Source organism: Periplaneta americana, unplaced genomic scaffold, assembly GCF_040183065.1.
Source record: "Periplaneta americana isolate PAMFEO1 unplaced genomic scaffold, P.americana_PAMFEO1_priV1 scaffold_18, whole genome shotgun sequence".
NCBI lineage: Eukaryota > Metazoa > Arthropoda > Insecta > Blattodea > Blattidae > Periplaneta > Periplaneta americana.
In genome coordinates this window covers 1,486,197-1,630,375 of record NW_027185499.1, presented here as the reverse complement: position 1 = coordinate 1,630,375, position 144,179 = coordinate 1,486,197, and the positions used below count along the sequence as shown (strand labels likewise).

General features: G+C 35.9%; 1 long non-coding RNA gene across 7 annotated transcripts; it reads right to left on the bottom strand.

Annotated features, from left to right (window-relative positions):
* Positions 1-28,595: 28,595 nt before the first annotated feature.
* On the bottom strand, positions 28,596-119,117 carry LOC138693706 (uncharacterized). 7 transcript variants are annotated; one of them, XR_011330381.1, is made up of 6 exons: positions 118,931-119,117; positions 118,510-118,772; positions 110,345-110,447; positions 105,230-105,352; positions 63,297-63,443; positions 60,229-60,716 (listed from the first exon to the last, which is right to left on the bottom strand). It is a non-coding gene; the product is annotated as an uncharacterized lncRNA (long non-coding RNA). The 7 variants fall into 7 exon arrangements; XR_011330379.1 differs by adding an exon at positions 115,307-115,415 and having other exon boundaries at positions 118,510-119,116; XR_011330377.1 differs by lacking the exon at positions 60,229-60,716 and adding an exon at positions 28,596-30,087 and having other exon boundaries at positions 118,510-119,107.
* Positions 119,118-144,179: the final 25,062 nt, after the last annotated feature.

Genomic DNA, 144,179 nt, shown 5'->3' with positions numbered 1-144,179 from the left:
GCCAGAAGCTTGTTATTTTATATCAAATGTTGTATAATGGTAGCTTTAAGAAATTTAAATTGATATTAGGTCTACTTATTTTAATATATGTTCTTTTAAATTATTATCAGTTGTGATTTTATCAAGGCAAGCCCCTTGATTTACTATTATTTATCTAACAATTATAATATTCAGTGCTTCGGCTGTCTGAATGGTCACTGCACGCCACTGTCCAAGTGTACAGTTTCATCACTTGGACAAAGACTAGCCCCTCCAACATACTTACAAATTGACCTAAGGGAGCATGCAAGGATTCCAACTCTGTGAATAGATTTGTGTGTTAAGAAACTTCCCAAACTATGATAAATATCTGGATCTAAAAAAAGAGCTAGACAGCAAGGAAGTAATATAATGAAACAAAACACATTAAAGAGATCTGGGCAAGTTGTTTGACATATGCAATGAAAGAGACTGGAAATAAGGAGGGCCAGATGTTTCTTGAAAAGCAAAGAGAAAAGTATTTTGAAGTAGCATGGAAGGTAGTGATCTCAAACAGCTGCAAAAGAAACCAGAGCTCGGTACGAAGAAGTGAAATCTGTGTGTGTCTAATGCCTACCCACTTCACTTGCGTGATTTTGCATACCGCGGATAGATGACAGGACTGTGATCCATTTTCAAGTTGCACACCACTTCGACAGACCACAATATGCATAATGTGTATCTGTTAAGAGTTACGTTGTGTATTAGAGTGAGTATATGTGTAAGTGTAGTGTAGGAAATGATGAGGACGATGACAAAGGTGAGGAAGAAAGAAAGGGGGAAACCCGGTGCTGACACGTAGCCTACTCCTGTTGATAGCACCCAGGGGACCACCAGTCTTAATGTCCCCATCCGATGGGTGAATCTCTATCAACAGTGACATATGCCTTCTTTTCATATGCACGTGGAGAGATTTGGGATTTAATTCAGGCATACTGCTGCACAATTTATTGAGTAAAAGTTGTGCACCACCATCTCTCCTAGTCCCGAGGTAGAAATCTTACATGAAAATTTCTGAACCTGCTGAGAATCGAACCTGAGCCGGCTAGTTTGAATGCAGTCGCATTACCACAGCACTAACTTGGTGGACATGAAGAAGTGAATTTATATCCATGAAAGGAAGAGCAACCGACCCTCTTCATCATGTTAATCACCTAGTACATCTGATAGCAAGAATGCATATCGACTGTCTGAACCATTATCTTGATTTTCAACATTATTACTTTCTTCAAAGGTTCCCTCCTCACACCTAGTGTCCCTAACAACATATTCCAGTCACCTAAAGTAGTCAGTGCCTTGGATAGAGTCAGTCTTCCAGATTGTGCAACAGTATTTGTAGCTGGAGCCATTGCTGAGACACTAGATAACATTAGAGAGTGGAACAAAGCATCTATTGGTATCAAATACTCTCTAACATTAATACTGGACAGTTCACGATAAGAGAGGCGAATGACTCATCAGTGCTATCTAGCAGCAGGGAATGTTGACAGTGAGGATAACGTGGCACATAGCGCGGTAAACTGCATCTAACAAGAGTTTTGTACTTCAACACGTGGTGTAAGTCGTAAGGATTATTCTCATGGCTGTCCCACAACATGTCAGGGAAAGTGGAATTGTTTGTTCTGTGTTCTTCTGTAAAAACTACGCTTGGCAAAAAGATGCTAGATCGTTCTTCAGATTTCCGAAGTGAGTAGGTGAGTGAGTAGTCATGTAAATACAAGTAGTCTATTACTTTTCTGCCACAGGATGATGATGATTATTACAGTAGAGTCAGTAGATAACTTGTTCTGTGACCTTATCATGTGTTGTGGCTCTCACCAATGGGTATGGAGAAGGAAGATAATTAGTCTGAGATGAACTTTCGTGTCAGTAGATTCGTATAATTTTAATCATGAAACAAACTCTCTTTCTGTTAGCTCATTCTTTTCCCACTTGCACGATTCACATGACAGGTCTCGTGTCCTCACCATCATCATCATCATCATCATATCATTATTATTATTATTACTGTTATTTGTTTTTGTCTTATAGATGTGCCATATGGGTAAATAAATGTAAAAGACAAGACCTAGACGAAACGTTTAAAACTAGAGGAACAGAGTATCTGTACAAAAATCACAGAATAGTTCAGATCACTTTAGATTATCGGACTTCAATAACCCTAATTTGAAAAGTCAGGAGTAAGTAAAAATAAGGTGTAATTGGAAAAGTACCGAAGTTTCAAATGAGTCATAGACCTGTTAATTTTTAATATATTTTTTTAATAACAGACTGAAGAGAACAGCTATTCCTTCACTGAATTTAACAGCGCCTTCTTCCGAAAATATGGGTCAAAGTACAATGAAAGAACCGCGAAGGTCCCCAAAGAAACGCATTAGACCTTCCATCGAGGAGGCGACAGGTTCTCCGATTCCAGACAGAAACGACGATAGTCCTCTACCAGGTACCTCATAATCAGATAGTACATTAGCAATAACATGTTCTCTGTGCTAAGTGAATCAGTTATTAAACTGCATAAAACTACTTTACTTCCATCATACCAAACACAATTTCTTTATAGTTTCTCCATACAAAATACTGAAAGTCATGACTTTTTCAAACTAAATAGACGCATATTGTGATACGCAACATAAAAATACGAATTATTGATTTTGTGAAGAAAGTGTGTGAACTCATGTTTTCTCATAAAAACTGATTCAGTTAGTTATTCAGAAAATATTATTTACCTAGCCCTAGACTTTCAAGACTTTATTAATATTTCACTAAATTAAGTCCCTGTTTATTTTTTAAGATGCAAGAAATCCTAAAAGGTCAAAGATGGCTCAAGATCTTCAGATAAAGACACTTTCTAAGAAATTGATTCCAGCTCAAAAGTTGGTATCTAAACACAAAAAAATTATTTCATCTCTTCGGGCGGAAGTTAGAGCTCTGAAGACAACCAGTTCAAATACTGATTTAATCAAAATTGTTTCTAATGATGAATTCATTATGTCGCAAGTGCGTTTAAAAAGAAAGAAAAAAATGGGAAGGCGGTATTCCAGTTACGATAAAAGTTTTGCATTGCACTCCATTATTGCTCACCTCAGGGCTACAGATTTTTAAGGAGAAAATTGTGTTTGCCAACAGTCAGATCTCTCCGAAATTGGCTTCATGGATTTGGTATAGGCCCCGGTATAAATCCCACCATTTTACAATTATTAAAAGTAAAGTCTGGAATGCTGCCACTAAATGAAAAGGTAGTAACAATTATTGTAGATGAAATGTATTTGAAGGAAAATATAGGCCTAACGTACAATGCTAAAGTGGACATTTTTTAGGGATTCATTGAATTGGGTATACACAGCCCTAACCAACAATCTCAAACTAATGTAAAAGATTCAGAGGTACCACTTGCAAACCAAGCAATGGTTTTTATGATTCGAGGAATGTGTAAAAATTTTAAGCAAACCATTGGTTATTTTCTATTGAAAGATGCCATGCCTGCAGAGATTTTAAAATCACATCTGCTTGATGTAATAAATAAAATAAAAGATACGGGATTTATCCCTAAAGTGATTGTTTCAGACCAAGGATCGAACAACACTAAATCGAGAAGACTGCTTGGATGTAATGAAGTACAGCCTTATTTTGAACACGATGGTGAAAAAATTTATTTGTTTCATGATACACCACATTTGATTAAGAGAGTAAGGAATAATTTAAAACATTATAATTTTAAGCTATTTGATAAATTAATTAAGTGGGAATACCTAGAAAAACTTTATTTTATAGATAAAGATATGAATCCCCGACTTTGTCCTAAAGTAAAACTTAATCACTTGAATCTACCAGCATTCACACCGATGCGAGTGTGCCTTGCTACACAGTTATTAAGTCATTCTGTAGGAAAAGCTATGGCATCACTCATAAAATTCAGTTACCAGAGGAGGCTCAACCTACTGCAGACTTCATCCTGTTTATGGATAAAGCTTTTGATTGTTTTAACTCTTCTAGTTTCCAAACTAGTAAAGCCTTAAATAGGCCACTAAGTGAAAATTCCACACACTGGAATTTTTTTAATGAAATAGAAAAAAACATTTGGAAATATTCAGGTAATAAACAATAGGAAAATGAACCCAAGATGTATAAATGGCTGGCTAGAAAATTTACAATCTTTAAAACTGCTATGGAAAGAATTGCATTATAATTATGGATTTAAATTTTTAATAACAAGAAGATTAACACAAGGCTGCATAGAAAATCTCTCTTCTATTATTCGATCTAAAGGTGGAAACAACGTAACTCCAGACTAATCGAAGTTTAGAGCTACAATTCGGGCAACCATGACGAAACAATTCCTAAGTCCTCCTGAAACAAGCAACTGTGAAGCTGACGTTTCTTCTTTCTTACTCAAGAAAGAAGATATCGAGGCAGCTAAATTGAATATTTGCAGTCCAGGCATTACAGATGTCTCTGATTTGGATGTAACTGTTGATGACAAAAATGTACAGCATACAAATGAAGAAACCGTGTTGCAAGAAAATGCAAGGGCTTATGTTGTAGGTTGGGTGTGTAGCAGAATAAATCACGAAATTTGTCGAAGAAATTTATCTTGTAAAGAAAACCCCAACAATGACGTAACAATGCACATCGCAAATAAAAAATACTGTAAAGATTCAAAAATTGTTTTTCCTAATGATGTTTCTCTAATGCTCAGCCAATTGTGTTCTGATGTTTTTAAAGAAATTGATCATGTTATTTATAAAACTAGAATTGGTGTAAAAAAAGAACTAGTTAAAATGGTAGTGCTCCCTGTTAACATGTCCATTTGCAGTGACTGTGCCAATGTCTTCATTGATAAATATTTCAATGTGTTAATAAATTGTTACAGCAAAAATAAAATGGACAACCATACAGCTAAAAAACAAAACAAGCGATGTATGAAAGCTGCTAAAGTCATGCATAACTAAATTTCATCAAATTTGAAAATATGAGAATTTATCAATTCATTTCTATTCTAATAACTTTGTAATTTGTTATTAATTAAACATGTTATGAACAAAGTGACTCTAAAGTATACTATTTATTGCTTTGCAGCTTCTTATTGAAATCAAATGCACACCTCTCCTCTTTTCCTCACGTAATCCAGCACGGCGCACAGAGTGTGTGAACATTTCAAGCCACTAGATGGCAGCATTGTTACTTTTCGCCGCCGCTTGCAATGCTAAACAGGGAAGCTTTCCAGTATTAATGTTAGAGAGTATTTGTTGGTATTCAAAGTCCACAAGCTTCTTACTCTCCATAAGAAATATCCCAACCAAACTGTAGATAAGAAAGAACAATTATAGGCTATTATGGCATTTTGCCAACATCTTTGGTTTCTCTCTGAGCATCTAGTTGCTTTTTTGATGACCAAGTGACCACAGAGAAAAAGAAAAATCATCATCATCAACATCATCATCATTTACTAAACAGGCTTTAGATAATGTGGTCTGTTGTGGACTCAATTCGTTAAACCAGCAAAAAAGGAAAATATAGTAACAAACTTGCAGCCTCCACAGAAACCTGATACTCCTCAATGACTACAGACCATGGCTAAATTGGAAAACCTGAAATTGGAGAATCCTGTAACATTAAGAACCGGTTATTTATTTGAAGATTGAAATAGGAAGAGACAAATCTCAATCTTTCCTGCACAGACTTCCTACAGAGTGGTTTTCAAGGAACTTCGTGATTGCTCCTCTTAGACGAAAGTAGTAAATGACACGACAGAACGCACTATCAACCTGTTCCAAAAGTACAATGAGACATTGACGAAGATGAATAGAAACAGTTCCTTCTATAACTTTTATCCAAACACTGATAAGAGTTTTCTACTCCTTCAAAAGCTGCTCTGACTTTTTTCTTTCACTATGTTACACATTATAAACTTCTCACCTCTGGAGCAACTTGTAAATGGTAATATTTTAATGAAATTTTTTGTGCTTGTTTTACACATTAATGCATAATATTAGCCTTGTGGGAATTTGAATTTTTGAAAGTTCGGTTTTTTGCACCACACTACCATGTCAAGACACTGGAGGAATTTCTGTTAGCTACTAGCAAACACATGTAATTTTTAAGTGAAGAGTTGTCTTTTAGATCTCTTATGTCAGATTCTAGAATATTGACATAACTAAGTACTTGACTGAGGGTATCGAATGTATTTTGCATGTTTAATCTTACTGTTTCTATTTGGACTGTAAGAGATTCGGTATCATGTACGTATCTCTGGCAGACTTAGTGTTCTCTCAGAAGATAAACTTTTCTTGGTAGGCGATCTATTGCAGACTCCATCCTGTTGTTCTCTCACCAGTGATAGCTTGGTTGAAACATGATGTGAACTGACATGAACTTTTGTACTGTCACCCCTTGACAATCTTTCTGATGATAAACATTTCTTGCCTGGAAAGATGAAGGACCCACCTCATGTAAAAGCCTCATACTCAGGATTGCCGAATTTGAGACAATCAAGGTGGAACGCACTTCTGACTGCGCACCTCTTAACTTTACAAACCACTCACTATTGCTCGTATAGTGTGGTCTCTCACCTCGCATGCATCGGATCTTAAAAAACAAGCCTTTTGAAGACTTGATTGCTGTGTGGATTTAGATTCAAACATGAGCACAGCTTAAATGTTATTGACTACTAACGACCCAGCAACCATAAAGCATTCTGAATCGTTAGAGACTGGAATTTTTTGTTGAGTTCAAAGTGCAAAATGTGGGATTTTCAAATGGGAAAATCGGTGCTTTCAATTGAATTTTTCAGTATTTTCACATTGTTCGTTTTCGAGCTTGGAAATTGGTATGTTCATTTTTATAAAGTCTTTACAACACTTTTTCCCAGATATTCGCAAGTTTTCTTTTTGTTTTGCACACTGCAAAAACAAGTGGCAATAGAAGTCAGCACAAGAGATTGTTCGTCTTCCTTGCGAAAATTAATTGCCGATGCATGTTTTACCAACTTCGAATCTTTCTCAACAGTATCTCTTCTTTCCCACGAGACCTCACAATTACAAAATTTACACATGACTGTACTTTTGTCTGTGCAATAAAACCTATGCCTTATATACTGGAAAGCTCTATTGGAGCTATTTTATTATTAAGCATTCTTGTAGCCTCACTTGCACGGGAACACAATAATGTTATTTCGCCTATGTGTGACACTATAAACAAATAAAACAAACACACTCAACACGCTCCAAAGTAATATGCATTCAGCAGGCTCACAACGCTCACAATACGATTCTCGCACATCGCTACATATATCAGATATGATGTCAGGAATGTGTTTAGACCAGGTATTTGAATTAAAACCTTCTAGCTCGTTGACCGTTGACTAAAACAGATTCAGAATCGAATGTGCAATACTAGTGACCATAAATATCGACCTTATCTGTGCGACAGCTATCGATTATCGATTGCAGTAAAAAAAATTAAAAATTGAAAATTCGCGCACATAATTCGCTAATTGCTTAAAAAACCCCATTCCCGACTTGATACGGATTTCGCGATGTTTCACGAATTCAAATCAGGCATAAATGAATTGAAGAATGTATATTTACTGTAATTAGATGTTGAGAAATATTTTTTTTCCAAAATTCGAGAAATATTCCATTCCCTATGAATTGTCAATACTTTAAAAGAAAGAAATAATATATTTCATTCAAATGGAATAACAAATTGTAGGAGAGAGGAAAACGAAGTAGGGTAAATCTTGTTAATATTGTGATAAGAGTAATATCGTGATACTGTGTTTGATAGCTTCTTATCATGCTTTTACAGAGTGAGAGAAGGACCGATTTCATGCAGCAACTTGTCCACGAACTTGTCCTTAATACATTATCACAAAAAACAGATTTTTGTCTCGATAAGTAAAATTGTAATAAATTCTCATACCAACTATCACGATATTACTCATATCACGATATTACCAACCTTTACCCTATCTTATTATTGTGCTTAATAATGTACACATTTTTGTAACTGTTAGTTGCCGCATGCTTTAAAATATATTTTTGAGAAATAAATTAAATAAAATTTTAATTCAACTTTTATAATAAGACAAGAACAAGCTGCCTTGTTTTGTGATTGTAATTTAGGTCTACCTTCGTTATTAGTGAGACATATGCAAGAGATTTTTTACATTGACTGAACATTTTTTTACTTTCATATATTGTCTCTTCTTTACAGTCGAAACTAAAGCTTTTGCCCCCAAAATGTATTTAAGATTTTTATTGAGAACTGTCTAGACAGCGGTAATCTGTTTGGTTAAAGATTTTAGGCTAAATCATATACTAATTAATAGGCCTACAATATTTTAAAGGGAGGGGCTACTCATCAATTAGCACTGGTCAGCTTGATGAGTTAATGACTGAATTTGGTATAATTTTCCTCTATTCAATACCTAATTCCCTCTTTACCCTTTCCTATCCAGTCCTCTGACTGAACTCTTACTTTCTTCGACCCCAACGGTATTAGAGCATTCGAGGCCTTGGGGTTCATTTCCCTTTCCTTCCTCCTCTTTCTACTTTTCTGTTCCTAGTGCTGACCTGCTATGGCACTAAAATCGTCCTCCAGTGGCTTAAGGAGGGAAAGCTGGTGATCAATAAGATCTCCCAGCTAGGTCCAATGGACCCGTCGACCAACAGCAGGTGTGGCCTCCAGACATTCTGGGGGTTGTGTGTGAATGAAGTAGTCACCAAAACGTTAAAATATGGTGTTCACTTAAATCGGCTACAACTTGCTATTTAACTCCAATATGAAATGAGTACCATTAAGGTAAAATTATCCGGAGGTAAAATAGTCCCCCAATCGGATCTCTGGGGGGGGGGGGGGGGGGGACTACTTTAATCGTACAGAATCAACTAAATATCCTACAATGGAATGCTGGTGGTATAATATCAGCTAAGAAGACTGAACTAGCCAATATACTCTCAGAAAATCAGGAAATGGAATATGAACACCTAAAAATGTGTGCTTCACTGGCTGACCATGATAATATCTTTGAAAAATATTGGAGTGCAAGAGGTCAAATGACTTTATTGTCAAACGCCTAGCATTAGAAAACAACAACAACATAATGTATTTTGTAGTTGAAAATCTATTTATTTATTTAAATTATGTTTTTGAATAATGAATAGACATCGGATTTTTAGGCACTAAAAATTGCAGTTTTAGGCGCCTAAAATAAGCTGAAAATTTGTAAAATTAGGCTCTATTTTAATGAAAATAGGCATTTTAGGCACATCAACGTATCATACTTATTTCTTTCACTGAAATTTTTAGTTATACATTAAAATACGCACAAAAAAGTATGTTTAAACATTAAAAAAGAATACTATGTTATATTTATAAACAGAGCTGCACAAATTTAATATATTGAAACTAATGAAATAATGATTATTGATATGAAGATTACTCATTTTAAGTTATTGAAATTCAGTTCCATGCTCAGACTTTATTATAATTATCTGCACTGTACACCACCAGAATTTCAAGAATTGAAACAGAAAATCAATATCCCAAATTTAAAAGAAAACTTACAAATTAAACCAAACCCCTTAATTCTATTAAATATAGAATATAATCTAAATTTAACAGAAGAAATACTGAAATCAGAAGTAAACACTGAAATAATGGAACAATTGTCTTTAGAGACAATTAATATTAGGTACCCTCCACAAAACTGGCTTCATTTATACACCGACGGATCCTTGATCTCCAGAGAACAAGGTGCCAGTGCAGGTGTTACGTGCTGTCTCTTCTCACTTTATAGATCTCTTGGATATGGAACAACAAGTTTTGATGGAGAAATCATTGCAATAAGTGAAAGTCTCAGGAATCTTCTATGCCACATCAATAAATTTAAAAATGCAGTTATATTGTCAGACTCCAAAGCAGCTATTCTATCAATCGTCTCTAAACACACACCTTCATCTCAAACAGCAGAAATAACTAAAATGCTCTCCCAATTAATATCACTCAATAAAAGAATTGTATCCCAATGGATACCATCCCATTGTGGAATCCTGGGAAACGAGAATGCGGATGATTTAGCAAAGAAGAGCAGCACTGCTACTTACAGATCTGTTACTAAATCTACGTATTACTCTGTTAAAAGATTTATTAAATCTACATACTTAGACTTCAACAAACAAAATTTGATAACACAATCCCAAGGGAAAAAAATGGAACTCTCTGCATCAAAATCCACAGTTAATTCCCGATTTACCACGAAAATCGTCTGTAGCTGCATTTAGATTGGCAACAGGCCATGATTGTTTGGCCAAACACCTGCATAGCATTGGAATATATCAGTCCCCTAACTGCCCATTGTGCAACTCAAACCAAGAAATGGATTCGGAACACCTCAAAATCTGTGGTTCAGTGGCTAGCCATGATAATATCTTTGAAAAATATTGGAGTGGGAGAGGTCAAATGACTTTACTGTCAAACGCCTGGCATTAGAAAACAACAACAACATTATCTGGTATAGCAGAGGAGGCAAGATCTGCCCTGCGACCTTATCATGTGCAGTCACCAATGGGTATAAAGGGTCAAGACAGGTTTTAGTCTGAGATGAAATTCCATGTTGGTAGATTTGTACAGTGGCGGCTGATTGGCTGAGGCAAGTGATGCTGGGCCTCAGTCACTTTGTTTTCTTAAACTCAAAATTTTAGTGGTTTTTAGTCGTATATATCATAGCTATTATATTAGTTCTTTCAATGAAGCATATAGAGTTGTAGAAGTAGAAAACCTTGTGATGTATATAGACCTGTCTTGCAGTAAAATTTGTTCCTGAAGCCAGGATCACTCATGCCGTGTCTGGCTTCTGCATTTCCCCGGGTTTTATGGTTGCACTGGGAAAGCTGAAACTGAGATACATTTCTTGTGGCCTCGTGGCCTAGCAGGTATTCCCCCACCCATCAGCCTTCACTTCTCCCATTCAGAACTCGGTTCTTGTCAATGCCTGTCTCAAGTGTCGGTTGGGATGAGAATAACAGTGGTGAATCGTCATATGATCCACTGTGGTTATGTGTTTCGGGAAAATAGTAAATAGAAGTCTTATGGCCATGCCGTAATAGTTTTGAATTTTGTCTATAACTGAGTCAGTTAGCCTCCCCTTTCCTAATAAACCCTTACCATCCGATAATTTTTGTCCCTTCACACTGGTTTTCAGTCTCCTCAAAATGCCCATTCTCTTCTGTATGTGGCCTATGCACTCTAATTTTCTAATTTGTACGTCATTCCCATGTGGTTTCAATTCCTCAACAGCAATGAATGACTTAGAGTCCCATCTCCTAAATATTTCACATATCTCACATTATATGAACTGAGTGACCGATTGAAAATGTTCGTCACACCTGCAACCTCCACTCCACCACTTGACCCACTGTAATTACATTCACAATCGGTTTCATGTTTATTTGTTGTTCTACCTTCACACCTACAATGTTTTGATAATATAGCAACATCAGTTACCTTGCCAGTGTCCACACTAGTTGCCGTCACAACGCCATTTAGTGAAATGTGACCCCTTTTCTGCCACGTCCCATCAAAGGCAGCTGATATGCCTCTGACATTATCATTTTCTGCAACTGCTTCTTCCACAGCAACCTTCATGTTATGTAATGCAACATTTTCAATCGCAGATCCAATTATTATGTTATATCTAGTAGACCTGGTTGGAGGAGGTGGCAAATTCAAAATGCCACATAAAGTCTCTCCACCTGTCTTACCTTTTCCTATAGCCCTAAGGCCATACATAGTCTAACATTTATTGTGTAGAGTTTACATGTTATTGGGTTTATCTTTGAAATATCAATAGATGAAGAGTTGTAAAAATTTACACCATACGCACAGTATTTACATTTTAAAACTAATTCTGCAGCAAGACCAATGTGCTTTTTTACCTCAAGAGATATCCCACCTTTGCCACAGCCTTTACAGAATACATTATTTTGCAGTACACTAGATAATATGCCAACATCTATAACCCCATTGGTATCACTAACACTGTGTTCTTGTTTCAGGGTTTCATATCTGATTTTAGAATCTTCAAGTTTCTTTCCTGATGCACAGCCACTATTTACAGATTCACACTGACCACGTGTGCTAGAGGGTTGTAGGTTAGAATTCACCTTACTAACAGAGTTCTTACGTTTATCAACATTTCTTCTCTTCTTAAATACTTTCAAGCTACTTTTGTAACCCATATTGTAAGAAAATATCACAAAATGCACCTCTATAATGCAACTGAACTGTATCGTAACACAATTAATAATAGAACTCCGTACAGCACGTGTATAACATCACAACACTGTAAACAAATCCGTTGCTACGAAACAAAGCACAGACGGTTAACCAGGTGTACCAATACACATAAATTCCCTACAATGAAAAAATTTCGCACATAAGGCGCAAAATTTGAAACTAACATAGTAGTATCACAGTCTAGTATATACAGTCGCGAAGCTCAATACGTAGTAAATATGCAAACATTAGATAGTTGCTCACCACTAGGATCGCTAATATCGCCTCATTACAGGCAATACAAAATAGTACAGTCACAGTCTATTGTTTCTAGCACCCTCAAAACTCAAGCTTCGTGACTGTATATAGTAGACTGTGGTAGTGTGCTAGATGAACAGGAGACAAGCCCATAGGCGGAGTAATGGGGGCCACTGCCCCCCCCCCAACTTGTCTGATCTCTTTTGTTTTTTTTTCTATTATTCTATTGAATTCAAAAGATCTTTTTTTTTGTTTTTGTTTATGATTAAGTTTTTGTGCTTAAATTGATGAATTAATGTCTTCTGATCATGTGCCTGGACTATAATACTGTATTTATTTTAAATTTCTGAATGTATAAGAATTCCTATACTACCTCATTTGAGGAATGGAAGCACTGTAATGTTTCTTTCGTAACAGCCTGTACTATTGTCTTTGAAGTCTGCAGTTGTTGAGGCCACCACTTCGAAATGTATGAATAACATACTGCACGACAATGCAGGAAAAAGAAAAGTGATCCCAGTATAATGTGTAAACTTAAAAAATGAGATTAAATAAAATAATTATTACAAATTACATTTCATATATCTTCGGAAGGTAAGCATCATATAAAAATATTTCTGTTAGCACTGTTACGTAGTTTTATTGATGTATGCACGTGTTTCTGCACGAGAGAGAAAAAGAGGGAGATTGTTTTAATTTTTAGCAGACCTACAGTTCAAGCCCTATACAACTCGGTTTGAAACATCGCCGATATGGATGTAACACTGTAAAAAACATGCCCCTCCCCCCGAAAATACCTTTATTAACTGATCATATTCCAATATACTGTACCACGGTCAAGCTATAACGGAGGAGGAGGTAATTAATTATGTCTTCCTTTGCCTCCCCAAGGAAATGGTTCTCTCTCCGCCTATGGACACGCCCACTTAAATGTCACTGTTCATTTAAACCGAAAAAAAAAAACATACTTAGGAATAAGATACAAACTTAAATCATGGCTCATCTGAAAGATAAATGAAAAATGAAAAATTCAAGATTTTTTGGCTTACCAGGTCCCCTTAAATTTCAGTGTTTTTTAAAATGAACTAATCGCTGTTAGTCTTTTTTTTTTTTTTTTTCCAGTTCACTTTATGTTAAATGAAAGTCCTCTGAAAATGCTATAGACGGAGCCAATAAACCAATTTTTCGTAAAATTGCAATGAGCCCCATCTGCATGTATACCCTTCTTATAATAAACATTGTAACCTGGACTGTTAAAATGTGACGTCTGCTTGAAAATTTTAACATCAACTACAATTTTTGAGTTCACTGGGTCCTTTCCTTTAAAAGCCATTATTTTCGTTTTCGTCAGTGCTGTATTAAATATAATAAATGACTATAATATTAAATACAAATACACAAAATCTGGAACTTAATTTTAGAAAACTATAGGCTGAGCCAACTTCAGCTAAAAGGACCATTTGCAGTGTGTAAACCAAATACTTGTAAAATTGTAGAATAGACTCCTCATCTAACTACTCTGAATTATCTTGAAGACAAGATCTAAGATAGAGCAACTCTAAGAATTCATCAGTGCTATAGAGACAGTGATATAATAGCAAACTGATTTGTATAGACCTATTTATTTATTCTCATAATCCTTTATTCGTCTTTTCGTTTGACAACTCAAGTTATCAATTCTCTTATTTCTGTAACCATACACTTCTTGTCCAGTCGTTGGCTACTGCAGAATTAAGGCTGAAATATTCCCAGCCACTTTTGATAGTACCTCTGATTGAGGTTCTGGATGATATGCACATCTATTATCAGACAGTACATCTCACTTGACAATACGTGCCAGAGGAAGAACAAATGTTTGTATCATATAATTCTGAAGTCTGATTAATGTAATATGTAGCTAGTCGGCAATGTATGCAATGGAGGGGAAAAGAAATTGGTCACCTACCCAATTATCTTCCGGCTTAGTTGCTTCATGAGTGATGACTTATTGGTGTCACTTATGAGATTCAGACCTGTCTTCGGACAGCTGACAAAGCAATAACTTTTGATAGGCTCAAAAACTTTTATCTCACGTAAAGTCCGTCAGGAATGGTGGAGAAGCTCATTTTTTTTACTGATTGCTATAGACTTATTCCACGTTAAGAAAAACGCATTGAGCATATAGGGCTGTTCGATCAAATGATCAGTTGGCACAGAAACGCCTGCCTGCCACAGCTTCCACAATGTGCTCTGCAAGGTCCATGAAACCAATGACTTTTTCTTAATGTGGAATGATTTATAGTAAAGCATGCGGGAATCTCAGCCCTTTCTTTTTCTCGTTTTCTAAAAAAGTCTCCTCCGAGTAGCCAATTTGGATGTTCTTTTCTTTAACATTTTATCGGGCTCTAGCATCCATATGCTCGAGGGTAAAGGGTGTCCTTTGGACTGCAGTTAGAATTTGGTGACCTCTCTGCTCTACTTACATCAGCTTTCTTCCCGCTGCACATTCGGCAGAGTTATGGTGGTGAGAATCTTCACAGATGGATAGATTATAACCTTGGACTTGTTTCGAAAATAAACTTCTATTTGGGATTCCGATTTTGCTGCTCCTGCGTCCGATGTGAGTCACGGGTGAATGCAACACCGCGCCCCATTCCTCTATTGCGTCATTAGGCCTATATACCTACGTCGTCCATTTTCCTACAACTCCAACCACATAATCCCTCATACATGCACTTCTTCCCTGAAGAAGATGGCAGAGCTAGCCATCGAAAGATTGGAATCTAATCTCCAACTCACCTGGCTGAGAACCCAAGAAGAGTTATTCTATATCAAACGCCGGGAAAGCCTCAAGTCATACTAATTTATTTGTTGGTTCACTACCCAGTATCTTATTCACTTACTCAAGTGCTCACTAGTACACTTTCTCGTCAATGTTTTTCCTGTACCATCTGATAATTTCGAAATGTGTTGCAGGGAAGCGTGTGTGTGTGTGTGTGTGTGTGTGTGTGTGTGTGTGTGTGTGTGTGTGTGTGTGTGTGTGTGTGGGTCAGACATTTGGCTGCAGAACATGTGGTTGATCCTTAGTGTCCTGCTGCAGAACTTCACCTTCAAGCCGGCACCAAACCAGAAGCTTCCAGACCTCATCAAAGTGCATGGTTTCCACCAGACATCACCAGATTTCTGGTTCTGTCCAGTGCCACGGGTGTGAACCTTTGCACAAGTGATTCTCAAACGACAACCTGTAGGCAATCCTCTCAGAGCTTTTCACTTAGGACACATGGATATGAAATTTAGCAGAGGAATCCTCGTCATTACTGATTACTTTCCAAATTAATGTGAAGTTTAGCTAGGTGCGAAATCACGAACTTTGAATATTTGATTTACATTTGTTGGAATAGAAGCAGTCCTGCAGAACAGAAGGATAACTTCCATGGGTTGAAGTTTGAGAAACTGTTCACTGCGGGAAAGCCACGTTACACCTGTGTTTAAACATAGCTACAAGCTTCAAACACAGATAGCTGGAAAAATAATAAGAATGTGTTTTATGCTGTTTATATGAAGAGGCTAGCAGTAACTAGAGAGTATTGCTATTTATTGAAGGTAAATGTTCTGTGAAGTTCTAATTGGATACAGATAAACAGATTGTTTCATAATTAAGACTAACAATTTTGGGATATAATACAGAGCAGTGCCTTACAAGAGGTGTCGGTATGCAACTGAGTAAATACAGGGAGGCTGATGCTGACGACTTCAAGAGAAACAATTATCATTTCGAAAGATTAACATTTCTCAGAAATAATTATTTTTTAGACATTCGTTTCATGGTGATGACTTTTCGATTCTCATTTTAGCATCAAAAATTCATTGAATTCTGCATCCATATATTAGCGTGCTTAAAAAGTAAATTTCCATGCCTGAAGTACTTTTAAGCACACTAATTAGAAATACTGAAAACATAAATTCCAATTATTTATTTATTATAAATATTCTCAACACAATTATTTAAAATTGAAATTACATTTGGAGATTTGATATATAAATTATTCACTTCCGAATCACTCACTTTTCTAATTACATTTATCACTTTCATTGTAATAATTGTATATTCCAAATTACATAACAAGCAGAAAACAACTTCATAACAACCAGCAAAACAATCACTACATATCCAAAGGCCATGAAATCTATCTCTTTTTATACGAATATAATACACTTTCGTCTTCAACATCATAAGTTTGCCATTGCGAGATAACGAATCAACAATTTCATTCTCTTTAAAATATAAATACATTTAGGATTCTCGAGTGACTGTTCAAAATATTTTGCACGAAATACATGCGAAACCAGTGTTTTAAGCACTTGCCGTGTTGGACAATCTTCACTTGTCATGCTTAAAATGCTATTATTTCGCAACTTGTTGCATAAATAGCAATTATAATTATGATTATTTTTATCCCTTTATCTTTTAAACACATTTACAAACACCCATTTTGTAAACATGTCCACATTATTATTTTCAGTTGCAACAAATAATTTTGCATAATGTTTTTATTACATTTATGGTTCAAGAGTATTTTAATACTTTCATTAATAATAAATCAGTTTAAGTAATGTATATTTTGCAAGACGCATGCTTCACCCTAAGCCTGAACACTGCGGGGACAGCGTGACTGTTATCAGGGAAGACTATACAGGTTCTAACAAACTTAATTACCATTCAGCTCATGCAATCTGTGATTTTTTTTCGAAACTAATTTTGAAGCTATTGATGTTACTGACGTAACACTCTTTAATTATCAACTTCAAATATCAAGGTTTAGGACAACATACTGCCAAAATCTTCTGCTGAAAAGGTAGAAAATACAGGGAGAAGCTAAGTGACGAAAAAATTAAGAAATCAAGAAAAGAATGCACAGCAGAAACCACTTTAAGAAAGAAATGGTCTAGAGTGCCGAAGAAAAAATAAACTGAAAATAATAGTAAATTACGAATGAGAAAGTACAGAGAGAAATTAAGGGCTGAAGCAATGTTAAGAGATGTTGGATATGATTCACCATCTACGTCTCAGTCATTGGGGAAGACAGTACATCGAGCACAAAGGTCATTACCAACATCTCCAAGAAAGAAACGTGCTGTTGTGAAGAAACTTGCTGAAAAGTTTGGAGTCATAGAAACTTGCGAAATTAAGCAGAAGGAAGGTGAAAACTCTCATGATTATTCAGCTGTTTCACAATTTTACGAAAGTGGTCTAGAGTCTACTGTATTTCCAGAGCACAAAGATTTTGTCACTTTCATCAATAAAGATCCAGAAAAAGAAAGAAAACAGAAGAGAGTGTTTATGATGACAGCAATGGAAGCATATAGTTTTTAAAAGTGAATATCCAATGTTCAATTAAAAAATCTAAGTTTGCTAGTTTACGACCAAAATACAGTATATACTTCCAGTTTCTGAAAAAGATAAAAATGTTTGCTGTTGTCAAATGTGGACCTTCTTACTGACGGATTATGCAAGTGCACTGGAATATCCTTTCTACTAATAAATTATTAGAAATGTCCACATGTGACTAGAATATCGCATGCTACTTGGAAAGCCAAATGTAGTAATACTGAACAGTTTATAACAAATCTATTCCCAGATAGTACAGGTGGACAGACACATAAAATGGAGGCAGTCACCTGTCCTCCTGAAACTGCAAGAAATATATTGATCAGACATCTTAAGGGTTTATGCAAACTATGTTTCTATGCAAAAACACAACTGCAAGAAATAAAATATCTGAAAGGAAATCTTACAACCTAACATGCTGTAGGCTATTACAAAAAGATTTTGCAGAAAATGTTGGAATAAAACACAAGGATGAAATGTCCACACATTGAGTCAACAAGGGTATTATCACATTTTCAGCTGTTTTGAATACTTTAAACAGTACAAAATCATATGCATTGGTCACTGATGATGTGTAACATGTAAAAGGTGCAGCATTAACATTCAACAGAATCATATTGGAAGATGCCATGCACAGCGAAGAACAGAATATTTCCACATTCTGTTTGTCAAAAAAGTGTACAATATCGTCTTGGAAAACTCTACAATATCTACTAAGTCCAGGAGAATCGTCCATTTATATTCTAATACTTATTTTTACTGTTCTGATCGTAATTTAAATACGATAAATTTCTTCCATAAGTTAAACAGAGATAAATGTAATTTGCAGTGATTATGTCAGTAACAAGTGAATGTTACATCAGTAATATTATTTGAAATGTCTGTTTTGCATGTTATTTACATTTAACAAAAGTGTTAATGATTATAAAAAAGGTAACCTACTGTATATCAGATTCATAAATTATACAGTATTCATATTGCCTTTTTACTATGTAACTTCACAGAAATTCATCATTAAACATTTATTATAAAATCTATGTCCATATCATGTTACGTCAATAATAATAATTCATAATGCGCTGTTTTAAAAGTCCTGATAGAAAACCCATCAAACAGAAGAGCATGAAGGGTTTTTTAAACTACAGGGGCAATGCCTGCATGAAATCAATGTGAACACGATTGTCCCTGGTTTAGATCCATGACTAAATATACTGAAAGAGATTTGTAGCTTGTAATTATTGTGATCATAGACACCTGCAAAATTAAGGGTCATAAAAACTTTTCTAAAAACGTATGCTACATGGTTGTGAAACTTGGACTCTCACTGTGAGAGAGGAAAAGAGGTTAAGGTTGTTTGAGAATAATGTGCTTAGGAAAATATTTGGGGCTAAGAAGGATGAAGTCAGTGGCGTATACTGGTTAAAGGGTTTGGGCTACCGCTGACCCTATTATTACACAAAATATATCTAACAATTACTTTAATTTTAATTACTATGGTAAAACTAATAATACAAAATTATTACATTATGTTATATTATAAACTTTTTCTTTTGTAATTTCCTTGGGCTACCCCCGGTAGCCCGCAAAATATGCCCCTGGATGAAGTTATAGGAGAATGCAGAAAATTACACAATGCAGAACTGCACACATTGTATTCTTCACCTGACATAATTAGGAACATTAAATCCAGACGTTTGAGATGGACAGGGCATGTAGCACATATGGGCGAATCCAGAAATGCATATAGAGTGTTAGTTGGGAGGCCGAAGGGAGAAAGACTTTTGGAGAGACCGAGACATAGGTGGGAGGATAATATAAAGATGGACTTGAGGGAGGTGGGATATGATGGTAGAGACTGGATTAATCTTTCTCAGGATAGGGACTGATGACAGGCTTATGTAAATGTGGCAATGAACCTCTGGAATCCTTAAAAGCCAAAAGTAAGTAAGTAACAAAATAACAAATCTCTGTTACACAGAAAAGTTTCCTAATAGCCTAAGAATGTGTGTTTCAAATATCATGCATATAACATTAACAGTTCCGGAGATATAAAGTTATTAACTATTTTGTGTGAGAATAAAGCAAACAATTAAAGTTACCAGAAATTTCAAACAAAGTTTAGTGTAATTTAAAAACTATGTGCACCAGAGCTTTAAAAGTGACAGCTAAAAGGTTCATAAATGTGCATCACATATTGTGTCATCAAACTTCTTATTGTAATCTGTTTTTAAGTTGATTTTAGTTCCTTTCTTTGCTAACATATCTGCTTTCTCGTGACCATTCAGTCCACAGTGGGCCGGGATCCATTGGAAGACCACTTTTTTATTGTAAATGTGGGGAAGCAAGAAGGATGACGACTTCATTGTGAAATCCAGAGCAAAAAAAAAAAAAACACACACACGTACACACACACACACACACACACGAGAAATGAGGGGTAGTTTGATCGGTGTTCATTATAGATGCCTGTTGCTAGTAGCCAGAGTTGGGGTGTAGTCAATATATACTGCAGGGCTGTGTCTTCTGCAACTGGTACTGATGATTTTAATTTGCTTCTTTTGTGGTTTATGGATGGAAGTATAGAAGAATGTGTTCCAGATCTTCATCATGATTATTACACCACAGACAAGTAGGATTATCAGAAATGTGAAATCGGTGTAGGTATAATTGAGTGACAATGTGATCTGTTCTGGCTCTTGTTAGGGCAAGTTTTTGTACATTTCCAGGTCATTTGGTTTCTTTTGTACAGACTGTAAAATTTTTCCTTTGTCAGAAGAGAGCCAATTGTTGATCCATAGGTTTGTAAAATGAGACTTCACTGAAGCAAAAGCACGGATAGAGATACCACTTGAAGAGGTCTTGGTTGTAAATACAGTATGTTGCCTGTTTTGCAATATTACCAACTTTCTCATTTCCAGGTATACCACAATGACTAGGTATCCATTGAAATGTCATTTCCTTTTGGAGTTCTTTTAGTTTACTTAGTTGTTTCCGAAGTGGAATAATTCTATGTGCACATAGGTTTGGTACATATTTAATTATATAATTGGAGTCGGTAAGTATGGAAATAGATTTTTCAGGAATTTGAGTAACACACTGAAGAGCAGCATCAATAGCTAGCAATTCAGTGTCAAGACTGGAGGAGGATGAACATGGTATGAAATAACTTTCTTGATATTTTGGAATGCGTCTATTTTATAATGCTTATATACGATCAAAATTGACCTGTGGATGTGAAATATGGGGAGGAGCATCAGCAACTCATCTACAAAAAATTTCTGTTCTTCAAAACTCAGCCTTAAGATTATGCCTAGGAGTACCAAAAACCACATCACTGTTGCCCTAGAAACTGAATGTAATATTCAACTAATCAGACAAAAGGCTCTAAAAATACATTTAAAATTTTGTGTGATGAAATTTTCAAATTTCAAAGATTATTTTAAACCAACATTTTTCATTTTAAAAGTTTACTGGTTTTCCACCACATTTAACCATCCTTGCCCCTTGAAAACCTTGTGCACCAGAGCATAAATTCGTATTAAATTTTATGTAATATATATTTCTCACACATCAAAATGTATTTTACAGTAAACATATTGTTTTTAATTCACTGGTTTTTCACAATATTAAAGTCATTCTCTCTCCTTAACATCCCATGTAGCATTTGCAATGAATTTCCCTATTCCTTTCCTTTTTGTATTAAAGGTTTTCTTTTGTTATTGGTAACCTATTTTTATTTAGTTAATATTAAGCAGGAATATGAATGCTTATAGAATAATTCATTAATAGTATATGAAAAAAGAAAACATCATTATGTCCGAAGTTAATTTCACCTCCTTCCATTTCAAGTAGGAGATGGAGGTGGGAGTTGCTGGGAAATATAATTTTCCCTTATCATTGGTGAGCCGTGCCTACTACCATGGCCGTTTACCTACTACGTTACTTCATCCGTCAGAGCGCTCTCAGACGTCACAGAATAGATAGCGCTATCAATCCCTTCATTTGTTCTTTCCAAATAATCCTATTGGCCGGGTCATTACTTCTCACGAGGATAGAGGGGTAGAGAGTTTACCTGTTTTAACGGAGATACACGGAACGTCACTTGGGTTCCGGTACGCGGCAGATACACTTAATAAGATTTAGGCTCTCGTACGCGGAGATATTCGGAAACAATTGCCTTAGATTCAAGCTCTCGTACACGACAGAAACATTTAACAAGACTTAGCATTTTGGTACGCGGCAGATATAGATAATGTGACTCGGGCTTTGTACATGCTGGAGATAGATCAGTGGAGTAGTTAAATTGCGTTGTGTGTGTTTGGGATTTTAGTGGATCGTAGTTTGAAATATCGCTTGCTAGTGATACGTCTTGGGGGCAAGTTTTAGTATTTGCATCGAGTAACATATTTGTGAGATATATGTGTTTGAGGTAAATTGTATTGGGAATTATGTAAGGAGATATGATTTGAAATGTGAGTTCATGTTCCGAGACGGTTAGAGTGATAAGGCAGCGATTACGGTCTCACATATGGTTTTAGTGTTTTCCCTGCTCCAGTTTGATTGTCGCTTTCCTTCGCCGCTATTTTCTTATCATGTGCGTCGAGTTTAGTTGCTATTTAAATGATCCTTGAAATTGGAATTATCGTCCGTTACTTATTACGTGCATAAGTCTCCATCCCTCTCTCTCTCCGTTGGGTATTCATTTGGTAAAGTGCAGAGATTTGTGTTAGTGCTATTTGCACAGATTATGTGAGCAATATGTGCAATGGGTAATGTATAGTGATCTGTCATGTAATGCCTTATGCTGGGTAGAGATTGTCTCTTATTGAGTGTATATGTATTTTTAGTTTGGTTAGTCAGACTGAGTGGTATCTATGGTCGAATGGATCATGTATTAAATTAATGTGCTGGCTGGCTGTTGTGTTCAGATTCATACTCAGATAGTTAATATATATATATATATATATATATATATATATATATTTAGAGAGTGGTTCATGAACATATGGTTAATAGGTTAGTCACTGATGGTCGAGAGACGGCCATATTAGATGATTTAATCACTTATAAGTGTGTTGGCCTCAGTCTTGTGATACTTACATGATTTACATATCCTGGGGATATCATTTCAGATTAGTTTGTCCTATTTTCACTTATCTATTTCATGTTTCTTGTTATTTCATTTTTCATTTATGTACATTGTTACTTATTATTGTTAATTATATTTGTTTTACAAATTCACACTATTCATTCTAAAAGTCTTCCACTGCGCACACCCAATCCTTTCAATGTGCCGTCCACCTGGCGAAAGCAGCCAATATAAGAAAGATAAAGAGAAGGAGTGGATGATCGTACCACCTCCCCTCCACATTGGCAACATTGTGAGGGCTCAGAAAAATGAGGTTCTATTTGACATTTTTAGCGAAATCGAGATTTTTACTGCAATGAGTAGTACTAAGTTAGCACTATCTACCATATGAATTTTATGTTGATATTGCAATTATTTTTCGTCGTACAAACAATTTGATGAAGATCTAATTGCACTTTTGTGTGTTTCATGACAGTGACGATATTTTCAATAATATGTCACATTAATGTATAAAATCAGTTATTTTATAATATAATATAATATATTATCATTATTAGTTTTTGTGCATTATCTATCTTCGTAGGTCATCCAGCTATTTGCTGACAACACACGTGTTCCACTATGAATTTCCTCTTCTTACAAATGATAGGTAAAAAGCACGATGCTGGCTAACTAATTCACGAAACACGAAAGGAAGGGGGGCAACCAATTAAATAAAGAAATTACTTACCTAGACGGAGCAGAAGAAAATATATCCGTTGTAGAAAGTTCAGCCACAAATGTTGATGAACGTTAGGTTTACAAAATGACTGAGTAACATCAAATTGAAAGGTAGAGGTGGAGGGGGGGGGGAGGAAGGAAACGTATTGGAGTACTGGAAATCACGTGTGTAAGGAGAATTTATATTATAACGCGGACTATATATATATATATATATATATATATATATATTCGGGGGTTGCTCACTCAAATGGGATACCTTACTTACTGGCTTTTAAGGAACCTGGAGGTTCATAGCCGCCCTCACATAAGCCCGCCATCGGTCCCTATCCTGAGCAGATTAATCCAGTCTCTATCATCATATCCCACTTCCCTCAAATCCATTTTAATATCATCTTCCCATCTACGTCTCGGCCTCCCCAAAGGTCTTTTTCCCTCCGGCCTCCCAACTAACACTCTATATGCATTTCCGGATTCGCCCATACGTGCTACATGCCCTGCTCATCTCAAACGTCTGGATTTAATGTTCCTAATTATGTCAGGTGAAGAATACAATGCGTGCAGTTCTGTGTTGTGTAACTTTCTCCATTCTCCTGTAACTTCATCCCTCTTAGCCCCAAATATTTTCCTAAGCACCGTATTTTCAAACACCCTTAACATATGTTCCTCTCTCAAAGTGAGAGTCCAAGTTCACAACCATAAAGAACAACCAGTAATATAACTGTTTATAAATTCTAACTTTCAGATTTTTTAACAGCAGACTGAATGATAAAAGGTTCTCAACCGAATACTAACAGGCATTTCCCATATTTATTCTGTGTTTAATTTCCTCCCGAGTATCATTCATATTTGTTACTGTTGCTCACAGGTTTAAAATGGGATAAACCATTATTTAATGCTTGTGAAATATAACATTATTGTATACGTGGATTGTCATTCATAGGATGAATGACCTGTAGTGTATCATTTATATTGATTAATTCATGATCTTGTTCTGTCAGATGCGTTGCAAACTTTCATTTTCGTTTACTGTATTTGAAATCGGAAACATGTTCATTAAACCAGGTTCTGTAATTTCTGTGAGTTTGACCAATGTATTTGCTAGGCCAATTTTTGCATTGTAGCATATATATGCCACTTTTTTGAAATTGATCTCTATTATGTATCAGTATGTAATTACTTAATTCCGATTCAGTTGCATGTTCAACTATGTAAGCAAGTTTTAATCCTAGTTGAGTGTAAGAGAAGGCCTTACAGCCTTAACTCTGCCAGGTTAAATAAAGCCATTATTATTATTATTATTATTATTATTATTATTATTATTATTATTATTATTATTATTATGAAGTTTATTAGGTATGACGTTATTTAATTTATTATTAGCGCAGAAGGCAATATTCATATTGTGTTTTTTGAGGAAGTTGTTCAATTGGTTAGAAACTGGTCCAAAGTACGTCATGCTTGTTCATGTTTTTTGGGGTTATTAGTTCAAGGAAAGTGTGTTGAGTTCTTACGTTTTTGGAGGAGGCTGTCTACTGTATGTTTTTAGAAACCATTATCTTGGGCTAAACAGATAATATAAATATATTCTTTATTATAATTAGATTTACTTAGTGGAATAGTTAATAATCTATCAATGAGGAAACGAAATTTACTAATTTTATGAGTTTCTGGGTGGTTAGAAAGCTGTGTTGAGAATGATTATTGGAGGTTGGTTTCCATTATATGTCAAAATTAAAACGGAAATGTTTTATAAAAGTTTTGAGGTCTAGAAAGTTTATTGATCAGTTAACAGCTGACTGGGAGGTGACTGGGGCGTAACCTTTGATAATAAGTTATCCTGGAAACAACAAGTGGAGAAAATTAGCTCCCAAACTTCAAACCAACTGAGGATCCTAAAACGCCTTCCAGGATGCAAATGGGAATGTGCTCGCTCAACTTTAAGCACTACATATCAAAAGTATGTTCTTCCTGGAATGTAAAACACACAATTGGTCGACTCTAAGACTGTAAAAATAACTGCTGTGGATGCCATGTTGACCCTCAGAGAGATCCATGCTGTTGTATGAAGAGCTAATCAGACTATCGGATGGTCAATACTGGTACAAATACGAAAATAAGAAAGAAACCCCAAAACACAACATGGATTTGTGAAGAAAGTACGTAAGCTAAAAGAACAATATTCAATTATATCAAATGAACCCCAACCCATGATACAGAATCCAACTGAAATAGAATCCCATGACTGCTTCACAGACCTAAACCAAAGTGTTTTTAAAAAAGGAACAGACACAATGAGTCTAAAGCTTTTGGCCTTGGAGACTATCAACAGTAAATACCCAGAACCTGAATGGCTCAGAATATATACAGATGGCTCACAAATACATGGTTACCCAAATGCAGGAGCAGGGATATACAGCTACATCTTCATTTTTTATAAATCTAAATTTAACAGAAGAAATGCTGAAATCAGAAGTAAACACTGAAATACTGAAACAATTGTCTTTAGAGACAATTAATATTAGGTACCCTCCACAAAACTGGCTTCATTTATACACCGATAGATCCTTGATCTCCAGAGAACAAGGTGCCGGTGCAGGTGTTACGTGCTGTCTCTTCTCACTTTATAGATCTCATGGGTATGGAACAACAAGTTTTGATGGAGAAATCATTGCAATAAGTGAAAGTCTCAGGAATCTTCTATGCCACATCAATAAATTTAAAAATGCAGTTATATTGTCAGACTCCAAAGCAGCTATTCTATCAATCGTATCTAAACACACACCTTCATCTCAAACAGCAGAAATAACTAAAATGCTCTCTCAATTAATATCACTCAATAAAAGAATTGTATTCCAATGGATACCATCCCATTGTGGAATCCTGGGAAACTAGAATGCGGATGCTTTAGCAAAGCACTGCTACTTACAGACCTGTTACTAAATCTACGTATTACTCTGTGAAAAGATTTATTAAATCTACATACTTAGACTTCAACAAACAAAATTTGATAACACAATCTCAAGGGAAAAAATGGAAGTCTCTGCATCATAATCCACAGTTAATTCCCGATTTACCACGAAAATCGTCTGTAGCTGCATTTAGATTGGCAACAGGCCATGACTGTTTGGCCAAACACCTGCATAGAATTGGAATATATCAGTCCCCTAACTGCCCATTGTGCAACTCAAACCAAGAAATGGATTCGTAACACCTCAAAATCTGTGCTTCAGTGGCTGGCCATGATAATATCTTTGAAAAATTTTGGAGTGCAAGAGGTCAAATGACTTTATTGACAAATGCCTGGCATTAGAAAACAATGACAACTATTTATAAATCCATCAGATCATTCAAAACAGCGTTCGATGGAGAAATCAAGCCATTCAAACAGCATTAAACCAACTTCTACTGCATCTTGCAAAATTCTCCAAGACTGTCATCCTGAGTGATTCAAGATCTGCCATAGAATCAATTGAGCTGCTGCATCAGTGGAGATTCATGACTGCTGCGAGACACTGAGGAAACTCAAATTAGCTCCTGTGGATCCCTGGACACTGTCACATTTCTGGCAATGAACAGGCAGATACATTAGGGAAAAAGCTGCCATGCTCACTAGTTGCTTCAAATCAGTATCATACCACTGCTCTAAACTCTGCAAATGAAGGAACAATACCTCATGAGTTTAGAATCAAACTGGAAGACTTTTTTACATGGCCAAGACAAGAAGCTCTATCAGTTTGGGTTACTTCAAATGCCCACCTGCATGCTCTGTAATCTGGATGAAGATATGGACAGGGCCCACTTAATGTGATGCCTGGCCCTTCGCAGAACAGAAACTATTGGGAAGCCAGGATTAAGATAATGAATCAGATGGACAATTGATGACTATTTGTTAATGTTCCATGCCATTAGAGAAATAAATAAATATTACCAATTCCTTTCATGATTTACACCCTATCATAAAGTTCACCTCCGAGTCAGCTGTTAACCAATCAATAAACTTTCTAGACCTCAAAACTTTTATAAAACATTTCCGTTTTAATTTTGACACATACTGGAAACCAACCTTCACTAATCATTCTATACACAGCCTTTCTAACCACCCAGAAACTCATAAAATTAGTAAATTTCGTTTCCTCATTGATAGATTATTAACTATTTCACTAAGTAAATCTAATTATAATAAAGAATATAATTATATTATCTGTTTAGCCCAAGATAATGGTTTCCAAAAACATACAGTAGACAGCCTCCTCCAAAAACGTAACAACAACTTACAAAAAACTCAACACACTTTTCTTGAACCAATAACCCCTAAAAACATGGACAAGCATGACCTACTTTGGACCGATTTCTAACCAATTGAACAACTTCTTCAAAAAACACAATATGAATATTGCCTTCTGCACTAATAATAAATTAAATAACGTCATACCTAATAAAAAATTTCATAATAGAGATCGACTTCAAAATAGTGGCATATATATGCTACAATGGAAAAATTGGCCTAGCAAATACATTGGTCAAACTCACAGAAATTACCAACCCAGTTTAATGAAAATGTTTCCGATTTCAAATACAGTAAACGAATATCAAAGTTTGCAACCCATCTGATAGAACAAGGTCATGAATTAACCAATATAAATAATACACTACAGGGCATTCATCCTATGGGTGACAATCCACATATACATATTGCTGAAGAATTTTATATTTCACAAGCATTAAATAATGGTTTATCCCTTCTGAATGAGCAATTCCCAAACATACATAGTCTGCTTTATAATTTAAATTCTCCTTACACACGTGACTTCCGATACTCCAATATGCTTCTTCCCCACCCCCCACTCTTCAATTTGATGTTACTTAGTCCTTTTGTAAGCGTAACGTTCGTCAACATTTGTGGCTGAACTTTATACAACAACGGATATATTTTCTTTTGCTCCGTCTAGGTAAGTAATTTCTTTATTTAATTGGTTGCCCCCCTTCTTTTCGTGTTTCGTGAATTAACATCATTTGGTTACAAATCATAAATAATTTTCATTATTAATCCTTTCAATATAGTAAATAAGAATTTGTACATACTTTCAGATTACAAGACCACGCATGTCTCAAGTGTTACTCCAGTCTTACCACACATGAAGCTGCATATTCACCTCTCTTCACTACTCTGCCAATTCACATCAGCATATCGATCTGACATTTGTAAATGCAGCCTTCATGTTAATCTTGTTATGCAGTCACATTGAATGGTGCTTATGCTATTTATATAGCTTAATCTTATACTCATAAAAGTGGACTGATCATTTACTTTTTAACAATTCTATTCTTGTACATACAGTTTTTACTGTTTTATGGTACTATTATGAATTTTACTCATTTACTTGTGACTCAATATGTGATATCATAATTCATTATGCATCCGAATCTATTTTATAAAACCCATGGTTTCACCGATTGTTTATAATACTTTGTTCATAAGATTTTGTAGGTTAATTGGGGATCTAATGATGGTTCCTTGAACCGAAAACATTCATCAAAATGTTAAAATAAAACATTTATGTTATTGTAATATTAATAAAACTTTTGGAATTTCTCACAGCTTATCGGACCCAACATGGTCTTTAAATATACTTTCCAACAAAATACCACATAATCTTTAAAAATTCTAGAACATTCGTAATTACTAACTATATTCAAGAAAACAAAGGAAATGCATGAGTTTAGCTTGCAGTAAGTCTGTTACCATTCACAGATTAATTTCAGTGCACTTTAGTGGCAGCAAAAGAAAAGAAATTTCTTGGGACGAAGTGTTAAAACAAGAAGAACCAAGAAAAACGTACACCCCTTTCCTGTTGCATGGCCATAAAAATATGATTAATTTATAATACGCCTACAGCTCCAAACATTTCTAAGCATGTTGTGACTATCGGAAAACGAAGGAATTAATGGAAAATGCGACCACATGTGCTTAATTATCGCCGCATTGAGTGGAACCAAGGGACGGAGCATGAGATTCAGACATTTTTAGCACATAAAGAAAGAGATCGCCAAACAAAATGAAAGATTTAATGGTTGGTAACATTAAGGAGTGCACATAATTCACTACTACTGTAACAGCTCAACTTTGAACAAGTGGGGAGGGAAATATAAGAACAGGCTGAGGGCGATCTATCTGAAAAATGGCTTTAGACATACAATTTATAACTACTTACACATAAAACGACTACAAAGCCCACAAAATATATATCTCAAACATGAACAGCAGCAACTCTTCGTTGTTTCCTCCTCCTCCTCATCTTCTGCTGATGTGGGATTTGCGGGATAACACACAAGGCCTCGAATGGTCCTGGGTAGCCTGCAAGCAAAATTAACTGCATTCACAGGCTTTCATTGAATGGCATATTAATAGGGTGAGGAGTCATATGCAACTGCATATTTTACTGTCCATTTGCAAGTGATGTAAAATCATTTTAAACAGCTGTAATGCAGAATGTTCAAAATCAATTCTACATATTTTTGCATATTTCAGGTGTTCCTGTACATAAGAGACTGCTGAGCATGTAATGTAGCACATTTTCAGGTATAAAGCCCCAAATTAAGATATTTTGTAAAACAATAATATTCTGAAATGTTTGTCAGCATATAATATTTTTCTCTTAAATTGTACCCAATGGCGATAAATTCCTTGCATATGCAGTGTGGGTGTGCAAAAACCAAAACCACCACACTATGCTTTTGCTACAAGAAGCATTCCCAAACACCTCTACTTCATCATCATCCATACAAGTTGTAGGCCATTACAATCTCATAATAAAGAGGAATTTTCTCCCCAGCTCTTTTTGGGACGTACCAGAGATCTCTTCCAATGGGACTGATAGTGAAGCATAGCTTTTGGGATTCTAGGGGATCTCATACATTGCAAATGGCTCATCCATTTGTTCTCATATTTCTATATGAAATGGAGTATTGATTCCAGACCAAGAGGACTTAAATATAATAGAGGGGTTCAATCGCCGCTAACTCTTTTAACCGACACTACGAACGCTACCATCGTTTCTTACCAACATTCCGGCACTGAATTCAGATGCCAAGAAATGGACAATGAGCATGCGTGCTTTTGGTTTAAGTTGTCAGTCCTGTTAAGGTAGGAAGGTGAAAGAAAGAACCGAAGGAGAAGGAAGACATCTTGATTTGTCTTGTATCTGTTGTGTACTGTGAAAGATGCCATCGTATGTGAAGTGTGAATATTTGAATTATAGAAATAAGAAGGACAGCCACTCAAATAAGTGTTTCTTCAAAATATCGCGAGATAGTGAACGGTGAGTTTTCATTTACAATAATAGTAATTTTATCACTTAAACAAATTTGATGTACTGTAGATTTTTCTAGTCACGTGCATCATTATAAATTATATAAGATACCGGATACTATTCGTGTGTGTGTGTGTATGTGTATATGTATATATATATATATATATATATATATATATATATATATATATATATATATATACACATCTATATATAATAATAAATTTAGCTTCCCTTATGGAAAGGTTGTCAGATTTGATAAAGCGTATTACATACAATTTGGAAACACACCTAAAAGGTAAAATGATATACATTTGAAACGGTTAGGAAATCGAATATGCAAAATGTCAGAAAAATTTACACCTAAGTAGCGTTTGTGATCATTTACAGTTAAGAAAGGGGGGGAAATATCATCAGATAGGTTAGAATGATTTGAATGCCATATACCATGAGAAAAATAATAGTACGGATTGATTGGCATTGATATCTAAACCAATTAACAGCCATCGGTTAAGATAACTTGAAATTTCCATTATCACTCCCATACAAATGATTTCTCAATATCTGAACCGATCCTTTGAGGGCACTAATGGCTATTTCCTTCACAATGCTGTGTGTTAGGTCCAAGTTTTTACATGTGTTGGCAAAGAAGGAGGATATGGTACCTCGTGCTCCCACCATCAGACCTATCACATCAATGTGGGACAGGCTATATTTATCTTTATAGAACGGGGATTGTTGGTTCATAGATCCGTTTCTTTTCACTGTCCACCTCATGCAGTTGATCTGCATGTGTCTCAAATCTGATGGTGGGATCAAGAATATATGCCGAGTTGTTCTTAATGGCAATGATATCAATTCGCCGAACACTTCCTTGTGTGGCTAGTCCCTGCACCTCTTGATGGACTGTAAACCCTACTTCCTTCAGTGCCTCGGCCAGCATAGAACAGACAGCATGGTGACGGATGTTGCGAAGGGCCTCACTATAGGGGCAGAAGCCAAGGATATGGGGAAGAGTTTCAATCTCGCTGAGACAGCGCCTACAGCGGGTACCATTCCGACTTCTACCCGGTACAGCTCGGACCGGAGCGACATAGCCTATCATTTTAAGGGCGTCTATCCATTCTGAGAGCGTTAGACCTTTGTGATTTCTTATCCAGCTGTTTGCTGGGGGGAACTCTTTGTTAAGAATCACTCCTTTACCCTTTTGTTACAATGTACACCAATTTTCAAATTCTTTGTCTCTTAAAGCGTCTCTAACTTTTCGACAGTCCACAAAATTTTCACGATTATTTAAAAAAGAATTAGCAGGAGTTAATTTAAGGCTCTTTAAACATGTTTTACTCTCCTCAATAAGGTCCCTAGTGGAAGTAATGTAAGGATCATTAGTTTTGTGTAATACCCTTAAGCCGTTAATGTGTTGTAGCATGGATTCCCAGCATACCTTAAAAAGACCAAGACCTTTATATTTACGATGTGTATATATCATAGAATCGGGTGTGTCAGCTGGTAGTTGCAAAATTTCTTTCAGAGTGCTTTTAATAATTTTATCAGCATTATCTAAAAAAGTATTGGGTATTGTTTTCAAGGGTATTGTCTGAAATGTGTAGATTAATGATGGGCAAATTGAGGAATTTAATATACAAAACTTTTGATCAGGATGTAATAAAGGAGACGAAATTAGCAAATCTAATCTAGTTTTCAGGTCGTTTAAAACGGTTTGGGAATCGAATATACAAACATCAGAAAAATTAACACCTAAGTAGCGTACATGCTCATTTGCAGTTAAGCATGTGATAGTAGTGTCATCAGAAATGTTTAGTTGATTTGGATGCAATTTACCGCGAGAAATATTAATAGCTACAGATTTATTTACATTTATATCTAAACTGTTTGAGAATAAGGTGCTTAGGAAAATATTTGGGGCTAAGCGGGATGAAGTTACAGGAGAATGGAGAAAGTTACACAACACAGAACTGCACGCATTGTATTCTTCACCTGACATAATTAGGAACATTAAATCCAGACGTTTGAGATGGGCAGGGCATGTAGCACGTATGGGCAAATCCAGAAATGCATATAGAGTGTTAGTTGGGAGATCAGAGGGAAAAAGACCTTTAGGGAGGCCGACACGTAGATGGGAGGATAATATTAAAATGGATTTGAGGGAGGTGGGGTATGATGATAGAGACTGGATTAATCTTGCACAGGATAGGGACCGCTGGCGGGCTTATGTGAGGGCGGCAATGAACCTTCGGGTTCCTTAAAAGCCATTTGTAAGTAAGTTATATCTAAACCAATAGCTTTGAAACGATCAATAGCATCCTTGTGAGTTCTAAAGCAGAGTTTTTGTTTTTAGCTATGATAACAGTATCATCTGCAAAACCAAGTACAGTAATAGGTTTTAAACCTGAAACAAGATTGAAACCTTATTTGGCAGCGATCGAGTCTTCTGACATTTCATTAAGGATGTGATCAGTACATAGATTGTATAATGCGGGTGAAAGGGGCAATCCTTGCATAACTCCTTTTCGCAAACCAATGGGATTAGTTTTTTTATGATTGTTTTCTACTCTAGTGGAATTATTTAGTTGAAGTTTCAAAATTAACGTTTTCAACAAGCTTGGAATAACCAAGCTATCTAATGTGTTTGATAGGTACAAGTGCCCGATATTATCGAATGCCTTACTAACGTCAAGGAAAACGAGAGTTGCATCACATTTTTTAGATTTTGCGGACATTGAAGTGGACCTGAGAAGGGATGTATTAACTATTGTTCCTGGAGAATGTGTAAATCCCCTCTGATGAGGATTGAATTTTATGTATTCCCGAAGGCATTTATCGAGGACACATTCAATTACCCTACGTAACACGGAACAAAGAGTAATTGGTCTCCAGTTTTTAAAGTCATTTTCGTCACCAGAGTTATAAAGGAGAACACTTCTTGCGGTCTGGAAGCATGGAGGTACGTGCCCAATATGGAGCATTCCTGTAGCTATGGAGGAGATGATTTCTGCAGCAGTATCATCCTTCAGAACTCTCATCAGGACGTGGTCTGGGCCAGGAGCGGTGTCCACCGCGATTCGAGATATTGAAAGCGCAACTTCTGACTTGGTGATAGATTTCTGGAATGTTTCATCTAATTCGAGTATTTCTGCTTCGGTGTAATGGGATGGATATTCTGATCGAATATTGTTATTTGGTTGAGAAAAATTTGAACTGTAAAGTTGTTGCATCTCGCTGACATCTAATTTGCACGTTGGTTTATTTTGACTCAGTACTGTTCTTATTGCTTTCCGCCGTTGATTGAAGTAATCAAATTGTGTTTTCTCATAAAGAAATCTGTTTTTTATTTTCTGTCGGTCTCGTTTTGTGGCTCTTTCTGGGTTAGTGGATCTGCTGTAAGTCCTCTGGTTATTTAAATTTTTCTTTAGTTTTCTTGCTTCGTAATATTTCCTGGTTGGATGTTTGGGTCCAGGTAGATAATCAATTGCTTCGGATAAGAAAATCAGGAATTGCTGTGTCACATCATCAAACACATTGTCGGATAACTGTGCGCTAAATTTATCATTCCAAGTAGAAAGATTTTGTTTGTAGAAGGATAAAGGACTTGTATTAGCAGTAGAGTGGTTTTCAGAATTATTAGTTAAATTATTGGAATTGTTCTTCCACACGGTGGTTGAACATCGGGGTTGTTTACGAATGAGACGTTCTCGATGAATATCTGGGTGGGATTTACTAATATGTATGTTGAATTTAAGAAACATTTTTCACAATAATCACACTGAATTTGATTAGAACTCTGCGTTGTGTTACAAGTATCTAAAGAAATATTATTTATGTCGGTTGACTCTTCTCCTGTTGCAGCCTCCATGTAGTAAGAAATATAAAAGATTTGCTTATACTTGACCAAGTAAGGGTCTATAAATTAATAATAATATATGGTATTTGTAAAGTCTCATATATCGCAATAGTCTCACCTACAGTATATTCCAAAACTTATATCAGACACAGCACAGAACTATAAAACTTTCATATCACGATATGCAAAACCAATAAAACCTGGACGTTGTTGATAAAATGTCTATAGCAACACACAACATTGCAGGAAACAAGGCGAAAAAGTCGCTATTTTCCAAAAGTCATTCAATAAATCATTATGCGAATACCACTTTGTTTAAAAAAGAATAATTACTATGTATATCTTACATAAAATAAGTCGAAACACCTTAAATGACACTATTAAGTTCACATAAATAACGTCAAACTGTTCTGTTTCTCCGATCTCATTCCATGGCCATTCCATAATACATATATGTATTATATTTAATTTCTGTATTATGTATTCATCTAAATTAACAATACCACGTGGTGGATAATTTTCAAGAGAAGGATCTATTGCAGTTATTCTTTGTACTGAAACTCCGGTACCCTACTGCACACGACACCGATGTTTGATTTATCTGGTTTGCTACAATTTTAGAAGTTATTTTCAGTGATTTAAGTAACTTTATTCTGTCATGTGTGATGAGGCAAAGTACCGAATGATAATCACAGGAACGCTTGTTTGTATCTCTTTATAAAATCACTCAGATAAAGCAGAAAATCGAAGGGATCAGATGCACTGAGACATGGTAGTTTATACTTAAACCGTTTTACTACAAATTTTCAACATATAAAAAGGCTAACCAAAAAAGTATTACAAATGGAGGAATTATTTATATTTTATCTTTAAGGTCACTGGAGCAATTTCTTTTCATTTTCTAGCATATCCCAGTGATTTTACAAGGTACCACGAAATAGTGTTCCTGTGCTCATCATTTATATTTATATTATATTATATTGTATTATAGATACATTATATTATTTATATTTATCCTATTATTTTTATTTTCCTTTTTTATTTCAGATACAAGGGATGGCTAGAAGCAATGGGCAGAGAAGACCTAAAGGTGAATCTGCCCAAGAAATTGCATAACAGCTTTCGGTGTGTGCGGACCATTTTGAAGATAAGTACTTCACAAGTACCCTCTGCACACATTTGAATAGAGAAGCCATACCTTGCAAAGTTCAGGCTATCTCCATCGGTCAAGGTAACCATATACTTCTTAGGTATCATCAGCTTACTTCTAAAACCAAGTCAAAATTTATTATTTTTTAAAATGCGTCTCCTGATAACACCTCGTTAGTATGAAAATGCTTCTACTTTTTGTATATAACAAATGCATAACAATTGTTAGCTGGGTATAAAAATAAAAAGTTCTTATGTGCAATTTTCTGAAATGCAGTTACTAGATTTTTTAAAATAAGCCGATGATATGCAATTTCAATGCTTCAGAACTACACACATACAGTATATTCTGTCAAAATTGAAGATTATGTAATTGTTATTTATAGGAAAAGATAAGTAGCCTGTATTGGGCTTAGTAGACCCCATAACTGCACCCTCTATTCGTGGTGTTATAGGCCTGCTTACTCTTACTGTTAGTTTATAATTATATATTTTCTGTTGTTTCGTTTTATACAGATTCTGCGGGACCTAACACCAAAGAGGAGAAAGATTCGCATCTTTGAGTACAATTGCATCGTTCGAGAGGAAGAGTTCTCAAGACTACGCAGAAAGAACCGAAGATACACACTGCCCTTGCATGTATAAAGAGTAAGGTTCCTGGGCCATTATATCAACCAGTAAGAAATTGTATCTCTTCAGATGCACGGTGTGTACAGAGGAATTGGTGGTCACTAGAAATGAAAACAAAGGCTCTTAACATTTATTTACAGAGCCCAAGTTCCTATAGGATGATTAGGAAGTTATTAAATTTCCCTTCAAAGCCTCCATTGCTTAGGGTATTGCAAAAGTAATAATAATAATAATAATAATAATAATAATTTATGTATTTATTTAATCTGGCAGAGCTAAGGCCAGTAGGCCTTCTCTTCCGCCCAGCCAGACTCTAATTCTAATTGAATACAATTGCTTACATAGTTATTACATTAATATCTAGACCATAAAACAACATGAAAGTAAATAATTAAAGTTGGATAAGTAATGTTAGTGTGACAATAATAAACATTGGTAAGAAATAGTTATAATAATAATAATAATAATAGTAATAGTAATAATAATAATAATAATAATAATGAGATAATTTAGATATTTAATTGTGATATATATATATAACCATTAAACATTGAGAAACCTGAAACAGCTATTATTGTTAAAAGATTTGTTAGAAAAATATTTTGTTAGCGTATTCTTAAATTGGTTTAATGTCTGACAGTCCCTGACATTACTCGGTAGGGAATTCCAAAGCTGAGGAACAGCCACAGTGAAAGAAGACGAATATGAGGATGTTTGGTGGGAGGAAATGGATAACATTGAGGAGTGTTGTGATCATGTGTCTAAGTTATGATGGGTGGATAAATTCTGAAAACGAGGCGCAAGATAGACAGGAGTGGAGAAATGCAATATGTGAAAGACAAGGGAAAGACAGTGGATTTTCCTACGATCTTCTAGACGGAGCCAGGACAACATTTCGAGGGATGGTGTTATGTGATCAGCCTGGCGAATATTGCAGACGAAACGGACGCACATATTATGAACATGTTGTAGTCTCTGCGTCGAAGTAACGCTTAGGTCAGTAAACAGAATATCACAGTAATCGAAGTGGGGCATCACGAGTGTTTGCATTAATATTTTTTTCATGGAAAAGGGTAGAAAATTCTTCAATCGCCTAAACAAGTGTATTAATGAGAATACTTTTTTGCAGGTTTCTGAAACTTGAATGTTCCAATTTAAACTTTTATCCACATAAACACCTGGATTCTTTACTGATTCACTGAACGGAATTTCGGTGCTGTATATTTTAATCGGGGACAAATTTGGTATGGTAATAGTGCTTAACAAACGTGAATGGCCCACATTGATTGACTATGATTTTTCTGGATTTAGTTTAAGTCGTAATTTCCGTGTCCATGTCCAGATTGAGTCCAGATCGTCATTAATTTTAGTTACCACTGATGATGGTTTTAGTGATAAACTATTTGACATACTAAGGAATGCCTGTAGTAAGATAACTGAGACTGACAAACTGTGTTGCCTTATGTGGGATGAAATGTCTTTAAAAGCAAACTTGTGCTACAATAGTAATGAAGACATCGTAGATGGCTTTGAGAGGTATTCTGGCAATTATTCATCAGATAGAATTGCCAACCAAGGTCTTGTGTTTATGGTTAGAGATATTTGAAGTAATTACAAACAAGTTCTGGGCTATTTCTTAGCACATTCAAGCACCCCTAGCAATACATGAGTTGAACTCATTGTCAAAGCAATAGAGAAGCTGAGAAGCATTGGTTTAAAAGTAGTAGCTACTGTTTGTGATCAGGACTCTAACAATCAAAAGGCGTATCATTTATTGGAAGTTACTACAGATCAGCCCTCCTTTACAATAAATGACAGGAAAATTGTACCATTTTTTGACAGTCCACACTTGATTAAAAGTACACGAAACATGTTCAAAAAGTATTCTGCTAAGTTTTACGATAATTACACTGCAAAATGGGAGCACATTGTGCAGTTATATAACTCAGATAAAGATAATGAGTTTCGTGCGACTAAACTAACTGATAAAGATGTTTATGTGTCTGGTTTCAGAGTTACGAGGGTGCACACAGCAGCAAGAGTTTTAAGTCATTTGTTTGCTGCAGCCATTCTCACGATGTCATCTTTTGGGATGCTTGAAGGAGGAGTACACACTGGAAAATTCGTAGGTTATGTGGATAAAGCTTTTGATTCATTAAATGGCAGAGTGATGACGGACATTATGAAGCCATTATGTGGTGCAGTGAAGGAAGGTACCAGCCGCCATGGAGTCTGGGAGGAAATGGCGAGTTTTTTTTCAGTCTGTCCAATTTATAAATACTGAAGGAAAGACAATACATGCACCATCCACATATGGTTGGGTACAACATTTTTATGCTGCAAAATTGTTGTGGGAGGTTGCTAAGAAAGAGGGCATGCACTCACTTTTGATGGGGAGGATAAACCAAAATTGTTTGGAAAACACATTTTGTATAATCAGAAGGAAAGGTGGTAATAGAGACAACCCTTCGTGTAACGACTTTTGTTATGCTTTCCGAGCAGTTGCTGCCCAGAATATGCTAATATGTAGTGACAAGGGAAATTGTGAAATTGACTATGATGTTGTCCTAGCATCTATAGGGTCAACAGGTACTAGTTGTGAGATGGTGGTTAACCCACCAAACTCTGAGGTGAATCAGTTCATTGCACGCAGTTGTAATTTCTCTGACCTGAGTAATGATCTTGTTAACAGCAATGCTATGTTTTATGTTGCTGGTTATCTTGCCAAAAAGCTCTGTTCTGCAAAACAGTGCTGTAATTACTGTTGCACAGCTGTTCTTGACTCTGAAAAAGTCCTCCCAGCTGGTATAACATTTCCTATTTTTAAGGAATATGAAAAAGTTACGAATGTTCTCCAATATCCTTCAGCGAATTTACTTAAATGTGTTGAAGATATGACACATAAGTTTGATAATAACTTCAAAAACCTGATTTCTATGTCTGATGTAGTACAGAGATTTACTAGCCTCATTCAGGATGAAGTTTGTTTTGATTTCCTTGCACCTAATTGTAATTCTGATTGTAAAAGATATTTGGTTTCGTTGTTCACAAGAGTGCTGATTCATGCAAGATTATGGCGAATGAATGAAAATCTGTCAAGTGATGATTACAGAAAGGAAGAAAAGAAAATGAAAAAAGTCCTGCATCAATAAAATGGAGTTTTATGTAATATAATTTCAGATTATATTACATTTATGCTATTTAATGTTAGCAATTTATTGGTGCAAGATGAATTTTGTTTTTTTGTTTTTTTTTTTTTTTTGATATTATCAGAAGACATATTTTCATTCAGTTTTCTGAGTCTTGCATTGATTTAACATTATAGTGAGAAAAAAAATAATTTTTGCATTCGAAGTTACAGTGTGAAAGAAAATCAAAATTAACACCATCATGAATAAAGCTCATTAAATTGCTTTATTATATCATTGTCTGACAGCAGATTTTCTAAGCAGTTATGAAACATTTTGGTCATCAGTGTTACACATTCTAATAAATGCGTTGAGGGCAACTGAGGATCTTCATTTACTTTTTCATATTCTTTGAACATGAATGTTATGCCCTCTTGTAAGTATTTTTCATTGTCTGAAAGAGCTGCACGACAATAAATGCACTGTTTAGCATCACATGCCTTCTTACCAATATAACCAGGAATATATTATAATGCATTTGCATTCACGATCTCATTATCAACATCGGAGAAATTAAAAGATTCCCTCACCAGCTATTAACCTCTTTCACAATTTAATTTGTTACTAGAACATAACATTATTTTAAGCAGCAATGCCCGATTACTGTACTGAATATCATTGCAGGAAGAGTTATCTGGCTTGTTCTACCATCCTTATTTCTAATTATGCAAAAGTAAATCTCTAAATAATCTTGATTAATACTCCAAATTTAGAGCGAGTGCATATCAGTGTAAATTTTTAACAACTTCCCATAGTAATTTTGCTCCATTTAAGTCATAAATTCAACGAGATGTGGATGGCACATGCACAGTTTGTCACTATTTATAAAATTGACACTACTAAAAATTCAACATTTCATTCCAGGTGAATACATGCATAGACTTTTCTTCCACAGCCGCACATACTGTCTTCCTATTCTCGAAAACTGTACTTCCATTCAGTGAATCAAATGTCTTGTCCATGTTGCCTACAAATTCTGCTCTATGTGTTGCATCTCCTGCATGTACTGCCAGTCTTGGCTAGCAGGAAATGTCTGCAGCTACTGCATGGCTTAATGTCCGTGTTTCCATTTTCCTATATTGGTCTTGAACTATTGCATTATACTTTTTCGACATATTTCGTGTACATTTTAAGAGATGGTTTGTGTAAAAAAATTAAACAATTCTTATCTGACCATTTGCTGAATAGAATGGTTGATCTGGCTTTACCCTAAGCAAGATGTAAGCTTTTTGATTATTAAGCCTATGCTCATATACAGTTGCTATTACCTTAAGGCCAACATTCTGTAATGTCTGAATTGCATTGAAAATGAAGTCTACTAGATATGTATCAGGAGTACCGGAATTTGTTAAAAACTAATTCTGTACCTGCTTGTAATTATGACAAAGACCAGTTGCCGTAAACACACACAAGCACCTGATTTGCAGTTTTACCTGATAATGAGTGTTTCCAAACTCATCAACAGTATCCTCATTATTATTGCTACAAGTTAAACTGATATTTAGTGGCATTTCATTGCATATGTGACAGCGCGGCTCACCTGGCAGTCATTTTGTCACAAGCATATTTTAGCTCATATAATATTTTCTCACAAAATCAGCATCATTTGTATATTTAGCAAACTTATGTAGAAGTATGGCTTCAGAAGGAAATTTCAATGACTTTCTGAAAATTCTGTTGCACTTGGACTTTGTAAGTAAATATTAAGGGTTTTACATTTCAATTCTGATGAGCAGTGACATCCCTGAGCAAATTATGAACAAGAGCTGTACAATTTCTTTATTGGTTCATGTAATTGCTTAGGCACAACTTGCCTCATTGTGCACTGGGCTTGTTCTGTCTTCAGTTCTTCTCGTACCTTGTTTTCCCTTTCCATACTCTAGCGGTACAGTTGGATGCGAAGACTTCGAATTTTCCTCCTTTTTGGTGTTACTGTCTTTCCAGAAGAGAACGGGAGTGAATGTTGTTCAACTATTTCTGTCTGCATTCTAAGTGGAGAAACTTCTGGGGCAATGTCAAGCTTCTTCATCTAGGTGTTCCTCTTAGCACTGATGGTGTATTAGAATAAAAATTTCATTACGAAGATTTGAAGAGCTGTGTGCCTTTTGGACTTTACATGTGCTTGTGAAACTGGATGCAGAAAGTGATCCTGGTAATACGCTATTGTGTAATACACATTGTGGCCAGGGTTGTATATAAAACACAGGAGCTATCTTCTCGACACACTAAACAAAGCTTGTGAAAGGTACTGCATATATCATATTTAACATTTCATATAATTTAAATACAATGACAGTTACACTAGCCTTCTATGTTATCACAAGGCAAAACACACACACATTGTAACTGCTTATTTGCAACATCAATATATATTTGTATAAGACTTTAAGAATACAGCATTGCAGACTTCGATTTCTACTGAGGATGATAACACAATAACTCTAATAATATATCTAGAAATTGAAGAAAATTAAATAAACTGCCTTTACATTTTTTATGAAATAATCTCCGATTTCCAATAGACAAGTATACATATGATTTTTTTATACAACACTTCCCTGTGATGTTGTTAATTGTAATTATTATTGCACTAATAGGATCATGAAATCTTTCTGTATTGCAATAAGACTGTAGAAGTTAATTGTAACAAAATATAATATTGTATGTTTATGAAAAAAATATTGTTACCTAAATAAATTTAATGCATTCTAACCACGACAGATTTGGTAGGTCATGTCTAATTCATTTCATATTTCACAATCCTTTTCCTTCCTTCACTTCCTGGCATATCACGATCTGAAAATGCTGATGGTGTTGGCTCGAGATCTTCATTCCAACGACAAAAAATCAAAATATTAATAGGGATGGTTATATTTCAAACATTGATATAAATATTAATATAACAGAGAGGTGCAGAGTATTTATAAGTAATAAATTGTAAATAATAATAGGCTATACAGGGCAGGTGAAGAGAAGTCTTTTGAAATTCCCGCAATTATTTGCTTGCTTGTGGCGCTCCTCTGGTAGTTGAGAGAAGCTTCTTGACAGATTACACTTAATCCGGCTTATGAACTCCTCTCATATATCAAGCCCTCTTGTTTGGCGACTGCTCTGTTGCAGGCTTCATTCCACCAAGGTGGTTTGGGAGGAGTTTTATTTCTAGCAGATTGTTTAGAGAGAGGACATTTCCGGCATTCTTCTATTAACAAGTTATGTATGTCGTCAAAATCCTTTATTGTATCCTGAAAACTCTGTAATTTAGATATTATCTCATCCACCCTGTTACTATTAATATGTCTGGGTTGTGCTGGATTAGGTTGATTGAGGAAAATGGCTTGGTTTAAGTATAAATCTATATCAAGCGGATAGTGACCACTATTCATAGTATCCAAAATTTTATTAATATTAATATGCTGTAGTAAGTCTTCGGATGACCAAATTAAGTCTGGTTGAGAATCATCCTGACCCCATCTTCCTTTTCTAGTTAAAATATGTTCAGATGCAAGTTGCCAATCATGTAATATAGCAAATTCTATGAGAGGATGATGGATTTGCTGCCATCGTCTATGCATATGAAAGTTGGCTATATTAAAATCGCCACATATTAGTATTGAAAGAGTAGAAACGTTTGTTAAAATATGATTCCATTGGTGTAATGATATATTCTCCCTGGGTTTTCAGTATACACCCATGATACTTATATTGTTGACTGCGATAGAGATGATTTGTATTTTATTATTAATATTAAACATTTCATATTTCTTAGTAAGGTGAACAGACTTGTGGATATACATTGCGACACCACCTCCAATATGTTCCTGGTTGGCGGAGATTAAATGGTAGGATTTAATGTTCTGTTGTCGATAATTTTGAAACCAAGTCTCTGTAATAATGATTATATGATAAAATTTTTTGGATACCAAGTATGATATGTCATGAATCTTGTTGTTTAGACTTCTGGCATTCCAATATAGGATTTGGAGTCTATCCATGCAAAAGTAGTTTTCAAATCTTCCAACTAGGGTCTGATATAGTCAGGTGCTTCCTGTATAATGTTATTAATAAAGGCAATGAATGGAGTTTTATTTAGCTTAGTAGAGACTCGTTTTTGAGATTGAACCTCTTTTTGAATAGTTGACAATTCCTGTGAATTGTGTTCTATCTCTTCGCTGTGGTATGCAGTTGTCCTAGAATTAGATTGAGAAGGCTTAGGTGATGTGGGATTAGTCACATAGGGGTCAGGAGAGGTAAATATGAGACACAGAGAAAGTGGGGTAAAACAAGTTTATTATGCGTATATTTTAGTAGACAAAAATATATATTTAATTTACAACACTCTTCAGTAAGTATAGAAACATCCTTTACAAGATAAAGAATGTAAAAAAATATTTAATGAATTTGGGGGGCTAGGGGGAAATGCATGCATACTAATTTTCGTAGAACAAATTCAAATTTTCCCTCCAAACTTTCCTAGTTATTTTGTATCTACACGGTTGGGTGAACTGTTACCAGGCTTTACAGCAGTCATAGTGCTTTCTGGTTAGTTTGCTGCAGAGTTGATAGAGAAATGGTGTTGTTTGAAGATTTGAAATTCAGTTTCAAAAGAAAATATTGAAGAGGGGGAAAAAGAAGACAGTCAGGTAAGAGCATGTGCAATTATTCGCAGTGATATTGTTATTGGTGCTTTTGGAACCATTGCTATTTTGGCTGCATCATTTGTTGCAGGTTGACTAGCATTGTGTACTGCCTAGGTCTAACCTATAAAAATGCCTAGGTCTTATGCGAAAAAGAATAAAATCAATGAAGATGATGCACAGAGTGCTGTGGGAGAGTGGAAAGAAAAGAAAGATTCACTGAGAAACATTGCAAAAAAGTACAATTTAGATAAATCATTATTAAGTAGGTGTATTTCTGGACAGATGTTGCAGAAACGTGGAAGAAAGACAGCAATAAGTTTAGAGGCTGAAGGAAAGCTGGCTTCGCATTTAAGGGATATGGCTCAGTGGGGATTTGCTTTAACCACTAAAGAAATAAAAAATGTAGTAGCTGACTATGTTTCCCAAAATAACATCAGTACACCCTTTAATAGCAACACAGGAAGGCCAGGAAAGGATTGGATGACTAATTTCTTACGAAGACATAACCTAAGCATTAGAAATTTGGAGAAATTATAGATGAACAGAAGAACAACCACTGCCGATCCATTTATCATATATTAATTTTATGATAGATTAGAAGAAGTCACTGCTTCATTAGGCATTGGGGGTAAGCCATCTCATATTTATAATTTGGATGAGACTTACATTTGCAGTAATCCTGTAAGATTGAAATGTGTTGCTGGTAAAGGTCAGAAGGCACATCAGAATGTACAAGGATCCGGCAAAGACAACACTAGCATTCTTGCTTGTTGTTCAGCAGATGGAAAAGTGCTTCCTCCATTAATAATTTTTACTGGTCAGCACTTGTGGACAACTAGGAAAGGAAAACATGACATAAAAGGAACTTTTTATGCAAGTTTTGACAAAGGGTGTATGACTTCAGTCATTTTTCAAGATTGGTTTATAAAATTATGTAGTCTGGTTAAAGAAAGGCCTTTGCTATTAATATTTGATGGATATCTATCACATTTGGACCTGACAACTCTAGAAAAAGCTAGAGAGCAACATATTACCATATTAAAGCTTCCTCCACACACAACAGAAACCCTTCAGCCACTGGACAAAGCATGCTTCAAACCTCTGAAGGATATGTGGAATGAAAGACTACAAGAGTGGCAGCGCCTTAATATGAGGAAAACATCTCGATCTGAAATGGTGGATTTGTTGTGTGGAATATGGGAGGAAAGCATTTCACAAAAAACTATCCCAGCAGGGTTTAATTCAACAGGGATATTTGCTTGTAACAGAGAGAAATATCCGAAACATCGTTTAGATCCTGGTAAATTAGAAAAATATTATGCAATGACTATACAAACAGGCCATACAAATGAGGTAGTTAGTCCTACCACAACTCCATTACCTGTTAGAGAGTCAGAGCCTATGGCAGGACCTTCAAATGCATCAGAGCCTGGAACTCTTACCATAACGGTATCTCCTGTTGGAAAAGAGTCTCTTGCAGGGCCTTCGAATATATCAAATAGGCCTCCTATCACGATTGCATCACTCATTAGCAAGTCACAGCCTCTTCCAGGACCTTCAAATACATCAGATGGGCCTGAACCTATCAGTTCTCTTGACCAAAACTGTGGAAAGAGCAGTGTCACTTTTGCAGATTTGCTGTTACAAGTTAAAAAGACTACTCCCATTCCTGAAACAAAACAACATAGTGAAGTTGTTACGTCAGAAGAGGATATGACTTTGATAAAGAACAAGTGTGGCAAACTGAAAAATGGTAGACCTAAACCTGTAGGAAACAGAAAAACTAAGTTAGAAAAGCAGAAGAGAAACATACCAAAAGATCCTGAAACTTCTGAGGATGAAGAATGGCTGGAAAGCGGTGATAGTTTACAGGACATTGATCTCTTAGAAGATGAACCTGCAGAAATATGTGAGATTGAGCCAAATGAAGTGAAGATTGGAGATTATGTGTTAGTTCAGTTTAAAGGCGGTAAAAGAAAAACAGTTATTTATAAATATGTTTGTGTTGTGCAGAAAACATATCCTGTAACTGATGAGTATGATGTAATGTGTATGAATATGATATCTGGAAATAAGACTCTTTTCAAGTTGAATGAAGCAGATGTGTCACTAATTCACAAAAATGATATTATAGGCATACTTCCAGTACCATTTATGTCTTGCACTGGACAACATATGCAATATTGCTTCGCACAGCCAGTTGATGTGTGTGAAAAGTAGGCCTAATATGTGCAGGTTGTCTGGAATGTTTTTCAATCATTTTTGTTTAATACTAATACTATCTGAACTAAACTAAGATAAACATAAATCAGCGTCTAAAATGCCTCATGGGTTTGTTTATTTCTTATAAAAATGTATTTTTTTAATGAAAATTAAAAGTTTGTTCAGCATACTATACTTAAAAAAAACTGCTGTGTCTTATTTTTGCACTCCCATTCCTGTAGCTCTCTTAGGTATGGAGATTGAATGCTGTCTTTTATTTACCCCCAACTGTCTTCTTTTTACCCCATTTGGTGGGTAAAAAAAAGACACTTTTTATTTTATTGATGAAAAAATATATAAATTGAAGCAATATTACTTATAAAATTGAATTCAACATGCAGTTTACCATCATTTTAATAATTTACCAAAATTTTAACTATTTGCTTCCTGTTTAAAAACATTAAAGTTTTGATTTTGTCTCATATTTACCCCTCCTGACGCCTATGTTAGATTTTTAGATCTTGGATGATCAAAGTTGTCTTTGAGTACCCGTTTATATTCAGCAACATTGTAGCCTGTAGTATTGTAAGGCAGTTTTCGTTACCCTCTCTTGTCAGATGTATGGGGGTTCGGGGTACTGTTAGCATTGCACGGGTTGTGAGATGATGGTTTACTATTTGGCGAGATTGGTGCTGATGTCTGAAGGGGCGGAAAGTTAGCTGCTGGGCTACCCTGAGTGTTATTGTTCGTTCTAAGGATAGTGGCATAAGTAGTGTGCCCTTTAAATATTTGTTTCGCCTGATATTTGGATACTGGGAGACTTTGTATGGTATCGGCAATATTTTTTTCTAGGTTATAATTCGGGCATTTATCCAACTCCGTATTATAATGGGCCTGTTGCAATTTACACAACAAGGTTTCTCTGATTGACATTCAGCTGTGGTATGAGGGCCTCCGCATTTCATGCAATGAATAGCGTTGTGACAAAACTTGGACTTGTGATTTAATAATCCACAATTATTGCATTGTATAATTTGCTCCTTATATACATGCACTACACGTCTCTGATAATATAAGACCACGTATTGAGGGAGTTTCTGTGATCGAAATATAAGTTTAACTTTAGAGGAAGGTTTGTAAATCGTTTTTCCATTCTCGTCCGTGGATTTATAATTCAGGCGGTAAGCGTTTGTGACCATAAATCCTTCAGATACCGAAACATTGGTTATAATATCCGTGATTGAAATGTCTGGGTCAACTCCACCAATGATCCCATGCACCATGATATTGTAATTGGGTATGAATGACTTCGTCTGAAACAGCTCATCGAAATCAGAATCAAGGAATTTGTTAGCCTGGTCGGCTGAAGTAAAGTGTATTTCAAGTTGATTAAATCCTGACTTGAAAATTTGCAAAACGTCATAATTATTAGTGTATAGCCATTTACCGAACTTCATCGGATGCATCTTATTGATGTTCACAGTCTTGCTTCTAATAGTGACAAAGAAGGGTCCAGAATCTGAAAATATATATTGATAAGATAACTGAGGTTTCATTATATCAGACCTATCCTGGTTTTCGTTAGATCTAAGTGATGAAAGGGGCTTGGTACTGGTTAGTGATTGTTGCTCAATCGGAAATGATGTAATGGGCAGAGCTTCCTCCATGATTTCCGGAATGTTTTCCATGTATGAGTAGTAAGAGACCCCCGAAGGGGCTCTAGATTATCGAACAAAGAATAAATAATATGAAAGCGTGAAAAAAAAGGCTTAATAAAAACACTGAAACACTGTCACTGAATCTAGACACTTCTCGACTACAAACTATTACACAAAAATATAGAACCACTTGCACACGTCTAACTAGTAGCGTATCTCAAGTAGAAGTGATATATGAGCATCAAATGGCTTCAATGACGTCACAACCCAGTTAACCACGCCAGTTTCCTTACAAATGTGTCAAGTAGCAATGATTTTCATGTGCATTGCCCTCCTTCAACATATTGTAACAGCTGGTCTGCTGTATTTGGTGTTATAGCTTAGCGAGTATAACTAGGTACTTGCGTATAATATATTGTTTCAAATTCCTGAACCAGTCATTAAGAAGGGAAGGTTGAAAGAGTCTGGCAATGAAAGCAAAAAGTTAGAGGCAGCAGGAAATCAATATATGATTCTAAATAACTTTCATTCATCTACCTGCAAAGAAACCATATTTATTAAAGGTAAATCTATGCTGTGTAGGCTGTATGTGTATGTTAATTTGAAAATTTATATGTTACCGGTAATACCGTTAAAACCCGAAATCCGTCAAAACCAGTTTCATCTAGTAAAAACTAGCTTAAATGTGTGCGTGTATCTAATGCCTACTCACTTCACTTCACAGTGGGCCAGAATCGACCCAAAATGGGACAAAATTACTTTTTATGTCTCTATTGTTTTCTTGGATGCATAAAATCAATAGTTATTCAATAGTTTTCACTTTTTCTTTAAGTTAAAAGCACTTTCACAACATAATAGTTTTTTATTCAATATCTGATTCCTCATCATTACATTTTCATTACTGACATTTTCTTCATGAATGGCACTTTCTTCTTCTTCCTCACTAGAGTCTTTCAATAGTTGTAATCCTTCCTTCCACAAGGAAGTTTTGTATTTTTTATGTGACTTTCTTGATATTTGAAATGAGAAGATCGGAAGATATGAGAAGGTTGTTGACTAAATCTGTCATTGTATTTTTACAAGTACTTTTCCTTGTGTGGGGCTCTCGATATATTTTGATATCTTTATTATGAGCCTCCTGAACCTCCTCAGATAACTGTGAAATTGGAAGCAGAGCTGAGTTAATAATCTGAGACTCATGGATGAGAATTTTGTGTATGCTAGCTGGGAGGTTAAACTAGGGATACTTCTGAATGAACAATTTTGCATTTTCTAGCGTATATTGATCCAAAGAATCAATTTTAATATATCTTCCGTTAGAAATTACTCGAAGAACAACTGCAAAACATATAATTAAGTCTTTATCTATCCCAGTGATGAATATGTTAATTCGGGATTTGAGAAGAATCTTCTAGGAGTATTCCGTTGTTTGAGGTTCCACTCTCTCCTGGTTTAGGTTTGTCCACAAGAAGTCCCATCTCATTTGGAAACCGACTCTGAATTTCTTCCTATCACCTATTCAACATGTTTTAACAGCTGTGGCTACAGCCTTGAAAGAGAGCTAATGGCAGATATTAATAAAACTGCTTGAGAGTGAGTGAGATGTATCGGACAACTCAGTGAGTGGTAAAGGGTCGAGTGAGTGATTAGTCTGAATTTCATATTAATAAATATTTTCCCCTCCTGGACATATCTCACTCGTGACTCTGAGTTGTTACTCGCATTTTATCGCCTAGACATAGCTGTGCAAGTTATCAATGTTTAGACTAGAGCTCCTTGCAGAGGGAAGTCTTCCTCACATTCGATTTGTAAATATACTTTTGTTTCTATCATAGAGGAGGAAAGTGTGCAGTTTCAAACTTCATTTGTTAATATTTTGAAACATCACCACATATTATTCACTAAATCAGTTACCGGAAATGAGAACTAGGAAATCTTTTCCTCTTCACAAAAAAAAAAAAAAAAAAAAAAAAAAAAAAAAAAATCTTATGAATGTGTAACAATATAATGTGATGATAAACTTACCTATATGTATACGCTGTATATTTTTAGTATTTCATGTCTAATGACTCGTCTGAGTGATACAACCTGTTCGGTAATTCTACTCTATCTTCCTTCACTTCGTCCTACAGTAATGAAACTTCATAATCTTCAAATAGGTGTTTAGTTACATCGTGCGATATAAGGCAGCACAATATGATCAAAGACAATTTCCATTGTAACTCTTATTTTGCTATGGAATATTGGAAATTGTTGCTTCACTTGGCCGAAACACCTCTATAATCGCACGTTCTTTCGTTACCGGTATATATTTATTGTAGGCTCTTTGCTGTGGAGTGATGGTAAAGTAATAAGCCAAGGAGCAATTCTGTGGCTCCAAGGCAAAATGTGTTAGGCCTCTATGTCATTTCTTTCACTTTTCAAGAGCGAGCATGTACAGATATAATTTGAATAACCTTATAAAATCGTAGGAATTGTGTTTCATAACAATGGATTAGACAAAAAAATAATAGAGATATACATGTTATCTTTTGCCACAATAAAGATACCAGCAGGATGCACACATTATCACAAAATCTCATTTTCAACAAAAATTTAAATATCATGTTTTGCCTTGGAACCACATAATTCCATAGCCCATATCACCTAGAAGAAGTGCATTGGCATTATTGCCAATCATTACTCTAGAAACATCCGAATTTCTCCATATAGGCCTAATATAGAAATAATTATCCACGCTTGTGAATTCTTCCTTGACATTGCAGGTAGCTCGTACATTAAAGCTCGCAATACCTTTTTGTTTTGCTAAAATACTCATCGGCATGTTGATTTTTTTAAATAAAAATATTGGTATAATTCACAGCTTCAATGACGTCAGGAAATGAATACTTCCTTTTTGCATTCTGTAACTCTTGGACAGTTGTTGGAAATTGAAAGCAAATAAATGCTTTTAATTTCAAAGAATCTGCAACTTCCCAGCAGTTAGAATTTGTTTTATAAAAGAAAGCTATAAGGATAATGACTAGGGTACATAGAAGGACATCATGTAAAAAGATATTCCAAAATTTGTACATTGTGAGTAGGTCTACACTCTTTCACTGAGTTCACACCTGTGGAGTAATGGCTAGTGCGTCTGGCCGCGAAACCAGGTGGCCCGGGTTCGAATCTTGGTCAGGGTAAGTTACCTAGTTGAGGTTTTTTCCGAGGTTTTCCCTCAACCCAAATTTGAGCAAAAGCTGGGTAACATTCGATGCTGGACCCCGGACTCATTTCACTGGCATTATCACATCTCATCTCATTCAGACGCTAAATAACCTGAGATGTTGATACAGCGTCGTAAAATAACCTACTCCAGGGTAACTTACGTTAGTCGGCAAACTCGCTAGCTGCTGATCAGGAACTGCACTCGGGCTTGGGTTAGATTTTTCCTTGGACTGATTACCTGGTTGAGTTTTTTTTTTTTCCGAGGTTTCCCCAAACGTAAGGCAAATGCCAAATAAACTATAGCGAATCCTCGGCCTCACTTCATCTCACAAAAAAATTGTTTAACTCTTGTTTCGTATCTTGAAGCTTTAATGCTAACACAAAATCTATGGAATACAATGAAATGAAAAGTGACATGGTACCATGGGAAATATCCATATCCTCTTGAACGCCCATTTGAAAACCTGGATCGCCCACAAATAGTAAGAAAATGCTCATTTTCATTTCATTATCGAGAGCTCTTCCTCTTCTGCCATTTGAATCTTGCAAGAAATTCCGCGCTAGTCACTGTACGTTCTCCTTCTTAAATTTGTACAAATGTTTGTAACTATGTTTACAAGCTTGTCTACGATGTTTATACCTTTTCTTCTGCGTTATACAACAATAATATACCTCGTCATTACGATTTTTTAACTTCACTCAACCGCTTTGAGTCACCTATCCAGTTAACTCAGAAAGTTAATAGTATAAAGTCAATTATATGAGTGAGTAGTAACGTTCATTAATATGGAATAGTGACTTGTCTCTCGTCTGTTGCGTCATCGAGAGTTGTAACTTAAGGATCAAAGGTCAGTGCCAGACTGATTGAGAGATAAGTATGTTTATTAATACACATGCGAGTTAGAACTCGGAATTGTCGAGTGATAAATAACAACTCAAAATTATTAATATCTCCCATTGTAACCAAGGCGATAGCGCACCAGTCAGTCCTAGGCCGTGCGCTTCAGACAGTGGTGTGTGTTACGTGGTCATATTCGTGAATAAGGAAATAACAATGGCTGAGAATGTTAGAACAAAGGGTAGGTTTTATTAGGAATACATGTAATTTTGAATTGGTTTATATAGAGTGTAAATATTTGTGATAACTTGGAGGAATGCAATTTAAGCTAATATATTTTAGTTTTCAATATTTAAAGAGGGTTATAAAGTGCGTGTCACTCGATGTTACGAAAACTTTTGTGTCGATGGTTTAAACAGATCCTATAGATTGCAGAAAAGTCGTATTCAGCTGCAGCAACTTGCACTTTTCTGATTAATATGCGAAAATTCAGATACCTACGTACAGTATTACGAGGGGGATCCAGGAAATAACGACCGTTCGCGCACACCCGCCGCGCAGCTGACTCCCCTTCCTTGTTTGAAGGTCAACTGGCTTCCTTAACATGTGTTCTCATAATGTTGTGAGTACTGGTTGCAACAAGTCGCCATTGTGCATTTTGTGTTACTTCAAAATGAACGACGCGATTGATAATCCCGCCGACTGTGAGGTGAGGAGTGTGATTCGATTTTTGCATGCCCGACATTTGAAACCTGCAGAAATTTACCGGCAATTGAAAGAAGTGTATGGTGATACTGTAATGAGTGAAAGAAATGTGAGAAAATGGTGCGAAATGTTCAACAATGGGCGAACAAATGTCCACGATGAAACTCGACCCGGACGCCCATCACTCATCACAGAAGATCTGAAGACTAAAGTGAACGACAGAATCTTGCAAGACAGGCGCACATCACTCGACGAATTGCATATTGCCTTTCCTGACATTTCTCGTTCTTTGCTTGGTGAAATTGTGTCACAACATCTTGGCTACCACAAAATCTGTGCACGATGGGTTCCACAGCAACTGAGTGACCAACACAAAACTCAGAGAATGGCCTCAGCATTGACATTCTTGATGCGATATCACACAGATGGAGACGCCTTTCTTGATCAAATTGTGACTGGTGATGAGACCTGGGTGTCTGACAACACCCCAGAGACCAAGCGCCAATCACGTCAATGGCATCATCCCTCATCACCCAAGAAACCGAAAAAATTCAAACAGACTCTCTCAACACAAAAAGTCATGGCTACTGTCTTTTGGGATCGCAAAGGTGTTCTTTTGCTGGATTTCATGCCAAAAGGCACTACGATGAATGCAAATCGTTATTGTGAGACTTTACGAAAACTACTGCGAGCCATCCAAAACAAGAGGCGAGGAATGCTTTCGAGAGGAGTTGTGCTTCTTCACGACAACGCCCGCCCGCACACTGCTGCTTCAACTCGAGAATTGCTGGATCAATTCGGTTGGGAAATCTTTGATCATCTGCCCTATAGTCCAGACCTTGCTCCTAGCGATTTTCACCTTTTCACTAAGCTGAAAGACTTTCTGGGTGGTACGCGTTTTGGAAGTGATGAAGAGTTGAAGAAGACAGTGAACACCTGGCTTAATGAACTGGTGGCAGAGGAGTATAACACAGGAATTCTAAAGCTAGTGAACAGATACGACAAATGTTTAAATGTAGGTGGTGATTATGTAGAGAAGTAAAGGAAGCTTCAGTTATGTAACAGACTTTGTTTTTTCAAATAAATATATATTTTTTTAATTATTACAACAAAACGGTCGTTATTTCCTGGATCCCTCTCGTATTAATTACTATTCCACTGCTGTTTTTTACACTGTAAAATCATGGAAGCCTTGCTGCAAATAATAATGATAAGACAGCTGTTCATGAGTTTGTTATTTCATAATTAGGATAACGTGAAAATTGTCAACAAGATTTTTCTTCAGAACTAAAGAAAAAAAATAGTTCATTCTGCAGTAATTAGAATAAAAGATAGCAGTATTGCTACAGAATGAAAAATAAATAGGAAGAAAAATTGGCAGTTCACTGGATCAAGAATTTAACCTGCCCCCTGTAATAAATTTCATGTTGAACATGTGGCTGGATGTTCATAGTTGTATAGTCATTCTGCTCATCCAAGAAAATTGTTCTCTGAATCATCTAAGAAGACCAAGAGGAGGAAAACTGAACATCTCAGAGAAGCTGCTGATCCTGCTGCGCTTGTTCTTGCTACTCGGATAAGTATGAAGGCTTCTGGTAAAGAGAAGCAGCTAAACTAATGGAAAATGCTGTAAGTACACCAACCCGTGTGGCAAAAATTCCAACTGCATATAACGAGCATAGTGGTTCCTGCAAAAAATGTTGCAAAATATAGTGGTGATGACGTTTTAGCCCTGATAATGGGTACGAAATTATCTTAAGTACCAGTACACTTTATTGAGACTACAAGAAAATGTAGAAATGTAGATTTATATCCAGCGTACAATGAAGTTCGAGAAGCAAAGCTGCATTGCTATCCATGTGATATTACTCTGACAGAAATAAGTGCAGAAGTGAAGTTACAGAGTCTGTTAGATCATACAGCCAGACGAATGAGTTTAGTGCTCACCAGGATCCCTACTATGAATATACACTGTCAAAAGTATTGTAAAAAAAAGTTCATTTTTTCAATTTTGTCCCATTTTTTATTCAGTCTGGCCCACTGTGCACTTAAGTGATTCAGATTCCGCATATATCGGATAGATGGCAGGACTATGATCCATTTTGAATTGTACACCACTTCGGCAGACCACGCTGTACATGATGTGTATCATGTGAAGAGTTATGTCGTGTACTAGGGTGAGTGTATGTGTAAGTGTTCGTGTAAGTGTAGTGTAGGGAATGGGTGAGGATGACAATGAAGAGGAAGGGAGAAGGGGAAATATGGTGCCGGCACATAGCCTACTCCTGTCGAATAGCAACAAGGGGGCCACCAGGCTTAACGTCCTCATCCAATGGTCTAATCACTATCAACAGTGACATATGCCGTCTCTTCATATGCACTGCAGAGAGATTTGGGATTTAACCCAGGCATATTGGTGCACAATTTAGTTCTGCACCACCACAAATTTTACATGAAAATCTCTGATCCCACTGGGAATCGAACCCACCGGCTAGTCTGGAGGCAGACGTGCTGCCACAGAGCTAACTTGGCAGACCTGCTTAAACAAATGTACATAGATAAAAAGCGAGTTTTCGTAAGATCTAGAATCAGTGACAGGTTCGGTTTGGTTTGTTTAGGCTAGACCAGGCCTGGGCACTAGTAACTCAATCGAGTCACTGCCGATTTCCCCTTAACTCCCCACTCCACCTTCCCTGGCTGAGACGAGTAGACAGGAAGGTAAGCATTGCTGAGTGACAGATTGTATAAGGCAGGCATCATAGTTTTTACAAACTTTCAGCTCTCGCTGGTTACCTGCAATCCATCACGATGCATAGAGCCTATTGTGTGTTTGTTTATAAGGCAGTGTAAGCGAAAAAGACATGGGTGGGGGTTTCAGAGTTCCGTTTCAATTCCCTGTTGTGCCCAGAGCTAGGCTAGACCTTACGAAAACTCGCTTTGCATATACGCTTTTTGTTTATGCCTTTGTTTGCTTAAACTAGTCTTTACAGGCCTATTTGAAACTGGTTTTGATGGATTTCGGGTTTTGAGATAACATAATGTACAGTAAATTAAAGTAACATGCGTACATTCACTGGGATAATGACAAAGGTAAGCACATGTATGCTGGTTGCAAAATTATTCATATGATAATGTAAAATATGTTGTGTTGGAAATGATGTAAAAAAGTTACAAAGTATTTTCCCAATGAGCATGAAATCAAAATATTTTACAGCACCTGAAGAGCTTTAATATATGAATGTTTGTAGCTACAAAAAGTATACAATTTTGCCTTTCATTTTTGCATTGTAAAGGAAAATTTTAAATATATAATTCAATTATGACATATAAATGTAATTTAACAACACTGTATTGTACTTAAAGCAAAATATACAGATTTTTTTGCTACTAATATTTCATTTGAGAAATCACACATGCACTGGACATCTCGGGCCCCATTGCGCCTTCATATTACAAGGTAAGCTTCTTAAGAATGTCAAGAATATTGCAAATCATATATAGCTGACAGTTTTATTCACTTTTCTCAAAACTAGCAGAAAGGAACATGTGTAGTTTCTCAAATAACGGATTGAATAATTTTAAAGCACCACAGAAAAAAATAAATCACTAAACTGGAGAATTAGGTACCGCAGCTTTCAACGTGGCATTGCAATGATAATCAAGTATACAATGTTGCCAACATAAGGGCATGACGTCATTACGAGGAGAAATTTATTTTTTTCTCATTCATTCTCTCATTCTCAACATTACTGAGAGAGAGCTTCACTATTATAGTCCATGGAGTGCAGTTTCGTAGAAAGGACTTTGCCGATAGACCTTCTTCTGCCCCCTACTAATTGGTTGTCATAAATAAGTGTGTTCTTACTGTGATGAAAACCTTGTCTTTGCCTGTTAGTAACCAATCACAACCCTCGTTCAGAAGAATTGACAGGATCCTGTCAAATCCACGTGGAGGCAGAGTTGCCAAAGATTTTCTGAATTCCAAGAATCCCATCAGTTAACATGAAAGTATAATTGAGAGTGTATTCTGTAGTATTCATTGAGTGGTGAGCTCGTGATATTACGTTGCTTTTTTTTTCAAAACACGTGGTGTCCAGATGAGGATGACGGCCACTAATCCTCTCATTTCGAAGGTCGCCAAGATTGTGGCAACTTTGCAATGTTGGGGCGATGGACTGGTCAGAGGTGTTTGTGTAGAAAGTCATAAATCTGTAAGGGGGTGTTCAAAGGAACCACCAAACTGCACTCCACGATATAAAATTGACTGTAGCAACAAGTTTAGATAAGGAGATAAGTACATTAGTGTTAATTACACACTTTGCCAGCGATAAGGTTGGCTGGGGTTTCACGAGGAGATAATGTATTAATGTCAGTTACACACACTGTTGATTTGAACGATATTCCCTGGACCACATCATATTTCTCATTAATTTCGCCGTGTTAAAGTGTTATGATATCTTCTTTTAGTGTATTAAAAAAGTCGTCATTATACTCCATAGATCTTGCACTTAAAAGTGCAGGGATTTAGTGTTAAAGAATATCATCACCAATTTTACTAGCAACATTTCGATTCTCTTTTGTTTCACATGGCTTAGTATGGTCTGGTCACTAATGACACATGCAGCTCACGACAGAAAGAACTTACTTTGAGATCAAACTACGCATGCGCGGACTTGATTAATCCATTAACGCCCAATGGTCTATTTATTGACCCTTGCACACTCGACTACATTAGATTTTTTTATTGGCGCCCCACTGATTCAATATTAATGATCATCATAAATATATCATGTAAGATGTTAACTAAACTTGCCAACATTTTATCCTCCTTCAAAAATAAGAATTCATTAAGGTATCTTAGTTCGAATTATTTAGGTATAAAATAATGTCGCACTGTGTAAGGAATATAATTAATTTTCCGTATTATAATGTGTCGATATTGTTATTGATTTGTGATTTAGTAGTGTCAAGGTTATTACTATTGCATCACAAAAGAAAAACACAAATTTATGTAAAATGATTGGAGCAATATGAACTGAAACGGCTGCGGTCTATAAATAGACCGCTGGGCACTTATGATATCACGTGAAAATAACAGTGGAGAAAGGTGTGTCATTGCATTCTGTACCACAACGGTTGATATCAGCAAGTGACTGTCGGCAGTAGGACTGTGCTATTGCAAGTAGATTAGCATCTGAAAGATGATTAGCACCTATTCGATCCCCAGAACATGTTATTGTATGCCCTAAATTGGAAATAAATGTGATACGGTGTACGTCTGCAGTGTATACATTTTTGAACAATGGATATAGTCCTTCTTTCTTCGAAGTACAGAGGTCTATAAAATATGCAATAATATTTCTCGACCAATAAAGAAAACCATGCATTCTATTTTCACCAACATATTATAACAGTAAACAGAAAAAAATTCAATATTGTGATGGTACGATATATTGCTGTCCTGTGCTGTGGCATCATGGTCTAAGGCATCCTGTCTAAGACTCGCGTTACGGAATGAACGTGGTTCGAGTCCTCATGGGGGAAGAAATTTTGTCATGAAATTTCGGCCAGTGTATGGGACCAGTGCCCACCCAGCATCGTGATGCACTTAGGGAGCTACGATAGGTAGCAAAAATCCGGTTTGACAAACTAGCTACAACGGCTGGGAGGATCATCGTGCTAACCACACGATACTTCTATTCTGATTGGATGATCGTCCACCTCTGCTTCGGCACGTGGACGTGAGGTCAGTAGCCGGCTGGTCGGTCTTAGCCCTTCATGGGCTGTAGCACCAAGGATTTACTTTTTTACGACATATTGCTTCGTTTTCTTTCGTAATATTATGTCAGATGGTATCACTTTTGACTAATTTCTTCTGTGGCCAACATCACATTGAGGTTTTCTATTCCCTGTGTAAAAAATCTCTGGTAAGGACACAGCTGAAATGACGTCAATAATAGGCACGACTTTGTCTTAGGCAGCAGAGTTGTGCTGAATGTGCTCGATTGCATTGTACAGCCTCATGCTCACGACACATAATTTGATATTTTTTTTATAAGTAGAGACCTTTTGCTCCACCTTCAGGATCTTGGTTTCCGGATTACAGAAACTGTGAGAGAAAACAGAATGGATGCCCTTACTCTTCAGGATACGAAATTACTACAGAATGCAGTACGAGAGTCCTGCGATTATACATTTGACACTAATAGTGAAATTCTGTTCGTGAAGTGGGATGACAACAGATGTGTACCTGTAGGATCAAACTTTGATGTAGGGGCTTCTGCAAGCAGGTGGGACAGAAATATAAGACAGAATATAAGTGTGCAGCAACAACAGGTCATATTTTTTTAGTAGGTTATTTTATGACACTTTATCAACATCTTAGGTTATTTAGCATCTGTTTGAGATGAAGATAATAATGCCAGTGAAATGAGTCCGGGGTCCAGCACCGAAAGTTACCCAGCATTTGCTTATATTGGGTTGAGAGAAAACTCCGCAAAAAATCTCAAGATATACGGTAAGTACATGGGTGGAGTGGACCATCGTGATTGGTTAGCAGGGAAATATGCCACTTCAATTCATGGAAAAAAGTGGTACTGAGATCTCTTTGTCAGAATGCTGGATATGGCTATAGTAAATGGTTGGATTGTCTACAGAGAAATACATGGACGAGACTCCCTGGACCTACTTGAATTCAATATCTCTAGATGTTTTCGAACTGCAAGAGAATGGAGTGCCCTATTCCATCACCTCGATGAGTGAAATTTGGTATGAGGATAGATAGTAGAGGTCATTTCATGGCAAAACGACCCTCTCAGAAACACTGCCAGATGGAATGGTGTAAATGCAGACCAGTAACATTCCGCAAGAAGTGTGATTAAACCCTCTGTCAAAAATGCTTTGAGCCTTACCACACTCGGTAAAGACAGACATTCCGAAAATAAATGTTTCATTATTGCTGCAGCATTGTATTGTTGCATTAAATACTAAAATGTCATAAATAAATTTATTTATATTGGTGTAAATGTTTCTGGTTATACTAAATTAAATACACAAAAAAATATATTTAATTTATTGCAAATGAATACGCAGATATCATAAGTGCCCAGCGGTCTATTTATAGACCGGTTGATTTTCAGCTACTTGGTGCACGGCAGAATAAACAAAACATATTCTTGGCATCTTATGGATGAAATTTATGAAATAGATATATTATTTTCGTTTTTTTTTAATAAAAATAATTTGGGCGTTAATGGGTTAATAAAAACCTAAACTAACCAAACCTAATCTTCGTATATACAAGATGTGTAACTGGAGTACAAAGGGAACTTCATTTGATTAGGAATGTACACGCGAAAATAAATCCAGATAAGGATCACGGTGACACTACAAGAGAAGTCTGTGCATGCGCAGTTTGATCTCAGAGCCAAGTTCTTCCTGTCATGAGCCCCAATGGCGAGCATATTTGGCACTGCTGTATGGCATGCATTATCCAGTTGTTCCAAATGAATAAAAGTTTTTTTTTTTAAGTTGACTCTTCAAATGCCACAGATAGAATAATACAGAGTGGACCCCTCGAACTTTCCTGGTTTCCATTACTTCTAAAAAAGAAACAGAAAGAACAACAATAATAAAGACAATACGCCTTATATCCGCCCTTCATGTCTAAAAAGCGAAGAATCGAGGAATAGAGGCTCAATATGGCATATTTGAAATTCTGATGGCATCTGCAGCAAGGCAACATGAAGAGGATGAATGCCAGATCTTCGGGAAATTTTTAGCTAAAAGACGTAGCAATGTTCATCCATAACACAGAGCAAAGTCCAAATGCTATTATAAACAGTTCTTTCTACAGTTTACCGTATACATTGTTCTCAACATTGTACTGTAATGTTCATCCATCACAATGCCTGTTACCATATTAAGAGAGTTCCTTCAATTCTCCTGACCTTGTCAAGCACTGCACTGATTACACTCAATTAAAGCTCAAATTTTTCTAGCATCAAGTACGTCCAATTGGCAAGATGTGGATATGAATTTTCAGGCTCTCTTCATTTTTAAAAATAGTGTTTTATGGTGTTACTTAACCTTTTATATATTGGTAGAAAATAAGAACACCTACCTGTAGACTTCTGACACATTACCTGTGCACTCGGCAGATGCCAAAGTGGTAATTGCCTCGCTATAACTCACTACAAAATATAAGTTCAAGGAGGCCTACTTAGCACAGCGTAATACACAAATACACTATTACGTTATCCCACAAATTAAATAAACACAACAAAAGCAGGAAATATACCCATTTTCAGAACCACATGACAAGCAGACGTGTTCTTTACTCAGAGAGAAAAATTAAAGTTTTCTGGAAATGTAGTAGTGTAGCGCAGAGTCTTTCTCTCTATCTTTTAACACCATTTTCTCCATTAACTAATGGTCAGAAAACGCACAGAAAAAGTGTTATGCCCTCTCACTGTGAGAGTGTCACATAATAACATTAAAGAACTTATGGTATTATATTATGATATGTTAGGAAGGCAAATCTCGTTGCTCGCAATCACAAGCTTTGTGATGAACTGATGAGAACGCCGCTAACTCTGTCATAAGAGTAGCCAGTATCAACACTCAGCAATCCCCATTCAGACTTGAATTCAAAGAAAATACCGCCAGTCATTGTATCAGCCGGACGCTTGGGAGTTCAGTTTAATTTCAAATGGTAAAGGGTGCAGTTGTTTTGTACCTAGGTGATTTATATTTTAATATTCATTATAATGAGTGAAAGTCGGAAAAATCTCAGTGGTTCTCAATACTAGAAACACCTCTTATTGAGGTTCTGGCTGATATGTAAATCTATTACCAGACAGTACATCTCATTTGACGATATGTGTCAGAGGATGAACTGCATCTAAAATCTCATTAGTGTAATATGTAGCTAGTTAGCGTTGTATGCAATGGAGGGGGAAAGGAACTGGTCACCCTACCCCATTATCTCCTGGCCTAGTTGCCTTATGAGTGATGCCTTGATGGTGTCACTTGTGGGTTCCAGACCTGTCTTCGGACAGTTGACTAAACAACAATACCGGAAACTCGAGAAAGACAAGGCAATAAAAAGAGAGGAAATGGTGAGAAAAAGTGCAAAAATATGTGTTATTTAAAAAACAAACATAGCCAGCTTGTTCCAGTTCGAGTCCAGGTACATCAGAGTGTAATAATATGGTGAACAGCAGTTACCGAAAATAGTGCAGCGTGTGGTTCATTTTAGTCAGGCGTTTCTGATATTAGAAACAGTAATAATGACGCAGAATCAATTATTTCATTTGATCCAAATGACGCATATAGGGCGAAATAAGGGGCAGAAATATTTTTCTCTGCCTAGAGGCGTCAAGTAGCTAGATTGGACCCTGCATGTTAACACACCGGATGATGCAAGAAACATGATGCATGGCACATAGAGCGTGACACATAACGCCATGTTATTTGATCTAATGAGTCATTCAGTGTGGAGTCATCAGATGGAGATCTTCTGCTATTGTCAATAATAAGAATGCGAAGATAAAGGCATAGGTTTCGGATTCATTGGTTCAAAACGTTGAAAATCATGGTGCTTGTAGTGTTTTATTGGTGGAGTTAGAACAGCATCCAGACAAATTCACAGAATATTACAGAATGTCCAAAGAATCATTTGAAGATACAGCAAACTGTGAATATTCCTAATAGATGGAAAACATGTATGAGTATTACACAAGCACATGGACTTTTCACTCTGATTTCAGACTTGGGTAGAAATAGTGTTGGTGCTAGGGTTGCCAACTATTTTTGAAGAAAATATGGGAGACTAAGTGGTCTACAATATTTCACATAAAAAATTGAAAAATTATTAAATTCAGTTAGCGGCACTAAAAACAATTTTATTGTACATTTTGGCAGTTAGGCTTAAATTAAAGTATTTTGAGATATTTTATCTAGTGTAATAGTTTCAAACAAATTGTAAAAATTTCCTACATGAGTAATTGAAGTTGACTGTGATTTGCAGTTCTGATTTGATTAAAGTGTCGCACTCCTTTTTCGAACATCTGAGGATTGCGAGACTTCATATGTGAGTATAGGTATATATCAATGTTAACAAGCTTGTTAAAATTGGCCATAAAGTCATTTAAATATGTGCTCCTGCATATATGACTTACCGGTATATGTCTAAATTGCAGGTAGTAGGCCATTGATGATATAATGAGGAGAGTTCGGCTGGCACCATGCATCGTGTCCCAGCATAGCTCAGTTGGAAAGAGCGCTCAGCACGCAGAGTTGAGACGTCCTGGGTTCGATTCCCGGTGCTGGAACGAATTTTTCTCAAAATTAATAGGTATCTACATGTTGACTACTAACAAAAAATAGTAGTCTTGATTATTCAATGTGGATGCGAGACCATATATACGAATGTATGTATATATCTGATTACTTAATGTTCATAACAGAAAACACTCTTTGTATAAGCTTAGCCGCACATTCCAGGGCATCTCTGGAACAAGAGAATCCATCATATAAATCACCTTCAACCACGTAAAAATTAAATGTTTCAATTAATTTTTACATTATGCAAAAATAAGGTAGGAAAAAGTTTGAAGAGAAGAGAAATGCGGAAGTCGGGAGACTGTTAAAAATTGGATGGTGCCGTATATTCAAAAATGGGCGAACCAATGTCCATGATGAAGAGAGGACCTCGACCGAGTATCGTGAATGCAGATCTGATTTGTTTGGTTGACAAAAAGGTTAGAGTAAACCGCAGGTTTACCATGTCAGAGCTTAGTGAGGATTTTCCACAGATTAGTCGTACTCTTGTGTACAAAGTGATTACCGAAGATTTGGGCTACTGGAAACTTTCTGCCAGATGGGTTCCTAAACTCCTTTCTGAGGAACAAAAGGCTCAGCCGATGGGAGCAGCACTGTCCTTTCTTGAGCATTACGAAAGAGAAGGTGATGCTTTTCTCGATCAGATTATGAAAGGAGATGAGACTTGGGTGCGGTATGTGAATGCAGAAACAAAGCTTCAATCAATGCAGTGGGGCCATACTCACTCCCTGAAAAATTCCACAAAGTGTCGTCAAACACTTTCCACGAGGAAACTTGTGGCAACTGTCTTCTGGGACAGAAAAGGAATTTTGTTAGTGGAGTTCTTGGAGAGGAATGCCACAATTAACGCTGAGCGTTACTGTAACACATTAACAAACTTGAAAAGCGCCATTTAAAACAAATGTTGAGCTCTGGGGTGATTTTCCTGTATGACAACACCCGGCCGTATACAGCGCGTCATACTGTGACCAAACTCCGAAAGTTCAACTGGGAAGTATTGGATCGCCCTCCCTATAGCCCACATTTGGTACCTAGCGATTACCATCTCTTCATGCACATGAAGACGTGACTTGGCTCGAAGTGCTTTGACAATGACGAAGAGTTGAGAATCAGCGTCGTAGGTTGGCCGAATTCTACGATTGTGGAATTTCAAAGCTCGTCAAATGCTACGACAAGTGTCTCAATGTGACTGGAAAATGTGTGGAAAAATAAATTTGAGTGTACAATTTCAAACGTATTCTAACCCAATTCTGTAACGTCATTCACAGGTTTGTAAAAAATAAATGGCTACTTTATGAATAGCCCTCGTAGAACAAAGATACATATTGCTTTTTTATATAAAAACATTCTAGCATCCCCAGAAAGAGAAAGTTACGTACTCGTGCTCAGAGGGCATTCCACATAATGTTAAGATATTTTATTAAATAACAGAGTAAAAAGTAAAAAAAGAAAAAGAAAAAAGAAAAAGAAAAAAGAAGAAGAAAAACATATCAGAATAATTGAACTTTAAATTTTCTCTCTAGACAGGAATTTTTAATTGATTTTTTTAAAATAAGGAGCATTAGTAAATTGTACACTATCTACCAAAAAGTAATTGCTAGAAGTCATGTTTCTACTGTGCAGTGGTATGCAGACAATAAGGTGACCAGTTGAACTGGCCTGCACAGAGTCCTGATCTCAATCACATTGAGCACCTTTAAGACGAATTGGACCGGCGATTGAGGTTTCGGGAAATTCGGCCAACTTCCATTGTCCAACTGAGTGCCATATTGCAAGAGGAATGGCGACGCATTCCAGTGGATATCCCACACAAACTAGTGGAAAACATGCCTGAAAGGGTGGCTGCTGTTATAGCAACAAGAGGTGGTACCACGAGGTTCTAAAGGGGCAAAAATAGTGCCCAATTACTTTTTTGTAGATAGTGTATATTTGGGAATTTAGCTATTAAGTTACCATGTTATAAAGCCTTGCACCGAAATTGCTACTGTGATTATATGCTACAGTTATGATACATTTAGGTTCTGTTAAGCATAATATATGTTTTCTGATCTTTTGGTTTTATATTTATGTCAGTGATGTCAAAGCAAGCGCATTTTTCTGACCTTGACGTCGTGCGCGGGCATCAAGCGCTAAGTATGGAAAGAGGAAAGGTTGTGTATATGAGTAAGCAGCCTGTAGGATTAAGAAAACAGTGGTGCACAAACTTCAAACGGAACGTGACATTTTATGTCGTTATTTTTATATGGCTTCTTTCTGTTTGATATTATCTATATTGTCTGTAAAACAAAAGTACTAATACCAATTTCTTAATATTGCAGTTGTTTTTAAATGTTAATAACATAATTAAGAGTTAAGACGGAATATTCACATAAATTCCATAGTAGTACAACTATACTGTACTAAATATCCCAAAAAAAGAGATTGAGTATGACATGACAAGTTGTAATTGATATTGATGATACCTTTAGCCCTATAAAAATAATCAATCAACTAATCAAGAAAATATTACAGTACAAAGCAAAGTTACCTAGGTGCTGTATATGTTTTAAGTGTAACTAATATTCCATAACAAAACTCTTATCACATTATGCTTTTAAGGTGATATTGGTGAGCAACTTCCTATCATTAGAATATTAAATTATTTTCTCGAAATGTGCTGAAGCTATAGAGCTGACATTTTTACAACACATGGGGATGTATCTTTTGCTTATGATGTAACAGTAGTTGCTTTGTTAGTCATTCATTTCCATGCGAATATTTTCAAAACTTTCAATATACTATCTTCAGTAATATGCATTTACGGTATATTAAATTAACGAAAACATTCTGTAAGGCTACTAAATAAATAGGCCTGTATCTGAAAATTTCACTTGTCTATAAAGAAAGTTGAGAAAATATTTCTTTTGAACAAAAAAATCAAACTTGTGAAAAATGAACATTAAAATTAAAACTTACATTCTTATAATGCAATACTTCCAGACAAATCTAAAATTTAACATGGATAGAGTTTTAATAAGTTCTCTTCCCTTTATCTATTGAATCAGTGCTGACCATCCCTGAACAGGTTCTCCTGAGCTCTAAAGCACGCGCTTGCTCCTATGGGCATCAATTGACATCACTGATTTATGTGAATATAAATTAAATATATTTCGGTTTTTATGTACGAAATTCAATAATACATTGTTATAAATTTGATGGAAGTCAAATACTTTAAATCCTGAATACAACAGTTCTGAAGGGTTATCAAGAGTTTATTAAGGCATAACTTTATTATTCTTTTCTGTAGCAGAGTTGTTGGCATGGATGGAGGTACTATTAGCACTGTATTAACTTCGCACTTTCTTAAACATCAACCATAGTACACCAACTATTTACTTTTCTTACACATACTGCTACCACAACCACTAAAAAGTTTTGATCAACACTTCAACCATTAATGCTTCATTATACTACTCTGATTGCTCTCTGCAATTTTTTTAGTTGGTTATTTAACGACCCTGTATTAACTACTAGGATATTTGGCATTGATTGTATTGGTAATAGCGTGATGGTATTTGGGAAGATGAGGCTGAGGGTTCGTCATAGATTACCTGACATTCGCATTCGTCTTATGGTTGGAGAAAACCTCGGAAAAACTACCAGTAATGAGCACAAGCTGGAATTGAACCCATGCCCGAGTGCAACTTTGGATCAGCAGGATCCTTGTCCTTGTAAGCTTTTTATTTGTTATACACATTAATGGTAACATTTTCACAATTCACTTTTTTTGCTTTAAAAAGCTAACAATTATTGTGTCTACTTACTGATTGATGTCCACGTTTTTCTTCAGTGATACCGTACACCGCAGCATAGAATAATGAATCCACAGAGAACTTGATTTCTTCTTTTCACTTTTCATTTAACAATATTCAAGCATAAACTTTTCAGAAATATTCTCTACTTTTTTTTTACACACTCTTAAAACTTCTTATATTCCTCTTCATACCTCTGTCGCGATTTTGTTGGAATTAATAACTCAGTACAGCTGTTAATGCAATACCATTGACACTTATATTTATAAATAGTCATGGTGACAATACCGACAATAATAACATTCTTCAAATGTTTCTTGTACATGGCCCTCTATATGAATCGATCATCTACAAAGCAAATGTATATAGCTTCAAATGTTTCTCGTACAAGGCCCTCTATATGAATCGATCACCTACAAAACAAATGTATATAGCTGGCAATAAAAATTTTACATTTAGACAATATTCAATTTTACATTATTTTTTTTTATCAAAGCGGATGAAACTTTGTACGGTACACATGTCGTAACTTCATATTACAATAGTAGACTGGTTATCAAATTCGGCCTGCAGCCTTGTTTGGTTTGTTTTGTGCATTTATAATCGTTAGTTGAGTGTTTACTTTTGTGTTGTGGGTTTATATTCGTTTGCTGAGTGTCTCATTTACACAGAAACATTTACATAGACCTAAAAATAGTGAAATAAGTATAGTTGTAGTGTTCTGTTTATTTATAGTTGTTATATTTAGTTGGATAAGTTGTCAATTATGCCTAAGAAGAAAAGTATTAGATCTGTACTTAGTTCTGCTCTGAATGAAAGAAGATGGGGTCCTAAAACAGTGAAACAAATTGAGAAAAAATTCTCGTTTTTCATGAAATTGTAGCTTAATGTAGGTGTTCGAAGTGACCACCAACAGCATCCAAACACTATTGATGCCGCCGAACTGCTCCACGAACTAAGTTCCGTAATGTGTCCAGTGTCATAGCTGCACATGACGTTAAATTTTGATTTGTTCTCGTAGCACATCCAGTGTAGCTGGCGTTTCCCAATAAACAACATCCTTTAGGGTCCCCCATATGTAGAAATTGGTGTTAGGTTTGGGGACTGTGCTGGGTACTCGACAGCACCTCTTCGACCTATCCATTAAGCTACAATTTCCCCGAAAATGAGAATTTTATCTGAATTTGTTCTTAAGTTATTTATAAACGAACAGTGTATACTTTTTTTAGGCTAATCTGTATTTTAAGTCATGTTATGTTACATTAAAATTAAATTTCAAATGAAAATTCTGAAGAAATTTTAAGAAAACAGCAATAATAAATCTTGGTCAGTATTACTTACTGAAAAAGAATATATAAGGTATCTGATTCTTTTCGACATGATTCAGTAGCAAAATTTCGGATGCTAACTGGTCATGACTGTTTGCAGCACCCTGTTTAAAATTGAAATTTTTTGTTCACCATCCTGTGTAATCTAGAAGACTCTTTGATGAATCAAGAACATTTACGAAAATGTCCAGCTTTGGCATCAGATTTTTTGGATTCGGACTCTAAATTATACTGCAAAGTTAGAAGGCGAATGGAGAACTTCCAAGTGTCTGGGCAATAGATACTGCTGCTGCTACTATGTTACATTAAACCAAGTTTTATTTAATTTCCATTTCGACATGTACAAAACACAGTTCTGAATTCATTTATGCTTTAGATTGCATTAATGCAATTTCTCCAAAGTATCATTTGTCTCTACTTGGCAATGCATAAACAATGTCACATTACAAAAATTCTGCTAACAAGTTTGGAGTTAGACCTTCTATATAACCTTAAATTATATGTGTTTTTTAGGTTTTCACGGTGAATGTGATTTGGATATTGCACTATGTCCTGGAGCTAACATTTCTAACGTTTCGAAACTACATACAGGTTCCATGATCAGGGCAGAGAGCCTAGGCAAGACCAGACAGTTCGCCTACTCTGCTGGGCATGTAGCGCCTGGCCGTTCCATGTGCTGAGCTCAAATGACAAATTCTGAGGGGAATATCTGTCAGTGACTAAGCTCTTAAGAGGCTTTTGAGGCTCATATACCGGTACATATATATTCATATATGAGGTCTCGCCATCCTCATTGAATAATCAATGAATCGATTTCAGGTGCTGGAACGAATTTTTCTCAAATTAATAGATATTTACAGTATAGCTATCAGAATGCTGCATTGGAGTTAAATCGCTCGCTTGAACTCGGTCGAGTGTCGCACACTTGAGTGAGGTAAGATCGGTCGTGATACGCTCGTAATAAATAGAAGCACAGTACAAGGTCACCTCACCAACATGTCTTATCTTGTATGGAAGGCGACAAATAAGATACACATATGTTTTGCTCACACGGTAAAAATAAGGCTTTATTTTCTGCGTTTATGACAAACGTTTAATGGAACAGTCAGTGGAACGTACCAAAACAGGAACATGAAGTTATCAATAAAATAGTATGAAAAACTTCGATATACAGTTATTATTGCTAATTCATAATTATTCAATATTTGATTTACCACATATATAATTTGATAGGTCCATACATAGTGTTCCGCCTATATACTGCGACAATGTAGAAACGTTTTACAAAATATTATTGATATAGCAGTAGATTAATAACAATATTAGTACAGAGATAACGTCACAGAAAATATAATAAAACGAATAATCAAGCTGCACAACTGTTACAGACGCAAAGATTGATACACTAATTATTAGAGATTATTATTATTATTATTATTATTATTACTAGAAAACTTGATACAGTTCTTGCAATATCGTGATTGTGTTCTCCGTTTATAATAATTACATTTACATCCAATAACATCTATCAGATATGGCAAAAACAGAATCATTCCTGCGTGGAAAAAAAAAAAAAAAAGAACATTTACCTACAATATTTATATTACATTTTAATGCAAGTTTTGTAATTGTACTATGGAGAGGTTAGTTAAACACTGCAAAGTTTTGAAATGATAAACATCTTTGATGTTACTACACAGTTCATCACTGTAACAAGAACGAATGTCTAACGCTCGGCTTATACCGTTCGAGGATTTATCGCTCATGACAATTTTACCCATCATGCATGTGTGCTACCTATCGATTATGCTATGAACTACTTAGCGCTAAAGCGAAAACGTCGATGCAGACCTCTGATGGCTACTTATAGCCATTGATTATTCAATGAGGATGGCGAGACCTCATATAAAAATATATATGTATATATCAATGTTAACAGTAACTCATGAACTGTTGTTGAAAATGACCATGAAGCCATTTAAATATGCGCTCCAGCATACATGGCTTGAATGTCTTAATTGCAGGTAGTAGGCTATTGATAATACAATGAGAGAAGTTCGGCCGTCACCATGGATCATGTCCCGGTGTGGGTCAGATGGAAAGAGCATTCAGCGCGCACAGCTGAGAGGTTCCGGGTTCGATTCCAGGTGCCGGAATTTTTTTTTCTCAAATTAATAGATTTTGATTCTTAGCAGACCCAAAAAAATTGAGTTATTATACCTAGTAACAATAGGTCTATACGTTTGCAATAATGATGTATTGTAAGACTTGGTTTTCACTCACATCCTTCACTGTTGACAGTCATTCCAGGATGCAGAGTTTGGTGCGAGATTTGTGGCAGAAGTCTCTAAACCTCTAAAAAGGCATGGCTACGACCTTGACTCGGAAGCTTGAAGGGGACAAGAGAGGAGATATCAATTCACTACATCTCAGTATGAAACAAGGCTAGCCTTCTGCCAAAATAATATGTCGCGCTATATTGGTGTTCTGGGGGTGATGATGGTCGCCTTCTCGTGGTACCCCCTGAACTATGTTTAATGAACATAGAAAAAAACGACCATCCAACATGCTCCAATGACAAATACAATCCGAAGTAAAATATTTCGGAGGTAAAAAAGTCCCCTCATTCGGATCTCCGGACGGGGGATATTTTAGCATCACATAAGAAGACAAAACACAATATGATTCTACCTCAGCTGAAGGTCTTACAGTGGAATGCTGGGGGCCTTAATCAAGCCAAGAAAACTAAAATACATAAAATTCTAATAGATAAAGACATTGATATGTTTGCAATAATGGAAGCCAATGTTGCAGCTGAACAATTACAGTTCTTTGTTTTCAAGAACTACAATACATTTCTGGGTCATTTGCGAAATTTGTATAACAAATGGACGATTGAGAACGTCAAAATTAAAGTATTATTTAGTGCATATTCTGCATGTATTAATATAGTGCAATGTCTCTGCCATAGTAATCAGCCACTGTACACTGACCTTGCTTTACAGCATTCTCTACAAGCATCGATGAATCTTTGATGGCACGACGTAATGTCAGGAGTGTTATGGGACAAGACAGTGGATCTTTATAGAAATAGAATTCCTTTGTTTTTATATCAGATATTCTTCAAACAGTGCATAGTTCTTAGAATAGTAACAGAACTAACTTCAGATCAAAAATGAACAATTAGTATATTAAATATCTTAATATCAAATCTTTTACCTAATATAAAATAATAACTTGTTCAGTAATTAACAGAAACCATCATCATCATCATCATCATCATCATCATCAACATCATCATCATCGTCATCATCATCATCGTCATTGCAGGTATTAGGCCTAGTGGCCTGTTATGGTCTCTGTCCATCTTTTCAGGGGGCGTCCCAAAGATCGTCTTCCATGTGGTATATAGTGGAGAATTTGTCTTGGGAGTCTGGAACGGAGTCCCAAAGCCGGTCCAAAGGCTATAAGGTGGCAACCCCACCACTGAACTTACTACTCCTCGGCTAGCAACCGATTAGTAGGACATTTATATGTTTTCAAGTCTCCGAACCATTCTTTCAGTAACAATTATCTTAGTAGATTGCCCTTAAGGCGAAGATATTTGAGCTTTAATTTCTTTAATGATAGATAATTAGAAAAAAATTGAGGCTCTGTTTTGAATGATGTAACAGACATGACATGGAGTAACAGATCTGACAGGTAACAGACATGACAAAGCAAATAAGCATGTGCGAACCTAAAGTTTTTTTTTTTTTGGCTTAAAAATCTCCAAAATAGCAACTTAACTACTGCACACGTGTACTATTATGTCCTCTTGATCTTGACTTTATATCTTGTTATATGTGGAAAACACAACACTAACAGATCTGATAGAGTAAAAATTAATGCTTAGACTAAAACATAAAGCAAGAGTATGACACACAAACAAATCAAAATGGGTGAACATAGCAGTACAATCAAGATGGTTTTTTGTGCATCATCTTGGCTTGTGCTGACATTGGTGGATTTCTTTTTCAACTGTGTACCCATAGGAACAGAATGGTGTAACAGAGCTGACTGATTTACTGGACTAGAGTAATTATGCAATCATATTATAAGGAAATATAAAGTCAGACACAAATGCAGAAGTTTTGATAATATCAAATGTTTCTTTAATTTTTTTTTCAATTACATTATTAAACAGTGCTTTTTCTGTACATAATCGTGCTCCATTTTAAATACTTAACTAGTATGGACAAGGCATTTTAGCTGTTACTATGAGAATTTAATTTTATTCTCGTGAAATATTGCACATCAAGGAAATACTTCTTGTGACTTTACTACATTAGTATTGAAACTACTCACTGTTAAGAATTTATAACTCTATCGTTACCAGTATAAATGCAATAATTGGAAGGGTATGAATTGATGGAACTCATTTGTTATCAAATTCTGCAAATGACACTTCTACAACAGGGAGCTTCTACCTGAAAGCCAGATTTGCATAATATATTCGTTACTTCAGATTTGTCTTCCTCAGTCATTTGTTTAATAATGTTGAAGGTTAAAGTTACCGTATTCCTCTTTTGATGCCAACTAGTATGCCACTAGCTCTTTGCTTGCTTTGGGATCTAAAGGGAAGAAACATTAAAAAAAAGATTAATACAAAACAAAATTATTTCACACATAACAATAAATATTATACACAAACTGAAGGATTACCAATGGGTTCACCTATATCAAGTATATTATCTGAAATCTTTATTCATAATATAGAACAAACACACATACTAAACACTGACAACAACAAACACGCAGAGAGAATAATGTACTGGCATCGATATGTAGATGACATAATAGTCCTATATAATGGAAACAAAAGACAAATAGAAAACCTACATCAACAACTCAACAAAATACATCTCAAATTAAAGTATACAATAGAAACAGAACGTAACCAAGCTATAAATTTCTTAGACATCACCATAACCAAAACAAATAATAGACATGAATTCAAAATATACAGGAAGCCCACCACAACTGCAACACACATACACAATTCGTCTAACCATCCCATACAACATAAACATGCAGTTTTCCGTACAAAGACACACAGATTAATTAACATACCAATGAACAATGACAACAATACTGAAGAAATAAACACAATAAAATATATAGCACAAGACAATGGGTATAACTCTAACATGATAGACACACTAATAAAAAAGTCAAAACAAAAACAGAACAAACCAACACAAACACCACGTGAGAATAAATAAATAACATTAACATATCACAACCAATACTTACAAAATTGCAATTTCATTCAGAAAACTAAAATACTAGATAGCATACAAAACAAATAACACAACACAGAAATATCTAAATAATCACATCAAACATTCAAATAAATATAATTCAACTGGGGTTTAGAAACTAAAATGCAATAGTTGCCCACATTTTTACATAGGACAGACAGGAAGAACCTTTCAAACAAGATATAAAGAACACATTAAAGATATAACCAAACCATACATCACATCAAATTACGCAGAACATATTATCAACAATAATCATGACTACAATTATATAGAAACAGATATGGAAATTCTACACATCACACCAAAAAGTCCACAGTTAAACATCTTAGAACAATACGAAATATACAAACATACAATAACACACCCACAACATATACTTAATACACAATTACAGTTCAATACCCACACATTATTCGACATCATGATACATAGCACACAAACAAACACCCTCACCATAGGAGCAACTCACCCCCACCCCTACAACTGACGAATGCAAATGGCAGTATGCAAGATCAACAGGAACATCAGTAGTTCGTAGGATACTGAAGATGATACAGAACCGGCATCAAAACGGGCCGTCTGTCTAAGGTACATAACCTTCTTAAAAAATTTTAACACTTTTTAATTTTAACAATTTTAAGTTTTTTAAACAAAATGTTAACGTGAACCAGAATCAATGACATCAAAAGTAGCTCGTGATTCAGCCAGAAAACAAGCAGAAGAGAACAGTAATAGAGACAATTTTATAGACTAGAAACTTGTAAAGTGGCCACATTTAAGAAAGAAGTACTCTCAGCCAGGGGCACACCCAGGAATTTCTCTTGGGGGGGGGGGGGGGGTCCAATGAAAGAACGTCAAGTTACATAAATGCACGCACGCACACATATACACACAAACATACCTCTTTCAATTTCTTTTTACAAAACAAAATCCAGTCTTCTTGGCTTTATCTTCAGTGCAGTAACCACATCTTGTGGAGAAACTGTGATATCATGATGGATGTTTAGCAAAGCAAGACCATTTAGACGATCATTTCCCATGGTGTTTCTCAGGTATGACTTTAATCTCTTAAGAGTCGAAAACGACCTTTCACTTGTACTTGTGGACACTGGCAATGTTAATAAAATCTTCAACAGCTCTTTCACATGAGGATAGAAATCATATTCACATGCAATATAGGCTACATTTCCCACACTGACTTGTACTGTTTTCCTTTACAAAATGTGTTCCAGAGTTCAAATTCACATACCAATTCCTCATCTTGGACACAAAAATTAGTATCTACTTGAGAATAAAACTTGGCCAGAACTATAAAATCACTAGCAACCCCATCTTCCTTGATCAGACGCAAAAATTTTGTCAAAATGTTATGTTTAGCAAATCTTGTTTTTATCTGAGACTGCATATTAGATAGGAATGGCAAAAATACAGTCCTCCTGTAATATTCCTCAGCATTATCAGCAGGAACATTGCTGCGGAATTGTGAACGTTGTCCAGATGCACATCGACGGATTCTAATTTCCTCTCCAAGTGACGACAGCTGAGTAGAAACCGTCGAGAATATAGATTTAAACTGGTCTTTTGCTGCATCACTAACCTCTTGTAACACTTCTAAAACATTTTCTACATGGTTAAGTGCTTTTTTCAAATTCATATCTGTCTTCTGAAGGTATTCACTTAAGGTTTTTGTTACACAGAAGAGCTTGTTGATTACGTGAAGGGAAATTAGGAATGCAGGCTTGGTCACTGAAGAATTCAGCATATCGGCTTTGGAAGATACATCCTTGTCAGTCCACAAAGAAATGGTTTTCAATGCATGGAGGACAGCATCCATCAGTTCCATTAATACCATCACAGAGTCATGTCTTTCTATCCATCTAGTAGTACACATTTGGACGAGTTTGCTTCTTTTATTTTCAGGACAAAGCTCTTTTATACTATTTATTAATACATCTTGCCTTTTGGGAGTGTTGAAAAATTCACACACTTTACCTACAATGCCAATGCAATTCCTGATTTCTGGAACACAACATGCATCTGATATGGCGAGGTTCAAACTGTGAGAAGCACAATGGACATATAAAGCGGCAGGGCATTCTTTAAGAATAAAGGCCTGGGCACCTTGAAACTGTCCACTCATTGCACTTGCACCATCATATCCTTGCCCTCTCATATATTTCAAATCAACATTAAATCGAGTGAGGCTCTCAAGAATTGTTCTAGCCAAATTTATTCCAGTTGTCTCAGAAACTGGAATAAACTGTAGGAATTCTTCTCTGATGCTATCATTTTCAAGGAAACGTACTGACAGAGAAAACTGTTCAGTCCCACTGACATCTACACTTTCATCAGCTAAGATAGCAAAACATCTTGCCTCAGTCACTCTCACTACTATTTGGCTACGAATAATATAGTTACAGGCTGATATAATTTCATTTTGTGTCTTCCAGCTTATGTAACTTGCATTTTTTCCACAGACTAATAGATGGCTCTTTAAGTTATCATCTCCTGCATCAACACGCTCCCTTAACAAAGCTCTAAAATTTCCCTCATTATGATTTGGTGGATTTTCCAAATCAAAGGGACCGAAGTCCTTATGCCCATGTAATGGTATGCCTTGGCGGCCACAAAATATAACGGTTTTAATTATCGGGAGTATCCTTTGAACATTTACATTCCCTTGCTCTCTTCATGCTTTATCAATCTGCAAAGAAACTGGCAATTCGTTACCTTGTTCGATAGATTTTAATTTAGTGTAAGTATCCACAGAATTCAGGTGATACTGTAACTTTTCATGCCTGTTAAATGTTTCACATGCATGTTTCCAATTGTCAAATGGCTGATTCACTAACCTTCCTGTTGGTGTAGCTTCGTGCATTCCAACCTCTTGAGTGCAAACAAAACACAGTATTTACAAAATGCACCGTTTTGTTTGTCTGAATAAGCTAACCACTTCCATCGTTGGAGCCATCTCTTTTGGAAACTGAGGTTTTTTTTTTTCTTTCCAACTGGTTTTACTGGGAACTTGAAATTCTCATTCGGCACCCAAATGGAATTTAGTGTCTCAAATTTCTCCCTTGATGAAAGTACTCTTAACAAAAGAACTTATATCTTTACCACTAGAGTCCACATTCAGTAATACCGATGTTGGGGTTGATGATGACGATGCAGACGGTTCAAGAATACCTATATTGGCATCATGTTGTAGGCAACGAGTTAGAAAGAGAAGACTATAGAGTGGCCATGTTGTCCTGTACAGCGCTCTTTGCGGTGCCACCGCGAAACACGGCAGATCTGAGCTAAGCGCCCACCTTTGTAAAAATTCGTCTGCTTACAATGTTGTATAACGGAGGTAAGAAGTACAAAAAAAACGAAGAAAAAACATGCCTGTTGTGTGTGCTGCATATAACTGCAATGTCAAAAGGAAAAACACAACTGATATATCATATTTCATGTAAATTTATGAAGTTAAGTCCATAGTTTTGTTAATTAGCAGCATTTTTTTTTCATGCTTAAATGTGTAACAACGCCCGGCATAAACAAAATAAATGGTTCACTGGTAATGTACTTAAACTAAATACGGATAAAACCAATACAATTCCGTTCCAGACCCAGTGAAAAACAAATAGCAATACAATATTAAAACTGTATTTCGACACCGGCATCCTTTATTTCTGCTCCTTCTGTCCTTACTGCTTATACAAGAAGACGATGAGCTGTAGCTTATAAGAAGTTAGGCCTATTTCGAAGACAAACGATTAATCAAATAAATGATTCACTAGTAATAAAGTTAAACTAAATATGGATAAAACCGCTGCAATTCCGTTTCAAACCTAGTAATAGCAATCAAATATTAAAATTGTATTTCGACACTCGCATCCAAAATAACGCAAAACTCTGGGGTAGGTCGTATTGTTGTTAGTATTTTGACTGGAAGGACATGAAAGAACATAATTGAGCACCCACGTGCAATAATGGGGTAAGTATGAATATATTTCGTAACTACTTACCCCATTATTGTACGTGGGTGCTCAATTATACACTAATAATTATCTGTGGTGCCACAGCCCTTGAAAGGCTCAGACAGACCTCACGTTCACATTTCGATAATAATTATACTTTACTGTAACAAAAAAACTGAAAGTGTGTTTTGTCATGTTTCACCCACGTTATAAGCTTGGAGGTAAAGGTTGTTTACTACAGATAGGGCCTACTTTCATTCTATATCTTATGGTATAGTAAGTAGTTTTGCAACGTGTAGAGACTGGGAAAACAACTTAATAAAATCATCCGAATCATACTCGTTCATTTTATAGGCAATGTTGCAGGTCGCATTTAAAAGAACCTAGGAATATTAACATTTTCTTCAGTATATTTGCTAGGACTTCTTGTCATACTACATGACAAATTTGCTTAGGTTATTCTTTTAAGCATTCCTTCTAGGAATAGCTCAAGTGTTTTAAATTTAGCGTACATAAGTTTAGATTAAGTTCCTATCACGTATTTGACGAAATACTAGGTTTTTCCACTTCAGTTTAACTGATTTATGCAAACGAAATTAAGACAGCTGACGATTCTAATGTCAGTTATCACAACGCCCACTTTGTTTTGGGCGCATAAGTTCATTACCAATGGTCGTTCAATTTTCTTCAAACATGGTGGGGCAATGACCACTCTATATCTTTCTCTTTCTAACTCGTTGGTTGTAGGTTAGGTACAGTCTCAATATTGCACTTAGCCACCTTTGATGGAACCGAGCTGAAAAAACTGGTAATTTTATGTTTTTGCATTGTGAGCACTTGTGCTAATACTACTATTAAGTTAATATATCACATAACAGTTTTCACAACTTCACATTAATAATTCTTCAAGACACAAATACTTGGAAAATCAAACACAGACCAGTCAAATACCGCCAATACTTATTATAATCAATGATAGATACTTTGGCAACATTGAACTCAATCTGCTAAGCAGTGATGACAACGTGATGGTTGGAACACAGCGAGTACAGAATTGTGCATTCTTTGTTGGCTGATGGCACTCGGCTACGTTTTCAGCAGCAGAGAGCTCTAGCTACCAACGATTATAGTAGGATGCCATTAGATGGACTTGGCTAGCAGGAAAAATCAGAAGTGTTACGTACTGTACATGGACGTGAATCATTTCGGTGAAATTAGAGTAAACGGAATTATATGCTATCAACGCTTAAAAATTCAGTAGTAATGTTACAACTTTGGGGGGGGGGGGTCCATCGGGCCCGGACCCCCCCCCCCCGTGGGTGCGCCCTTGTAGGCAATGTTTTAACAATTTTATCTCTAAAATGGACTACCGGTATAGAAAAGATGGTATAAAAGCTTACCCGAATTTATATCTAATATCACAAAGAGTAATCCACCAAGTAATTCACTTATAATTTACAAAAATACACAACTAACAGACCCCCAGGTTATTGCAAACGCCTTTTTAAGTACATATACAATAATATATAGAATCACAACAACTCACAAAAAGTTAGAAAAAAACATGAAAAAATATCAAGATGAGCAAAAGAGGTGTGTTTACATGAAACACAAGAGAAGTGTTTGTTGTTAGTTTCACAATCCATGAACTAGATGCAGCTATTGGGACTCTTAAATGCAATGAAGTCTCTGGTCCAGATTTAATTCATTCAGAATTTATCAAGAACCTTGGAGACAAGTTTTACAGTACCAGCATCTGCTAACTGAAAAAGAAAATCATTACCAGTATTATACCCATTTTGAAGAAAGGTAAAACTTCATCTAATATTAATAACTACACACCTATTTCTCTTACAAGCCAGATATGGAAAATATGGAAAGAATGAATTGCTGCACGTCACAATTGGTTCCTTGAATCCAACAACTTGTTTTCAAAACAGCAATCTGGGTTTATACCAGGGGCGTGCATTTAGGGCAAGTGGGGTAAGCGCCGCATACCCTAGTAGACACACTTCAAATTAATGTATCAATTTTATCTCATTCAGCTTATAGATGAACATTTTTTAATAAAGTGTATTCTGCACTTTATATATAAGTGTTCTGGATTAACTATATTTCTGCAGTAAGACAGCTCTTCGTTCACAGCTTGCCTGAAGCCTCATTTTACAGTGCTGGTGCATGCGCAGACAGTAGACAAGGATGGAAAATTTCCTCGTATACCACTGTATTGCCTATACGCCAGTACACAGCAAGAATAAGCGCTGGGATTATCGCTTGTCCAGACTTGACTTCCTGCAGAAGAATACCAGTGTAGAATTTGGCAGTGTGTGTGAAACATGAGATTTGTTTGTCAATTGAGATAGTGTTCAGGATCTTTCAGTTATTTGAAGATTTTGTTTCTTTGTGAGTGACAATTTATGTCGTAGTTTTCTGTGTATAAGCTAAATACGGTATTGATTAAGAATGGGTGATTCATTATGTCCTATTGAACAATTATTGAAACACACATTTCGATTACATTCTTTAGAAGAAAAATTAAACATAATACTAAGTGATTGATCATGTCCTGAAATGCCAACGCTTTTTGCAGCTCATAAAGACAAAGGAAAAGAATATACTCGATATTTTCAAGCGTCCGAACTCAGTGGATTGCAGGAAGTGCGAAATTAAATAAACTCTTTCACTGGCCCTGTCTTATGTTTTCTAAAAAAGAAACAGTTTGGTCTAAAAATAATGGTTATGATAATCTGAAAAATCTGCACAATGCCATTAATAAACATGAAAAGTCACAGGCACATATTTTTAGTGTTTTACAATTTAAGTCATTTGGATCATCTCGAATAGATGTACAGTCAGATTCACAACTTCGTGTCACTGTCGAGCAACACAATGAAATGATGCGAAAGAACAGGGAAATATTGAAGAGGTTAATTGATACAATCTATTTTCTAGCCATACAGGAATTGCCATTTCGTGGTCATTGTGAGTCAGAAGAGGCAGTTAACAAAGGAGTATATTTAGGTGCGCTCAATTACCTTGCAAAATATGACTTAACCCTCAGCCATCATCTGGAAACTTCTGCCACGTTCCGCGGAACTTCAAATCGAATACAGAATGATTTGATTCTCGCTGTAAGTGATGTTGTTATGGATAACATAAAACAAGAACTTTCAAAAACGTCATTTGTTGCAATCATGCTAGACGAAATTTCAGACATTATGAATGCATCCCAGCTTTCAACCACTCTTAGGTATGTTGATTCAGAGAATGGTGAGATTAATGAAAGATTCATATGTTTTACTGATGTAAGCAATGATAGATCTGCTAGTGGTTTATTCGAACATGTCCAAAGTATAGCCACTGAGTATGACATAAGCAACAAGCTCGTTGCTCAAACGTTCGATGGAGCTGCTGTCATGGCTGGTCACACAAATGGTCTGAGAACTAAATTTCTTGAAAAATATTCTAAGGCAATATTTGTGCACTGTTTGTCATAAATTAAATTTAATCTTGCCCCAATCACTTACGTGTTTGAAAGAGAGCAGAATATTTTTACAGACTTTAACTGGTTTGGGTTCTTTCTTCAGTAAATCATCCAAAAGAACAACGGCTTAAGGAATATACCTCAAAGAAAATGCCTAGACATGCTCCAACTAGATGGAATTTCACACCGCGTCTTATTCAGACTGTAAAGGAACATAGGGATGAATTCATTGGATTTTTTCAAGACATATTAGAAGACAGTTCTACCTGGGACAGTGTAACAGTTGTTACTGCACAAGGCTTCCTTACATTTCTGACCAGTTTTGAGACATCACTGTTATTAGTTATTTTCAGTAAGATATTCAGCTACACTGACATACTTTTCAATATACTACAGTTCAAATCTTTAGATATTCAGCATTGCTGTGAAAAAATTACAGAAACAAAAAAGACATATCCAAAATCTCAGAAAATTTTGGGATTCTATAAGGATAGAAACTGTAGTTTACCACCATGAAGATGATGGAACTCCAAGTAAATGTCGTCGCACAGAACAAGACCCTGAAGTTGCAAGAAAGGCCCTTTACATTGAGATAATCGATACAATAGTTTTTCAAATTGACGAAAGATTTAGTTCTATGCATAACTTAAACTTTGTGGCTTTGTTACAACCTCAGAAGTACGAAGAATTTAGGGTGAACTTTCCTGCTATTATATTTAACATTTTGAAAGAAAATCAGTCGGACACGTTTGATTTTATCAGTCTGAAAAATGAACTCATTGTGCTCTACTCTTATGATGAATTTTCTGGACAACATCCGTACCAGGTGTTAATATACTCAAGAAAAAACAACTTGACACAGCATTACCAGAAGTCTATAAACTTGGATTACTTATTGTCACTATCCCTAGCACCACAGCTTCCGTAGAGCGAACATTCTCTGCACTTAGAAGAATAAAATCATACCAGTGATCAACACAAAGCCAAGAACGTCTTAACGGGTTAGCACTTCTATCCATTGAAAAGGGACTTCTTCATAAGTGATACAATCTGCCACATTTTATGAAGATGTAATCAAAAAGTTCACAAAACAAGAAAGAAGAATGGACTTTACTTATAAGTACTGTAATACATTTCTACAGCTACTGTCGTTGCTGTTCATCGCCATATTACATGTAAGTAAGCCTAATGAAAGAATGCTATAATATTATTTATTAACATTTTGTAGTACTGTAGCTAAAACAGTCTATATATATATATATATATATATATATATATATATATATATACAGGGTGATTCACGAGGATTTACAGTCACTTATGGAGCTTATTTGCGAAGACATTCTGAGAAAAAAGTCATATAAACGTTTGTTCTAATCACAATATTTTCAGAGTTACATCAATTTGAAGTTGTTAGTAAAATACCTTTTTTCTTTAGTTTTACGGGAAAAAAATATTACAAATAGAGAATGAACTATTCAGAAGTGCCATTTCTTTAATTGGCTAGTTTTCTGAAGCTAAAAATAAGCTCCGTAAGGGACGGTAAATCCTCGTTAATCACACTGTATGTATATATATATTTAGAAAAGCTGTAAGTTTCATAAGTCATGACTAATATGTATAAAAGAAATGTCAATAAGAAAACTTCAGAGCTTACCCACACAAAAATTACACTGCACGCCCTTGCTTTATACAATACCACTCACCCAGTGATGATATTCAAAAAGTTTAACAATCAGTAATGTATGTTAAACATATACTGTATATGTCCATGGTAATTGCAAATATTACCTAGAAAAATTTAACAACCGGTTCGTCAATACTGGTGCGAGCCGGCCGAATATCACCACTGCACTCACCTAACGAACAAGTTGTTTATTTCAGTCAGGGTATTAAAGAAGCCATGAACAAAAAAGAACATACTGCAGTTGTTTTCGTTGATTTCAAATCTGCTTATGACAGCATATGGAGGAGTAGCCTAAGCTTGTAGACAAATTGCACAAAATAGGAATCTGAGGTAATATGCTCTGTTAGTTACAAGACTTTATCACACAGCGATTCAACACAGTTAAATATCAGTCATAGTTTTCAAAATACAAACACACAGCTATGGGTGTACTTCAAGGAGCAGTGTTGACTACAACATTATTTAATATATTTATCAACGATCTTCCTAAATATTTGGCAAAAAAGTAAAGTTTGCTTTTTTGCTGATGACCTCGTCATCTGGATTTCAAAACCAAAGAATAAGCTCAAGTCATTGGAAACCCAAATTAACACAGCTATCACTAAATTGGAATATTGGTGCTCTACTAACCTAATACAAGTAAATGCAGACAAAACTAAATATCAAATATTCACAAATGTCACTAAACCAGTTAACATAAACATCAAGCTTAATGGACTTCCCTTACAAAGAGCAATCAATTCACAATATCTAGGAGTCATATTTGATACTGGTAACAAATTATCTTGAAAAGATGATATTAATACTGTAATAGAAAAAGCCAAAAAGAGATTAAATCTGTTAAAAAGATTAGCTGGCTGCAAATGGGGAAGCCAGAGATGTACCGGTACACTAAATTCCACTTATATGTACATGAAACCTGTCCTCAAATATTGTAGTGAAATACTCATCACATGCACCCCACAACAATGAAATAAAATAGAAAAATTTCAAAACCAAGCAGTACATTTAATTATAGGTGCAGGGAAATCCACACCAACAGATTCAATGAGACAACTTACTCAACAAAAGCCACTGATACACGACTTTCAAGAACAAGCAGAAATCCGGTATGAGAAATTAATTAGACTGTCTAATGCAGACTATTGGAGAAAATACAAAATCTTCCCTAAGTTACTAAATTAAACACACAAGAAGGATTTATGCAGAAAGTTAAAAGATTACAAACGCATCTCATTCCCCAAACTAACATTGAAATGTCACAAATCCGACAAAATCCCTTGGAATACATAACTATTCAAACTGGAAACAACTTATTGGAACCAAACCAAACCAAATGCTCTTCCCTTAAACATATCCAAAACAACTGTTGTTCCGTTTTCACTAAGGTCCAATGGTCTTAAATCTCCTCAATCTTCTTGTAGGCTCAAAATTCATCATTCTTATTGTTCTTCTTAAAATTGTGAATGTCCTATATTAACCGAATCCTCAGAAGTTAGGTATTTAGGCATTACAATTGACCAACATTTACGATGGAATAAACGTATTACATATTCATGCAATAGATTACGTAAAACTTTATATCTTTGTTATACTTCAGTCATATTTACCAGTCAATATTTTTTTCGTCTCATTTACTTAGCTTTATTTCAATCCATTCTCCAATGTGGAATTTTAGGATGGGGAAATGCTTGTAATTCTAATTTCACTCCACTAATACTTATTCAGAAAAGAATAATTAAAATAAACCAATTGATTACTCATCCGAGCTTTTGTTCACTGATTTTAATGTTTTGAAAATTAAACAGATTTACTATATTGCCTTATTAAACTTCATAGATAAAAATCGTAATAAATTCAAATTGTATCATCATAAATATGTAACTAAAAGATCCGATTTTATACGACTAGAGGAAACGAAGTGTTTAACAAGCCCAGCTCTTAGCTATGATACCTACTATGGTCCAAGGTTATACAATAAAATAATTGAAAAATACCCAAATTTGGAAAATTTTAGTATAAAAAATTTCAAAAGTAGCGTTAGGAATTTAATTTTTAAAGAATATACATAGGTTGGATAAAAAGTAATGGCAGCACTGCTGTCACGTGACGATGGTGCATTCGAGAGCTGCCAGCTGTGTGGACATGAACAAGGACTGTTAGATGAGTTAGTGCAGCCAGCGGCGACAATACTCCATCAATTTACTGCAGTGTGTAGAACGTTCACTTTCATAGGGATAGTGCGAGCACCCTACGACCATACTTACAATACTAGAGCAACATTCCTGGATCAAAATTGAAATGGCACGAGGTCATAGTGCACAAGAATGTTTTCAGGGACTGCGTGAAGCATGTGGCGATGCAGCGTTGCCATATCGCACAGTTGCATGATGGGTTAAAGCGTTCCGCGAAGGCCTTGTTGCACCGGTACCAAAGGGAAGGTGACGACTTTCTTGGACGAATCGTCGCTATGGACGAAACCTGGACTCGCTCGTATGAACCAAACTTGAAATGTCAATCAAATGAATGGAAGCATCCTGGTTCTCCTTGTCCAAAGAAAGTGCGCCCTACACAAAGTGCTGTGAAGATGTTCATTGTGGCATATGACATTGATGGGGTAATACTGCACCACGCTGTACCTCCAAGGCAGACGGAAAGCGCGGACTACTGGAACATCCACCGTACTCACCCGATATGATCCATGCAATTACGATCTTTTCACCAAAGTGAAAGAACCACTGCGAGGGACCCGATACAATATCAGAGATGAACTTATCCATACTTTAGGGTGGTCAATACAGAACATCAACAAAGATGGACACGCTGATGGTGTACGACGCCTTCCAAACATTTGGCAAAAGGTAATAAATAAGGGGGGCGACTATATAGAAGGTACGTAAATGTTGTACCCCTGTGAATAAAGCCATGTCAGAAATATCGAACTGTTGCCATTACTTTTTATCCAACCCTAGTATGTTAATTTAATATGTGTATGTATTTGTATGATTTAAATTGTTAAAATTGAAATTGTATTTTATTCCTATAATTGTTTTTTTCTTGACCCACTTTGTGTCAAATAATTATCTTTGTTTGTGTTAAGTATGTGTTTAGATAACTCCCTGAGCACGAGTTTTTTACTCCTTCAGGTAAGAATTAAGAGTGTATTTTTGCACATGTTATTTTACTAACAATAAACAATTGTTAAAAACGATACAAATCCAAATGTAGCAAAATAATTAATAGCAAATATCGTTGTGAAACCTGGCTACACATTTACAGCGATTGATCTTTACTAACCGATTTTGATGCTGCAGGAGCTGGAGGAACTTATAAATTTTTCTCTATAAAGAAGTCAGGAAGGACTCCACACAACTTCTCAGTGCTGCACCCTGATCAAGCAGCTCCAAAAACTGGCAAGAAAATAGTTGTGCAATAGGTTCCAGCGCACTGCGCATTACAGGGAATGAATTGGTGGGCAACTGGCTGCAAAAGGCTGCACCGTAACACAAAACATGTTACTCAAAAATCATTTATTTCTGTCTCATTAAATAAAAAAATTCAATACAAACAAAAATTTCTGAACAGAATAAAGGAATCAGCTAAAGATAAATCATGGGAACCCCTCCTCCAAAATATAAACATCATCCCTGAAGAACCAAGAAATTCAGCAGTGACAGCCTTCTACCTTCTGATCGGGCATGATTCTTTGGCAGCTCATTTACATAGAATCAGCATCTCCCTCTTACCCAATTGTGTGTTATGTGGAAAGGACGTAATCATGGATAAGTACCACCTGGAAAATTGAGATGCCTTGCCTGTTCACCTCAACATCACGGAAAAATACTAGACTGCAAGAGAGCTAATGGCTTCATTGCCATGATACCAGAACTTTGGCTACAAACCAACCAACCAACCAACCATATTGGTTTTCTCTGAATGAGCTGCGTTTTGAGTATTAGTTTGATCAAAAGTGAATATGTGTTGTGCATATTAATTTTGTGTAAAATGGCACATTGAAGTCATTATTTGTAGAATTAAAAGAGAAACTGTAGGCCCTATTCAAGTTGGATGTATGAAACAAAATGTGCTTACAAAGACAGAAGATCGACACCGAATTTACATATTAAAAAAGCACATGGAGGAAAACAAAGTATAAATTTTCAATTTTCATGATATAAGAAATATGCTTCGCTAACAGAGTGTTATGAGACATATCGTCGTTGTTCCTGCAATAACTCCTATGTGACATATTTATCATTTTTAGGTTTTTGCTCTATTAAATAACTTAAATAGTGATACAGCAAATAATAAAATCTCCTATTTGCAATTATATTTCTTTCTTTCGAAAATGTAAGAATTCACAGTCTTCTATGTACGGCTGCCATGGGCTGAATAAATGTGTTTTTTCTTCCTACTGAAAACTTTTATATTTTGCACATAGGAGTTATTGCAGGAACAACAACGATATACGAGTATCTGTATTCTCTTCTGGGGTGAAAATAAGTGGACCTCACCTTCTTGAGGGGTCTGTCACAAAAAGAAATGATAGAAAAGCCGAGAATCTTCTGCTATATAAAAATATATAAAGTAAGCAAATTTTTTCAGCTTAGGCTACCCAGTATTTATACCTTAGCTTCATCACTGATATGTAGAGCCCGGATTTTATGTAATTACATATTTTGTTCCTATATACAGTGATGGACAAAAGTATTCGGGAAAGTAATAATTAGCTTTTAAATTACTTGTAGGTGGGAATGTAATGAAGAGAAATGAGAATGCTTCTGAAAATAAATAATTGTATTGTCATATGTTATAAATGTATACAGAAAATAAATAATTGTATTGTCATATGTTATAAATGTATATAGAAAAACATTGTATGATTTGGCTACAAGAAGCTTGGACAAAAGTATTCAAAAATAGACACAAAATATAAACAAAACAAACATTAGTACTTAGTTGCCCACCATCTCCTGCGAATGACTTCTTTCAATCGTACAGGCATGGAAGAAACTAATTTTTCAGTGACATTCCGCCCTATTTGATGCCATTCCTCTAGAAGTTTCTGTCTGAGATCATTCCTGTTGGATATTCGATGTTTCCGGACTCGTTTCTGCAGTTCAGACCACAAATGTTCGATTGGATTCAAGTCAGGGGATTGGGGTGGAGTGTGCAAAGTGTGAGGTGTATTGTAGACAATCCACAAACGAAAAATTTCTGCGGTATGTTTTGGGTCATTATCTTGTTGAAAATAATAATCCCCTAAAAGACCAAGTTTATCTGCACTCTTCTTAAGATTGTCCTGGAATATCTGCATGTACTTGAACTTGTCCAAGGGTAAATTGTCAGTAAATACCAGTTCTCCTACACCAGTGGCCGACATGCACCCCCACACCATGACATCTCCACCTCCATGCTTAACTGTTGATATAATATTCTTCTAGTCTAATTCTGTGTTCGGTTTTCTCCAGACCAAAAGTCGCCCATCAGAATGAAATATATTAAATTTACTTTCATCTGAAAATATAACTTTGTTCCAGAACCCTGCAGCTTTGTCGACAAATTCATTTGCGAACAGTAGTCTCTTCTATTTATTTACCTTACTTATACAGGGTTTCCTCCATGGCACCCTGGCATTGTACCCGGCCCGGTGAAGAGCTCTGGTTACCATTTTAGGATGAACATCTGTACCAAAATCGTCCTGTAAATTAGCTGCTATTTCTGATGCACTCACCTTTGGATTTTTCTTCACTGTCTTAATAATCTCCCTTTCTTCCCTGTTGGTTAGCTTTCATGGACGACCTGTGCGCTCTCTTTTTATTAATGTCTTCCGTTCTCTAACATTTTTTATAATACTACACACTGTAGAACAGCTTCTGTTGACAGCATTTGCAATTTCGGCATACGTCTTCTGTTGTTTGTGTAAATTTATAATACAGTAATTCTTCTTTCTTGAATAGTTGTCTCTTTACCTTTACGTCCCATTACACTAGCACGTGTTACAGCTTTGCGTGTCAGGAGAATATTGTGACTCGTTTGTCTATCGACTGCATCAAAACGATGGTTGAAGCACTAGCGAATGTATACAGCATTTTTACTGTATAGTTTGTCTCCACGATTGCAATATTCGAATAATCCTGTCCTAGCATATTATGGTTCAAACGATTGCTAGTCGCTTTATGTTCAGTTTGACACCGATTTCTCTGTATATAGGGAAGACCAGGTAACTTGATACCCTAAGGGTGAAACCTAACCATTTTTCCCCCATTACTACATATGCTAGTGGATTATGGTGATTTTCTAGTTTGAAGGTTGAATTTTCTTTTGCCAACTTCGTTTCGAATTTCGGTACTGACAAATACAACTGGTAGTGTTTTTGTAACTGTTATGTTGGTGTTACTGTCGTACTCGTTTTAAACGGCGTCAGTAGTGGCGTTCTTGAAAATTTAATAGTTACTAGGTTTCTGAGTCGGTTACTGGAAGATAGTAAAATTCGAACTTATTAATAATTAATTAATATTAGTATTAATATTAATGCATAATAGTTATTTTATGTGTTGCGTTGTGGTTATAATTCCAGAATAGTCAGATAAGTACGAATAAATATAATATACTTGGGCGTGATAATGCACGTGGGTAATCGATAGAAATATTATTTCACATTTTAATGAATTTCTTTCGTGTTTAGATTTTTATTACAATATCAAAAAAATGAAATAGTGTGGCAGTGACTCCTCCAAGGAAGAAAAGTGTGGCATTCAGAGTACGCTTCAGAAATCTGTAGTTCACATGTATAATGAGTTGAAGAAAGAAGGTAATGAAGAAGGAATTATGCTAATGGAGACAGCAATTACAACCAGAATAGCAAAATTATTAGGAGTAAGTATTCTTAAGCATACATTTCAAAGTGGTATTCAGTTTTAGGAGTTTGCACTAATAATTTCATGATTGTGGTCAATCAAAACAAATTTTTAGGTTAGGCCTAAATGTTTAATCAAGTCAGTGATTTTCTTTTTTCCAAACTAAATACATTTAAGATACTGTAATACTGCAGTAGCTTAAATACATTTACAAATTAGACGAGCAAATAATCAAACAGCACGAAAGTAAATTTCCAGTTTTCTCTTTTGGTATTAAATTAACCGTTCAGATCACAATTTACATGCCACATCGGCCGAAGAAAATACAAGTCATATTGTAATTATTAACTTGATATTCCAGCAAATATTACATGAATGTTGGTCTGTTATGGTGCTTAAAAATAATTCAGTTTTATATAATAACTATATAACATACTCTATAAAGCATAGGAACGTTGACTCTGGCTGAATAATTTATTCATGACTGGTCTAAGTAATATTAAATATTGTGTTTCTTCAGAAAAGCTACCCCATCCAAAGTACTTGTTAAGATATAACACTCGAGAGGACGAGGACGCACTACTGGGAAACTAACCATTTCTCTTCGTCATGGACCTCTCGCATGTTATATTGGTAATTTAGTAACAAGTTTGAGGGAGGGAATACAACAGTGCATTAGCATATACAGGTAAGTGTCAAAGGATTTTTGTGCTGAAAGTATTTGTGGCTGTGAACTAAAACCACGTGTTTATCGCTATGTAAATATCACAGAAATCAATTAAACAAAATAAAATTATGCCTTCTTTGATGTAGCTTTTCTGGAGAATTACCTAAATATTAGCCTACTTAAACCTATCGTAGACCCAACATAACATGTTGATCATTTTCTATTCATATAGCTGTAAATGTTGGTATCATGCATGAATTTTATGATATAACAATTTTTAGAAGTGTTATGTTATTGTTTGATATTACAGCTAGAAAAGTGATAACAAATTCACAGAAGGGGACCCCACTTGTGACACCAGGAAAACATAGACTACGTAAACATCCAGTGACTGATGCTGATGATTTTACGAAAGATGCAATTCCGAGATTTATTTATGACAAGTTACATAAAGGTAGGGAAGTTACAGGAATTATTGTGTTGATTTATGTAATGTAATTCTGATATTAGTCATATGTATAAAAATATGGCATAATTTTCATTTATTGTTACAGGGGAAGTACTAACAGCAGCAAAAGTTGTGGAACATATGAATGATAATTATGAAACATATTTATTTAGAGGATCCTTATCACCGGTGAAAAAAATTTTGAAAGAGATGAAATTTCTATGGAGCAAAGGGGATCCTTATACACATGTACGAGAAAGTGATGTTATTCGTTTTTGAGAGAGTATATAAGAAGTGTGGAGCGTGAGAACCCTAAACCCGTAGTATTCTTGGATGAGATTTGGATTTTTATGAATGGTAAATTTCAATGTATTGTGAGACATTGAGTGATTGAATTTTTTACTAACAAATAGGTTAACACTTATGTGGAATATGAAATTGCAATTAATATAGGCTACTAGTAATGAATTCAGGTGGGAACAACATATTTTGCAATTAATAGTTTCATATTATAACTAGAGGTTAGTTATAAAATTCTTGAACGGTTTTCCTGTGTTTAAAATTTTAGTGTCTCTTAGAGTGTCAATGTGAATTGCTTATCTCTCTCTGTTTTTTTTTTTAAGTAGGATCACCCACTTCTTCATGGAATAAACCAGGTGAAGTTTCCAGTGACATGAATGGTGTTATTCGTAGACCAACAAATGAGGGTGGAAGATTAGATGCCGGAACGAAAGGTGGATTTATACTCGGTAAGTTATATTGATTTATATTTTACATAAATTTGGCAAGAGTAATGTTTTAAATCAGGGTACAAAAATATAAAAATTGGTGACTAAATAAAAACGTGGGAAAGCCTTTCACCAAAGAGGATCTCATGTCATGTTATGTTTTATTTTCTTTATTTAAATGCTGTGAATTCATGTGATGTAATTATATGCCCAGGCATAATTTTTATTGCAGGTGCTGATTTAATTTTTTCATGCAATTGAAAGAAAAGTCAGGACTACCATAGTGCTATGAATGGCCCTTAGTTGAGAAGTGGGTGCAAACACAGTTGTTGACCTGAGAACATTAGGGCAATGCGTTATTGTCATGGATAGTGCTGCATATCATAGCAGACTTGTGGAAAATCAGCCAACAACAAAATGGAGGAAAGAACAGCTACTGGTGATTGCAACTGAATATAATAGATTTGTTGTACTAAATGATAAGAGTTGATGGTGTGAAATCACCTTTTGATATTACATTGCAATATTAATTTCCATACTTTACAGTCATTATTATTATTATTATTATTACCATCATTACTATCACTACTACTACTACTACTACTACTACTATTGCAACTGTTTCTCTTATTTCTCATGATTAGGCATACTTATAGATGCTACTTTTTTCTTTCAGGTGAAATTGAATCTACATAAGAATCCTAAGACAACAGAGCCTTGCCAATTACTGTCCTGAAGCGGCCTTGTCTTATGTGTTGTGTCTATATACAATTAATTCTTTCAGTTTTTTTCCCCCCCCTTAATGTAATGAAGTTGTTGTTTGATTGATACCAAGTGTTCTGCAGTTGATGTCATTTGTTATCTTGCACTCCAATATTTAACCAGATGATTGAAAGCTGTGTAAATTTGGACAGTCAAGACAATGATCCATATCTTCATTGAGATTTCAGAAATGGCACTGGGAGATTCTGAAATATCAGTTTTGTAAATATTTGAGACAATCATGGCCTGTGATAATATGAGTACTGCCACTGTAGATTTTCATAGAAGTTCAGTTATTAAATTAGGTTTATTATTTTACTATGTATTGTACTATATTTTGGTTCGCTTAATTGATTAACAGACATCGGATTTTTAGGCACTAAAAATTGCAGTTTTAGGCGCCTAAAATAAGCTCAAAATTTGTAAAATTAGGCTCTATTTTAATGAAAATAGGCATTTTAGGCACATCAAGGTATCATACTTATTTCTTTCACTTAAATTTTTAGTTATACACTAAAATACGCACGAAAAAGTATGTTTAAACATTAAAAAAAAATACTGTATTATATTTATAAACAGAGCTGCATAAATTTAATATATTGAAACTAATGAAATAATGATTATTGATATCAAGATTACTCATTTTAAGTTATTGAAATTCAGTTCCATGCTCAGACTTTATTATAATTATCTGCACAGTACACCACCAGAATTTTTTCTAAATTCTCCACAGTTAACCTTTGCCTTTTGTCACTGAGAATCATTTTGAAAGCAGAAAAACTTCTTTCAACCGAAACTGATGTGAGAGGCGCAAATTTTAAATTAGGTACAATAGAAACATCAATACTTACTGGAACATTTACACTTTCCCCCGATATCACTCTTGATACTTTTTCCAACAATGAAAATCCTACATTCTTATTTAATACGTTGTCCCACTTATTTTTAACTTTTTTCCCAGTTTCGCCCAAAGCAGAATGTATGTTCACTTGAGCTTCCTTTACTATTGCTATTTGGCTACAAAGAGATTGTTTTTCACGTTCTAATTGTTCAATGCTTGCAGGTATGAAAGAAAAGTTTGATGTTATGTAGGCAATATCGTTTTTCACTCGTGAGTCATTCAGACAATCTTTCACTGCTTTCACACACGCTGCACTAACAGTTTCAGGTAATTTATCAATAACTGTGACCACTCCTTTAAAATACTTAGAATAATACACAACTGACTGAATCCAGGTTCCCCATCGTGTAACAACCGGCTGAGGTGGGAGTGGGATATCTGGAAAGTTTTCTCTGAATATTGAAATCCTGGATGGGGCACATTTTTTTGTGTTAGAAATAAACGAATTGACAAGAGGAAATTCATTCCGGATTGTTTCAGAAACCCTGTGAAGGCCATGTGCTAGACAGGTTACATGCGTGAGGTTAGGATAAAATGTTTTAAGAAGTGGAGCTGCAGCAACCATGAATGAGGCAGCATCAGTACAAAACAACAGAACTTTATAATCGTCTATATTACCTGAGTATAAAGACTGTAGGCCTTTATTTACAAAATAAGCAATGGCTTGGCTATTCACTTTCGAAAGTTCCTTAACACATACGAGGTGTGGAATCGAAGGTCCATCAGGACTAAGTTTTCCTACTACCATATTTGCTATATACCTATTCATAGGATCTGAGGTTTCATCCACAGAGACCCATATGTAAGTTTTTGTAAAAACTGTCTTAAAACCGGATTTTCAATTGCATTCCAGGGAATGTTAGCAGCAACAAACGCTCTGGTTAAATCAGCATAGAAATTGCTGCTGAGATTGGATGAAGTAGGCTGTGTTAGTAAAGTTTGTTGCAGTTTTTTTTTCTGCTGAGCTTTAGCCTTATGAGCCGCTCCTTGCACATGCTGCTTTAGGTGGCACTTCTTTTCTTGCGAACTCTAAAAATGTAAAGTAAACTGAATTAAAATAAAATCCTAATTGTTGTATTGCCGTATTTCTATCACAAAGTTAGTGGGTTCGAACAATCAAAATTTTAATGACCTGCAAATACTTTAACTACCGGAATTTAAAAGGTTAAAGTGTAGTGGACTTAAAAAGAATTATACCTCAGGATAGCTCAGTCAATGTATAAATATTATAGGCCTACTCATTAAAATTAATAGAATTTATATATTTCAACTATTGTTACATACCTGTTTGCTACAAATCTTGCAGAATATTATTTTTCCATCATAAGTGAATTCTGAATATTCTGTTAGCCATTGCCGGATCAATGTAGATTTTGCACTTATATTTTTCGGCATTATCGCTTTAAACTTCACAGGAAAACGTCCTACCGCTCAAAGCTTCTCAACACAAATAAGGTGAGGGAAAGAGCAACTGTTAACGAGCATTCAAATGAACCGTTGTTATTGAGATTCAATTGGACAAAAATACAAAGTTCCACTTATTGTTGCATTCCCTGGTAGTGTTAACACTAGGAGGGCCATTCTTTTAAATATTTTGTAACTGTTTACCCTACTAATTCGCAGTTTTACGACTTTTCATGAATATTTCAAAAACACTCTTTCTCCAAAAATTGTGATTTTATGACACTCTGAAGGGCAGTACAGCTAATCGGTTTCAGACCGAACACAGTCATTTTTATAGTATAGTATATCTCTGAATCGGTAGCAGCACATGTTGTGATTGTTGCCTGCTTCAAAACTAAGGTTGGTTCTTTGTCGGCATTTATGCCTCCAAACATGTTAAATTCGGTGAAATCTATTGCGAGTGTCGTGAGATTCAAAACATTTTGTTTCCTTTATCAATGGTTTCATGGCCGGTGTGAAGCAAACTTTCCACTTTTTAAATGCCTTAAATTTCGCAGTGAATGCATGTATAAATTATAAAAAGTAAGAGTAAAATGCGAAACTTTACAGTGAGTTAGGCATTTTTAGGCGAATATTAACAAATTAGGCTCTAATAACCGTTTTAGGGCATTTTAGGGCACTATAAAACTCTTTGAATACCTTTCAATTTCCATGAAACACAAATATTAATAATTATTTTTACTTTTCTCCTAAAGAAACAAAATAGGCATTTGCCCTACAATCCGATGTCTGTTGATTAATTATATATGCTGTAAATTGAATAGTAGACTGTAGGCCTATAGCTTAACTGATGAATTATATGTGCTGTTAATTAAATAGTAGGCTGTATACCACAAGTGATGAATTGTTTATGCTTGTAATTTGAAGTAATTTGCATGATATGTATTATCAATTTCTGTATATTTCAACTGATTGAATTGTTTATACTTTTATACTTTTATACTTTCCAACAACAACACAACAGATATTATTACTTATGATGAACTCATTGAAGTATATAAACGTTTAAAAAACGGGAAAGCCCCAGGCGAAGATAATTTAAATTTCGAGCTTTTTAAATACGCTGGAGAAGAATTTACCTATCGATTTTTATATTTCTTAAACAATATCTGGGCAGGATTAAACCCCCCAGAAAGTTGGCAAAAAGCCATTGTAGTACCCATTTATAAGAAAGGAAACAAAAAACTATGTGAAAATTACAGGGGTATAAGTCTTCTCAATTCTGGATATAAGATCTATACAGCCATAATCAAAAATAAACTATCACATCTTTACGAAGACAAAATCACTGAAGAACAGAATGGATTCCGAAAAGGAAGATCATGTTGTGACAGCTATTTCACCATGAAGATTTTAATTGAAAAGCACAGAGAATTTAATATTCCAACCCACTTAGCTTTTATTGATTTCATAAAAGCTTTTGATAGAGTTGATAGAAATAAACTTTTAGAGATTTTACGCTATGATCATGTGCCAAACCAAATCATTCTCTCCATTTATAATTTATATCAACAAAATGAAATTGCCATAAGAACTGAACGCGGAACTACTAGCTGGACTTCCATCAACCAAGGTGTTAGACAAGGGTGCGGTCTTTCCCCTCTGTTGTTTATTATATATATGAACCATATTTTATACATTTGGAGACAAAGTCATCATGCTGGAATTCAAATTAATCGAAACACAGTTCTCGATACACTAATGTTTGCCGACGATCAGGTTATTATCGCTAAAACAGAGGATGCTTTACAAAGAGCCATTTATAATTTGCAAATAATCGCCTCTGATTTCAATATGGAAATCTCAAAAGAGAAAACAAAAGTCATGGCATTTTCGGGAGAGAACCCAATTCCAAGTAAGATCATGATAAATAATACTTTAATTGAACGTGTTAACTCATTTAACTATTTAGGTTATAACCTCTCTTACATCACTGATGAAGATATGTCAAACAAAATATCTAAATTTATAAAAATCACTGGCGTTATTAATGCCGTCTTCAAATCCTCCCATGTTCAGAAACATACAAGGCTAAAGGTATATAAAACACTAGCTCGACCGGTCCTCACTTATGGTAGCGAGGCATGGACAATCAGAAAAGCTGATGAGCAAAGGCTGACGACAGCGGAAATGAGGTTCATGAGACGAACAGCGGGATGCTCTTTGCTGGAACACCGTAAAAATGTGGACATATTGCAGGAACTCAAAATGGATCTATAGTTAATTTTGTTCAACAATATCGACTTCAGTGGAAAAAACATGTCGAAAGGATGGATCGCACTAGATGGCCTAAACAGATTCTTACGTATGTACCAAGAGGAAAGAGGAAATTGGGAAGACCACGAAAGCGCTGGCATGAGACCGTAACAGATCCTGTAGGGTCTAATACGTGAGGGATATGATGATGATGATACTTTTAAATTGAATTAACTTGCTTGCTGTGTATTATATTTTATAGCTTAACTGATGAATAATTGTTTAGGTTTGTCAATTTAATAATCTGAGTGCCATGTACCTCATATTTTTAGTGGAGCCACCAATGTAGCTTAGTCGGTAGACTCGTTGGCCTGCAAATTCAGAGCTGCACTCGAGGGTAGGTTGGATCCCCCATTTGGTCTGATTCGTTGGTTTCTTCTGAGGATTTTCCTCCATCGTGGAGCGGATGCCGGATGGCCTATTGCAATTTTTTCATTTGCTTTAGAATCATTCCGATTTTTGTTACCACATTGTCATGTTCTGATCTTGTTATTCTTTTAACAGTGTGGTAAGATGCAGGTATAGATAACCTTACAGTAATTTTGCTACCTTTCAGCTACCTCATTACCTCCCACTCCATAAAGTTCATGGATCCACGGAAGTACCAGTCGTCGATGTAATTCGACCATTTTGCTTAAAATTTTAAAACACTGTAAAATATTGAGATTTCATGCTGTTACGTCCAATACTGCAGCAAGAATATCTGATTTTGAATCTGATAGTATGACAGCCTTCTCAGATTTATGAAGTTGATACTGGAGATTTTGTAAGCTTAAAAGTGTATCTAAATTTTCACTATCAAAATTAGTCAGTGTTTGAAGTTAGTTAGTTAGTTAGTGGCATTTAAAAAGGGCGCGTCAGCTACTATGGCTGTTTGCGCCTTACCTAAAATCTTTCACTAAACACAAACACAATACAATAACCAGAATGTTTAAAAGAACTAAAAAGCATTGTCACGGTTAAAATGGGGCAAATAAGTGTTTGAATATAATTCCCTGTAAAAGGGAATATACTGGTATTGTACTACAAACCACTACATCTATAGCTTGGTAAACAGGATCCATCTTTAAAAAATACTGTATGTAGTCACTCACTGACCAGATCATTTATCGTTTCTAATGATTTTTAAAATGTCTGGAGAAGTATCACATTTCTTAACATCATCTGTTAAGGTTAACTTATATACTATTCATTTTCAAATAACTTGGGATTGTGTTTTATTAGTAAAGTTTCCCTTAATTGAGCAAGTTTGAGTTCTCCAAGTAGAGTCAAAAAGTCTGTTGGGATTTTGGCTCAATTTATTAATATTTGTGGACTGTGATTTTTTGTTCTAGACAACCATATTATCTGCAAATGATGAGATTATCATAAGATCTATTTCTTTAGTTAGACCATCGACTTTAATATTGGAAAATGTATTCCTGAAAACAACAATGTGGGAAGCCCAGATGAATCTGTCTCTATTTACATATTTGTGACAATGAATCAAATAATCAAGTCACTGACCCAGTGTAACACTTTATCATGGACACCCTAAGTTTGCAATTTCTTAAGTGATTTATATCTACAGAGCCATATGATCCTTGAAAATAAATTAAAATTGCTAAGGTGTTTTGTTTTCTGTTTAAAATATCTTTAATATCTTGACTAAAATTTAAAATCTGTCCATTTGTTGAATGTAATTCTCTAAAGTCAACTCAATAAGATGAAAGTTAGTTACTAGATTCCAGGAACCAATTCAATCTATGAAATCATCTCTTCCATAATTTTGGTTATCATACTAGTAAGTGGTATCTGCCGATAACTCGAAAAGATATTAGTTGAATGATTGCTTTTCAAAATTGATGTTATGATAGATTTTCTCCAGACAGATATTGTACTTTAGATGAGATTACAAGATAAAAGTAGTGAGTTTGCTTGTTTGCCAACATGTTTAAGAAAATCAGCATGTGTATTGTCTGGACTTGGAGATGTTTTGGGTCTTATGTTATTAAATTAATAGTAATGTTCAGTTATTGATTAAATATTGTTATATAAAGTAGATTGTAGATTTAATATTTCTTTCAGTTTTTCCTTAATAGTCTGACGTACACAGATAAAACTAACAACCACACCACCAACTAATCTAATAGAAATTAAAATATAATTAAATGTAGAAAAAGTAATTAAAATTATAAATATACATAATAAACCATAACTCCCTAATTTCAACAATATACTATTTTATTCCCTTTTACAGCTTGTAGATAATTATTAATTATAGTTATTACTTATTAGTGTAATATTTATTGAACTTATTGGCTATTTCACTTCGTTTGAAAGATGTTATTGTGTACAAAAAGCATTTTTGGATGATCGTTTCATGCTGTATGTTGTGCATAAATGTATGATTTCTGGCCACCTGTTCTGTGTAATCAATCTTTTGTATGGAATTAATAAAATACTCTTTTGGTAGTAATTATTTTATTAATTGAGTACTTAATTTTCACCAACTCACATTTCTTGAATCATTTGTTTTTTTCTTATTTAAATTTAGGACACAAAAGCCAAAAAGAGACTTCACAGTTATGTATCATACATTTTTTCAATGACAGACGTGGAGTTGCAGAAATAATAAGTGTAAGTGTAACATTATTAAGCAATTTACAAACAAATGAAATTTTTAAAAAGGTATCTAGAAGTGAAATTACTTATGGCTTTTAAGGACCAAAATTATTTTTGTAAGTTGATTTATTATTATTTCAGTTTTAGCCTAGTTGTATTATCCATTTCCTTACTAACTTCAAAAGATAATCAGAAGTTCATTCGAATTCCAACCAAAAGTCAATTGGTTATTAATTTATCTACCTTTAGGAAGTACAGTATATGTACGCTGGAATCTTTGAAGTGAAGTGACAATAATTTAATTGGTCTTGGAACAGATTTGATTCTTAAATATTATATTATATACTATACTTTGTTGCATATTTACGTCTAGTAACCTATTAATGCTAATACTAATAATAATGTAAAGGAATAAAAGAATAGAACATATCAATACACTTCTCATGTGATTCATTTCCTCCATTTCTCATATAGTTTGCCTACGAAAATATATTAGAAATTATTATTGAAACTATTTAGAATAACCTTCCAACATAAAGGTAAAGTACGGTGAGTAAAGAAGTCATTCAGTACATAGGATCGTGATTTTACTACATGTGGTGATATCTGGTAACAGTTGGCAACACTGACAAGACGGAAATATTTGCTGTTTGGGAACTGAACTTATGTGATCCTCACTATAGATAGAAACAATAAGGAATTATGTTATGATAAAAAGAAAAATTAGCACAATTATAACGTTAATTCGTCAGAATGTTTAATTTAATGAAGATAAAGGGTTCATACGAATATTTCTGTCCATCACTGTATGTAGCTATAAGGAAAGCTAAAATGTTGGCGAATCATATCAAAGAGATCATTATTCCAATGTTTTAAAGTTACATATTTTTACACATTTTGGTGCATAATAAATATTTTGGCATATTTCACATATTTTGAAAGAATACACATTTTTTTCACCAATTTTCCCTCTACTTAATTCTTAAGTTATATGTTTTAAAATTGTTTATAAAGCTTATTTCTTCGTCTCCAGTGCGTAAATATAATTTAATAATTGAAAATAGTAACGTATTCTGTGAAAAAATGGACATTTGTTTGCAATGCTAATAGTGTGTATATCCCTTAAGAAGTAACGGTAAAGTAGGAACAAATACCACTGCGAAGGGTGGGTCATTGTACTGCTAACGCGGTGAAGGAAAAAGTGAAAGTTACCCTATGGGTATAACCATTTCCCACAAACATCTCCAATCAATTGCTCTAAAAGAAAACAATAGTTTTTTTTTCTGTTTTCTTATGAAGCTTATTTTGACATCAGGTGATACAAATAGCTAGTCTACTGCTGGATTTCAATTGACGATTCCTTTACTATGACGGTAAAATCGTGCTATGCAAAGTGTGTGGCGAACACATTGGTTGCTCCATGAAGTCACAGTTAGAACAGCATTTAAAAATTGAACTTCATGTGAGAAATAAAAAACGTGCTCCGTTGAAAAGAAACAAGTTCTTGTTACACAAGTGGTGGTGCAACATTCTTCGTCTTGTACAGTGAATTTAATAAAAATTTGTGCGTGGCAATGGTTGCTGTAAACATACCATGGTATAAACTTGGAGTTCCAAAGTTTCAAGCTTTCCTACGCAAATACCACAACTTCAATATTTCGCATGAATCAATACTCCATAAAAATTATTTGAACTCCTGCTACATTGACACAATGGAAACGATTAGAGCTGAACTTGATGATTTCTACTTATGGGTTGCCACTGACGAGACGATCAATGACAGCAAAAAATATGGAAAAAAATATTCAATTATTAATTGCGCCACCAGACAATAATTGAGGTTGAATCACATGTGCACCTGTAATTTTTCATTAGTGTGCAAAAATACATCCAATAAAGTTTAATTTTTAAGTTACATATTTTTTATTTATTACTAGGGCAAGGCATTTAATGACCTATAAATTGGTAAAAAATGCAAAATAAAAAATGCATTTATGACCTAAAAAATACAAAAAATGACCTAAAAAAACAAAAAAATGACCAATAAAAAGTAAAGCATTGCCAATGAAAATACTTTTAATTACGTTAAGTACTCACTTGATTACTGAACTACATAAAATTTTAAAAAAATCCATGTTACAGTACCTTGTATTGCAGAAAATTAATTTCAAGTGCACTTTTACAACAATTTTGAATTGCAGTTAACAATCAAAACTTGGTGGAGATTTTCAAACAAAAATGATTGTCTATTGTCTGCTAGTACCGACTTATAAACGGAAAAGCTTCTCTCTACTTCAACGGAAACAATTGGAGCAAACTAAAAGCAAGCAATATCTCCTGGATTTAATTCACAGTCAGGAAGAGAAAAATTGTCACCAGACAAAGCTCTGCCAATTGAACACAATGTTGTGTACCCCCTGTTCTTGCTTAGACAGTTTTTCATTTTCATTGACACTGCATCACCCACTTTACCACATGCACGGTTCAAATCATTCACCACTTTATCCACTATTTGTAGCTGTTCCACTAATGTCACTTGGGATTTTGCCAGTGCAGTTATGACATCAGGAAGGAATCCAAAATTAGTATTTATGTAAGAAAGTTTACCAGCAATTTCTTTATCAGCTAACAGTTCTTGCGCCTTTTTTATTGACACTGACTCACCATTATCAAAAGAATCAACCACTTTCTTCACAACATCGAAATTCTTGCAATAATAACTGCAAGCTTGGAGCCATGTTCCCCATCTAGTCAAAACAGGTGAAAATGGCAATTGGATTTCTGGAGCTTCTGTTTTGAATGCTGAAATTCGAGAGGGGACTTTCAAGAATACTTTCTTCACGCATCCAATTAATTTATCCACTTCAGGAAAATTTGCACGTACTTCTTCTGCAACCCGGTGTAATGCATGCGCTAAACACGTCAGATGTACCATTTTTGGGTACTTACTTACTTACTTACAAATGGCTTTTAAGGAACCCGAAGGTTCATTGCCGCCCTCACATAAACCCGCCAGCGGTCCCTATCCTGAGCAAGATTAATCCAGTCTCTATCATCATACCCCACCTCCCTCAAATCCATTTTAATATTATCCTCCCATCTACGTCTCGGCCTCCCTAAAGGTCTTTTTCCCTCCGGTCTCCCAACTAACACTCTATATGCATTTCTGGATTCGCCCATACGTGCTACATGCCCTGCCCATCTCAAACGTCTGGATTTAATGTTCCTAATTATGTCAGGTGAAGAATACAATGCGTGCAGTTCTGTGTTGTGTAACTTTCTCCATTCTCCTGTAACTTCATCCCGCTTAGCCCCAAATATTTTCCTAAGCACCTTATTCTCAAACACCCTGAACCTATGTTCCTCTCTCAGAGTGAGAGACCAAGTTTCACAACCATACAGAACAACTGGTAATATAACTGTTTTATAGATTCTAACTTTCAGATTTTTGGACAGCAGACTGGATGATAAGAGCTTCTCAACCGAATAATAACACGCATTTCCCACATTTATTCTGCGTTTAATTTCCTCCCGAGTGTCATTTATATTTGTTACTGTTGCTCCAAGATATTTGAATTTTTCCACCTCTTCGAAGGATAAATCTCCAATTTTTATATTTCCATTTCGTACAATATTCTGGTCACGAGACATAATCATATACTTTATAGGGATACGTAACAAGCTGTTTTTTACGGTGATGGGTTGTTAGCCCTTCGTCCAACCCCCAAGCTGGAGGACCACCCCTTATCGGCTGTCCACGACTGCTTATTCAATATATTCGCAGCTACCCTCCATATCTGGAGGCCGTCTCCTCTATCCGCAACCTGAGGACGCGCCATGCCGTGGTGATAGTTAGTTTTTGGGTACAGTGCACTTAAAGAACAGCTGCTTTCATCATGTAGGGTGCTGCATCTGTTATAAAAAGCAATACATTGGAATTTCGAATCCCATCAGGCCAAAGTTTTCTCAATGCATGGTCAAATACTAAGCTGATCATCGAGCAGTTGACTTTGTCCAGATGCTCACAATGTAATAGAAATTGTTCTCCAGGGCTGCGTGCTTCTAAAACGCCAACAATAACATTAGCTACATAACAGCCCATAGAGTCTGTTGTCTCGTCAATGGATACGAATACATTTCTTTCTCCAATCATTTCTCTTATTTTTTTCAAAGTTTTGTCATAGCACCGAGCTATGTATGTTCTTCTCAATGTTCTGGGATCTGGAATTAATTTTCCGGTCTCCTCTTCTAAGAAAGTTCGGAGCTTAGGATGATTCAGTTTGTGAAGTGGAATATCAGCCGATAGAAAAGCTTCGCATAGTTTCTCACAAAATGGCGAAAACGTTGAACACGTATCCCCCAGAAGCATTTGCTGTAAGTTTACACTGGATTTATTTTCAAGTCTCTGCAGGCCACGTTTATGTTTCTCCCGTGACATGTGTTGTTCTATCATAAACTTTTTTTCAGCAGCCACTCTCACATCACAGATCTTGCAGAATAAAATACGACCGTCCATTGAAAAAATATTTTCTCCATATTTTGAAACAAATGCCTTTAATTTAACACTAGCAGTTTCCTTTACTTTAGGCATTTTGCTCTTGACCTGTTCACACAGACGACTAGAAACAACTGACCACCTCAATTAACAGCATAACAATGCCAGTTTACCTGGAGAAAGGAATCTCTGTGGGAGTGTGGGTAAATTCCTAGAAGTGGGCAAGTTCATTATGCCTTGAAAAATAGGGGTACAAGCTAGCATATGCTCTGGGAATTTGAATAAAATTCCTAGAAGTGGGCAAGTTCATTATGCACATACCTTGAAAAATAGGGGTAGAAGCTAGCAAACATCTACTTAATTCCAAGAAATTGTATTGACAAGGAAAATACTGAATTATAATAAAAATCTCAAATCAAATACAAATAATGTCACAGCCTTCCTAAAAAGTGTAAAAAATGCTCAAAATGACCTAAAAATTGCTAAAAAATGACATCCGTAAAAAAATTAAGAAAATGCAAAAAAATGCCCTAACGAATTGCTTTTATTTAACCCGGTTTTTAATGTCATACATTTCCATATATGCTAGCAATGTTTAAACCTTCATAAGAAAAAGATGCAAAATCATTAATTACCTTGCCCTATTTATTACATATTTATCTACATATTTTGCCACTTTATGTACAGTACATATTTCTCATTTCCATATTACATAAAATCCGGGCTCTACTGATATGTGTGTCAATTCATTATTATGTACTAAAAGGAAGGTGGGTATAAAGCAGATAATAATAACACATACGTATTTCCTTGTGGAAGTGAAATAAAATAAAGTTCTTAATGGAAAGCTTACAGTCCCAAAGCTGATATGAATATATCTTGTCTACAAGTAAAGAAGTATGTGTTTAAAAATTGATTTCAATAAATGTTTGTCAGATGAAGAGCCAGTGTTATAACATTTATAAAAGGTCTGTCAGCAACATACATTTTGATTTATGTAACTTATATATACTAAAGTATTACTTACTTTCAATACCAGTACTTTTCTCAGTCTTAGAATCTCCTTGTTTTCCTTAGCAAGACTGTTGTGCAGAATATCTTATAGGAGATCCTCCTTTGAATCAGATAACTGCAATGCACCACTCGGCAGCTATGAAGAAGAAAAGAAAATAGTAATAATTATGCTGGAAAGAGTATGAGGCATTGTGGATACGTTGTATTAGGAGCAAACTTGAAATCGTGATTCTTTGTTGAGTTCACCCCTGCTATACGCAGTGCCTCATATATTCCATTGCTTTTTAAATCAATTTTCTGTATTTCTCCTTATACAGATTGAACCATAAGTAATATCATTAATTTCTCGTTCTCGTTCAGCAAAAGAATTTTACAATCTAGCAGGAAAGAATTGGGGATGCTCCAGGAATACTTCATAAACTACATTCAAAATGTTTATACAGTCAGTGCTGACATACTGCGGAGAAATTTTAATTACTTCACCTGTCATAAACGAAGTAGAATATGTTCAAAACCAAGCTCACAGGCCATTACTGGTGGAATCAAAACAACTCCATAGATTCTATGAGATTCCTCACTAATATTAACAGCATCAAAATGACAATAGAAGAAAAAGCACTGATTCAATATGAAAAACTTATCAGATTCCCAGGAAACAATTGGCATTCATACAGTCCTCTCTGTAGACTGAAAACTCAAAAAAGTTTCATATCCATGGTTCAAGAATTAAAACAGAAAATCAATATCCCGAATTTAAAAGAAAACTTACAAATTAAACCAAACCCTTTAACTCTATTACATATAGAATATAATCTAAATTTAACAGAAGAAATACTGAAATCAGAAGTAAACACTGAAATAATGAAACAATTGTCTTTAGAGACAATTAATATTAGGTACCCTCCACAAAACTGGCTTCATTTATACACCGATGGATCCTTGATCTCCAGAGAACAAGCCTGCTACTAAATCTACGTATTACTCTGTGAAAAGATTTATTAAATCTACATACTTAGACTTCAACAAACAAAATTTGATAACACAATCTCAAGGGGAAAAAATGGAACTCTCTGCATCATAATCCACAGTTAATTCCCGATTTACCACGAAAATCGTCTGTAGCTGCATTTAGATTGGCAACAGGCCATGATTATGTGGCCAAACACCTGCATAGAATTGGAATATATCAGTCCCCTAACTGCCCATTGTGCAACTGAAACCAAGAAATGGATTCGGAACACCTCAAAATCTGTGCTTCAGTGGCTGACCATGATAATATCTTTGAAAAATATTGGAGTGCAAGAGGTCAAATGACTTTATTGTCATATGCCTGGCATTAGAAAACAACAACAATCTTACATTTATCTGGATTAAATTTGTGCACATTTGAAGAACAAAACTAAAATTCTTTCAATCATTCATTATCATAATTTTATTCATTGCTCTCTTAAATTGACTGAGTATATTGGGATTAAATCAGTGGCTTTCCCAAAACATGCTATGAAATGTTTCATATAAAAAAATTTTTATCTCCAAAAGGAAGCAAAAACGAGCAAAATTGTATTAAACTGTTTTGTTTGAAATATCTCAAACAACTCCCTGAAATTATGGATATTACTTACTGTTCACTCTATGAATATTAAGCTCTAGTAGACTCACTGTATCATTTAATGATATTGAGTTGAATATTTGTTCTAGAGCTGAAATTGGCAACCCCTATTCCCTGTGTATTAGTTTCTTCTGGTCAGTAACAGGCTGTAAGGATATTAATAGAGCCTACTTTCAAATCTCCAATGTGTTTAAGCCAGAAAATTTATACTAAAGCCATTCTTATTTTTTTAGCGTGTATAAGTTCTGTTCAACACTAAGTAATATCCCAGAAATTCGGTCGATACATTTTCAGGCCAGTTTTGTCATGCATATAATTCCTAAACTACACGACACATTCCAATAAAGTAAATGGAGACCGACAGTAGGGTAAATGTATCCAACGTATCATTGAGTTGAGTGAGTCACATCATCTATCTTCACTGCGGTAGAGGGGAAGTTTAGGCACGAATTGGCAGGTCCCATAGTAGCCTTGGCAGTGTAACTCGAGAATGCGAAGTGATAGAACGCTCACAATTGTGTAAATGATTCGTAACTAACCAGGCTATAATCCCAACTGAGAAGCAATCAATAGTCGACAAGTGAAATTGAAAAAAATTCCAAAGTGCAATTGAATGAAGAGAGAAAATTCACAATGTCGAGACATATGCAGCGCAAAGGGGAGTGGGAGTGTAAGCAACGGAGAGTAAACGATACTGTACAATGGTTAAGTCCACATCTGTGGAGTAACGGTCAGCGCATCTGGCCACGAAACCAGGTGGCCCAGGTTCGATTCCCAGTCGGGGCAAGTTACCTGGTTGAGGTTCTTTCCGGGGTTTTCCGTCAACCCAATATGAGCAAATGCTGGGTAACTTTCGTTGCTGGACCCCGCACTCATTTCACCGGCATTATCATCTTCATCTCATTCAGACGCTAAATAACCTAAGATGTTGATGAAGTGTCGTAAAATAACCTACTAAAAAAATGGTTAATGTAGCAACCGACATATTTACTTTTAATGCATACAAGGTTAGGACAGAATTTCATGTAACTTCGAAAACGTTGAATTACATGACAAACAAAAATCTTTATCCCTCGCCATCTGTTGTACATGATTAGTTAAGAACTGCAGACCTGCCGTTAAAAAAAAACAATCCAAGCATCCCCTGCTTTGTAAATATTGATATTGTAACGGTATGTGTATGAATGATTTGTCTTTGTAATCCGGCAGGATGTAATGACATGTGTGATTGCTGTTTATTTATAATTTTAGAGCATGTGCGTTCAGAGAAAGATTTTCGATGTGGTAAATTCTGATATGTTTTCTCGTTTCTACGCGCATGCGTCGATGGCCCTTTGGCCGCCAGTTCGATGGTGCAGACTGAGTCAGTCTGTACAGTAGCTGACTAGAGCTGGAGCCATCAGCTCAGACCGGAAAGGCTTGGTGTCCATGTTTGGGAACCATAGGCCTATATCTCAACCCATGATGTGAAGGTAAACTGGCCACTGTACTTGGGTTTTTCTCTAAAACTAATTGAATTATAGCCCACTGAGTTTTTCTTTTGTGCATATTGTGGGATTTTGGTGAAATTATTGAAATTCTAAAAGAGGTTTTCCTTTTCCTGTGAAGATCGGCCGTGGCACTTAAAGATTTTGCTAGGCTGAAACGAATCCACATCGTAAGTCTGCGTGCTGTAATGATTAGTTAAGATTGTGATTTATTCTGATAGAATAACAAAGATCATGAGCTGATTATATATAGATATGAGATGAATAATGTTGAATGACTGAATTTTAATTTTATCGTATTGTTAAAATAAATTCTCAGTGTCAGTTTAATGTTGCTCAAAAACAAACACAATTTTGTACATTTAGCTTGTCTAATTTTTCAACTTTATGAAACTGGTTTAATCAAAGGTTTTGAGGCATAAAGAGAATTGTTGGTTTAAGGTTGAGTTTATTTTGTGAAAAATAAAGTTCTGATACAAACTGCATATTTCGTAGTGTAAGAATTTATTATAATCTTTGGTAGAAAAGGATAACTTCAGTACCGGTATCATGTTACCATAATATCACTCATCACCTGGCAACCCTGTGTGTAGCTACATGTCGTCGTTGTTTCTGCAATAACTCCTATGTGACATATTTATCGATTTTCAGATTTATTTTTCTATTAAATTAACTTAAATAGTGATACAACAAATAATAAAATCTCCTATATGTAATTATATTTCTTCCTATCGAAAATGTAAGAATTCACAATACGTATGAAGATGAATAAATGTGTATTTTCCTCCTACTGAAAATTTGTGTATTTTGCACATAGGAGTTATTGCAGAAACAACGACGATATGAGTCACTCAGCTAAGTGTGCTCCTAGTATAATGGCAGTTGACATTGGACATATACGTCAACGTATATGCCTAACTTGGAGTCAGGTCATAAAGGGAAACATTGAAGGAGGAGAATTCGATCCGGTGCTGTGGATTGAAATCGGTGTACCTCAGTGGTCAGAGCACTTTGTATGTAGAACCAAGGACCCGGGTTTGATCCCCGGTGCCGAAGCGAATTTTTCTCTCAAATATTAATTGTCAATATTACAGAGAATATTCTGTATGACAAATTAATAAATCTATAATATTCTCATAGCTAGCAGTGCATATGTCTGCACAGATTACTGTGCACTTAACTGCTGAATCTCGGCCAAATAAGTCACTCAGCTGAGTGCGCTCCTAGTATAATGGCAGTTGACATTGAACATATTAGTCAACGTATATGCCTAACTTGGAGTCAGGCCACAAAGGGAAACATAGAAGGAGGAGAATTCGATCCGGTGCTGTGGATTGAATTCGGCGTAGCTCAGTGGTCAGAGCGCTTGGTACGTAGAACCAAGGACCCGGGTTCGATCCCCGGCACCAGAACGAATTTTTCTCCTCAAATATTAATCATGAATTTACTTTGATTGATATATTTTGAATGATATATTTTGAATTTTAAGGTCATTTCAAAGGTCAGTTTAATACTATATGAGGTGTCACTGTATAAGGATCATGTGCAGAGACTAAGTGGAATGCAGAGAATAGGAAAGATTTGAGAATGCTGGGTTTGCAGTGAAAGGCCTGCCTTTGGGCAGAACACGTGTGTGTGTGTGTGTGTGTGTGTGTGTGTGCGTGCGTGTCTTGAGAAGCCTCTTACAAATCCTGAGGAATTGAGAGGAGAGAAATTTTAACAGTCTATATATATATTTTTGGGGAGGCTAAAAACAAACCATCATCTTTCTTATCATTCATTTCGGGGAAGGATTACAGCAAAGAGAAAAAATACTGCAATGGAAGAAAACTGGATTTGCAAGAATTTTACAATGGACAAATATTTAACATACCTTGCTGTATAATGGCAAAGAACATCATTTTCATGACATTTTTATTTCATATTTGGAATTACGTTGGTAATTTTAATATTCTTATTTCACAACTTAATACAACATTAGCCAATATTTTAAGAACTTTAATTGAGTCACATTGTAAAATGTTGGTCATACCTGACTATATTCATCAGAGATCAATATCCGGTCACTCTTATCTGGTACCTACTATTTTATGTGAAGTCCTGGTATGTGATGTATGATGTTCAAGATTAGGTTTCTGAAAATATACAGAATTTGTTATTATAAATTTAATAAGAGTAATTACAATACTCATTGGCCACTCCACAAAAAGTATTTCACATCTAGGTCTACAATATTTTTTAATAGATATTATTGATCGTTCAGCACTGTAGCACTATATCTATGAGAAAATAAATAAGATAACAGTAAGTAAATAACAAGAAGGAGGTGAGCCAATTTTATAGGTCCATCTGTGCCAGAAAAGGAATGTTTGAAAACAGTTGTTCGATAAATTTCTAAAATTATGTGTTCTTCATCAGATGAAGTGGATGAATCTGAAGGGTCTAGTACAGGGATTCGAAACTCATAAGTAGGGGTGAGATATACTTTGACTCACTGCTGGCTATGTCGTCGCCAGTGGCGTATTTGAAGGCGGTTTGTAAGTAACACAATGCAATACAGAACACTGAAATGAAATGATTAATCTAAAATAATAATTTATTACACCAAAATATAAAGCCGTAATCCATTTCACGCAAAGCGCAGTAAAAAGAATAGGTTTTAGGTTGAATTGTTACTTTCTTTACAGTTATAATGGGTTCCTTATATTTTGCTATAGAGTCGAATTAACTTAAAATCTGTGCCACTTTTCCATTGCTGTTGTTTGTAGTACAACTAACTACCAATTATTAAATTATTTTCATTATTTAGTACATTAAAAGTCTACAAGAGACAAGGGCTTATGGAAACGATGGCCCAGGGTGTCCAAATCCTTCCGCAATGCTTAATATGTAATACTATTAATACTGAAATTAAAACTTAATTTTTTTTCTAAGTGATACTACATCCAAACAAGTAGGCCTATACTTGCTTTAGGCATTTACTAAAATTATTATTAAAATCAATTAACGTAATAAAAATAATATTTGAAACTTATATAAAATATTTCAACAAGTTTAAACATATTTACGAAAAAATATATGCTTCCTTTAACCGAGCTACAAGATTATTGGAAATCACGGTTTGAATTAACGACAGTATGTGGTATCTTCCTGCAGTATCTTCCAATCCATGAAATTGTTATACGGACACACGGTTAAGTTCAGTATTGCCAGAAAGTAACTTCCCCATATATAAAAGGCCCATTTGAAGTGTGATAAATTTTGCGCTCATTAAAAAATTCTCCCCCGTCCCCGAAAAGAAATGCCGAGTAAAATACTGTAAACAGATAATTTATCGCTTATGTTGTGTACAGTAAAAAATTTGTACACATTTTTCATGAAACGTATTGTTGGTCCTGCTTCTGAAAAATTTACCCGAGATGTCAGAAGTAGGCCTATATGATTGTCCTTCATATAGTCCAAAGTGCTTGTAACTTCCAGTGAAAATGTCTGTACAGCATAAAGAACGTTCATTTTCTGAAAGGAACTGGGTTCGACATGCTTCCTCATTAGAAATCGAATGGGTTTCACAGCTAAGTCCTTTTGTATCCTGTATATTTCCTTGATGAATTTTGAACTGATCATTCCTTCTCTGTCTGCTATATCCTGGTCTAGAAACTGTGAACGGATGTTTTTGATGATGTGACAGTAATCAAAACTTAAATATAAATTATGTTGCAAGTTACATGGGTGTACTACGCAAGGTTGTAGATCTCCGCCGCCTAAACCCTTAAACATAGCAGTATTAGTTCTATGGTTATCAGTTACAAGCCGAAGCACATGAAATGCACAGTCTTTACAGCTTTCAACACTTGCTGAACTAATAAGAGCAGATCATTTCCTTGCAAATTTCGTACCATGAAATATGCTGCCGGTATTGTGTACTTGGTAGATAATCCATGAATAACTAAACACAGAAGTTTGTTGGCTAAGACGGGATTTATTCCTATTTCTTTATTATAAACTCCTTCAGCTTCGACTAAACCAAAAATTTTATCCTCTTAAGCAAACTTTCTTTTATTGCCATTTCATCGCATATAAGAGAAACTACTTTCTCAATTTCATTCAATTTTGTGGCTTCTAACTTAAGTGTCTGTTTAATTAAAGGGGAAACACCAATGCCATATTCCGTTGAGCCCATATGCCTATCTAATATGCTGCGCGACGGTGCTTGTATGAATTTCAAATTTCTTCCAAAGTCGTAGCCTTTAGGAGACGATATTCACCAACATAAGCAGTACCGAATAATTGGTTCAGACCATTTTGGACGATTTTTTTTTTAATTTCTAATTTGATCCAGTATATATATGCAGCCATTTTGTAGCCATCATGTGCTGATTCCTTTCTGTTATCTACTGACTTTCTCTCAGGTAGCTCAGTTGGTAGAGCAATTGGCTACGGACTAAAAGGTCCGGGGTTCGATCCCAGGTGGTGACAGGATTTTTTTCTTGTTGCCAAACTTTCAGAACGGACCTGAAGTTCACTCATCCTCCTATAAAATTGATTAACAGGTCTTTCCTGTGGTGCCGACCACACCACCTCATTCTAGTGCCGAGGTCATGGAAACCATGGGGCTATACCTCCATGTCCCCTAAGTGCCTTCATGGCATATTACGGGGATACCTTTACCTTTTACTGACTTTGTCTCAGTATAGCTATTAATGTCTTCCTTCGCCTCTTGAAGTTCCTTCTGTATTGCCACAATTTTGTTTTCGAGTCTGTACACTTTCGCTCGAAGATTTTTATTTAATTTTTTATGATATTCCAGTTCACTTAATCTTACAGTATTTACTTGAACAGCAATATGTCTGGAATATACGTTTACATCTGCCTTGTCTTTTATAATTTCGGCTTCTATGTCTTTCTCACGATATTCGGCTTCAATGTCCTCCTGACATTGTGCAGCCAATCTTGAGACATTGGTCTTCTCAGAGAATGATGAACTTGAGTTTCTGACTTTTCTCTTCCTCTTGTTAGAAGGTTTCTTGTATGAAGGATATCCAGGATATATACTTGGTATCGACAAATTTTTCAGTTTCCTATATTTTGTATCTTCTTTAAAATCTTCTTGTTTGAAGTGTAAACTACACACACATGAACGATCAGAAGGAATCCACTTACTTCCTCTTTTGTCACCTTCTCTTGATATAATATTTAACCTTTAACCACTTTTCCCGCAGCTCACTATTAGATGGAAATTCATGAAATGATAATCTTCTGAATTTCAATTTTCCTCTGTGCGCTTTGCAGAAAGGGGCACAACAAGACACCATTGCAAATATATTATAATTAATATTGTTATTTCAGGAAACCAAGTATTATATCTCACAAAATTAAATGTATTTCAAACCGAATGTTCCTTTCTTCCAATGTAGCCTATTTTAAAGAAGAAAATCATATCATTAATAAACAATAACTGACAAACACTGTAATTACTTCTAAGATGTCAAATAAGACAGTATAATTAATTCTACACATTTAGTACAGCCAATTCAACGGCAGTTACTTGCTGCGCTCTAGTGTCGAAACTGGACAATAATGTCCACACGAAACTCAATGCTAAGGAAGAGGAATGAGCAGGCAGTTACGCAGCCAAAGGATGTGATCCAGCAGACAGTGGTTATGGATAAGATTTCGATGATGAATGAGACCGGTGATATTCAGAGACATTGTGGCCCGAATCTCCTGGCATTTGGCTTACGGTTGAGGAAAACCCTCACCACAGAGGTGGTCATATTCATATATTGTGAGTTTGTAACAGACAGTTTTCTTTTATAATATAAAGATGAACACTCACCACAAGATGAAAGAAGTAGCCTACGACCTGAAGATCAGAGTAGCACAAAACTTTGCTTGGAGCCTGTTTTGCTGATTCAATATCTTTAGTCTTTGTAGCCCTTGATGTTTCTCTTCTTTATATCTCTATTATAACTTTCTTGCAGGTTTAATTTCTCTGTTTCTGTACTATTCTTATATGCAGTATATATACAACATTGAACTTTCTTAGGGATATAAAATATGAAGGATTAAAGTGAATTAAATACTAATGTGTAAGAATATGCACGATGATTAATATTTCAATACTACATCGATGGTGAAGACAAAATTAATAACAACATTATGTTTAACACAATGCAGGCAGCATTATGCTACCATTATTGTAAGTACTGCAAGGTGTGCAAAATCTAAACTCGAAGCATGGATATTTTCAGTGCGAAAGTGTTACAAGTCAAAATGGAACATTGCTTTTAGCAACAGTTGAGAATGGAAAACTGTTACAACGTAAAATATAACACTTTCCAATTGAAAAAAAAAAAAAAAAAACTAAATAGCATAACTTTAAAACTGTTATATGTGCATTTATGTCCTGGTAGGAAATTTTTAGAGTTGTAACAGTTACCCTCATCTAAAGATTAAGAAGATTAAAATTGAAATAAAACCTAATAATTTTACCCTTCTAGGGAGAAGATCTAAAAATATCAATATTCATGCACGTACAGAAGAATTATAGAAACACATACTTAGTGGTCAGTAATAATAATAATAATAATAATAATAATAATAATAATAATAATAATAATAATATTAAAAATAATAATACATTATTCAGCGTGGCAATTAATGTTTCTATATACATTCTCCTAATTGAACCATTGAGCAAAGTAAACATAATAGCCTATTACATTTTGTCTGAAAGAACAAGAAAAACGTTCTTCATTCTTTACGATACCACCTCTTATTGCTTGTAGAGACATAGTTTGTAGAGCGACATGATACCGCCACTGCTTGCCTTCAGTACGTGAATGAAACACACAGCAATGTACAGTAAGCTCCTCATACCCGTTTGAATGTCTATGATTACACGATGTAATCACGACACCCACTTTGGTCACCGCTGTACTAGAGGATGAGAGGAGAGGATGCGTAACTATTTTGTATACGAACATATCTGTACCTGCGCTGTGATGTACTTTGTATCAGACAACCTCATTCCAGTTTATAGGTAGCTGAATTACAAAGCCTAATTATTATTATGGGGTGTATACAGCAGTAGCGGCTCGTGCCTGAAAAAGTAGGTGAAGCACAAAATTGTTGCAAGGTTTTCAAAGCTCATGTAGGCTAGTTGCATTGATAATCGGAAGTTTATGTAACTAAAGTAATTCTCTCCCATAAATTCCCATGCCCTTCAATCGTGAAAGTGATTTAATTGTATTTATTTCTGCCAGTTATCAATGCACTTACCGGTACATGTCAATTAAGATATGAAGAGTCCACTGCAAGAATGATGGATGTCATTTGCAATATATATTTTTCAGGAGAAGCAATTGAAAGTTTGAAATGCTTAGCGATCAAAGCTTAACTGTGATTTTCCGATCATTACTGGACAATGACTATCAGTGTTAATGCCATATAACTCTCTATGTACAGTCTATATGTCTTAAGCTATACATTAACAGTCTTGGTTCATTTCCGACAAGAAAGTGACATCCATCATTCTTGCAGTGGACTCTTCATATGCTTATTGCTTACCTATCTTTACACTAAGTTGATCCTCCATAGCTTCAGGGCTGCGAACCTGCCAATAACGTTCTCATGGAGGGGCTGTGATTCCATCATCTTGTCCAACATATCTTTTTGGAGCGAAATATTCCCTAACGCTGACAGTCTCTACTGTGACATTGAGTTTCTTTGTTTTGTTTTTATTCGTTTTAAACACGAGAAGCTCCTCTCGACCGGTACGCTAGTAAGACGGTAGTATTAAAATGAGGGAATATAACTTATACACTTCTCCAAATACATCTTTGTGTCACGAAGAAGTCTATTTTGTCCAATATTCTTTTGAGAAGGTTAACTCCATATGTAGATGAAATTATCGGGGATCATCAGTGTGGTTTTAGGTGTAACAGATCGACTATTGACCAGATATGTTGTATTCGACAGATAATGGAGAAAAAATGGGAGTATAAGGATACAGTGCATCAGTTATTCATAGATTTCAAAAAGGCATATGACTCGGTTTTTACCGGATTTTAATGAAATTCATACTGCTGAAGGAATGTAATAAATCAACATTCTGTGCAAAATTTCAGTTCAATCGAACAAATAGTTTCTGAGTTCTCAACATTTTAATTATGATATGATATGCAAATTCAAAATGCTCTACGTCAATCACATTTTCAGTATAGGCCGTAAATTTTTTTTCCTACTTTATTATACACTTATTAATAATTCCAAGTTGTCATTTCAACTTTCAATCACTTTATGTTGAAATAAAAAAATTATTAATTATGTGCTGCCCATTCCGCTGAAAATTTTGCATATTTTGACTTTTAACAACCATTAACGGGAATATTTTTAATTCTACATAAAGAGTGAAAACTACAGTTTTTTAAGCAGCTTTCGAAGTGTGTGTCTTCCAAATTTGAAAACAATCAGATGAAAATTATGTGTCACAGAGCATTTTGAAGGTATAAAAATGTAGTTTTAAGATAGAGGCAATTTTTTAAAATAAGACGTGCATATAATGTACTTACATAACTAGAACAGCCCAGCACCATATGTTTGGCCTTCCTTTTTCTTTTCTTTCTTTTCTGCTGCACCTTTGTTCAATTTTCTAGTTCATTGTGCACTTTTTTGTTTCTCTGCCCTTTTCCATTCACTCGTATGAGTACGCTTTCTGTCCCGCCTAGCCAGAATATTCCTTGCTACCTCTGTCAATTTCCCCTCCCCAATTGTTATTTTTACAAGTTGACTTTGCAGGCACCCTATATTAAATTCAGCAACTGCACTTGCCACTGCAATATTAATTTTGATTTTTGAGACAAATGTGTCTTTAGGACATTTTCTCCATATAAGAGAATGGACACTCATTCGCATTCTGGGTAGCGCCACGTGTACATTTGCTGAACACTTCAGGACTGGACAGACGTTCGTAAAGGGGTAACAGTTATTAGGGTTGCTTCTGATAACTGGAGTTCATGTTCTGGTGACTATGAGGCTCCTCTCCCTTTGCCTTACTCTGGTTATAAAACACCAAGAGTCCAGTCCAGTTGGACTTCTGTCGTGATGAGGCTTTTCATCTGTCGACACTGAATGTGCCAAGGTTGCAACAATCCCCCTCCCTATTGCTCTGGCATCAGGCATCCCATTTACAATTGCAGCCCTATAATAATTTGTCATTGCAGAAATGGCATTTTCATTTAATTTTCCAACACCCCGCCCGCCAAGCTTAACACCTTGAGATTTATTTTCTTTTACTAAATTTCTCAAACCAGTGCCCATTCTCTTTGCAACATGATTGATGCATTCCTCTTTACTTATTGCAACATCTGCTCCATACACAGCCAGTTTTGACAAATGCTGGTATGTCTTCGCATCCCCATCAGAGAGTATTGTAGTGTATCGCATGCTACATTCATTTTCAGACCTCAACCATAGCCTCTCTGCTGCAACCATCTCCATAGTATTGGAGCTACCTGTGTAATTTTTGTTGCACTCCCCAGATTTTTCATGACCATCTAACCAAAATCTGTATTCTGGAGAATTTTGACCTAGATCAGCAGCAGTGAAAGAACATGCATGGCAAAATTTTGGAAGTCAATACATCTATTACTAACCCTACACCATACAGTGAAATATGGCCACGTTTATACCAGTTACCATCATATGACACTGCTATGTCCACTACATTGCTGGATTTCAGTGTAGGGTCACATACTTCGTGAGCTTGTCATACTGCTCTGAGAGACCGGGAGAGGATTTTTTGGTTATAGCAATCTGTTTCTTTAGCAATTTTGTGAAGATGACTTTGATATGTACCTATTGCCATACCTTTCATGCCACTCACAGAGCAGAATGTCTGCATAGCAGAATAACCTGAACCAGTGCTAACAAAGGTCTCAACCATTTTTTTATTTACTTCAAATGGTGGTCTCTTACTATCAGATTTTGTCTGTGGGCTACTGAAGGTCTCACCACAGTTTGTACCACAGGCAATATATTTTACCACTAGTTTGGTTGCAAACCCATTGTTCTCCCTCATTTGCAATTATAAAGCGGTATTGTCACATTCATGACACTTCAGATTTTTTAACAGTTCACCCCACACATTTTTATGAACTAACACATAATCTGAAGAAAATGCTTGTCCAATCTCACCTGCAGAAGTGGTTTCAAACATCTTTAGCTTCTTGGCGCTTGTTGATACAGAGGTGGATGACATTTCCTAAGGCTCATGGATAGCAGATGGACCTGCCTGACAATTAGGGAGGTTAGATACACCTGGCTGCTGTTGATAGAGGTTAGGCCTAATTTCTGCAGCACATTGTTTTGCAAATTTGCATTTTACAGCATGCTGCGCTTTTCGTGTCCTTTTAGAGGGGCGTTTCTTGTGTGCACGACTTCTAGATAATCTTCCCATGCTGTAATCTCAACACTATAATTACTAGAATGACCTACATTAATTTAGGCCTAGACCCTACTAACTTTGTATGTATTACTAATACATATATATGTGAATCTTATAAATCATTTTATATATAACTACAAAATACTATATATATATACACACTATAAATACCAATAAAACCACAGTCACTGAGTAAAATATTATAAAACACGTTGAAATTATCTCACGTGCATGCTCCCACAAATAGTAAACAAACTAAAACCGCCAACCGGATATCAAGTATCAACAAAAGAACATCTGCTTCCTCCTAGCTGCAAGTAGTGCTGCCAGTACACCACTAGATGGGAGAAGTATATAGTTCTTCATATACACTCGAAAAATCTGCGCCGAATTTGAAATATATCACACAGAATGTTGAGAATGCGAACAACAGAGAACCGCCCACTGCAGCGGACATTTAAAGGATGCGCACGGAGCTTTAAAAATGGCGCTACATTAAAAAATGTAGTAGAAATGAATCGGCCATGAACCAAAGATAATATTTATGGCAAAAAACAAATTTCGACTTTTTTTTTCAGATTTTGACCAAATTTTCACTAGAGACTTCCCTTTGCATTGATAATCGGAAGTTTATGTAACTAAAGTAATTCTCTCCCATAAATTCCCATGCCCTTCAATCGTGAAAGTGATTTAATTGTATTTATTTCTGCCAGTTATCAATGCACTTACCGGTACATGTCAATTAAGATATGAAGAGTCCACTGCAAGAATGATGGATGTCATTTGCAATATATATTTTTCAGGAGAAGCAATTGAAAGTTTGAAATGCTTAGCGCTCAAAGCTTAACTGTGATTTTCCGATCATTACTGGACAATGACTATCAGTGTTAATGCCATATAACTCTCTATGTACAGTCTATATATCTTAAGCTATACATTAACAGTCTTGGTTCATTTCCGACAAGAAAGTGACATCCATCATTCTTGCAGTGGACTCTTCATATGCTTATTGCTTACCTATCTTTACACTAAGTTGATCCTCCATAGCTTCAGGGCTGCGAACCTGCCAATAACGTTCTCATGGAGGGGCTGTGATTCCATCATCTTGTCCAACATATCTTTTTGGAGCGAAATATTCCCTAACGCTGACAGTCTCTACTGTGACATTGAGTTTCTTTGTTTTGTTTTTATTCGTTTTAAACACGAGAAGCTCCTCTCGACCGGTACGCTAGTAAGACGGTAGTATTAAAATGAGGGAATATAACTTACACACTTCTCCAAATACATCTTTGTGTCACGAAGAAGTCTATTTTGTCCAATATTCTTTTGAGAAGGTTAACTCCATATGTAGATGAAATTATCGGGGATCATCAGTGTGGTTTTAGGCGTAACAGATCGACTATTGACCAGATATGTTGTATTCGACAGATAATGGAGAAAAAAATGGGAGTATAAGGATAGTGCATCAGTTATTCATAGATTTCAAAAAGGCATATGACTCGGTTAAGAGAGAAGTTTTATATGATATTCTTATGGAATTTGGTATTCCCAAGAAACTAGTTCGATTAATTAAAATGTGTCTCAGTGAAACGTACAGCAGAGTTCGTATAGGTCAGTTTCTGTCAGATGCGTTTCCAATTCACTGTGGGCTGAAGCAAGAAGATGCACTATCTCCTTTACTTTTTAACTTTGCTCTATAGTATGCCATTAAGAAAGTCCAAGATAACAGAGGGGGTTTGGAATTGAATGGGTTACATCAGCTGCTTGTCTATGCGGATGACGTGAATATGTTAGGAGAAAATACACAAACGATTAGGGAAAACACCGAAATTTTACCTGAAGCAAGTAAAGCGATAGGTTTGGAAGTAAATCCCGAAAAGACAAAGTATATGATTATGTCTCGTGACGAGAATATTGTACGAAATGGAAATATAAAAATTGGAAATTTATCTTTTGAAGAAGTGGAGAAGTTCAAATATCTGGGAGCAACAGTAACAAATATAAATGATACTCGGGAAGAAATTAAACACAGAATAAATATGGGAAATGCCTGTTATTATTCGGTTGAGAAACTTTTATCATTCAGTCTGCTGTCAAAAAATCTGAAAGTTAGAATTTATAAATCAGTTATATTACCGGTTGTTCTTTATGGTTGTGAAACTTGGACTCTCACTTTGAGAGAGGAACATAGGTTAAGGGTGTTTGAGAATAAGGTTCTTAGGAAAATATTTGGGGCTAAGAGGGAAGAAGTTACAGAATGGAGAAAGTTACACAACGCAGAACTGCACGCATTGTATTCTTCACCTGACATAATTAGGAACATTAAATCCAGACGTTTGAGATGGACAGGGCATGTAGCACATATGGGCGAATCCAGAAATGCATATAGAGTGTTAGTTGGGAGGCCGGAGGGAAAAAGACCTTTAGGGAGACCGAGACGTAGATGGGAAGATAATATTAAAATGGATTTGAGGGAGGTGAAATATGATGATAGAGACTGGATTAATCTTGCTCAGGATAGGGACCAGTGGCGGGCTTATGTGAGGGCGGTAATGAACCTCCGGGTTCTTTAAAAGCCAGTCAGTAAGTAAATAAGTAAGTAAGTAAGGTAATTGTCAAATTTGGAAGTATCAGCAAGGCTGACGAAGAACAATATCCTGTAATTACGATCATGTTCTACATCACTTTTTCCACTGTAGCCGCAGTCTGTACTTTCTCCCTGAGAATTCACTTCTACTTTTTGCTACGTTCAAAATTCTAGCATAGTGCAGTAGGCCATCTGAAATTTCCACATTAAGCGAAGAAGTGCTTTCGTCATGGCCTCGAAATGATAATTCCTGTTTGCTTAAATACAATGCAGCGTCGATGACTGACCGCATAACATGTCTGTTTAAACAAACATTTTCAATATATTGCACTAACAATAGCCTAGCTTTTTTTTCAGGTTATTCCCAATAGTGTTCATATTTTTCTGTAAATTTTTGAACTGCAGCACGCGCTTTAAAAAAATGTTCCGCCGAATTTTCATGTTTTTGTAGAGCACGACTAACATTATTTTAGAAAATCACTGAATCCAGTTTCATTCCACACATGTTTTTTAACTCCAAGTAGTAGGCATGACTAACAAAATAGTATTTCAATGTAGTGGCTACCACACAACCACTCAGTGATGCTTGCGGTACCATGAAGTTGTAAAATTAAGTTCGTATGATTTACCAGCTTGTGAGTTTAACTTTTTACAGTTTATGTCTAAAATTGGTTGAGTTCTGTCTAGAAACAATAGATATCTCTTATACTGCTCACACCAGCGATTAAACGAGGTTTGAATTAATGTACACACTGTGTCATTGAACGGATTCATTTACACATATACAAAAACTATATGGTAGGTCCTAACACACTTATTAGAAATTAATTAAAAACTGAAATGCACTTAATATCTTCACCTAATAAAGTGATAAGTAAAATAAATTATATTTTAAAAATTAGCCCTATCACAACTGAATAGCTCGACATGGGCATACCGACACAAAACACGACGAAAACAGACTGAGGAAAGGCAAAAATTCATTCAACTTCCACTAAAAAGGCTGTGTTCGGAATATCAAACTTTCTTTCCATTGCTTTCATAGTATTACTTTTTAATAGAATTTTCCTATGAGGAACAGTAAAATTGTGGCCAGAAGAATAAAAAATTAAAGGAATGAAGATATCAGCACAAAAATTAAAAACATAAAACATAATAGGACCTATATGGGAAGAAGAATTGACGAAGCAGAATTTTTAGGAAAGAATTTTCTTCAGGACGGGCCATGTTGCTGGCCAGACAAGTAGTCGTAAATCTCCGTGTCACCCATTATACAAAGCGCACCGGCTGGGCTGAAGGCCAAACACGTGTTCGTCACAGCAACACCCGTTTCTTGAAGAATGTAGAAGTGCGGGGGGAAATGTCGCAGTCGTTGTCATAGCAACCACCCTAACATAGAAGAACAAAATAATATTTTAAATCTGAGAATCATCGCCTCGTCGCTGCCGCTCGAGGAACTGAGACGTGAACAGCGGGAATATTGAAACAGCCTGGCGATGCTTACTTGACATTTATTGATTTATAGCGCTGTAGTTTTTAAATTGGATAATTTAATACATGAAATATAAATCAAGTGGCTCGCAAAATAACAAGTGAAATGTTCTTCACCTTCTTCATTCGAATGGCCGCTACTGCTATACAGTAGAACCTCGCTAGTTCGAACCAATTGGGACAGGGATCTGTTCGGATTATCGAAATTTGGGATTAAGTGAGGGACAGGAATGCAAGCAGGGAAACCACGCCTTATCCATCCCCTCCCCACCCCTCACTGATCACCCTCTGTTCAGTTTCATGGTCGGAAGAAGCTTAGGCTACAGATTATCATAAAATTATAGCAAACAAGAACTTACATTCATTCATTAGTGATAAAATAAGTTGTAGTACTGCATATACCTGTATAACCTGTTTCGTATTTACTTTTAAATATTTACGAAGACTTTCGGTATTTTTTTAGTTTTCCATTGTTCTCTTCTATTCTCTGTTCCATTCCAGCTTGGGCTGATTAGTTGGTTTTGTCCGAGATTTTCCCCAAACGTAAGACGAATGTCAGGTAATCTGTGGGGAATCCTCGAGCTCATTTCGCCAAATACCACCTCGCTATCACCAATTCCATCAGCCCTAAATAACCTAGTAGTTGATACGGCGTCGTTAAATAACCAAATAGAACAAGTGTATTATATTATTCCTTGAACTTCATACCGCCACCGGCGTAGCTCAGACAGCTGAGACGCTTACCAGCCGATTCGGAGTGCGCTCGGGAGTGGGTTCGATTCCCGCTTGGGCTGATTACCTGATTGGGTTTTTACAGAGATTTTTCCCAACCGTAAAGTGAATGTCAGTTAATCTATGGCGAATCCTCTACCTCATTTCGCCGAATATTATCTCGCCATCACCAATTCCATCGACGGTAAATAACCTTGTAGTTGATACAGCGTCGTTAAATAAGCAATTAAAAAACTTTCCGTATCAGATTCTAGAATGCGCGCAAACTTGGATCCGAGAGCGGAACTGTGGACTCATCTTGCCCGCCGACAGAGCAGGCTCGTAGGGACAGGACGTGCACGGGTCCGGGGCTGTGGTGCCTCCCCTCTCTCTGAGGACCGCGTCCGGATAGATCCCCAAATCCTGATGAATGACGTCTGAGTGGATTCCAGATTTGATTTCTACCTATGTTTACCTAACGTCCGAGTTGATTCCCTTTGCTTGTATAGAGTCAGCGAGAGGGTGATGTTTACATAATGTCTGTGTTGATAACTTCTGCCTGTAGACTGTAGAGGATCAGCGAGAGGGTGGTGTTTGCCTGTCGTATGCTGAGGAATTTAGTGCTGCAGTAATCTGTGATCGAATATTTTACGAAATGGAACTATAAAAATTGGAGATTTATCTTTCGAAGAGGTGGAAAAATTCAAATATCTTGGAGCAACAGTAACAAATATAAATGACACTCGTGAGGAAATTAAACGCAGAATAAATATGGGAAATGCGTGTTATTATTCGGTTGAGAAGCTTTTGTCATCTAGTCTTCTGTCAAAAAATCTGAAAGTTAGAATTTATAAAACAGTTATATTACCGGATGTTCTGTATGGTTGTGAAACTTGGACTCTCACTTTGAGAGAGGAACAGAGATTAAGGTTCTTAGGAAAATATTTGGGGCTAAGAGGGATGAAGCTACAGGAGAATGGAGAAAGTTACACAACGCAGAACTGCACGCATTGTATTCTTCACCTGACATAATTAGGAACATAAATCCAGACGTTTGAGATGGGCAGGACATGTAGCACATATGGGCGAATCCAGAAATGCATATAGAGTGTTAGTTGGGAGGCCGAAGGGAAAAAGACCTTTGGGGAAGTCGAGACGCAGGTGGGAAGATAATATTAAAATTGATTTGAGGGAGGTGGGATATGATGGTAGAGACTGGATTAATCTTGCTCAGGATAGGGACCGATGGCGGGCTTATGTGAGGGCGGCAATGATCCTCCGGGTTCCTTAAAAGCCAGTAAGTAAGTAAGTAGTAGTCTGTGATCATGGAAAATAGGCTAAGTAGGGGCGAATGTTGATGAAAAGTCATCCTCTTATTTTTCACACTAGGACGATGTCTATTAATATAGAAATCCTTCCTATGTTAATATCAACGTAAAAAATAATTCCTTATATTGCATTTTTTTATGTTTTTGAACTGATAAGTCAATTTTATATATATATATATTTTTTTTTCGCAATTTATTGGTCATTTTTAATACTTTGAAGAACTTTTAGATCATTTGGATTGCATTTTAATTTCCTCTTTACCAATAGGTCTGTTAATTCATTTTCTAAGCAAATAGATCAGTTGTAATTACCTACTGAATAAGTGAATGACAGTGAAGTTTGAGTTTTGTAGTTTGGAATAGACTCTGAAGTCCATCCCTCATTCCACCGAAGGCTTCAGTTCACACGACGGAAGTAATATAAAATGCTTGACAACAGATTAGTTTAAGTCCCTACAGTCTCGGCTGCGCGGAACGAGGAAACCGAGACAAATTGAACGCTGCGCTTGCCGCCATGATGATGAAGAGCAGACGCATAATAGCAGTACATAAATCACACAATTTAACGCTGTGATGATCTAAAATTGACAGATTATGGCCATTTTCGACGTTTAATGTAAAATTAGGACAAAATAAATATATTCAAAGTTTCATTGATGTGGGTCAGAGCATTAAAGGAAAGAAAATACGTACGCAGCAATTGATAGAAAACATGTTCATACATCCATAAATAGCCCTACACAATACACATTATACTGGGTGTTCATTTCAAAGTGTGTCATGACGTCACTGTTGATGAGTCAGCGATTTGAAGCGAGTTTCAGCTTTTGTGTCACAGAAGTTGCCTATTAATCAAGGCGTTCAATCTGTACTTGATAACGTGTACGGTATAACTTGAACGTCGTAGCAACAGATGACGGTCTGTAAGGTGTGCTACCATAACCTCTTTCGAACTGTGCTTTTCGCGGCCAAGTCGTACGCAGGGCATTTGTTATCATCGGTTGCGTACGGCAACATTCCACAACACAAATCAAATGCTCCGTGTCCATGTTGACCGTCGAAATTAATGTCAACAAATACGTAAATAGTCGTCTTAACCCTCTCCCCATATCCCGACAGTAAGAAAAAACTCACCTCAGTTCATGTTTCGAAACAGTTCACATTCCTGCCACTACCGGCGTTACCGTACGTATCGGTAAGTATTCTTCTGAATGAACGCCGTACTTGCTAGGCAACTTCTCTGGCACATATGTAATACACCTCTGCGGAAGTGTAGGAAGATTGAATTCTCTAGGCTCATCAACTAGCCACATGACGGCATACAGCGAGCCATGACACGCTTTGAACTGAACACCCAGTAGAATGTATAATTTTACGTTAATCAGCATATTGTTAGGTTTCAGAGAATCAAAAATTATATTAACATACATTATTCTTAGATCACAAGACGTAAATACATGCACCTTGATTACACAAGTTCTTATTATAATCAAAGACTTAAGTGAAATAAATATGTGATAATCAGTATAGACCTGTTGTTAAGTTTTAGAGAATCGAAAATTATATTACCGGTACTTTTAGACCACAGGACATAAGTAACCACGCAAAATATAATGCGCAAAGGTAGCCAAATTACATTGAATTTATAAGTCATTCTTCAATTAATAAAGGGAATGCTATCAATTATAAAAAGTAATCTACCAGTACCTAATACATTGCAAATAATAGGTAACATGAAGCCCTAAAAACTAAACATAATCATATTATGCAAAATAAAAAACATACTTTTTATGAGTGGATTTCTTTACATACTGTATTGTTATTTTAAATAAATAAATACGTATCATTGCTTGCGGACTGATAGTATCTGCATAAGCTGTGTGAGAATGTTTTGTGTTTATTTGGTTCCACTTACAGATGTGAACAGTGATTTTCTATTACGAAAATAAACAAATCTCAAACAAGAAATGACGGCTTTTAACGGCAGTTCTTCGCATAGCTTGTGCTAATACAGTTTCTCCAAATCTTGAGAAATTGAGTAATATGAATTAATGTGCAACAGACATGTTTTGTTTTGTGTTTAAGGAAGTGTTTCATTACTTTGTGTTCTTATTCAGTTCGGTAGAATAACATTTTCTTTTGAAACATACAGTACGTACGCAACTTGAATAAACCGGTTTTCGTGCACTCTATAAGCACACTTCTCTCGTAGTAGGGCCTGCACCGTGCAAGCACAGTCTAGTATATACAGTCGCGAAGCTCAATACATTACATAGTTGCTCACCACTAGGATCGCTAATATCGCCTCATTACAGGCAATGCAAAATAGTGCCGTCACAGTCTATTGTTTCTAGCACCTCAAAACTCAAGCTTCGTGACTGTATATAGTAGACTGTGGTGCAAGCACAGAGTGCATAATTCTGCCCAACCCTGCTCTATATCTCCTACATAAATACACCTTCAGTAATAGAAACTCCACACTAGATGGCATCAACAACGATGTTAATTCCGAGAATTGAAACAGAGTTTAAGCAGACGTTCCCTCAACACGACACAGTTAACCAGCGTTGAGTGAAATCAACAGTAAACAGAGAGCAGTGAACCGTCAGTGCAGTGTACCTACTTCAATGTTACGAACGATATCCGTATAGGTTAATGTTAATAGTGATTTATTACTACAAAACATCACATCGACAATTCAAAAGTACGAATGAAGACGTGAATTAGATTCAAGGTGAGCACTAAAATTACATATTACCTAGCACTAAAACTACATATTATCTGGCACTAAAATTACATATTATCTATAGGCCTATATATTTGTGTGTCAATGCTTCCACATACCTGCAAAGACGATATTCATTGCATTTACGATACAGCCGGGGGCTTGTAGCCTCCGCTGCCCCCAAGATACCTTCGCCATAACCCTTCTATACAGACCGTCAAAAACCAACATAATGCATAACAAACATAGATAAAATTGTCAGAGTTAACAATAATGCCGTCCACACCTGTGGAGTAACGGTCAGCGCGTCTGGCCGCGAAACCAGCTGGCCCGGGTTCGAATCCCGGTCGGGGCAAGTTACCTGGTTGAGATTTTTCCGAGGTTTTCCCTCAACCCAATACGAGCAAATGCTGGGTAACTTTCTGTGCTGAACCCCGGACTCATTTCACCGGTATTATCACCTTCATTTCATTCAGACGCTAAATAACCTGAGATGTTGATACAGCGTCGTAAAATAACCCAGTAATAAAAAAAAACAATAATGCTTACGAGATTTGAGAGTAGTTCAAAAGTGGCACATGTGAACAGCTGGCATCTTCTACGCAATTACCAGACGCCCGCTCCGGTATTGTGCACTTAAGCCTACTTTGATCTAAAGGTACCACCAGTATTTTATTCTTCGGACTTCGTACAAAATTACTGGGAAAGTATCACACTTCAAGCAAAATGACATCATTACAATAAACTGCATCATAGTTCTGTTTAATAGTAAAGCTTAAAATTTACTACGAGATATAAACTCCTAGTCATAAGAACTCTCACTACAGTATTATGAGGAAGTATTTTAAAAAGATAATCATGAAAGCAAGTTTTGCTGCTGTTCGATATTAACCTTTCGCTGTCAAAATGTAGGCTACGTCGAGCAATGTTATACAAAAACAACAATTATGATTTAAAAACTTTCCGCGTATCTGCATTACATTCGTCATATGAAGTCTTCACGTTTAGCCAGGTTTTTTTTTAGAAGAGTTCTACTCCTTGCTTTTCGATTTTGTTAGTCTATGTCAATCGAGCCTATTTGTTATGTGTCATGTATATATACACTGCACGCGAACATTAATATGGTTTCATAATATCGCGCTACCCAATATTATCTCATAGGCTATTTCCACGTAAACAATGAAGAGAAGAATTAGAATGCTTGGTTCTAAACCTCGGACGCAATATCAATACAGAGTGTAAGGGGTATAAGTTCTGTCCTTTTCACAGTCGTTGTGGACAGTTTACAGCAGTGGTCGTCAGCACTCGCTGAATGTGCAAAGGGTAAGCGGTGCCGTCCCGTGAGCACCGTCGTGCAGCAGGAAGCGGTAGAGAGCATACCCGCTAGCAGCTACGAGTGCACCATGGTGCACTGTGTTTTCCGCGGGTAAGAGACGCTAGCCCCAGGGTGTTCTGCGCTGAGGACCGCTGGTTTACAGGATCAAAAATGTCCATACAACATAGGGTCAAAACTTGATATTTGTCCCAGAAAAAATATTTCTTTTTTATTTTATTTGCGTTATACTGCTTATATCTTTAGTAAAATTACGAAGACAAATAGGCTACATCAGTAGGTATATCTAGCAAAGAGTTAATATTAGTTTAAATAAATATTTGTTTGTTCCATTACGTTTTCGTGAAATTAAATAAAAATGCATGCTTAAATTTGTTAATATTCTGGCGTGAGAGACGTGGCAACGAGTTCAGCAGGCAGTACTCTGCACAGACGTAAGTACGAGTCAGCTGAGTTCAAGCTCTACTGCCGAGCGGATGGCAGTTCGGTACAGGGTGTTCCATAAACAATTTGCAATGTCATTCACAGTTCAGGAATATCAAGTAAGGCAAGAAGATATACCGTCAACGTTTTCCTCAAAGAAGGTTACCTAATCGGAGAACTTTTGTAGCAGATTCTCAACGATTTTTCAAAACTAGGAGTTGCTTACCCCATTTCCAAAGTCACACAACCAGGAATTTGTTTAAAAATGATACTGATTTACGGAAGCGGGAGAGATTAAAATGTTGCATAAAAAAATGTTTGTGTGATTTTGTCCAGAAAATCATTAGTTTATTTTTTAGACGTACAATAAAAAAAGGAGCAATATTGTTACATAAAATGTAAATTTACCATAATGTTCTATTAATGACATTGAAAGTTTGTATTTGCTGCTCGTTTTATGTAAACAACAGTATTGTCACGGTCGCTCCTGCATTAGAACAAAGCATCTGTTGGACCCCCTCCACCCCGCTTGAGCTGTACTGTGTACTTCTAAACCACCTTCCACCCGCTGTACTTCTAAACTCCCTCCTCCCCATCCAACAACGTTGCAAAACGTCTATTATTGTAAACTTATTAAATGTGAAGCATAGGAACGCCATTTCATAATTTCAATTGAGAAACAAGCCAAACGAATTATCTTTGCACCAAAAAGCGGATGCTCCCTGGACCAAAAATACACAAATTCAATCTTCTAACACGATTTTTTTTAATACTTAAATTTTATAGTTTATTTCAGCGATTTTGAAAAAGGTAAGAAGTGGCGCTCCTGTAATTCACAATTACCATAGCATGAATAATCATCAGTTAAAATAGTGACACACTCTGTGTTCACCGTATGAACGCGAACATTATTATGGTTAGATTTCATCACACCGCGCTACCCAATATTATCTCATATTTCCACGTAAACTGTGAAGAGAATAGTGCAACCTACAACGTAAGACTGTTACGAATTGCTAACAAACTATGAAAACATTTGTAGAATATATCACATAATAAGACACATTAAATTTCTACACATCTATCGTTAATAATGGAACATTGCAATACATTGGAATACTCATCTTATTTTCGTATAAATACAGAGATAAAAATTTAAACAAAAGTTAATAAATTATACAAAGAATTATATTATTAAAAATATACTCGTCGCTTTTCTGAAACCACTAGCAATGTATTACATGTGGAAGAAGTAGAATGCTTGGTTATAAAATTCGGACGCAGTATCTATCTATAAACGCAATACTAAAATTGCAACGTAATTATTTATGATATTCATGAACAATACTACACATCACTAGGCCTATGTCCTAATGACACAACATTTTTATGCTGTATTTTAACACTCAATATAATTTTTATCTATAAGCATAATGATCAAGGCATTGCATTATTACCTTTTAAGATCCGGAATCTTCGTTCCTTCCATTTTCAAATATTAATACACATAGAACAGTCTGTGTTATCTAGCACATAATAAATCAATATCCTTTATGGCGACACACGCATCACAGGTTGCTACTGGATAATTTTACTTACAAAATTCACAGAATTCAAATCTTTACAAGCACATTTATTCTAAGAATAATGAAACACTCCGCGCACCACACCGAACACGATACAGATGTGAGGAGAATGCCAATATAATTCCTGACATACGAAACTCCCTTCCTGCCTTTTAGTTTTTATGGGAAAAGTTGACCTTGCAGCTTGCACAACTTGGATTCGTCTTATTTCGCTGTCTGTGGTGCAACTTCTAAACTACAGGGATAGCGATAACTGCCAGGCATTTAGTCTTCATCGCAAGACGATAACTTGTTAAGTTGCATTATATTTCTACTTTCATAAATAAAGTTCTCACTGTCATCGTACACAGAAGTAATCTGTTCGTTAATGCAGATTTAGTCAAATTAACAAATATGATTATAAAGAGGTATATCACAATAACGTAATGTATTTATTTGCATAGGTTACGGGAATTGTATTGAAGTAAAAGACACATATCGGCTGATTCATCCCTGGTAGTTACTATTATTTTACTTCGGTTTCCTTCAAAATTTATTAACATCAATAGTGATACTTTACTTGCTATTTGGGAAAAGGAAATTGTATCAGAACAATGGAAGGGGTCCATAATTGTAGGTATCTATCTTTAAGAAGGGGGACAATATCACTTTTGTTGTCGTCATACACAATTTTGTCGAATATTCTTTTGTGGAGGTTAATTCCATATGTAGATGAAATTTATCGGGGATAATCAGTGTGGTTTTAGGCGTAATAGATCAACTATTGACCAAATATTTGTATTCGACAGATATTGCAGAAAAATGGGAGTAAGTTAACCTATAAAATTACAGTACATCAGTTAGGCCTATTTATATTTTGAAAATGGCATAAGAATCGATTAAGAGAGAAGTTTTATATAATATTCTTATTGAATTTGGTATTCTCATGAAACTAGTTCGATTAATTAAAATGTCTCAGTGAAACGTACAGCAGAGCCTTTATAGGTCAATTTCTATCAGATGTGTTTCCAATGCACTGTGGACTAAAGCAAGGAGATGCACTATCACCTTTACTTTTAACTTCGCTCTAGAGCAGCGGTCATCAGCACAGAGCACCCTGTGACTAGCGTCTGTTACCCGTGGAGAACACACTGCACTATGGTGCGTTCGTAGGCGCTAGCGGGTGTGCTCTCTACTTCTTCCTGCTGCACGACGGGGCACATGGGACGGCTCCGCTTAATATATAAATAGGCCTAAATAAATAAATAACTTAGATAAGTTAAACGCTACTGAGAAAGTCATGTCCGTACAGAATACTGACGTCGGCACATTCAGCGGAATAGAAATTTTCGTGTCTCTCCTAGCAGGTAGAAGTGTAAGTTCAAATCACAATCATTTATGCTTGATATTAGATCTAATTACATAGGCTGTACACAATAATTGGGGACTCAATACGGTAAACGATTAAAGTGTCTCAAACAAAATGTGTGGGAATCTTGCCAAACAGTATTTTTCCATAATTCTGGCACTTTCATCGTTCACCATTTCCACATATTTTATTAAGGCACTTTCACCGTTCACCATTTCTACATATTTTATTAAGAAACATATTTTATTGCACTGAAATAATAGCCTATAACTTATAGGCCTACTGTATATTGGTAGAATTAGGCTAATGAATAGGCTAATTGTTATGAAAAAATAATGAGCATTAGGGATAAATGAATTAGGGCCTACATACTAAGATTTATTCTACAAAATTTTGTTATTTTACTTTTCGAAATCTTTATTTTACCTTATTAGGCCTACAAATTTGTATTTTGTATTAGACTTAAAAATTCTGTAGGCTATTAGGCTACATTAAAAAAATAACAGATATCCCTCAAAACCAAACACTACAATTTGGATAAGGATGTAAGAAAAGCTGGATTTCTTAAACATCAATCACACAATAAAATAAGAACAAGCCGGCCGCCCTTTCCACTTCAAACGGCATCACGCCTAGCAGAGGCACTTCCAGCGTTCCCCAGTGTCACTCGACTGAGATAGGCCTTTTCATCATTAGGGAAATCTTACGACAAAAATTATGACTAAACCGGATGGATCTGGCACATTCCACGTTTATCAGATTACAAAGCACGGCACATAGGTAAGCCTACTATCGTTTGATGCAAAGAAACAGAAATTGACATTGTGACACTTTCATCGTTTACCATATTCAGTCCTCAATTACTCGACGATCAAGCCTATCTCGTTGTTATGTGGAAATACATAGGCCAGTGATGTCGAAGCAAGCGCATTTTTCTGACCTTGACGTCTTGCGAGGGCAGCAAGCGCTAAGTATGGAAAGAGGAGAATTTTTCTCCGTTCCATTACTCTTTCATCGTATGATGACGCAGAATATCTGCATGGAAATATCATATGTACTTCGGTACATTAAAATAATATATATATATATATATATATGACATGCGTAAATCACTTCGTAATTTAAGACGGCGCTTATTCCGTCGGATTCCGGCCAACTAGTCACTCATAACGAGTGCACCTCAGCACATGTGTGGACTTCAGTCCTACGTTCATAGACATCTATGACGTAGTGCAGAGGGCGGCCACTAGAGGGAACCCAAGAGTTGGAACTTAATCTGAGACGATTCTGTCCGACGCCGGGGTGGTATCCGGTGTGGCTTAGTGGATAAAGCATCAGCACGTAGAGCTGAAAACTCGGGTTCAAATCCCGGCGCCGGAGAGAATTTTTCTCCGTTCCATTACTCTTTCATCCTATGATGACGCAGAATATCTGCATGGAAATATCATATGTACTTCGGTACATTAAAATAATATATAGAATGGAGAAAGTTACACAACACAGAACTGGATGCATTGTATTCTTCACCTGACATAATTAGGAACATTAAATCCAGACGTTTGAGATGGGCAGGGCATGTAGCACGTATGGGTGAATACAGAAGTGCATATAGAGTGTTAGTTGGGAGGTCGGAGCGAAAAAGACCTTCGGGGAGGCCGAGACGTAGATGGGAGGATAATATTAAAATGGATTTGAGGGGGGTGGGATATGATGGTAGAGACTGGATTAATCTTGCTCAGGATAGGGACCAGTGGCGGGCTTATGTGAGGGCGGCAATGAACCTCCGGGTTGCTTAAAAGCCAATAAATAAGTATTATTATTATTATTATTATTATTATTATTATTATTATTATTATTATTATTATTATTATTATTTAATATTGTCTGTTTGTAATTTTCTTTATTTATAATTTTGCTCAATAATACGATATATCAAAATGATATCTGTGTTGGATTGTGGTTCTTTTCTTTGATGTGAAATAAATTTTGATCCATATAAACATGGAAAAACTTTTCTTCTCACTCAAGAGTCACTAGGATTGTCAGGAGGATCCTAAGGACAATGAAAAAAGGAAATTTGAAATGTAGTAACAAACCTATTGCAAGCGAGATACTCAAGTATTTTCATATGGACTTTAATTTCTGCTGGAAGAATTGTCTTCAGTACCTCATTCCACAAGCTGTAATAATTTAAATTAACAACTTTATGATATTCACTTATTCTTTTAAATAAATTATGGTTTATTTAACGACGCTCGCAACTGCAGAGGTTATATCAGCGTCGCTGGTGTGCTGGATTTTGAATCGCAGGAGTTCTTTTACATGCCAGTAAATCTAATGACGTGAGCCTGTCGCATTTAAACACTTAAATGCCATCGACCTCGGTCGGGATAGAACCCGCAACCTCGAGCATAGAAGGCCAGCGCTATATCAACTATGCTACCGAGGGCGACTTCACTTATTCTTGTTTCTGTTCTATCCTCACATCTGTCATTGCCATTTCCAGATCTGCTACGCATTTCCCTATAGTATCCATAGATTGGGTTGGCCTGGGTAGCGTAGCTGGTATAGCGCTGGCCTTCTGTGCTCGAAGTTGCGAGTTCGATCCCGGCCCAGGTCGATGGCATTTAAATGTGTTTAAGTGCGACAGGCTCATGTTAGTAGATTTACTGGCATGTAAAAACTCCTGCAGGACAAAATCCCGGCACATCGGCGACACTGATATAACCTCTGCAGTTGTGAGCGTCGTTAAATAAACCATAATTTAATTTTTCATAGGTTGGTCCTGAAAATAAAAATCATTGTGCTTAGGTACGAGGGCTCCATAGGCGTGGAGCCCAATTCAGATAAATTGGTCCAAATGGCTTAAAGTCGGCCCAGGTCATTTTATCTTCTAGTTACTTACTTTATATTAGTTACTTTATACACTGTACGTGAACAATACTGATATATCATAATATTTAAACTACAAGAATTTTCTTCACGTACCATGCATTATATTGTCCCATAATTGCATTTTGCACTGAAACAAGACTGGCGGACAGGCGGTTTTTCACCTTTCAATCTACCTGCAGTGCCTGCTGTCGTGATTTGATGTAAAGAAATCGCCTATCGCAATTCGCGGAATACCTTCCCTTAGATAAACTTATTTTTTATTCTGCTAAACCTACCCTTTTATCCGACTTACAGACCACTGCCGGTAGGTTCACAAATTCGGACCTTCCTGAAAACGGTATCGGCGTGACGCAGGGCCACCACTGCAGAGATATCGCAGAACAATCACAAGAAGGATAAACACCCAGTCCTGTGTTGGGAAGCACATGCGCTATACCTATGGTCACAACGGCAGACAGTGATAATATGCGAAAAGAAAGGTTTGTATTATTTAAGCATCGATTTGAACGAATAAATAGAATGACACGTTCATAGTTATAGCCTTGAAAGGTAAATTAAATAGCTAATAAAGATACTATTTATTATATGATTGGTCTATAATTTGATATTTAGAAGTTGCGAACAGGTTAAATGGTGCACGCTACAGCTGATTCTCCTCTCTCCCATGCTATGATTTGACGCTCGTAACAATCGTGGCTGTGGTAGCCACATATGTTTCATTAATTGCTTCCGCATTGTATCTACGAAACAATTTTCTTTTTAAACTTATAAAACTAACGTAACAAATGAATACCCAGCTATTACATTTTAATTTAAAGTTTGTATTTACTGGGTTAATCTATTAATGATTTGCTTACGTTTCAATTCCTAAAATATTAACTGTAGGCTATTGCGTATGTTTTTACTTACAAAAAAGCAGAACGCAGAACGAGTATAAAGTTGCACCTCATTGGATGATGGAATGCAGAAGAAGTAGTACAACGATATGGCCAACTTAATATATTTGAAAACAACTCAGACCATTAGTAAATTATCAAGTTTTCTTGGATGTTTCTTAAAGGAATAGGAACATACATAAATGGAATTAACTGTGCTAATTATACTAATTTGCTTCATATGAATTTTCTTAGTGCAGCGCAGTGCCATTTTATTATTTTATTAGAAGCATGACGTTATTGGTACTTCTGAATGATGTCATACCGAAGGAGGGAGAATCGTGGATGTGCAGTTCGTGATTGTGACAGTGAAATGTTGTGCGTGTGGTTTAATTTTTGTGTTGGATAATGGAGGATATGAATAAATGTACGGCCTGAGAATGTCTTCGTGAGTTGAAAGGTTAGTTACACATTTTATTGTACTCTATATTTGATATTTTCTGAAGATGAGTGTTTCTTAAAATCTCACGAAAACTGTGATACGGTAGAATGGTGAAGTTAGTTCAGTATCATGTATTGCATTACTTTGCTGCACAATGTAGCGTTTAAAAAAATTCGTTAGCCAGTTTTGCGTTTGTGTAAGAAATGATAATAGTATTATGAAATACCAGTTAATTGGTCAGTTTATTGTTCCAATGTGGCTTCCTCAGGTAGCTTGTGATGGAATATCCTTTGATCACGAAAATAGGGGAGCCATAATAAAATTAGGCCTGTATTTTGTACCAGTTTTCATCTTGATATATTTTTAAAAGATACACATTAATTCAAACGAGTTTATTATAATTTTTGTGGTTTTGGCCTACTACTCGTGTATATATTATGTAGTTAACATTCTATTTGTAAAATATAATGCAATTGTTATTCGAGATGCGCTCGTTTCACCTTAACATCCTAGTGAGCCACCGATGTAGCTCAGTCGGTTAAGGCGCTTGCCTGCCGGTCTGAAGTTGCGTTCGGGCGCGGGTTCGATCCCCGCTTGGGCTGATTACCTGGTTTGGTTTTTTCCGAGGTTTTCTCCAACCGTAATGTGAATGCAAGGTAATCTATGGCGAATCTTCGGCCTCGTCTCGCCAAATTATCATCTCGCTATCACGAATCTCAACGACGCTAAATAACCTAGTAGTTGATACAGCGTCGTTAAATAACCAACTAAAATAAAAAAAAGTCTTAATGAAGTAAAGTGACGTCAAAAATATTTTCCTTTCATTTGTAACTACATAATATGTCCTAATTGTACCTATATGCACTGTAAAATATTACCATGGCAACTAAAACATGTTTAAGCAAAGCCTGCATGGTATAGTCATAGTCTAGTGTATACAGTCACGAAACTTGAGTTGTTAGGGTGCTAGGAACAATAGACTGTGCCGGTACTATTTCGCATTGTCTGTAATGAGACGATATTAGCGACCCTAGTGGTTAGCAACTATCTATGGATGCATATTTACTACGTATTGAGCTTCGTGACTATTCCAACAAACAAGGTAGGCCTACAATAAAAATGTAAGGAAAATGTTTTTGATACCGCTGTATTTCGTTCAAGCGTACTAAGCGTCATTTCTCGAAATGCAAGGTTTATTTCATATCGAATTGTTTCATTCATTTAGTGTTCTGCCCAAGGGCAGGTCTTTTACTGCAAACCCAGCTTTCTCCAATCTTTCCTATTTTCTGTCTTCCTCTTTCTGTCCTCATATGATCCATATATCTTAATGTCGTATATTATTTGATATCTCCTTCTGCCTCGAACTCTTCTGCTGTTCACCATTTCTTCCAGTGCATCCTTCAGTAGGCAGTTTCTTCTCAGCCAGTGACCAACCAATTCCTTTTCCTCTTTCTGATCAGTTTCAGCATCATTCTTTCTTCACCCACTCTTTCCAACACAGATTAAAGTCCTAGTACACCCCAAGTATTTGAAGCTGTCCATTTGCTCTACTGACTGTCTCATTTAGAATTTGCAAGTTCTTTATTTTTCTTCCTACTACCATGGTCTTCGTCGTATTTGCATTTATCTTCATCCCACACTACTCACAGCTGTCATTTAGCTATTGGACTGTTTATCTTTTATTTTATTGGGTTATTTTACGACGCTGTATCAACATCAAAGTTATTTAGAGTCTGAACTTATACTCCTTATGAAAAATATTTACTTAGATTTAGTGCTCAAGTGTTTGTTACGAGATAGTTACCGTTAATAAAGCTTTATTAAGGCCACCATATGTCCGTAGAAAAGTAGGGTTGCTTTCGAGCCTCAGTGTCCGGCGTTCATAAAACCTTTGACGGTACAGTCATGTTTTTCGACGCTGTAAACCTGAAGTTTTTCAGAATAGAAACCAGGTTTTCGTACATACAGTCTATTCTATACAGAACTAGAAAGTATTGACAGTTAAACGGCTACAAGGTGTCACCCTGGCAACCGCTGAAACCAGCCACCCAGAGTCCATGCTTGCATGTCGCTACTTTTTCACGTTAGCACGTGGTAGCCAGCTGTTTTGTTCGGAAGAATCGAATCACCGTTACTGTTTTACAGCAAGTATTGATGTTCTGTAATGGCTATTCTTTTCGTAGTTATTTTGTGTTGATGGATGTAGAATTATTTTGAGCGTAGTTTTAAATTTAATTTAGCTGTGTGAGTATTTCTAACGCGATTTATAGCGTTCGTGTATTTATAAAATTTCGCAAGACGGCAAGTTCTTACTCCCTCAGTTAACGGAAGTTTCACAGAACAAACTTTTACTTCATTATAATAATGATCCGAGGCACCACAGCCCATTGAGAACCACGACCGACCAGCCGGCTGCTGGCCTCACGTCCACATGCCGAAGCAGAGGTGGACGATCATCCAACCAGAATAGAGTTATCGTGTAGTTAATACGATGATCCCCCGGCCGTTATAGCTGGCTTTCGTAATTACTTAATTATATTTGGGAAAATAAATATTACCTGCGTGAAATTTTAAAATCAGTCTCCTTATTTTGAATTGCTTAATTTTATTTGGCGATGTGATCGTGAAGGGATTAATTTTATTATCCACCTTGTAGCATCACTATCAACTTTCGCTATATTTACGTCATCAGGATAAACTGAAGTAGGCCTGATTCCGCGTCATTATTAGGCCTACTGATACTAGGCTAATATCTGAAAGCCATCGGCGTAGCTCGGTCGCTTAAGGCGATTGCCTGCCGATGCGGAGTTGCGCTCGGGCGCGGGTTCGATTCCCGCTTGGTCTGATTACCTGGTTGCGTTTTTTCCGAGGTTTTCCCCAACCCTTAGGCAAATGTTGTATAACCTATGGCGAACCCTCGGCCTCATCTCGCCAAATATTATTTCGCTATCGCCAATCCCATCGACGCTAAATAATCTCGTTGTTGATACAGCGTCGTTAAATAACGAAGTGAAAAAATTGTCTGAAACTCTTAGTTCGGGTAAACCACACACCCCACTATTTTTCTGTACTGTTTACTACACTGTAACATTCTGATTTATGTAGGCCTAACACTTCTGTAAATTACGAGACATTATTAGCTGATCAGAGATTGTCCGTGCATCTCTCCTTGGTAACTGCAAATTTATTAGCAGGAATTCTTGATTACGGTTTATATCATAGGCAAAGGCTATATTGGTTACACACTATGTATCATATTAGCATTTACTCATACTATATTATTATTATTATTATTATTATTATTATTATTATTATTATTATTATTATTATTATTATACTCAGATTCCGTATGATACAAATTATTACGAGATTGTCAGTTGATCAGTTCCGCCCAGTGAACTCAGTGTGTATATTAAACAGGAGGCACTACTCAATGCTTTAAAAGCGTGACGCGAATTCTTCTAACAGAGTTTTTTCCTTGTCTCTTTTGCTATAAATGTTACGTTATACAATATCAGTTTATTGTAATCTTCAAAATTATTTGCGGAACTCCAAATTGTTAATGTTTTCTATATAATGTCAATGGAAGTTACCAAGTTGTCAGCCTTGGAGTAAATGAAATCACAAAAATATTAAATAGGCCTACCGGTAGACCTACGAAGAAAAATAACATGGTTTCTAATGAAATAGTGTCTACGAAACCTAGCGACGTCGAATTTGACTCCCAGCAAACTTTAAATGAACTGGATGTCATTTTCGTATTCTTTTTAGTACCGTACTATGTTGTCCTCAGGGAAAGACCTGGCATAGAGTTTATACGAGATTCTTTATGTAAAAATACTGTATATAGAAAAGATAATAGCGTACGCAGGAATTCTTTTAAAGGGCAAGGGTTTATATATTGTTCTTACTCTGACACATATCAAGTGAAATGTACTGCCTGATAATAGATAGGCTGTAGGCCTACTGTACATATAAGATAGAACTCAATCAGAGGTATATAAACTATAGGAGGGTTAACAATGTAATTTTTTTGTTTACAGTTATTTACATTGCCATTTTAATGCCATTGATACTAATTTGAGGACAAGTAAGATTTCAGGGTCAATTAATTTTGGCCAAAATAGCGCAGCGGTAGTTCCATTCGTACTCCGCTAATACAACTCTATTGTTTTACAGCTGCTTCTTCAGGCTTACCAACATAAGTAAGCGTGACATTACGAAAGTTCCACGCTAGTGTACACTGGATTTTTTAAAGTTATGTTTTGTTAGATTACTAGCTTTGAATAGATTACATTAGGTTTGGTTAGTTTAGATATTTCTGTATTATTGCGTTACCACGTTAAGGTACAAGGTAATTTACATTCTTGGTTTCTAGTCGAGTCATACATATTATAAAAAAAAGAGAGAAAATCTTCCGACTCCAATTTCACACCGAAAATGAGGGTCTAAATTTGCTGTGCAAGTGGTGGCTGGCGGAGAGGTGCGGGAATTTGAGACAGGTTAGGTTAGGTCAGCTTTTCATATGCTTTGAATTTACGAATCTGTGACAGGCCAGGTTAGTTTAGACCAGCGGTCGTCAGCACAGAGCACCCTGGAGCTAGCGTCTCTTACCCGCGGAGAACACACTGCACCATGGTGCACTCGTAGCTGCTAGCGGATATGCTCTCTACCTCTTCCTGCTGCACGACGGTGCACACGGGACGACTCCGCTTACCCTTTACACATTTCAGCGAGTGCTGACGACCACTGGTTTAGACTTTTGCTATGACTTACATGTTGAATGACTCGTAACTCCGAAAATCAAAATTTTAAAAGAGAAGCAAAAAACTATCTATATGCCCAGGTGTTTAGGTATTCTTAACGAAACACTGCAATGTTGCAATAAAATCAGTCTTCTTAATGATGAGGTATCTGATTTTATATTGCTGTTTCATTTGGAGCCTGATTGCCGTACCTCTACCAGGTTAAATAAATAAATAAATAAATACTAAGTACACATACTCACCTTCATTATGACGCACTTCTCATTTGAAACGTAATTTACTACACTCTCGAACAATTCTGTTTTTCTCCTAACAAGTATCGCTATAAAAGGCATATAGGCCTATATCCAACTATATTTCCACAAAAAAATCCTTTACAAAATCCTCGTCTTTCACTTCAAAAATCACCAGAAGTACCTGTGCTGATTTCTCCTTAATTCTTATTGGCAATAATCTATCTGAAAATTGGCATTAGCCGTTACGTTATGTCCCCAGCCAGGAAATTAAAAAAAAAAGCTTTTTTGTTACGTATACATACTGTTGATCCAAATTAGGATTGAAACATGAAGTGTAGGCCTATTATTTAAAGGTATACTGTTATAGACACAGCCGTCTCTCTCCTTGTATAATACACGTCAAATATTATGTACACATTAAAGAAAATATATGCCTACCTACACGTCTCAAGTGAGTTATAAGTGATTTAATATCCTGTTTTCAAATCAAATTTTTGTTTGAGAGAAATCTTTTCTAAAATTTAAGAGACAAAGTAAACATGGAATAATGCTTTATATTTATTAGGATAAATTACATAGCCCTACAGCCACTGCGTCTTGTTATTGAACACAGGTGATCCTTAAAATCTTTGATACAGGTAGGTAGATATCTTTGTCTGGTCATTACACTGATATTGTAGAATAGCATCTCTGTGAAACAGGAAAGGCACGACAGCCACTCTTACAGAAAGTTTTTACCCACTGTTATCAGATGTATAATAATAAGTTACAAATAAATTTTCTTAGGAATGAATTTGTCAGTGTTTCTATCTTCGACATTATTGTAACTTACTTACAAATGGCTTTAAGGAACCCGCAGGTTCATTGTTGCCCTCACATAAGTCCGTTATCGGTCCGTATCCTGTGCAAGATTAATTCAATCTCTATCATCATATCCTCCTCCCTCAACTCCATTTTAATATTATCCTCCCATCTACGTCTCGAAGTCGACCTGGTTGGCAAGTTGGTATAGCGCTGGCCTTCTATGCCCAAGGTTGCGGGTTCGATCCCGGGCCAGGTCGATGGCATTTAAGTGTGCTTAAATGCGACAGGCTCATGTCAGTTAGATTTACTGGCATGTAAAAGAACTCCTGCGGGACAAAATTCCGGCACATCCGGCGACGCTGATATAACCTCTGCAGTTGCGAGCGTCGTTAAATAAAACATAACATTTCTACGTCTCGGCCTCCCAAAAGGTATTTTTCCCTCAGGCCTCTCCAGTAACACTCTATATGCATTTCTGGATTCGTCTATATGTGCTACATGCCCAGCCCATCTTAGATATCTGAATTTAATGTTCCTAATTATGTCAGGAGAAAAATACAATGCGTGCAGTTCTGTGTTGTGTAACTTTCTCCATTCCCATACTTATAACTTCATCCCTCTTAGCCCCAAATATATTCCTAAGAACCATATTCTCAAACACCCTTAATCTATGTTCGTCTCTCAAAGAGAGTCCTAGTTTCACAACCATACAGAACAACCGGTAATACAACTGTTTCGTAAATTTTAACTTTCAGATTTTTCGACAGCAGACTAGATGACAAAATCTTCTCAACCGAATAATAACAGGCATTTCCCATATTTATTCTGCGTTTAATTTCCTCCTTAGTGTCATTTATAATTTTTAATGTTGCTCCAAGATATTCGAATTTTTCCATCTCTTCAAAGAATAAATCTCCAATTAATATGTTTCCATTTCATACAATATTCTGGTCACGAGACATAATCATATACTTTGTCTTTTCGGGATTTACATCCAAACCTATTGCTTTACTTGCTTCAAGTAAAATTTCCGTATTTTCCCTCATCGTTTGTGGATTTCCTCCTAACATATTCACGTCATCCGCATAGACAAGCAGCTGATGTAATCCGTTCAATTCCAAACCCTGTCTGTTATCCTGAACTTTCCTAATGGCATATTCTAAAGCGAAGTTAAAAAGTAAAAGTGATAGTGCATCTCCCTGCTTTAGCCCACAGTGAATTGGAAAAGCATCCGACAGAAGCTGTCCTATACGAACTCTGCTGTAAGTTTCACTGAGACACATTTTAATTCATCGAACTAGATTCTTGGGAATTAATGTTCCTAATTATGTCGGGTGAAGAATACAATGCGTGGAGTCCTGCGTTGTGTAACTTTCTCCATTCTCCTGTAACTTCATCCCACATAGTCCTCTGGGTAGAAACAAACAGCAAGAATAAAAACATTCGAGATTTATATAAGGGTATAAAGGAATTTAAGAACGGATATCAGGCAAGAGTAAACGTTGTCAAGGATGAGAATGGTACCTTGTCCGACTAGCTTGTTTAAATCCAAATTAAAATTTTCCAAAATCCGGATAATGATTTCTGAGATCGATTTTGAATCTCGATTTTTGAACGGCACACAAGCTAAGAATTCCTCACAAATTATCAGTTTCTTCTTTTCTTGATCACATTCACAGCGCAAGTAGCGAATACCGATACACAATTGCTCTGTACAGCTGATATCAGCGGTCTCATAAACGAATACGGAGAAAAAAGATTAATGTTTTACCTCTTCAATTATTTTTAGTGCATCAGCACAAGTTTCAATTAATTCATTTTGGATCTGATGTGATATGTGCAAACAGTTTTTGCTCCCGATTCCAAATCT